Source organism: Vulpes vulpes, chromosome 6 (genome assembly GCF_048418805.1).
Source record: "Vulpes vulpes isolate BD-2025 chromosome 6, VulVul3, whole genome shotgun sequence".
Lineage (NCBI taxonomy): Eukaryota > Metazoa > Chordata > Mammalia > Carnivora > Canidae > Vulpes > Vulpes vulpes.
In genome coordinates this window covers 103,856,920-104,001,098 of record NC_132785.1, presented here as the reverse complement: position 1 = coordinate 104,001,098, position 144,179 = coordinate 103,856,920, and the positions used below count along the sequence as shown (strand labels likewise).

General features: G+C 44.5%; 1 protein-coding gene, 1 non-coding gene and 2 pseudogenes across 14 annotated transcripts; 2 read left to right on the top strand and 2 right to left on the bottom strand.

Annotated features, from left to right (window-relative positions):
- Positions 1-35,169: 35,169 nt before the first annotated feature.
- LOC112927160 (elongation factor 1-alpha 1-like) lies at positions 35,170-36,895 on the bottom strand (annotated as a pseudogene).
- Positions 36,896-43,741: 6,846 nt separating this feature from the next.
- On the bottom strand, positions 43,742-141,224 carry SUSD6 (sushi domain containing 6). Of its 13 annotated transcripts, XM_072761827.1 has the most exons (9): positions 140,972-141,181; positions 126,912-126,989; positions 116,680-116,879; positions 101,089-101,266; positions 95,784-95,988; positions 55,572-55,769; positions 54,446-54,584; positions 50,210-50,637; positions 43,742-47,911 (listed from the first exon to the last, which is right to left on the bottom strand). In XM_072761827.1, exons 5-9 carry the CDS (start codon positions 95,902-95,904, stop codon positions 47,886-47,888), a joined length of 912 nt encoding a protein of 303 aa, XP_072617928.1. In that variant the 5' UTR covers positions 95,905-95,988; positions 101,089-101,266; positions 116,680-116,879; positions 126,912-126,989; positions 140,972-141,181; the 3' UTR covers positions 43,742-47,885. The 13 variants fall into 13 exon arrangements, with proteins under 13 accessions (XP_072617928.1, XP_072617926.1, XP_072617931.1 ...); XM_072761825.1 differs by lacking the exon at positions 116,680-116,879 and having other exon boundaries at positions 140,972-141,199; XM_072761830.1 differs by lacking the exon at positions 101,089-101,266 and having other exon boundaries at positions 116,764-116,879; positions 140,972-141,186.
- Positions 107,355-107,462, top strand: LOC112927308 (U6 spliceosomal RNA). The gene has a single exon (XR_003236498.2). It is a non-coding gene; the product is annotated as a U6 spliceosomal RNA (small nuclear RNA).
- On the top strand, positions 124,885-125,222 carry LOC140599391 (metallothionein-2 pseudogene; annotated as a pseudogene).
- Positions 141,225-144,179: the final 2,955 nt, after the last annotated feature.

The window sequence follows — 144,179 nt, the reverse complement described above, 5'->3', positions numbered from 1 at the left end:
CCTAAATTTATTTTAAATTAATGCATAATAATTGAAAGACCTGTGAATTTTAGAGCCCAGATTAGTGTTTCTCAACACCAGGTGCACACTAAAATCATCTGGGAAGTGTTTATAATGTTCTGCTGCCTGGGTCCCTATTAGCAGAAATTCTGATTTAATTGGGCCAGAACCCTAGTTTGTTAGTAAGGGCTGCAGGTTGTTTTAATATTCAACCAGGAGTCTGAGAGGAATGCTGACATCAGTCTAGGAACTCACCTTTTTGTTCTCCGTAAAATCCAATTATCATCTAGCTCCATCTTCCCTCTTCCGAATACCCAAATGTCACTCAGGGTATAGCTGGAGCCCTGATGGGGACAGTGACAGGGAAGCAGATTTGGGACACAAACTATCATAATTTAAATGCAGAGCACCTAAGCATATCTCCCTTACCATACTTCTTAATATTGACAGCTCCTGTTTCCTGAGCACACTATTGTGTGCCAGGCATTGTGCTAAAGACTCTGAGCACATCAACTCAATCTATTGTCACACAACCCTTCTATGGAGGTGTATAATATTTTTTAAATGAAGAAATGGAGGCTTCCAGTATCTAACCATCTATTCTGCCCAGAACATCCCACTTTTTGACATTCCTGCCAAGGCCCTTTTCACAAAAGCTGCAGCATGACCTTCATGTGGTGCCTTTCTGTGCATTAAGGTGGTCCCAGGAATTTCAGAAATGGGAAGCACTTCTACTGACTTTGTAGAGTTCCAACCACCAAAGTTTGAAAAGGTTGGAGTGAGGTAGAAATTGGCATAGGCAGAGCTTCTCTGCACAGGGATTGAACTGAAGGAGAAATAGGGCCGTATCTTCAGAAAGAAAGGGAGAAGAAGGTTAGCATAAGAGCTCTGGAGCATACTTTCTTAGGGATACAAAGTAATTCCCACTAACTCAGAATTTGTTGAATTGTTGACAAAACTTAGAAATGCTTTTTTTTAAAGAGTTTATTTATTCATGAGAGACACAGAGAGAGGCAGAAACTTAGGCAGAGAGAGAAGCAGGCTCCCTATGGGGAGCCCAATGTGGGACTCGATCCCAGGACAAAGGCAGCCAAAGGCAGACACTCAAACGCTGAGCCACCCAGCTGCCCCAAAACTTAGAAATTCTTCATATGTCCACAGCATAGTGCTTATTGATGCCAGTTGTGCTATGAATTAACTCCCAGTTTAAATTCTAGCTCTGTCCCACTTTTTCCACTGCATGCAATTATCTTCTAACTCAATGATTCTTTTTTTTTAAAGATTTTATTCATTTATTTGGGGGAGAGAGAGAAATAGTAAGAAGGAGAGCATGAGAGGCTTGGGAGAAGCAGACTCTGCTGAGCAGGGAGCCCAATGCAGGACTCGACCCCAGGATCCCAGGACCATGACCTGAACTGAAGGGAGACACTTAACTGACTGAGACACCCAGGTGCCCCTAATTCAATGGTTCTTTTTTTTTTTAAGATTTTATTTATTTATTTATGAGAGACACACAGAGAGAGGCAGAGATATAGGCAGAGGGAGAAGTAGGCTCCCTGCGGGGAGCCCAATGTGAGACTGTATCCCAGGACCCCGGGATCATGAACTGAGCCAAAGGCAGACACTCAACCACTAAGCCACCCAGGTGTCCCTCAATGGTTTTTAAAAAGAATCATTTGGGCACTTTTCCAAAAGCATATCCCTAGTGTCATTTTCCCAGAGAAAAGCCTGATTGAGGAATCTGATGCTCAGGAATCTGAATATCTAACTGGCACCCTCATCAGGTGGTTCTGAGCTACAGTTTGCACTCCCTAATCAGACCTGTATTGTGGGTTAGCTGCTCCCTTTCTCATGATCTCAACAGCCATTCCATGCCCTCTCCTCTCTTCTCAAGCAGCCACATCTCCTTCATTATTAGCAGGTGTATTAGTTATCTATCATTGTAACAAAGTGCCCCAAAAGTTAACAACTTGAAACAACAGCATTTATTATCTCAGTTTCTGTGATTCGGGAATTCAGGAATGTGTTGACTGGGGTGGTTCAGCTTCGAGTCTCTCTTGAAACTGCCATCGAGCTGTTGGCTGGGGCTGTAGTCTTTTCTGAGCCTCAACTGGAGGAATCTACTTCCAAGTTCACTTCCACAAATCTTGACACAAATCAGGCCCTTGTTGGCTGGAGACTTTGATTCTTCTGCAGGTGGGCCTCTCCATAGGCTGCCTGAATGTCCTCATGGCATGGCAACTGACTATCCCAAGACAGAGTGATCTGAAAGACCTGTGAGTTTCCCAAGAGGAAGCTACAGTCTTTTGATAACCTAATCTTGGAAATGACATACCATAGTGTATCAGTTTGCTAGGGTAGCATCACAAAATAACGAAACTGGATGAGTTACAACAGAAATGTATTGTGTCACAGTTCTGGAGGCCAGAAGTCCCAAATCAAGGTGTCAGCAAGGCCATGCTTCCTCTAACAGCTCTAGGGGAGGATCCTTTCTCACCTCTTCCTTGTGTCTGGTGTTTGCCAGCCATCCTTGGTGTTCCTGGCCTGCAAGTGCACCACTCCAGCCACATGACCATTTCCTCCTGTGTGTCTTCATCATTGTCTCTCTGTGTATGTTTGTCTTTGTTTAAATTTGGGTCCAAATTTCCCCTTTTGATAAGGACATCGATTGTATTGGATTACGACCTGCCCTAATGACCTCATTTTAACTTAATTATGTCTATAAAGACCCTATTTCCAACCAAGGTTACAATCCTGAGGCCCTGGGGTTGGAACCTCAACACACCCCCTTTCTGCAGGAGACACAATTCAACCCATAAAGCTAGGCCACATAGCTCTAGCCATATGCAGTTGGTCATGGAGCTCAACGCTGGTACAGTGTGGAAAGGATGGGAGGGAGCTGGCCAGGCTGTGAGACCCAGGAGTAGAGGATGACAGGGGTCATTGAAGGCTAACCACCACAACACTTCCTACGTGACACAGAAAATAGGCATCATCTTCTATTATCTGGGAATAAAGAAAAAAGAATTGAAATTATCAGGCTGCCATTGCTTCCATCTCTCCCCCTCCATCTTCGAATGACCTATATCTTCACCCATTTTCTCACCATCTGTCCCGGAGAAACAAGGGATTCAATTTCTCTCCAAGCCTTTGGTTCTTTGTGCAGCAGATTCCAGAGCTTGCTCCAGCAATTATTTTTCTCTTTCTCTTTTATTCTATCTTAAGTCCCATCCTCTCCACTACCTCTTTGATCCTTAACTGTTAAACCTTCTTTGTTCCTCCCTTTATAACTTTTTAAAAAAGAAATCCTCCTCTTAACCTCCGTCATTTGTCAAGCTGCCAACATATTTTCTAATGTTTTTCCGTCTTTCCTAAGCCAACATATTTCTTAACAGAGCAGGTAGTTTTCACACACCTAAGATGCCACTTTCTCAAGCTCTCACTCACCTGTAGCCACTTCCTCCTCCCCTCCCCCACCTCTCTGTTGAAACTGCCCTGCCCGTTCATCATCCACCTGATTGCAAAATCCAGCGGCCTCCAAGCAATTCTTATCCTCCTCATTAAAAGCTGCATTCATCTTTCTTCCCTGTGAGCCAGGCACAGTGCTCAGGGCTCTGGATTTAGTAGGCAGATCAGCCCTCATGCAATTCTCTAAAATCAATTCATGTCCTCCTTTATTTTTATTTTTTATGTTTTTAAAGAGTTTACTTATTTATTTAAGAGAGCACAAGAGAGATAGCACAAGAGGGAGGAAGGGGCAGAGGGGGAGGGGCAAGCAGGCTCCCACTGAACAGAGAGTCTGATGTCGGATTCATCCCAGAATCCTGAGATCATGACCTGAGCTGAAGGCAGACTCTTAACCGACTGAGCCACCTAGGTGCCCCCATACTCTCCTTTAAAAAAAAAAAAATGTTGACACCAAAGCTCAAAGTCACACAGCTGAAAGCAGTCGAATCCAGCATATCTCTTCTACCTCAGTTGTCCCAAAGGATTTTCTTTCCAAAGTTTATCCAAAAGGGAAATCCAAAGCCTTACAGCATTTATTAAATCAGGAGAGAACATTTCATATCACAGGTAAGTAACTTTAGCTGCATTTTGGTCTCTGTGTTAGAAATGTGTGACCCAGAATATGTAAATGGTTTCAGCATAAGCTATTAGGTATAAGGACAGAAGCATCTAGTGTGTGTGTTGTACAGAATGTCCAAGGCGGAATGCACCAGGGGAAGCAGCTGAGCCCATCAGCTGAGCCTTTAAGAGCTGGAGTGGTGTGTGCTTGAATTTCAGCCCCAACACCCACTCTGGTAGCTCCAGAGGCTGAAGTAGGGCCTGGCACATCATAGGCACCAGCAATCTTTGTTGAGGAGTGACTCTATGACTTTCAATATGTTGCTGGATCTTTCTTAGCCTCACTCCTTGTGTCAGAAATCAGTCAATAGAAGTACTTACTTCATAGGGTTGCTGTAAGGATTGAGACAGTGTGTGTAATGTATTTGATACAGTACCTAGTCCACTCAACACATTTCACTAAGATATGTCTTTCCATTCAGGACAGAAATTATAGTGGAGTTTAGGCTGCTGTAACAGGGAGAACCAGTAAGACTGACTTGAAGAACATGGAAGCTTCTTTCTCATGCTCCCAAATCCTCTATAGGTAAAAAATAACAGACCACAGCATTCCAAAGACCAAACCATTCAAGCAGTTTATAAAAGAGAATAGGATAAGAGTCCACCAAATGCTTATTGACCTCTTTGTACCTACTCCATCCTCCAAGGTGTTGGGAACAGGGACCAAACAATTACTGCACTCTTTCTACCTTTAACATCAAGGGGAAACCTCAGAAGTATTAACTCCTTATACCAATTTGTAACAGCCATTGTGGTGGGACACACAAGAGATTTCCCTAAAGAGAGCACCCCCCACCACTGCCAGATCAGCCCCAATATGGCTAACTAACTTGAATTTTTTTTAAGATTTTATTTATTTATTTATTCATTCATTCATTCATTCATTCATGAGAGACACAGAGAGAGAAGCAGAGAGATACAGAGGGAGAAGTAAGGTTCCTCGCAGGGCACCTGATGTGGGACTTAATCCCCAGACCCCAGGATCATGCTCTGAGCCAAAGGCAGACATTCAACCGCTGAGTCACCCAGGCATCCCCTAACTTGAATTTAAATAAAATCTTGAAAGAAAAAAAAAAATCAGCTCCAGGGACACCTGGGTGGCTCAGCGGTGGAGCATCTGCCTTCAGCTCAGGGCATCATCTCAGAGTCTAGGTATCGAGTCCCACATCGGGCTCCCTGCATGGAGCCTGCTTCTCCCTCTCTGTCTATGTCTCTGCCTCTCTCTGTGTCTCTCATGAATAAATAAATAAAATATTTTTAAAAATCAGCTCAAATACTGGAAATTATTCCTTTTAATACGATAATTAGGGTCAAGACACAGGACCAATCCAGTGCAGAACACTTGACATCTGTCTAATAAATCAGAGTACCCACTAGTGACCAAGTTTAGCCAGAAGAAATGGATGCCTTGGCTAAAGAGCAGTAGAGAGGAATGAGAAGTTCTGCAATGTGTTTATTCCTCACCATTGTACCTCAAATAAACAGTCTCCTGTTTCCAGAGCTTGGATATTGAGTATTTAATTCAAATGGCCATGCACCTGTGGCTTGGGTTAAGAAGTGGAGTAAGATATCCTGAGGGTGCTATTAGGCTGTCCTATTGAACTCTGTAGAAATCTGGTTGAATTCACAGTAAGATACTGTGAGGAATCCAGAGGTACAGAAACTAGAAGCCTAATGGAAAACCAGAAGACCAGCATCTCCAGGGTTAGCACAAGAGAACTAGTGTAGCTTGTGGGTGTAGGTCTGGACTTCCAGGCTAGTTTGATTAGGCTGACTCTGGTTCTCCCCTATGTTTTCTACCACTCTTATTCCTAAGTAAGGCTCATGTGCTCCCAGCCAAGAACTCTCTTAAGAACAGTAGGGCATCTGGTATAAGTAGTTGAGTGTTGCTCAAAACAGAAGCATGGAAAGAAGAGGTTGGACACTGAGACAGATAGGATTATGGTAGGCCTCAACCATCATGTTAATGATCTTGGACTTTATCCAGTGAATGTTGAGTAGATGTAAGGTTTTATGCCAGGAGATAACATTATCAGATTTCTGTTTTAGAGGGGGAAGTTTGTGATGAGGCCAAAATCAGTTAGGACTCTATGTGGCAAGGAACAGAATCTCTAGTATAACCATCTTAAGAAAAGGAGCTTATTTATTGGCTAATATAACTGAGAAATTTACAGACAGGCCCAGCTGTAGGCTTGGCTTGATCTAGAACTTAAGCAGCATCTCAGCATCCATATTTGGCTCTACTTCCCCAGGGAGTCAGCTTCATTCCCAGGCTGGTTCAGCTTGTGTTAGCAAGATGTTATTAGCAGCCCTAGCCTCACAACCTCATACCACCAAAACCAGAGGAAGAGAAAGCATCCCTTCCAGGAGCTTCCATTGGAGAAGCTTAGATTCTTCTCAGAAGCTCAAGCAAACACCTCATAATGTTTTGTTAGCTTTCAACTGGGTTATCTGCTCATCCCAGAAGCTATCACTATGACCAGAGTAACTGTGTCATAGTCTATTCTGGCTGCTATAACAGAATACCATAGACTGGGGGACTTAAACAATAAGTATTTATTTCTCATAGTTCTGGAAGCTGGAATTCCAGGACCAGAGGGCCAGTATGGTCAGGTTCTTGAAAGGGCCCTCTTCCTGGTGGTGTCCTCATATGGCCTTCCTTGGAGAAAACATGAAGAGAGAGAGATCACATGTCTTCTCTTCTTTCTAGAAGGGTGTTAATCTTATCATGAGGACCCCATCCTCATGACTTAATCTAACCCTAATTACCTTCCAAAGGCACCACCTCCAAATACCATCATATTAGAAGTTAGGGTTTCAACATATGAATCTTAAAGGGACACAAACATTCAATCCATAGCAAAATATGTTGATGTGGGCCTTAGCTAATCAAGACCCATTCTGCAAATAAGGACCCATGCCAGAAATGGAGGAGGGGGAGCCCCACTTATACTATAGCTTAATAGTGGAGTAGGGATGGTTTCCCAAAGGAAAATCAAGAGATGTTTTTACCAAAGAAAAGAATAAATTGATGTTGTAGTAGCCAACTCCCAAGATGACCCCCAAGGATCCTCACATTTTGGTTTTTACACATACTCTCCTGCACATACTAGGTTTTGTCTATGCAGCCAGTAGAATACAGCAGAAGTAAAAACATTGGAAATTAAATTTAAAAAGACTATGGCTTCCATATTGAGTAATCTCTCTCTCTCTCTCTTTATCTCTCTCTCTCTCTCTCTCTGTCACACACATACACACACCACCACCACCACCACCACCACCACCTCAGAGAAAAGACAGCTGCAGTATGGTGACACTCAGGAAACCTAAGGAGAGGCTGATTGAAGCCTCCAGCCAACAGCCAGCAAGGAAGGGATGCCAGCCAACAACCATATGAGTAGGCTAGAAGCAAATTCTCCAGCCCCACTGAGTCTTGAAATAATCACAGCATTAGCCAACAGCAGGATTGCCACCCCCTAAGCAATGCTAAGCCAGAACCACCCAGCTAAGCCACTTCCAGATTCCTAACCCTCAGAAACTATGGGATATAATACATGCTTGTTTCCAACTGTTAAATGTTGAGGTAAATTGTCTCACAGCAATAGGTCACTGAGAGAGATGGTGAAGCAACAACAGTTGTGCATTAATTCAGTCAGTCATGGGATTGATGGGGTAGTGGTAAAGGCAGGGGACAAATCAGAGAAATGTTGAGAAGCCAAATTATAACAAGTTGGTGATAGATGTGACATAGTGGGTGAGGGAGAGGCAGGAATCAAATTTCACCTCCAAGCTGTAGTATGAGTGCAACAAAGAATACAGGATAAAGGGATAATGCCCATGAATTCCTTCAGGTCCTTTGAGTTGGAAATATGTGGGACAGACATGTGCTAGAATCTCTGGAAGGAGATTCCAGCAGGCAGTGGGTACATAGGGTCTGAAGCATGATAGTGTAGGCCAGAGTAGGTGGGGTTTTTTTTAAGTTTCTTTTTTTTTTTTTTTAGTAGTCTCTACACTCAATGTGGAACTCGAACTCATGACCTTTAGATCAAGAGTTGTATGCTCTTCCAACTGAGCCAGTCAGGTGCCCCAGAATTGTTTTCAAAATCAAATTGAAAGGGATCCCCCCATAGGGACCCCTAGATGGCTCAGTTGGTTAAGTAGCTGGCTTTGGCTCAGGTCATGATCCCCAGGGTCCTGAGATTGAGCCCCACATGGGGCTCCCTGCTCAGCGGGGAGCCTGCTTCTCCCTCTCCCTCTGCTGCTCCCCCCCGCTTATGCTCTCTGGCTCTCAATCTCTCTGCATTAAATAAATGCATAAAACCTTTTTTAAAAAATAAAATAAAAAAGAGATCCCCATATATGTGACAGCTGGACCACAAAAATAGATGAAGTCACCCAGGTTTTTGTTGACGCCAAGTTGGGAAGAGAATATTCTGAAAACAGATTAAGAATGTATTTGCCATGAGGTGCCTGGGTGGCTTAGTCAGTTAAACATCTGACTTCGGCTCAGGTCATGATCTCCAGGTCCTAGGAGTGAGCCCTGCCTTGAGTTCTGTACTCAGTAAGGAGTCTGCTTCTCCTTCTTCCTCTGTTCCCCCCCTCCCTCCTGCTCTTGTTCTCTCTCTCTCTCAAATAAAAAAAATAAAATCTTAAAAAAAAGAATGTATTTGCCATAAAATAAATCAGTCCTGCAGATGTCTTGTACAGCATGGTCACTACAGTTAAAAACACAGTATTGCATATTTGAAAGTTGCTAGGAGAGCAGATTTTAAAGCTTCATTACAAGGAAAAAACTTATAACTATATGTGGTCAGCAAACAAATTACGATCATTTTGCAATATATACAAATACTGAATCATTACATTACACATCTGAAGTTAATATAATGTTAAATGCCAGTTATATATCAATAAAAATAAAAAAATTTTTAAATGCATTTGCCTTGGAAGGAGGCTTCCAACGAGCAGTGGAGGAAGGGCCCTGGAGATCCCAAGCACAAACACTATGGGAATGAGATTTTGGGGGGATTGGCTGACCAGAGGCTTACAATCTGAGCAGGACCAAAGGTTCCAAGAGTATGACTAACTTCCCTTACAATTTGGACAGGACACAATCCATTGTGTATCTACTCTTCACTTGGTACATTTGTGTATAACAACTTGGCTCACACACTCTGCATTAGTCCACCAAAAATATATTCTTACTCTATTGCATCTAACATTTGATTTTAAATACATGCTCCTTCTGTTTATGATTATAAGGCATGTCAACTGCATTTTTAGTCTTATGTTCAGTAAGTCATTTGTCAACCTTGACTTTGCCTGGAATCTGGGCTATAGTCCCCACACCTGAAAGCATCTTGCCTTTCTCCAAATTCGTGTAGTGTTCACGCTTTACATCTCCTCTAGCAGTTACCACAGACTGCCTTGGAGTAGGATGATTTATGGGCAGATTATAAACTTTTTGATGTCAGAGACTGTTTTATAAATCTTATATCCCTCTTAACAAGAAGATGATTTCCTGAACCCAGTAGGCAGCCACACAATCCAGCCCATATGCAACACCTCGTAGGCTGGCTGACCAATGCCCACTCCTTGTTTTTGAGGAGCGGTATGTCCTGCCCTCCTGGTCAGACCCTCTGCTGCCTGAAACTGCCCATAGCTATTAGTAATTGACTCATCATAGTTCAATGAAATTCTCTTGACCTCAGAAATTTTTGAGTTTGGAACTGAGAGACCCAACACTGAGGCATCTTACAGGCAACATTCCAGAAGGAAGTCTGCTTCCCACTCTGTGGCAGAAGTACTCAACAGCCCTGATGCTCACTCCTCCTAAAATTGATTTGTTCAAACCTCCTGGATCTCATGAGATCCCTGGGACTTCCCACTAGTTTCTTCTTCTTCTTACTTAAGCTGGCTTCTGTAACTTCTGTAACTTCAGTGACCAGCTTAACATACAACATTATCCAGTGCAAACAATAAAAGATGTATTTATCATTAAGCAAGCGCTCAGAAGAAGTATTTCAGAATGAAATCCAGGAGCAAGAATGTGTCCAGGCCTGAGAAGGAATCAGAAACAGGAAGTGGAAACTGTCAGGAACAAAGAAATATAGTCTTCCTCTGTCCTCTCTCTTTCTCTTTAATATCCTTTGCTCCCTCACTGCAGGCTGGCTTGCCCTGCCTCTCGGTCCACATGGTGGAAGTTGGCCCCATCATATCCCCCATTTTTTGTATCTTCTCCGTCCAAAGGGATATTCCAAAAGGAGAGTGGAATCTCTTAGTCCCAATTCCAAGTTCCCTACAGAGGAAAATCTGATTAGTCCAGCTTGGGCAAAGTGTCTATTCTGGTCCCATCAGAGGAGATAAGGTCACATGGTACAAACATAGACAGCCCACCTCACAGATGAGGATGGAAGAGTAACAGGGTCATTGTAAACTATGCTGGCTGCCTAAGTGTTGAACAGATGAGCTGCTCTACTTCAAAATGGCCCAGTCTGCCTTACGTCCAACTTACAGCCACCCACCACCCTTCTACTAGGGCAGGCCAAACCGGCTTATCTGTCTTCCTACACTAGGCTCTACTTTGGTATAGATGTGTGGAAACCACCCTATTTGTCTGAGTCATGCTTATTTTTGTCACTGTCTGATGTAGGAAGATACCCTAAGAATACCTACTGTACCTTATAACTCTCAAGAATAGTCAGAAGCCTACTATGTGCCAAGTACTGTGCAAGGGTTTTGTAGACTTAACTCATTTGACCTTTCCAATACCTAACATGGGTATTGCTAACCTCATTTAATGGAAGAGGAAATACATTCCAAGAGGTCTATTTTCCAAGTTTTATAACTATTAGTGACAGTGAGGGATTCAAACTAAAGTTTGTCTAAACTCAAAGCCTGTTTGCTCTTTCCACTGGGCCAAGGTCAATTTCAGTATGGAATGGAGAGGGGGGGGGGCAGAATGGGTCATGTGTCTTGGAAAACAGAGCCTGAGAATGGAACGGAGCTCTGGCTCAGGGGCTGTCCTGTCCTCCCCACAGCCTTCACTCAGCATGCTGCCTCTTTGACCCAACATCCTCCAGGAAAATAGGGCCAACAAGGAACACAGTAATAATTATGCTAACAACAGGGCTTGAGATTCTGTGTGATAATTTATCTTTTGAGTCTCAAAGCATTTTACGAGTATCACCTATCCCAGGAAGGTTTAAAAGAGGCCAGATTTAGGGCAGTGCCAATAATAATAATAATAATAATAATAATAATAATAATAACAGATTACATTTATTGAGTGCTTACTGCTCCTGACACTGTGCTGCCCAGACCTTGAGTGTATTCAATCACTTAAACCTGAAAACAAACCAAGTTTTCATGAGAGGTGACTGAGACTGAGACCTAGAGGAAGTAACTTCCGGGGGTCACACAACAAGCGAGTGTGGGAACCCAAGCTGATTATCTCAAAGAGCTCTAACTGACACTGCCATGATGAAAAGTAAATACTGGATAACTATGCAAGGAAAACTTAAGGACCAGAGAAGTCTCAGGGGTACCTGGGTGGCTCAGTTGGTTCAGTATCAGACCCTTGATCTCAGCTCAGGTCTTTTTTTTTTTTTTTTTTTTTAGATTTAATTTATTCATCCATGAGAGACACACAGAGAGAGAGGCAGAGGCAAAGGCAGAGGGAGAAGCAGGCTCCATGTGGAGAGCCCAATGCGGGACTCAATCCCAGCATTGTGGGATCACGCCCTGAGCCAAAGGCAGATGCCCAACTGCTGAGCCACCCAGGCATCCCTCAGCTCAGGTCTTAACCTCAGGGTCATGAGTTCAAATCCCAAGTTGAGCTTCACACTGGGCATGGAGCCTACTTAAAAAAGAAAGAGAGATTGTTTTCTGGTGGGAAGGTGAGGCCAGGGGCAGGCATCCCGGAGTGTGATGAGTCAGGAATCACACCCTGAGAGGCAGGGGCTGCCACCTCCCAGCAGGTGGTCAAGGTTATCTTTACTTAGAGTTTGAAGCCACAGTAGCTGCTGCATCCAGCTTGCTGCGCAGGACCGCCCAGGGTATGCAAGCCCCTAGGGACATGCCAAGACTTTCCAAGGGATATCTAGGCATTAAATTCCATTTTAAGGGACCCACCTGTAATTTTAGATGCTTGTCTTAGCCAGTATGAGCTGCTATAACAGAATACCTAAAACTGGGTGGTTTATAAACAATAACATTTATTTCTAGCCATTCTGGAGACTAAATCTAAGATCAAGTTTCCAGAAGATTCCATATCAGATCAGAGCCCACTTCCTGGTTCATAGATGAGCCAACCATCTTCTTACTGTTTTCTCACATGGATGAAGGAATGAGGACATTCTTTGGGTTCTCCTTTATAAGGGCACTAATCCCATTACCTGATCATCTCCCAAAGGCCTCACCTCTGAACTCCATCTCACTAGGGGTTGGGATCTCTACATATCAAGATAGGGAGATACAGACATTCACTCCCTAACAACCCTCCTTTTCAATCCTTTGCTTTTAACTAAATTAGAGGAGGTTATAACCAAGTTGCCAGCCAACACCTTATTAAGTGTAATTTTCAGCACTTGGGCGGCAGAATCAGTTAAGTATCCGACTCTTGTCTTTGGCTAAGATCATGATCTCAGGGTAATGAAATCAAGCCCCCTGTTGGGCTTTCCACTCAGTGAGGATTCTCTCTCCCTCTCACTCTGCCTCTCCCCTCCGCCATGTGCATGTGCTCTCTCTCCCTCTCTCTCAAATAAATAAGTACATATTTTTAAAAAGTGTAATTTTAATCAGTCATGAAATCATTTTGACACATAACTCACAAGAATTTTACATATTGAGTGACATTACTTTAATAAAACTCCATCTATTTCCATCTACCTGTTTATATAAACAATATTTCTCAGTACTTATGTACATAAATACTTTCTTCTTGCAATGAATATTATTCATCCAAGGATATATGGGGGGTGGAATAGCCTGATTCATCTCATTGAAAGATGCTTTTCTAGTAAAATTATTTTTGAAATGAAATAACTATCAAACTTTGTAATATATTTATTGTGGGTTGTAGGAGGTAAAAGAATTCACCCAAGACAGAACAAAAGAAATAGAAGTTTATTGAATACACTACAAGGGAGCAGCAGGCAGGAGAGACTCTGCCATGAGGCAGTGGTAAGGGGCTATATTTACAGGGCTGAGTGAGGGAGTAGAGGATGGATGGAGTTTTCCCTTTTTTGGTAATTTCAAGAACTGTCCCCAGCTGTAAGTAGCCCATTGGAAAGTTAGGGCTTGATGAACCTGTGTGCATCAGCTCAGTGGTCACTGTGGGCCCTTCTGCCTTGCTCAAGTTTTTATCCCTCAAGTCTGTTGCCTGAAAGCAGCCTCTGTTTGTTTTGATTACAGGCAATTGAACATTTTGAAATTTGTATTTATATACCTAATTTTGATGCATAAAAGTAAGAAAATACTTTAAAGTATGAGAACATCATATTAGGGTAAAAATCTGTGGGAGTGATGGAATGGAAAGGAGCTCAAAAAGAAAATGAATGGTACAAATTTCTGTCTTTGAAGAACAGAGGATGCCTGGATTGTGCAGTTAGTTAAGCATCCCACTCTTAGTTTAGCCTCAGGTTATGATCTCAGGGTCATAAGATCGACCCTTGCATGGGGCTGGGCTCAGTGTGGAGTTGGCTTGAGGCTCTTTCCCTTGCCCTTCCCCCCACTGCCCCTGCACACATTCTCTCTCTCTCTTTCTAAAATAAATAAATCTTGGGGATCCTTGAATGGCTCAGTGGTTTGGTGCCTGCCTTCAGCCCAGGGCATGATCCTGGAGACCCGGGATCGAGTCCCACATAGAGCTCCTTGCTTCTCCCTCTGCCTGTGTCTCTGCGTGTCTCTCTCTCTCTCTCTCTCTCTCTCTCTCTCTCTCTCTCAATCTGTGTGTGTGTGTGTCTCATGAATAAATGAATAAAATCTTTTAAAAATAAATAAATAAATCTTTAAAAAAAGAGGGGGCACCTGGGTGGCTCAGTCAGTTGAGTATCTGCCTTCAACTCAGGTCATGCATGATCCCAGCATCCTGGGAACCAGCCCTGCATTGGGCTCCCTGTTCAGTGGGGAGCCTGCTTCTCCCTCCTGCTGCTCTTATTCTCCCCCACCCCAATAAATAAATAAATAATCTTTAAAAATTTTTTTAAAAGAAGAGCTGGTTTCCATGTTTTAAAATGACCGGGATAGGTATCAAATTGCAATGGTATGCAGATCTCAATGGATTTACTTAAGAGTGATGGAATAGTTTTGTTTTGGAATGTTGATACTGAAAATGCGCTATCAATCAATGGTGAAAAGTTTTAGCTATTAACTTAAAAACATGGGGGAAAGTTCATCATTTTTCTAAGTTGTTTTAAAGGCAAGGTGAGGGATCCCTGGGTGGCTCAGTGGTTTAGTGCCTGCCTTCAGCCCGGGGCGTGATCCTGGGGTCCTGGGATAGAGTCCCACATCGGGCTCCCTGCATGGAGCCTACTTCTCCCTCTGCCTGTGTCTCTGCCTCTCTCTCTCTGTGTCTCTCATGAATAAATAAATAAAATCTTTAAAAAAATAAAAATAAAATAAAGGCAAGGTGAACAGTGAGACCAGAAGACCACAGGCCTGAGCCATGGGACTTAACACCTGAACACAAGAAGGAAGATTTAAAAGGTTAAGTGTAATGGGAGTTACTTCATCTGGGGGCATGACTGGAGGCCTGTCCGCATACTCGGTCCTGTCCCCATCAAGTGACATTCTGTGAAGCGGGTGTCTGCTCTCAAAGGCCATCTCCTTCTCCTTCTCACAGTCTGCAGCTCTGAAACTCAGAATCAGACTCATTGAAGGGCCTATTTGACAATGTGATTTCTGGGTCCTTCTCAGACCCGTGGAACTATGTTCTTTGAGAAAGAGACTGTCTAAACCCAAGCTGGTGTGGAACGGTGTGGAACCATTTGGTCTGGTATGAATGGCTGTTCCTTCTCAGAAAATATGCATTTCTGAGAAAACACTTGAGCAATTTCAGACAGATTTTAACTGGCTTAAGAACCTTTTCTGGAAACTTCACCTAGCCTACAACAGGCTTGGGAGAAGCCTAGAGGGCTTTAACCAGTGCTACGAGTTTCCAGTAGTCTTTAACCTGACACTCTTCTTCCCTCTTTTTGTCCACAGTCCAACAATTACTGTCTAAATCGGCGCTGTCCGATAGAAATACAATGCTAGTGGCCATATCTTTTAAAAAGTAAAATAAAGAGCGTGTCTGGGTGGCTCAGTCAGTTAAGCATCTGCCTTTGGCTCAGGCCAGCATCCAGCTCCAGCCCCACATCTGACTCCCTGCTGAGCAGGGAGCCTGCTTCTCCTATCCCTCTGCCTGCCACTCCCCCTGCTTGTGCTCTGTCAAATAAATATATAAAATATTTTTTTAAAAAGTAGAATAAAAGAGGTGAAATTAATTTTTATAACATATTTTGCTTAACTCAAGAAATCTAAAATATTATCATTTCAATGTGTAATCAATATAAAAATTATTAATGTGATATTTTACATTTTTACCATGTTAAGTCTTCAAAATCTGATATGTATTTGACACTTACAGCCCACCTCTACCAGACATACCACACTGCAGGTGCTCAATAGCCATGTGTGGCTTGTGACTTCTATATTGAACAGCAGATTTAAACACTCTCATGATTTCCTTTTAAAATGTCCCTGCCAAGAAAGAAGTCTTTGAATTCGTTTTTTTCTTTTTTGGAAAGCCTTCACCCTTGCAGCAAGTTTGAAAAGAAACTGATGTGTTTGTAATGAATGTTTCTGAAAAGTTTATCTAACCAAATGGCAGTGTTTGGAAATGTGTATCTTAACCCCCACTCCAGGTGATTCTTGTACACACTTGGCTTTCGGATCACTCTTCTGACTAGTCCACATCTACTTCCAAGTTGCGAGTGGCCAACCCAAATTTTCTCATGCTTCAGGAGCATACTTGTATGAACAGCTGATACAAACTGTAGATTTCTTGTCTTGAGGTATTGACCTCAACAAAGTGATGTCAGACTCCTGAATCTAGGCTCTGCTACATGTCCCAGACACAGGGGCCTCAAGCACATGCTTTGTATGTGGAAAGGCTCAGTAATTGGTGGCTGCTATTTTTAGGTGGCCTGGCGTCAGAACCAGCTTCCACCATTTAAAAGCCATGTGATTTGGACACATTCCTTGACCTCAGGTTTTCATCTTTAAATATAGGGATGGCAATGCTCCTACTTTATAGAGCTGGACCCATTAGGTAAAGTCCACTGGACCATCCCTATATGCAAAAAGGGTGGACGCTAAGGAAGCACACATACCATGGCAAACCATTGGCATCTAACCAAAGAAGGTAGGAAGGGATTTTCATAAGAGTTGGGGCTTTTGCTGAATAATTTGGGGAATGAATAAAGGGGTAAGCAAAGACAGCTCTGGAATGAGTATCATCAGGAAGTAAGGACAGTTTGGCAGTTGGGTTTTTCAGAAATCTTTGTCAGAGAGGCAGGAGAAACAAGGGTGTTACTGGTAAGAAAGTAATAATGACTCAAAAGAAGAGGGGTTGTATGGCCTGGGCCACAGCCCCTTAAAAACATTGGTTTAGGCTCTGTTAGAAACTTTAAGTCTGGGGATCCCTGGGTGGCGCAGCAGTTTGGCGCCTGCCTTTGGCCCAGGGCGCGATCCTGGAGACCCGGGATCGAATCCCACGTCGGGGTCCCGGTGCGTGGAGCCTGCTTCTCCCTCTGCCTGTGTCTCTGCCTCTCTCCCTCTCTCTGTGTAACTATCATAAATAAATAAAAATTAAAAAAAAAAAAAAAAAGAAACTTTAAGTCTGATGGCCACCTGGGATAGGAAGTAGATTCAGGACTTTGTTTTCTCACTATAGAATTAAGCTAACTGTGGAATGTTGCATCCCCAAACCTTTTATCGGAAGTTCTATACCTCATCTGGAAACCAAAGTTGCCACGTATTTTTTTTTAAAGATTTATTTATTTATTTATTTATTTATTTATTCATTCATTCATTCATGATAGAGAGAGAGAGAGAGAGAGAGAGAGGCAGAGACACAGGAGGAGGAAGAAGCAGGCTCCATGCCTGGAGCCCAACACGGGACTCGATCCCGGAACTCCAGGATTGCGCCCTGGGCCAAAGGCAGGCGCTAAACCGCTGAGCCACCCAGGGATCCCTGATAAATTATTTTGCCATATATTATAGTGACCTGCACAGCTCAGAACCTTCAAGACCTTTTAAAGAAAAGATTTCAAGTAGCAAACTTTCTCACGGTCTATGAATCTAGAGAATAAGATTTCTCAGTCCTGTGTCATTGATGTTAAATAACATCACAATCAATTTTTATGGTTCAGGGCAGCCCGGGTGGCTCAGAGGTTTAGCGCCGCCTTCAGTCCAGGGCCTGATCTTGGAGACCTGGGATCGAGTCTCGCGTCAGGCTCCCTGCATGGAGCCTGCTGCTCCCTCTGCCTGTGTCTCTGCCTCTCTCTCTCTCTCTCTTTGTGTCTCTCATGAATAAATAAATAAAATCTTTAAAAAAAAGTCTTAAAAACATTTGTATGGTTCATAGTTGTAACAAGAGTTAAGTGAGATCATATATACAAAGTGCCTATGCATAATAAGGGCCCAATAAACGGCAACTGCTCTTATTAGCTTTAGGATTAGTGATGGTATTAGTGTCAGCATTAGTGTTATTCTTTCAGGTTTCCTATTAAACCATTCTTTTCCTTTTGCTACACGGCTGCTTCCAATTTAAAGGTAGACAGTTTTTCTTTGTTAAAGATTTTATTTATTGATTTGAAAGAGAGTGAATGAGAGAGAGAGAGAGAATCTGAAGCAGACTCTGCACTGAGCACAGAGGCCAACATGGGGCTCAATCCCACAGCTGCGAAATCCAAGAGTTGGTTAACTAACCAACTGAACACGCCCCCAGGCACCCCTAAAGGCAGACAGTTTTTCACCAAAATCTTAGTCCACATTGGATTGCTCATGAAGGAAGCCTTGCAGAGTCTCCAGATGCAGGACTCCCCGTGTTCTAACACTATCCAGAGCCAGAGGCTCTCTTTCCATCAGGAAGCACTGCTTTCCTTTTCTGAGAATTCCATCTTGGCTATCAGGGTATCACTTCTGGACTTGTTTTGTTTCTCATGTCCAAAGTGCTTAAGGGCTCCTTGGGGAAGAGAACCTTATTTTATCAGGAGCTACTCACACATTTCAACCTTGCTGCACTAGAAAAAGCCACTCACGTGTGCACAGGACATGCACACACATGCCTATGCAATGTCAAAGGTTCCCCAGGTTCTGTTGGCTGTTCAGTTTCCTCTGTGCAACACCCACCCCTGTACCCCCAGCTCCACTCTCCTTCACACCTGAGGAAACAAAGTCATTTTCAACATCTTTGTCAGACAGGTTTTACCAGCTCCATGACCTTCCTTCTCTGAGTGTAGCACCGGTCACACTTCTTGCTTTCAAATGCAGTGATGTTGGGATTAATAATAGAATATTTTCTTAATTTTGAGTGTTTTAATTCATTTTAAACAAACTGCTTATTTTTCTATATGCATCTCATCAGGAAAGAAAGAAAAAGAAACAAACTCTGCAGAGAAACCAGAAGAATCCAAATATCACCACAAGGAGACCCCCACATATGCCACCAACATGTCAGCATTCTTTCTGGCTTTCTCCCTACGCATATGGTCTTTTGTCAAATCAAAATTAGGATTACCCTTTAGCAGGGTGATAACTTTTTTTTCCCCACTTTGCAAGAATATACCACAAACATCTTATTCAAATAAGATGATTTAGGCATCACAATTTTTAAGGGAGGGCTTATCATTTTTTAACTCCATTTGGGGTGTTTCTGAAGACCTGGTGGAAGTTTTTTCTCCTTGTGGTAGTCACTTCAAAACCAGGAACACCACACTGAGCAAGTGGACAGGGGGTTGCAAAATGCCTTGAAGCATGTGACAGCTGTGTATCAACAGGGCTGGAGGCTGCCTCACCCTGTCCTTCTAAACTGGACAAGATCTTTCCTAAAATAAGCCACTAGGACAGGCCACACATACCACCAAGTCCTCAGCGATAGTCAGCTGGCCAAATTCATCTTGTGGTTAATCTGCAGTTCTAAAAGTCTAAAGATGCCTGCCTTTCTTTCTTTCTTCTTAAAAGATTTTATTTATTTACTCATGAGAGACACAGAGAGAGGCAGAGACACAGGCAGAAGAAGAAGCAGGCTCCATGCAGGGAGTCCAATGTGGGACTCGATCCCAGGACTCTAGGATCACAACCTGAGCCAAAGGCAGATGCTCAACCACTGAGCCACCCAGATGCCCCTGAAGATGCCTTTCAACAGGATCAGGAATGTGCTGCTCTGACTACTAATTGTTTAGAAAATGTCTTTTTCTGTAACCGAGGAATATTTTTTCCTGTCAGTGACTATAATTTCAACCCCTCGTTTTAAAAAGTATCCAAATTTTTATGCTGATTATATAAAATTGATAGAAGCTAACTGTTGAAGCGCAGAAATAGGTACGTGGAGGTTTGTTGAACTCATTTCTATGCTGTGCCTTTTTGAAATTCCCTGTAATAATGTTTAAAAACAGCTTCTCATGTGCTCTGACAGCCTGTCTGTCCCTGAGACCGCACTCAGGGCTGGGGAGATTAACAATACTCAAGTTCACTTGAGGCAAGTAGCCAGATTGGAAGAGAAGACCAATGAGAAGATTTAGGGTAGGTGGTCCTCACTCTAGAAAAGCTCCCGTAAGGTGACAGGCACGGAGGCAGAGAGGGTTGTGGAGGGCAAGCAGAGGGTGAGCCCACTGTTCTGTGCCAATGCCTAGTTCTTTTCCTGGGGAACCACGTGGTTGGCTTCCTCCTGCCTCTTGCTCAGGCTTTGGGTGCGCTGGCCTGTCATTAGCACCTGGGTCCTGTGTCTGCACTTACTGGAGGCAGACCCTGGGTGCCCCAGGATGCATCTTGTTCTGGGGTGGGGATGAAGTGGAGGATGTTTTCACAGGGAACTTTTTCCACTCACTCCTGCTTCAGGCCCCCTTTGTGCCCCACCCCTACCCCACTAACATGTGCTTGCACAGTAACCCAGAGAAGTGAGTAAGAGGTGCTTGGGCTGAAGAGAGGCCTGGTGGTGAGTTAAACAAACATGCAACCTCCTCTACGTGCCAGCCTTTCTGGCTGTGTGACTGAACTGAGTGGTTGTAGGAGGGTCAGCCAAGGTGAAAACAAGGAAACAAACAACAACAGTAAAAGAAACAAGAATTGATCATGTACATAGAGAGCTAAAATTTCTGGCTTTACAGAAATTGTGTGTGTGTGTGTGTTTTGTTTTTGTTTCTTTCTGTTTTACTTTGCTTGTGCAGGATTTCTAAACCAAAATAATAAATTCCTAACATTTGGTCTAAAAGCAAAATTGTTACTGCTAGCACTTATTAATTAGGGAGTTTCACCTAAAAATTTGTATTTGAGGACTTGTTTAAAAGCATCTGGAGGGATCCCTGGGTGGCGCAGTGGTTTGGCGCCTGCCTTTGGCCCAGGGCGCAATCCTGGAGACCCGGGATCGAATCCCACGTCGGGCTCCCTGCATGGAGCCTGCTTCTCCCTCTGCCTGTGTCTCTGCCTCTCTCTCTCTCTCTCTGTGACTATCATGAATAAATAAATAAAATCTTAAAAAAAAATAAAAATAAAAGCATCTGGAGTGACGGGCACACGATGGGTGAGCACCGGGTGTTATTACTATATGTTGGCAAATTGAATTTAAATATTTTTTTAAAAAGCATCTAGAGTGGTGCCTGACTGGCTTAGTGGGTAATAGTGTACAACTTTTGACTTTGGGGTTGTGAATTCAAGCCCTCTGTTGTGTATAGAGATTACTTAAAAATAAACTCTTGGGGCGCCTGGGTGGCTCAGTCGGTTAAGTGTCTGACTTTGGCTCAGGTTGTGATCTTAGGGTCCTGGGATTGAGCCCCGTGTTGGGCTGCCTGCCACGTGGGGACCCCCTGCTCAGTGGGGAGCCTGCTTCTCCCTCTTCCCCTCCCCCAACTCATGCTCTCTCTCTCTCTCTCTCTCAAATAAACAAATAAAACCTTAAAAAATAAAAAAGCCTCAAAGTTAGCTGAACTAGCCTAATCCTCTCACTTTACAGATAAAGAAATTCAGGGCCAGAGAAGGTGATTGACTGACCCAAAGTCACACAGCTAGCTAGCAAGGGCTAGGGGGAGGAACTACAGTTCCTGACCCCAGGCCACGGGCCTTGCCTAAGGGTTGGGACCACTGGGCCCAAGTGTGGTCAAACCAGACTTCGGTACATCTTCTTGACTTTCTAGAAAGGACACTCCGAGGTCCCCCCCAGCACCCTCCCTTAAGACAGTATTTGTCAAGGTAAAGGACCACTTGTTCCACAGTCAGTCCGGATGCTCATGAAAGATGCAGTTCCAGCCCCAGCTCCTCCCTAACCTCAGACAAATTACCTGCCCTTTCTAGACCCCAGCGGCCTATCTGTAGGAAGGGAAGAGTGAGAGCACCGCTTCACAGAAATACACGGAGGGCTCCCATACAATTTCTGGCGTAATGGTGGTTACTGTTCCCTCTGAATTCCCAAGGATGACAAGACAGTCATTGTGCTGAACCCTGAGGGACAGGGATGACCCGGCCAGTCCTCCTCCTTAGGGAGCTCACAATCTAACCCCTGATACACTGAGTCCTTCCTCTTCAAACCAAGGCTCCCACTCTTAATGACTCAATGAGCCCTATGCTGTTTACATTTTCCAGAACAAGAAGCTATTTGTATCATAGAAAGAAACCTCTGCTGGTTGAAGGTATTCCTCCGCCCTAAAGATCATAAACCCTCCTCAGGTTCCTCATCTCTAAAATGGGCTTTCTCCATCCTCAGAGTGATGAAGACAGGCATATTTGGGTCATGTGCAGAGGCCCAGAGAGCTCTCTGAGAAGACGTCACTGGTAGGGACGAGAAGTCCTGGGAACAGAACTCCAACCAGCCTCCACTCAGGAGAAGCCCAGTGAACCTGGACCTGGCTGAGAGCGAGGGCACCACGGCCAATGACACCCACCAGGTGTGAAGCCCCAAGGCCCCGCCTGCCTACCTGACCGACACCTGCAGAGCTCTCGCCTGCCCAGACCTGTCTGTCCAGAAGGGAGAGGCTACCCTGAGCCATCCTTCCTCTGCAGCCTCCAACTTTCTCCTTCGTTTCCGGCTTTGACTTCCAAGCCGATTGGACACAGAGAGTTAGTTCTCTTATTGTCTCCAGGCCCCAGGTGGCAGCAAAACCGGCACCTTCACTGTGACAGCTGTAGGGAGAGTGACAAAGGGAGGCCAGGAGGGGCCTCCCCCACCACCCACCCCTGGCACCAGCAACAAAGCCTTCCCTGTTTCCACCCTCCTGCAGGTGGCTTTGGCCACGGGGTGCTGTTCAGAGAAAAGTCTCTGGCTCACACTTTCAAATGGGAGATGCGTGCCTCTGCTTTGGCAGGCTTTTTTAATTTAATGCATTTAAGTTTGACTGCATATAAAGTGATTATTTCAACTAATTAATGCACATCGTTAGCTTAACCCTCAAACAGTCTTGTTCTCATTAGTCCCAATTGGCAGAGGAGAAACCCAGGTGGCTGGCAGTAGCAGACCTAGGACATTTGACCATCAGAGCAGATCAGTTTTTAACAGCAGCCTTCTCTCTACAACAAAACTATTTTCATCAAGAATCATGGAATGAAACAAAGAATAAAAATGGCCAGAAAAGAAACACAGACAATGAAGTTTTTCTTGTATTAAACTTTGTATATCAAAATATATATTTTTTGGCTTCATGTTTTTATTCCTTATCAAATTATTATAGCAACAGCGTATGGTTTGTAACAGAGAAAAACCATACACAACTCCAATCCCCTAAGAAAATCACATGTTTATTTTTCCATCATCCACTTCCAGCCTACAACCATATGTGCACATATTTCTACATAGCTCTAATGACAGACTATCTTCTATTTTTATGCCTTTCTTTTGTTGCCTGCCATATTATAAGCATTTTCAACACAGCAATAAAATCTTCATAATTATGTTTCAAAGTGGCTGCATGGAACAAATTAGAAGTATACCAAATGAACAACAAGGCGAGGGGGTGGGGGTGATAACAAACATAACAACTCAGTATTTTTTTCTTTCAACAACTAAAACAATGCGGGACATTTCTCAGCAGCAGAAATATAAAATCATCTTTGTTAAATTTAAAATAAAACATTAATATTACGTTACAGAAGGAAGTAATAGATTAAGTACATTAATGTTTGGGTAGGGTTTTTTCACAAAAAGGGAAAAAACACATGAAGAAATGTTTCTGAATTAATGAATAAAATAAGCAAACCAATGAATCAATGAACCAAACCATTTGTTTTATCCTCTGAGTTGATTATCACTGCTAAAAAAAAAAAAAAAAAAAAAAAGGCCAACTGTTATTGTAAGTTCCTGGTCCTGGTACACACACACACACACACACATACCCACACATATGCATGCACGCACGCACACACTGTTGGATATAGACCTCTCATTTTCACTGAAAAATCCCCCATTCCTTACGCATTTTCCTGGGATGTTTTTCTTGCCCAAGCTGAATGGATAGAAATGAGCTCCGAAGTAATATGTTTAGATCGCCACCCAGTGGACAAGTTGCCTTGCACATAGTCTCTCTACATTGGTCGTAGGTCACAGACTTCAGAAAGCTCCTCAAACATTCTGAAACAGGTTGTCCCTTATTACTCTATCCATTACCAGTTCCTGACCACCCATTTATGAATCCAAACCCATTTCTAATCTCAACCAGAGTTCTTATTGTAATTTGAAAGAGGACTAGATGCCTGAGTAACAAACTGTCCCAATGCAACAAATGAGAACAGAGCTTGGCATTAAAATTAAGTAAACACTGAAAAATCAACATGCCATGTGTCTGTGATAGTGCAGGGGAGCATCTCGGCCTAGGGAAAGCAACAGATGACAAAGCTTCAGGGGGAAATTAGCAGGTCAATGAATGTAGTTTGAAATATTACCATACTCCTCTATGGTCAAGCAACATAACTAAGAAGACTGAGCTATTAGCTATCTATAATCCCCTGTACCTGGAAAAAATAAATATGCATTCCTTTTGAGAAATGCAACATTTAAAACAATATAGTAAGCCATAAAGCTACAAATTCCAAAGGATCTTTACCATTCGGACTGCATTCTTTGATGACAAACCAATAAAATTGGACATTTATAACTAAAGTAGAGCTTTTTAAAATCTCAAAACAGGCAAAGGTCTATGAAATATTTGGGGAAATGGAAATAATCACTTCAATTTTTTAAAAAGATTTTATTTATTCATGAGAGACACACAGAGAGAGAGGCAGAGACACAGGCAGAGGGAGAAGCAGGCTCCATGCAGGGAGCCCAACGTGGAACTGGTCCCGGGTCTCCAGGATCACACCCTGGGCTGAAGGCAGAGCTAAATCGCTGAGCCACCCAGGCTGCCCATCACTTCAAATTTTTTAAAGAAAAATTTGATGACCTCTAAAAGAATGGAAATACAATTTCATGGCTTCCCAACCAGACAAGAAAAAAATAGAGGTTATAGAAAATTGGTAACATTTTGAATCCAGACAAAAATCAGACAGGGTAAAAGGGAAGAATATTAAAAAGATAATACAAAATGAGATGGTGTAAATAAATCCAAATGTATTAATAATTATAAAAGATAAACATAATAAACTGAGATATTAAAAGAATTTATCAGATCAGATCAAAGTCTTAACAATCCAATAAAACACTACTTATAAGAGAGACCTTCAACAAAATCAAAAAAAAGAAATTGAAAATAAAGGGATGAAAGACTGGCTAACAACATAACTTAGGTAAATAAACCATTTGGCATTAAAAAATTAATAAAAGATGAAGAGGAACAGTACATAATAAAGGAATATGCCATTAAGAAAAGAAGACATCAAAAAAATTAAAAAAGAAAATAAAGAAAATAATAAATAAATAAATAAAAGAAAAGAAGACATTGGGGGATCCCTGGGTGGCTAGTAGGTTTGGCACCTGCCTTAAGCCCTGGGTGTGATCCTGGAGGCCTGGGATCAAGTCCCACGTTGGCTCCCTGCATGGAGCCTGCTTCTCCCTCTGCCTGTGTCTCTGCCTCTCTCTCTTTATGTGTCTCTCGTGAATAAATAATAAATAAATAAATAAATAATAAAATCTTTAAAAAAAAAAAAAGAGGACATCGTAAATCTTGGTAGATTGAATAACATAGCCGAGTCACTTTTTAAAATATGCACACAGATTCTTTAACCCACTTTCCTTCAAAAGATAAAGCCTAGCTCCCCTGCCTTGAATATGAGCTGAGCTTAGAAACTTACTTCTAATGACTAGCATGTGGTGAAGTTAACAGAATGTGGCCCCCAAAGCTATATCATAAAAGACATCACAGCTCCTGCCTTGCACACTCTTGAATCACTTGGTCTGCGGAAAGCCAGCTACCATGCTTGCCGTGTGGACACTCCAGTAGCTGAGGAGGGGTCTGCAGGGAGAGAGACTGCACCAAACCGCCAACCACATGAGTAAGCTGGCAACCAGTCCTCCAGCCCTGGGCACACCTTCAGAAGATGGCGGCCCCACAGAGAGACCCCAAACCAGAACCACCAACCCCTAAGCCATGTCTGAATCTCAGACTCAGAAGCTGTGAGATTATACATGTGTTTTACTGTTTTAAGCCATTAAGTTTGGGGGGGGGGGTAATTTGTTATACAGTAATATATATACTTAGTAAAATGGCCTCCAGTTGTGGAAAGCAAGAATGGCCATAATTACAAGAAGAACTATAAATGCCTGAGCCTAGTAGGAGATTCTAACAGCCTCTATCACAAATGGATAGACCATGTAGAAAAAAAATGAGAAAATAAAAGATAGTAATACTATTAGCTCATACTTACTAAGAACTTACATGCCGGGCACCATTCATGGTATTTCTGTTTGGATATAGAAACTTGAACCAAAAAAACAGAGAGCATCCATTACTTCAAATGTGAAGGGAGCATCACAAATATTGTGTGATAAGAGTTATAGATCACAAAGAAAATTTCAATGTATTTCAAATAATTTGTTATGCTAATCACTGTCTCTATTAAATGCAATGCAATGCAATTTAAAAGCAACAATTTTTTTAAACGTATTTTTAATCCACACTTGAGAACTTAAGAATTTATTCCCAAATAACTCATGGCTAAAGGTGCAATTACGCTTATTTAGAATTGAGCAATAGAAGTATAGTTGACCCTTGAACATCGGTTTGAACTTTGTGAGTCTACTTACATATGTTTTTAAAAAATAAATACAATACTGTCAATGTATTTTTCTCTTCCTTTTGATTTTCTTTTATTTTTTAAAGATGTTATTTATTTATTCATGAGAGACACAGAGAGAGAGGCAGAGACATAGGCAGAGGGAGAAGCAGGCTCTCTGCCTGATGTGGGATCACGGACTGAGTCAAAGGCAGACGCTCAACCACTGAACCACCCAGGCGTCCCTTCTTTACAATTTTCTTAATAACATTTTCTTTTTTCTAGCTTAATTTATTGTAAGAACACATTATACAATACACATAACATACAAAATGTGTGTTTATCAGTTGTTTATGTTATCAGTAAGGCTTTTAGTCAACAGTAGGGTATTAGTAGTTAAGTTTTTTGTGGGGGAGCAAAGTTTTTATGTGCATGGGTGGGATTCAGTACCTCTAACCCCCGCATGGTACAAGGGTCCACTATACTACTAATCAAATCTTGTGAGAAGCTAAAGTGGCATTTAGAGGGAAATGTGTAGCCTTAAATAGATTTATTGAAAAACAAATGGAAACAAATAAGTGTGTTCAACCCATGAAGCCATAAAGAATACAGGTAAGCCTAAATTGAGAACAAAGACGGAAATTTAAAAATCAGATAATAAATTAATGAAATGAAAAGCAACAACAAAACCATAGAAAAGGGAAAATTGACAAACCCCAAAAGGAGTTATTTTTGTAAATTATGAACTTTATTTACTTATTTTTAAAGATTTATTTATTTATAAGAGGGAGTGGGGGGAGGGGCAGGAGGGAGAGCATGGAGCCTGACTGAGGGCTTGATCTCAGGACCCTGAGATCATGACCTGAGCAGAAATCAAGAGTTCCACACTTAACCACCGGAGCCACTCAGGGGCTCTAGCATCCAATGTTTGATATCAGCTTGGGTATTGATCTCGGGGTCATGAGTTCAAGCCCTGCTTTGGGCTCCACATTGGATATGGAGCCTACTTAAAAAAAAAAAAAAAACTAGACACGTGCACACACACATATATATATGAAGAAAACAAACAAAATAACCAATTTTTTTAAAGGGGCAAAAGATTTGAACAGACACTCCCTCAGAGAAGACAAATGGATGTCAAGGAAACACATGAAAAGATGCTCAAGTCATTAATCAACAATGGAAACAACTCAAAGATCCTTCAAGTGGTGAATGAATAAACAAACTGGTATAGCCATATGATGGGATACTATTTGGCTGCAAGAAGGACTTACTAATACACATAACAAAATGGTTAAAGTCAAATGCATTATGCTAAAATAATAGAAGTCAGTCTCAAAAACCCATGTCATGTACGGCTCTATTTATGACATTCTGTAAAACTCAAAACTATAAAGACGGAATGCAGATCAGTGGTTACCAGGAGCTGGGGTGGGGGAGGGTTTGGCTACAAAGGAAAACAGAGGAATTTAGGGCGGGGGATGGGGGGTGGGGGGGGTGGGGGGATGGAACATTTCTTGATCACAGTAGTAGTTACATGATTGTATGAGTGTCAAGTAAAAACTAAAAAAGAGTGCATTTTACTGTATGTAAGTTAATATGTTAATAAATCTAAAATAAAACCAATGAAATAGATAAACTTCTAGTGATATTGACCAAGAATAAAAGAGAAAGTCAAACAAGTAAGAATTTTTAGGAATTGAGAAATATAAAAGAGGACATGATTACAAATAATAAAATTTTAAAAATCAAAACAGTTTACACCAACAAATGTGGAAAAAATGTCAAAATGGATAACTTCATAGGGAAAAAAACACCAAAATTAATAAAATGGAAAAACCTATCTAAATCCACAATTATTCATGAAATTAAACTGGTAATCAAAAGTCTCTCCCATCAAAAGACACTAGGCACATATGGTTGTTTTTTTTTTTTAAGATTTTATGTATTTATTCATGAGAGGCAGAGACACAGGCAGAGGGAGAAGCAGGTTCCATGCGGGGAGCCTGACATGGGACTTGATCCCAGATCTGCAGGATCAGGCCCTGGGCCAAAGGCAGGTGCTAAACCACTGAGCCACCCAGGGATGCCCACATATGGTTTTATATGTCAATGTTATCCAACTGTTAGGAAATGATTAAATTCTATATCCTACAAACTTTTGCATAGAACTTTAAAAAAGGCAAGCCAGTAATTTCATTTTATGGAGTTAGGATAGCTCTGATAGCAAACAAGGACAAGAAAAATTACAAACCATTTTCACTAATGAGCATAGATGAATAACTTTTTTTAATATCTGTATTTCAGGGCAGCCTGGGTGGCTCAGTGGTTTAGTGCTGCCTTCAGCCCAGGGCGTGATCCTGGAGACCCGGGATGGAGTCCCACGTCAGGTTCCCTGCATGGAGCCTGCTTCTCCCTCTGCCTGTGTCTCTGCCTCTTTCTCTCTTTGTATGTATATCATAAATAAATAAAATATTTTTTTAAAAATCTGTATTTTAAAATACCCACACTCTCACGTGTTCTTATAACCAAGTAGGGCTTAGCAAAGATATAAGGACAGTTTTGTGTGTGGGGGTGGGGGTTCTTAGATTTTATTTATTTATTTATTTAGAGCGAGAGAGCATGAGCGGGTGAAGGGCAGCAGGAGAGGGAGAGAGGTGTAATCACAAGTGTACAAAATGCCAAGCAGGCCCCAGGCTGATGTGGGGCTCCATCCCACATCATCAGATCATGACCTGAGCTGAAATCAAGAGTCAGACACCTAACCGACTGAGCCACCAGGTGTTCCTATAAGGATAGCTTAATAGCAATACATTCTATCAATATTAATTACAATGCATTACATTAATAAATTAAAGAAAAATGTGTTACATCTTAATAAATGCAGAAGAGGCATTTGATACAATTAAACACTCATTCATTTTTAACAACACTCAGAAAATTAGGGATTAAAAGACACTTCCGTAACTACAGTGATGCCCACAGCGAGACTTGAGGGACACACCTAAAGTAACACAGATCAGATTTCTTGGTATTTGCTGCCATGCAGGAGCTTGCACACCTCGGTAAAATGTTACTAGGGGCCTGTGTGAAATATTTTGGGCAAGTTTCAAAGCAACATGGTTTTATTATTTATTTATTTGTTTATTTTGCAAAGATTTTATTTATTTATTCATGAGACACACACACACACAGAGGCAGACACAGCAGAGGGAGAAGCAGGGTCCCCGCAGGGAGCCCAACGCAGGACTCGATTTCAGGGTCCTGGGATCACGCCTGAGCCGAAGGCAGATGTTCAACCACTGAGACACCCAGGTGCCTTGGCAACATGGTTTTATTCTGGATTAAGTGCTGCCAAGAAGTGGCAGCAATTCTGTATTTCAATTTTTATCTAGGAGACCTTCTGGACCCCTTTGTCACCTCTCAGCCTGCTGCACAGTCTCCATTCCTGGTAATTATAACACCTACAGCAGAGTTTAAAAACATCAAGGTAGGGGGACACCTGGCTGGCTCTGTTGGTGGAGCAGGTGACTCTTGGCTGCAAGGTCCTGAGTTCAAGCCCCACGTTGGGTATAGAGATTATTTAAATAAATAAATACATACATACATACATACATACATACATAATAAATAAATAAAAACTTTAAAAGGGGTTGCCTGGGTGGCACAGTCGGGTAAGCATTCGACTCCTGTTTTGGCTCAGGTCTTGATCTCAGGGCTGTGAGATCAAGCCTCTCAAGGGGCTCGGGACTCCAAGGAGAGTCTGCTGAAGATTCTCTTTCCTTCTCTCCCTGTTCCTCCCCCCTTCCCCACTCTCTCTAAACATAAATAAATGAATCTTTAAAAAAAAATAAACTCGGGCAGCCCGGGTGGCTCAGCGGTTTAGCGCCACCATCAGCCCAGGGTGTGATCCTGGAGACCCAGGATGGAGTCCCACGTCCGGCTCTATGCAGGGAGCCTGCTCCTCCCTCTGCCTGTGCCTCTGCCTCTCTCTCTCTCTCTCTCTCTCTCTCTCTCTGTGTCTCTCATGAATAAATAAAATCTTAAAAAAATAAATAAATAAACTCAACTCCCCCTAAAAACCTCCAATGTGCCTCTCCACCTACAGGATAATATCTAAAGCCATGAGAATGGTCCTCAAAACCCTTCCTCATAGAACCGCAGTCTTCCAGGCTATGCCCTCATTTCCAACCACACCAGACTCCCCTGTGCTCCCCAACATCACAGGCCTTGTCACTGGTCGAATCCATGGCTCACACTTCCAGCTCGGCCTAGAGGGCCCCCTACGCTTGCTTATCTCTTTCCTGCCTGGCAAACTCTTATTGCTTCAAGACCCAGCCTCAACATCACGTGCTCAGCCAAGCTCTAGCCAGTTACTCTGCACCCCTTTCCCCTGCATCACCCCCTCCTCATCATTCCTGCAGCCCTTCTTCCCTGTCTCTTGCCCTTCTTCGTCCTCCTTTCCTACCTCAAGGAAATACTGCCACTCTCTGGGTGCCGAGGCGCAGGGGACACCTGCAGGCTGCGGAGGCTGCAGATGAGCGAGGAGGTCGTCAGAGAACCACGTTAGAAAACCTCACAGGAGGGGCAGGTCTGCTGGTCAGCTTCAGCACCCCAGCTCCCAGCACAGGTGGGCACTTGGCAGATGCTCAGGGAACAGCTGTTGGATGAGAGGAGTCCCTTCTGGGTTGACATGTGTCCCCCAAATGATCCTCTCTAGTCCTAGTACCTGTGAGTGTACCCTTATTTGGAAATAGGGTCTTTGCAGATGTCATCAGGTTAAGGATGAGGTCATGCTAGGTTGGGTAGATTTTAACCCGCATCCTGGTGTCCTCATAGGCGAGGGAGGTGTAATCACAAGTGTACAGGGGAGACCTGGAAGATGGGGGGCAGGGGTTGGAGTGCTCTAGCCCCCAGCAAACGGCAAGGATTGCTGGCAGCCACCAGAAGTAGGAGGAGGCAAGGAAAGATTCCCCTCTGGAGCCGTCAGAGGAAGAATGGCCCTGCTGACACCTTGATTTTGAACTTCTAGCCTCCCAAACCGAGGGAGAAGAAATCTCTGTTGCTGTAGGCCACCCAGCTGCGAAAACCTGTTGCGGCCGCCCTAGGAAATGGATTCATAACCCCCTGAGCCACCTGGCCCCCTGCTGCCCTAGGAGGCTGAAGCTCCCCCATCCCGCCCACCCCAGCTGCAGGCGGGGCTCCCTCTTCAGCCCTGCTCCCCGCACCCCAGGCGCGCCTGGGCCTCCTGTCTGCGACCCGCCGAGGACCCCCTCCCCGCCCACACTAGATGGCGCCAGCGGACCGAGCCATCGCGCGCGCCCGCCGGGCAGGCACCCGGGCTCTGTGCGCATCCGAGACGGGGCTGCGGCGTCCGACTCCTTCAAGATCTTTCCAGAGAAAGTGGCTTCTGTTCCGGATCCTCTCCCCTGCAAACTGCCCTGCCAACCCCGACTTCCCTTCCCGGAGTGGGAGTTTGAGGGGCCTGTCCGGGGCGGGGTCCCTCCGCCCCCTGAGCTGGGGGTGCCCAGCGCTGGGAGCCAAGCGCAGGCCCTGCCCGTGAGCACAGGACGTGCAACCGTGACTTGGGGCGCGCCGGCCTGGGTGTCCTGGGTGTCCTGGGTGTGAGGGCAGCTACCTTAGCAGATCGGGGGGCTGTGGAGGGAAGACAGGGCGGCCATGCATCCCAGCTCCCGGGAATCTGTTTTCACCTCCCAACTTGACATCTCCGAGGGCTACCGTCCATCAGACCCATCAGCTCCTTCTCCAGTCTTTCCGTCTCGGAGAACCCAGAATCTGAGAGCCATTTTTGAGACACACACCCCCCCCCCCCCCCCCGCCCCGTGTCCTATCCATTGCCAAATACTGAAGAGCCTGCCTCCAGAGGACATCTGAGATTTGTCCAATTCTCCTGCCACCCTCTGGTCCAGGCCACCACGCTGCTCACCTGGATAAGCCACTTGCTGCTCAGTGTGGTCTGTGGACCAGCAGCCTGGGTACCACCTGGGAACTTGTCAGAAATACAGGGTCTCAGGCCCCACCGGGTGCTATCTACTGGATCCGAATCTACACTTCAGTAAGCTCCTCCCACGAGCCGAGGGAGTTCTCGGGCCTCAGTGCTCACTCACCTGCTCCCACTGGCCTCCATGCATTTGCAACAGAGTAAGAAGAACCTTCTGGAGACACAGATTTTTTTTTTTTTTTTTTTTTTTTTGGAGACACAGATTATGTCAGTTCCCTGCTACGCTCCTTCGGTGGCTTCAGGGCTCTTAGGCGATGTACAAGGTCTTTATCATGGCCTACAAGAGTTGCCCACCTGTGCAGCATGGTCTCACCCCACTCTCCTCTGCCTACTTCAGAGCCCCTGGCATGTGGGACCTTTCACATGGAACTCTCCTTGCCCAGCTATAGGTTACCCTGTGCCTTTTTGCATGTCAACCATCACTTCCTCAAGGAAGCTTGTCCTGACCCAGCTGATCAGAACAGTCCTCACAGTCAGGGACCATGGGGCTCTTGTGCCCCTCTGTATTCCTGGTGCCCAGCGTGGAATTTGGCACATAGTAGGCGCTCAAGGCACACTTGTTGATTACTGATGTGTCAGAGCAGGCCCATGAGCATGTGAGTGTTTGTGTTTCTGAAAATACTGTGACTCCCCATCCCAGGAATATAAGAACCAGGCCAGCAAATCAGAGCCAGTAGAGCCCCCCAAGAAACCCAATCCTCACTCTGCACACTGTCCTGCCACTCTCCATTTGCCTTCTGCAGCCTCAGTGTTTAAGTTGCTCTGGGGAGGAGGAGGAGGAGATGCCGGGTCACTGCTTGCCTGGCTCTGCCCTCACAGGCAGGCTGTCCTTTGCTCCTTCTACAACTTCCTTTGGGGACCAGCCACTTCTATTTTCACCCCAGAAGCAATTCCCTGGCTTTGTCCCCCCTCTCCCCACCCAAACAAGGGTAAGCCCCTTCCCTGGGTCCTGGGCCCTCAGTCCCACACTCTTTGACCTTCTGCACTAGCCCCTGGCATGCTTTTTCCAGTCAAAGCTTTCCTTCATTTCTGTTTCCCTCTTTTCTTCTCCTCACCATAGAGATGTACAGTCTTTTTTACCCTTTTGTCTGTTTCTCTTCTTCCTCTTCATACAGCCAGCCACAGAGCTCAGACCTCTTGACCTGAATGATCTCCCCAAACATGTGAGCAGTTTTCCCATTTCTTCCAAAATGACTCAAGGCTGCCTGTGCTTTGAATCATCCAAGGCCTGCTCCTTCCCCTCTCTCATCAGGATGCCTACAGTGGTCTCCTGCTTGGCTCTCACTCCAACCCACTGGCCACCAAGTTCTCTTCTAAAGTATTATGTTCAAAGCACATCATTCGGTCTTCAAATCCTTCCAAAGCTCTGTGGAATAAGGTCCACATCCCCAGTACAGCATTCAAAGTCCTGGTCCAGCTGGACGCTGGCATTCCTCCCTAGCTGCTTGCTCCCTGGCTCCCTGCACACTGGACTCCTGTCCCTTGCCCAGGAAGGTCACTGTTGTTGGGGAGAGCCCTGGTCAGACACCCATTTGAGACTGGATGAACTAGGTTTCTAGAGCTGCTGTAACAACCACAGACCAGGCAGCTTAACCCACAAAAATGTATTTTTCACAGTTCTGGGGGCCCAAAGTCCCAGATCAGGATGCCAGCAGGGACTCTTCCATCTGAGGGCCGCAAGGGAAGGATGTGTTCCAAGCCTGTCTCCTAAGCTTGTGGGTGGCCATCTTGTCCCTGTGTCTTCACGTCATCTTTCCTCTGAATGTGTCTGTGCCCAATTCCCTTTTCTTACAAGGACATCAGTCATTTTGGATTAGGGCCCACCCTAATGACCTCACTTTAACTTAATTACCTCTCTTAAAACACTACCTCCAAATAGGGTTTCAACATACGCATTTTAGGGGGAAGACAATCCAATTTGTAACACCAAAGATCTCAAGAAATGATTTTTCTCACGGAAGGAAGGTGGAAATAACAGGCAATGTGTACCGTTTATTGTTCTTAAACGTGGCACTGAAGGAGCTAGCTATGGGTTCCTTTCCAGAAGGCAGATTACTAATTTGGAACAAGAGAAAAGATCGGATAAATTTGCAGATTTTCTTGTGAATGTCCCTTCTGATGCTAGGTAACACACATTTTGCTTTTTTAGAAATAATTTATCAAACAGGTAATACATTCGCTTGCTTCAAAATTCAAAATTACAAAAGGTGTAAAAGATGACCCTTCCTCCAGAGCGACTCTCCCTTCACAGAGGCACCGAATGCTGCCTGTATCAGGAGCGATCCTCTGTAGGATAGAAAAACATGCACTTGGACACATTTCTATCTCTTTCTCTTTTTTTCTGTCATTAAACTTTTGTTCAATAGGTCTCAAAATTCTGTGACAGATTTTTGGTCAAGTTGTTTCCATTAAAAAGTATTGATTTTAAAAACTAATAACTTAAAGCTGCCACACACACACACACACAAAACCAAATGGTCCACAAAACATTCTCCTTTCCTTCTGAAGGCTTTACAATGCCTTGTTATCATTAACCAATCTTTTACTGTTAAACTTAAATGGCCAATTGACACAAACAGTTCTAAGACCATTCTTCCATCACTGATTAAGACTGGGGCAGCAGGTATTGGAGACAATATTCATTTAGCCTTCTGAGCTTTCCAGGCAGACTTGGTGACCTTGTCAGCTCCAGCTGCCTTCTCGTCCACTGCTTTGATGACACCCACAGCAACCATCTGTCTCATGTCACGAACAGCAAAACGGCTCAGAGGAGGATAGTCAGAGAAGCTCTCCACACACAGAGGCTTGCCAGGAACCATATCAACAGTGGCAGCATCACCAGATTTCAAGAACTCAGAGCCATCTTCCAGCTTTTTTCCAGAACGACAATCTATCTTCTCTTTCAGCTCAGCAAACTTGCAAGCAATGTGAGCTGTGTGACAATCCAGCACAGGTGCATATCCAGCACTGGTTCAGCCTGGATGGTTCAGGATAATCACCTGAGCTGTGAAGCCAGCTGCTTCCATTGGTGGGTCATTTTTGCTGTCATCAGCCACATTGCCACAACGAACATCTTTGACAAATACATTCTTGATATCGAAGTCCACATTGTCCCCAGAAAGAACCTCACTCAAAGCTTCATGGTGGATTTCAACAGACTTCACTTCAATTATAACATTGACTGGAGCAAAGGTGACTATCATGCCAGGTTTAAGAACACCAGTCTCGGGATCCCTGGGTAGCGCAGTGGTTTGGCGCCTGCCTTTGGCCCAGGGAGCGATACTGGAGACCCGGGATCGAATCCCACGTCGGGCTCCCGGTGCGTGGAGCCTGCTTCTCCCTCTGCCTGTGTCTCTGCCTCTCTCTCTCTCTCTGTGACTATCATAAATAAATAAAAATTTAAAAAAAATTTAAAGAACACCAGTCTCCACTTGGCCCACAGGGACAGTATCAATACCACCAATTTTGTAGACATCCTGGAGAGGCCGTCGCAAGGGCTTATCAGGTGGACGAGTTAGTGGCAGAATGGAATCCAGAGCTTCAAACAGTGTGGTTCCACTGGCATTCCCATCTTTTTTTTTTTAATAATAAATTTATTTTTTATTGGTGTTCAATTTGCCAACATATAGAATAACACCCAGTGCTCATCCCGTCAAGTGCCCCCCTCAGTGCCCGTCACCCATTCACCCCCACCCCCCTGGCATTCCCATCTTTACGGGTGACCTTCCATCCCTTGAACCAAGACATGTTGGCACTTAGCTCCAGCATGTTGTCACCATTCCAACCAGAAATTGGCACAAATGCTACTGTGTGGGGTCATAGCCAATTTTTGTAAAGTAGGTGTTGACTTCCTTAACGATTTCCTTGTATCTCTTCTGGCTGGAGGGTGGCTCAGTAGAATCCATTTTGTTAACACCAACAATTAGTTGTTTTACACCAGGTGTGTAAGCCAGAAGGGCATGCTCATGGATCTGCCCCTTCTTGCTTCAAATTCACCAACACCAGCAGTGACAATCAGGCCATCATAGTCTGAGATGTGCCTGTAATCATGTGTTTGATAAAGTCTCTGTGTTCTGGGGCATCAGTGATGGTCATATAATACTTGCTGTTCTTGAATTTCCACAGGGAGATATCAATAGTGATACATTCACACTCAGCTTTCGGCTTATCCAAAACCCAGGCAGACTTGAAAGAGCCCTTTCCCATCCCAGCAGCCTCTTTGTCATACTTTTTAATAGTTCTTTTGTTGATCCCACCACATTTGTAGATCAGATGACCAATAGTGGTAGATTTGCCCAAATCTACGTGCCCAATGATGATGCTGTTGATGTGAGTCATTTCCTTTCCCATTTTGGTTTAGGTTTAGCAGTGGTTTTCATGACACCTGTGTTCTGGTGGCAAGCCCGTTGTGAAAAAAACTGTATCTCTTTTTTGTAAACAAATGATAGCATTCATGCACTTGTTCTGCACTTAGCTTTTTACATACAACAATGTATTGTGTAGATTGGTCCAGAGCTATTTTATTCTCTTTTCTGTATCTATTTTGTGTTTGGATGTATCATATGTGTTTAATCCCATATTGGTGATTATTTAGGTTCTTTTCAAATTCTGGCTTTACTGACACTTGGAATGAATAGCCTGTACGTGTAAGATATTTGATAAATGAGCAAGGATGTCTGTAGAAAAAATTCCTGAAAATAGAATTTCTAGGTCAAAGGATGTATTATAACACTTTTATTTTAAAAAAATTTTTTTAAGATTTTATTTATTTGAGAGAGGGAGAGTGAGCGAGAGAGCACACAAGCCGGGGGAAGAGACAGATGGGGAGGGAGAAGCAGACTCTGCTGAGCAGGAAACCCAACAACTCGGTGCTCCATCCCAGGACCCTGGGATCATGACCCGAGCTGAAGGCAGATGCTTAACTGACTGAGCCACCCAGGTGCCCCTGTAATCTTTTTTAAAAGTAAATAATTTTATTTAGGAACAGTCACAGGGACACCTGGGTAGTTCAGCAGTTGAGTGTCACCTTTGGCCCAGGGCGCGATCCTGGAGTCTGGGGATGGAGTTCCACATGGGGCTTCCTGCATGGAGCCTGCTTCTCCCTCTGCCTATGTCTCTGCCTCTCTGTGTGTGTGTGTCTCTCATGAATAAATAAATAAAATCTTAAAAAAAAAAAAAAAGAAAGTCACAAATTTAGTTTCCTGAACCATCTGGAGTATGTTATCCAATCTCCAAAGACTTTAACAGGTATTTCCTGCAAACAAGGACATCTCTTACATAACCACAATCCAAGCAACAAATTAAGAAATAAACGGGGGTGCCTTAGTACCAGCCAATCTTCACAACCCATTGAAATTTTGCCAATAGTTCCAATAATATATTTTACCCAGTTTAGAGTCCTGCTTTGCATTTCTTTTAATTCAAGTCTCTTTGGTGTCCTTCTGGGACAATTCCTCAGTCTTTCCTTGACTTTCATGACCTTGACATTTTAAAGATTACAGGCTATTTCTTTAGTATCATTCAGTTTGGGTTGTCTCATTTTATTCATCTTTGGATTTACATTGCATTTCAGCGGGAACATCATGGAAATAATGCTGGCTTCTCTCATTGCATCCCATCAACACAGTGCATGATTTTGATTTGTCCCATTTGATTAAAGGAATGTCTACCAGGCTTCCGTTTATCTATATGGACTCCTGGTCTCTTGTTTTATTAAAATTTATTATTTTTGCTATTTACTTGGATGCTAAAGTTGCTCCCGAAACTTCAAGGTGCAGAGGTGGGGGTGGGTGTTTGGGGCATACACTCATTATTCTCTGAGCGCTTTCTTGCTCTCTGCTACAATAAAATGCTGCATTGCGTGGTCTTCCTGCCTCAGCTCTGGAACCAGCCATTTCTCCAAGGACTCCTGCCTGGTTCCTTTTAGTGGAAGATAGTATTGAAAAACCAAGATCTGAACTCTAGGTGTGCTCACTGCTCTTGGGGGGCCACTGTTCCCAAGCTGTCTGGGTAGAGCTAGGGAATATCTGTGGGTGTGTGTACATGTGAACATGTCTGTATTATTTCTGCATCTGTTTAAGTAGTTTAAAAATCAGGAGTGCACACCAATACCTGCAATTCCAATCTGACCCTGAGGTTTGGTTATTTTTTTTTCCCTTTCTGATATTGTAACTCTGTGGCACTGAATGGCTTTAGAACAGACTTGTTCAGCAAAAGGAGGGATCAGGAACTGCACTGTAACTTCATGGTTGTTGCCAAATTGCCTTGCAAGGAGAGATGTACAATTTACACTCCCACTTGATATTTTTAAACTTTTTCTTTTGCCAGTATCATAGGTGGAAATGTTGTTTCTGATGTTTTAACATGTATTACTTTTATTATGATAGTTTGATCACTTTTGAATGTCTCTAATGACAAATAGAAAATACTTGACATGAGTGTGGTAGTTGGATGCAACTACTGTCCTTCAATCTCTGCCTTAAAGAAAAAAATTTTTAAAGGGGGAAAAAACCCCAAACCCAAAAAACCCAAAACACCTCTTAACTTTGGAATTGCTACCTGGATGTTGCTGGTAGAAACTTGTTTACAAGCAGCAGGTCTCCCTCCAGTTGTTCATCCCAAAGAGCAAGTCAAGTGGCCCTGTGCTGGAGACTTGAATGGGTCCTGTGATTTCTGAAGATGCCCTCTGCTGGCAGGGGCCAGGAGCTGGTGGACTGCGACCAGAAAGTCCTCTATGCTTCGAGTTCTGTTTTTATGGGACAGGCACTTGAGTATGGGTCTGCTGAAATTTCTTTCTTGTAATTAAAATTAGGTTTAGTCAAAGTGGAAGAATGGTATTTCCTATTTTGGTAGCTCTTAAAACAACTATGTGTTAGGTTGAAATTGCCCGTATCTGACCTTTTTTTTTTTTTTTTTATTAACCTGTAAAACTGGCAATTTTGGATGATTCAAATTTGTATATACTGGCACTTTTCTACTATAGGTCTCTATGACCTAAAAAGTCTTCACAATTCCCACCCCACAGCTCCTTTTTCACTTACTTTCCTATCTATGGTATTGAAACACAATTCATTCTTTATGATGTAAAATAAATGGCACTTTGTCTGGGGAATCTTCACTCATCCCCTAAGAAATGAACTCTTGCTCCCTCTTCACTACCCAGACACTGTGCTGGTGCTGTTAGATATTTTTCTTTAAGTTTGGCCTTAAGGGGCATCTGGGTAGCTCAGTGGTTGAGCGTCTGCCTCTGGCTCAGGTAGTGATCCCAGGGTCCTGGGATTGAGTCCCGCATCGGGCTCCCTGCATGGAGCCTGTTTCTCCCTCTGCCAATGTCTCTGCCTCTGTGTCTTTCACGAATAAATGAATAAAATCTTTAAAAAAAAAAAAAAAGTTCTGACTTAACTTTTAGGTAGCTGTTTAATCTGTTTCTCCCTATTAGACTGCACACTATTTGAGGACAAAGATTGAGTCTTATTCACTGTTGCACCCCTCAAATGCAGTATCAAGCTTTGTAGAAAGTAGGTCTAGATCTTTAAAAAAAAAAAGTATATTGAATGAATGAACAAATAAATGATTGGAGCAGGAATGGGGATGGCCTTCCATCCCATAGGCTAAGCATCAAAAGTCCCTATAAGTCTTTGGAACCCAGATGCTCAAGGGCTTCAGGAGCACTCCAGAAATCACAGCAGTCCTCATGCTTGTGTTGAGTCATAGCTCTTCCTTCACACTCCCTAAATTACCCCCAGATGTTCAGTCCTGGCCCACAGGCTTAACCTGCAAACAGGCTGCCTTTGCTGGAGGCTGGGTTACTTGCTCCTCCAGGAAAGATGTGTATGGGGAAGTCCATACTTGCCAAACACTCTGCAGTGCCCTGCCAAGTTGAGAATCATCTACTACCCCAGGCTCAGGAATAGTTCAAGCTGCCCCAGATGGACTGCTCAGGACATTCCTATGTTGTGAAATTTTCTTTTCTGGGGGCATCATAGGAAATCTGAAATGCCAAATAGCTGTTCACCTCTTGGCATGGGATGGGACAGTCCCTAAGCCCTAAGATGTTCCTCTAAGACCAGGGAGCTAGTGAAATATCTATGTATCTATCATGCATTATTTAATGTAAAGGGGAAATCACAGTTTTGACTTTTCATCTCAAATATGGACATCTTGTACATCAAACTTGCACAATTTTCAATATGTCTTTTGTTATAAAGAGTAGACAATGCGTACTTGCAAAATTCAACTTTAGGAATAATGACACAAGTGTGAATCAAAACAATACAATTTCCTTTCAACTGGCATATTTTTTTTTCTAATGGTAATTTTGAGAGAGCTACTGGGTGGCTTAGTTTGCGTAAACATCTGCCTCAGGCTCAGGTCATGCTCCCAGGCTCCTGGGATTGAGCCTTCTCATCAGGCTCCCTGCTCAACGGGCAGGGTGCCTGCTTCTCCCTCTCCCTCTGCCTGCCACTCCCCCTGCTTATGCTGTCAAATAAATAAATAAAATCTTAAAAAAAGATAATTCCCCATGCTGGTGGGGCTGTGGGAAAACACTCTGGCAATGAGAGTATGATTTGGAATAACTTTCTTGGTGGGTGATTTGAGATATAGTAAAAGTCACTAAAATATGCGTTTCTTTTGATCTAGCATTCCATTTCCAATAATTCATCCCAAGGAAATAATTTAAAATGCTATCAAACCCTTGGTTATAAGAATTACAAGAAAGCTGGCAATCTAAAGGTTCGAATTAACAACTATGCAACCATGAGGTAGGTCCATGTTTTATGAGATTGTAATAGATTGTAAAGTTTAAAAAGCCAAAATACTATTTATAAGTGATCTTTCTAAAGAGGAGACTATATTTAGGCATAGAAAAAAGAACATTCCAGTAGGAGGTGGCATTATGGAAGATTTTAGTTTCCTAAGTTTTCTGAAATGAGTATGTGTTAAGAGTATTTAAAAATATTTTTAAGTGGTCTGAGAAAGACCAACCTGAGAGATTACTACTTCTGCTGTTGTCTAGGGGTCTCCACTTTCCAATCTGGGAGGTAGGGGTTCAGCCACAGGGCAGGGAATTCCTTTCCTCTCCTCCCATCCACCCTTCGCCACCGCCACCAGAGGCAAGCATTTCAAAGCCAGCCTTTGCCCTAGCAGCCCTGCACGTTTGGTAGGCAAGGTTCCTTTGTCTTCCCCTCGTCTGTCTTCAAGAGAAAGGTAACAACCTCAGGGTTGACCCCATGCTGACAAGGCTCCCTTCCCCAGCATTCCTTACCTGATGGGACATGCTTCTGCTGGTTTCCAGTGACAAAGAAGACTTACCTGTCACAGAAATAAGCAGTCTTTCCTTTAGATATATACAAAGGATATATAATATATATAAGTAGTGTGTGTGTGTGTGTATGTGTGTGTGTGTGTGTGTAGAAGCAACTACTGCTGCTTTGTGAACTTGTTTTTTATCGTGGTCTGCATAGCTGAAATGCCTCCTCCCCCACACTATGCAGGGTACTTCCCATTCTTAGAGATGCAAGTTGTCTCTTACCCTAGTGAAACAGTGTGAACGGTGTGTTGGTGTGTTGTGTGTCATTTCCCTGCCATGAAATTTGTTTTTCCACTGTTTGGGACAGGCTGAAAGGCAGAAGGATGGCGATAAGGGCCTTGGGAAGCAGGCAGCGTCTGATGGGGTGGGACCAGCACAGGGAGGGGATCACTTCAACAGAACCACCTGGGTTCCAATTCAATCTTGGTCCCCACCTCTGGCAAGGTGGGACAATCCACTTCTTTGTGGCTCAATTTCATTGTATGTGGCATTGGAGTTCTGAGCGATCATGGCACCTGCCTTCTAGAGCTATGTGGCTCCCTGGGTTTACACACGTGGAATGCGTAGAAGGCTGCCTGGTAATGGAATGAGTGCTTGTATCAGCTATTACCACCACTATCTTAAAAAGTTAGTGGGGTATGCCTGGGTGGCTCAAAGGTTGAGCTCAGGGCGTGATCCCGGAGTCCTGCAACAGGCTTTCCTTCGAGGAATCTGCTTCTCCCTCTGTCTGTGTCTCTGCCTCTCTGTTTGTGTCTCATGAATAAATAAAATCTTAAAAAAAAAAAAAAGTTAGTGAAATGCTCTTCCCTCCTCCACCTCCTTGCAACTAATGGCAGTGATGTTTGGACCCTACTGAGAACTGAGGCTACTAAGGTGGAGACTTGGCACAGATATTCCTAAAACGTTTTCCCTCCTGACCCTAAGTATTAGAGAAACACACCCTGACCATTACCGCCAGAGCAACTTCAAGAGGGGCCTGATATTTTTATCCCAAACTTGCCCATCTGCCATCTTCTCGCACCTTTACCACCTGCTGTAGCTCCTCTCCTACCCGGCCATGACCTCTCCACCTCTGTGTGCTCTGTTCCCTGGTCCTGAGATCTTCATCACTCTCCCTCCCCAGACTGGGCCTTCTGTCTTCCCATCTCAGAGAAGGGATTGCTAGCTGCTCACACTGCCATCCTCCCAAGGCAGACAACTTCTCACAATGTCTCCAGGCACAGTATGTTTTATCCCCCTGAAAGTTCTTAAGAGATGAGGAGAGCTTCCCCCCAGAAAAGTGGAGCTCACTAAATGATTGTCACTTAATGCGGTCCAAGCACTTTCGGCAGCCTGTAAGATGAATTCAAACGTCCCTCCTCCTCACCTAGAGGGCCTGGGTGGGCCAGCCCTGTTACCCCCTCCTCCTTTCTCCTTCCACTGCACCACTTTCTGCAGCTGCGTAATCCACACACGTGTAGTGGCCCACCCCTTAGCCTGGCTGTATGGGCCCTCTCCATCTCAGCTTACTTGACATTCCATCTAAAATGTTTCCCAACTGTCCCCCAGGGTAGCTTCCCTGATCATCACCACACGCTGTTGGAACTATCTGCCTTCCCAGCACAGAAATTCCACGCAGGCCGCAAACCCACAGTCTTGCTCACTGCTGAGTCCCAGCGCAGCCTGGTGGCTGGCACACTGAGAATGCCTAGAAAGGCACAGAATATATATCCACCAAGGTCCATGGTCTCTCTTCCCTGAACTGTATACCTCCTGTCCCATCTCCTTTTGCTAGGTACCCTCTCCCCAGAATTGGTGCTTATCCCATCATAAGCTCCTACCACATGTGCTCTTTTGGATCCATGGTTTCTGCAAAAACTTTCTGGAATGATCACATTTCTCACAACTGCCTTCATAAGAACCTTTTTTTAATTATTATTTAGAAATGCAGTTATATACATAGAACAATTAAAATTAAATTAAACTTTGTACAAATATTAAAATACTATCTTCACACCCACTGCAATGTACAGGATACCAAAAAATATATATATAAAATAAAATAAAGCAAACCCAAACTGATTGAGTGACATCCTGCACAGAGTCAATGATGCATGTGTCGTTTGAAACCATTATATACGAGTACCATTCTGCAAAGGATTCCATAGTGGTGTGATAAGAAGCCAGGGCAGGGTGTGGTGGGCTGCCTTGCAACCCTCATCCGTTTCTCCTCCTGCTTGGCAATCTGAGTGCTTGGCCCCCTACTTGCCCTCCAGTCAGCTCTGCTGCCAGACAGAGGGCTCAACCTTGGGGTTTTCATTCAAAATTCTACTAGGTTTTCAATTGGAGATTAAGAAGAGCTGCTTCCCAGCAAAGCTGAGCCTGCTGCCTTTCTCTGTCCAGGGAATCAGCTACTAACTCTACCACTCAGCCCATGCTTCTGCCAAGCAAAATCTCTTTCAGACCCTTCCTGGGCACCAGTAATGGCTGGCCCTCGGCTGAGAGCCAGAGGCTCCAGCAGGGCCCCCCTGAAAGAAGCCCCCAGCGTCACCATCCCCAGCAAGCACATCTGGAATTAAGCTATAAAGCCTGTGTACCTCTTCCCTTCTGGGTCCTTTATTCTTTTTAAGAGGAAAGAAAGGCAAGGATGTAGAAGTGTTTGCAGCATATCCCATCCTCTATGTGACGATGTTCCCTGCAAATGGAAAAGACATTGTTGTGTGGCAAGCAGGTGGTTGGAGACCTCAGGCAGGACTGGGAAGGGAGAAGACGAGTGCCTGTGGATCCCTGTGCCAGCTCTAAAGAAGCAGGAAAAATCTACCTTTGTCTGTCTTGTCATCAGGCTTCTCCACAGAACTTGACAGCTGGGGGAAGAGGGGAGAGGCGGGGGAGGGGGAGAAGGAAGGAAAGCAGGAAGGCAGGAAGGACTGAATAAGACATTAGCTTAAGTTCTGTTTGCAAATGGAGTGTTAGTAGAATGCACATTGAAATGCCTTGTAAAGCCAAAAGAATTTGCAAAGTGGCTAGGACTCAGTCCATTTCACAGTTCACACCAGTGAAACGGGAACAAAGCACACAAAATTCAGAAATGGCAAAAGAGAAAGCCTATTTACTAAACTAAGGCATTGAAAGGGACGGAAATCTTAAGTGATTTTCACCACATACTGGCCCTTGAAAGTTGCTGGCACGTGACTGCAAGTCACCAGATATAAAACCTGCGCTGGGTCAGCTCATGTGTGCAAAAAGACACTTGTAGTCCTTTGGTGTGGGCCATTCTCCTACACAAGCCCTCTGCTGGACTCCCCTAGAGGTGAGCCCTGAAAGGCCAGGCCCTGGGCAGTTTTTTCCACCTGCTCCAGGTTCCTTCAGCAGCCTCCTGCCAGACATTCTGCCACGGCCCCTCTCAGCCAGGTTCCACCTCGAGGCAGCTGTGGAGTCCCTAATCCCCTGAAAGGGACAAATCCCAGAAACCCTAGAAATAGCAGCACCTGGCTAAGAAACTGCTCTAGAGAAGTGCAAGGTAAATGGGAGGCCTGGACTCCTCCCACCACAGGCCCAGCGGCTTCCAGGACATGGGAGGGGGGCCTCAGCAAAGCCAGTGATGCAGGGAAGAGGAGAGGGTGTGAGGGGGTGTGTATGCACTAGGTTCCCATTTATCCAGACTCCCTTTCCTACCAGGTAGGCAAGTCTGGGCTTGTGATCCCCGGGATGGTGTTAATGGTGGGTGAGATGGAAGAAAGCTTCAGAAGAAAGGCTTTTCATTTTTTTTCAAGGGCTAAGCTGGTCACCTCTGTGGCTGAATAAACCCAAAACAAATAGCGCCATCTCTTAGGGGGGCTAACCCAGAGTAATGATATTAAAAAGGGTAAGATCTTCCATTTTAAAATATATCCTAGATCATTATTCAGGTTGCAGGCCCAACAGTGAGACTCTGGATCCCTCTACCATTTGTCCCTGCTCTTTTCTGGAGGAAGACAAGGGCATCCCTGTGGGTAAAGGAGAGCCTGTGCGTGATGAGGCAACTAGGGTCCACGGGGACCCCACCCTCCAGGTGGGCCCAGTACCAGCAACTGCTGGCAGATATGTCTCTGAAAACGGCCTCTTCAGAGGCCCAGGACGGGCCCCCTGGTTTTTTGCAGGTCCTTCAGAGGCTTGTGTGTTCTAGCACCTTCACCAACCTGTTCCATATAGGACCACAATGGCTAGGGCTTTACACACAGCATGCAAGGGCTCCTGGGTGGGGAAGGAAAGAGATGTGGGGGTGCTCGTAGGCCCAGCAGGCACTGCCCTTACCCTGAGCGAAGGAAGACTATAGTGGTGCCGAGAGACTGGGAACGAGCGGGTAGTAAAGTGCGTGTGAGAGTGACGCAGGAGGCTGAGAGGAGGCCATTTCCCTAATCTTTACGGCCATCCATGCCTGGAGCTACCCTGTTAGGTCAGGTACTGAAAATATACTGGGTTCTTTATTGTATCCACCACCCCAAGCAGAGTGGCTCAGGCAGGAGCAGAAGTGCTGGCAGGGTCAGCTCCAAGTCTCCCAGCCCCAGGGCTTCAAAAACAAAACAGAAATAAGCATTCCTTAATGCCACATCTTTTGAGGATGGCAGGAGCCTGGCTGAGCTCTGCACCCCCGTGCTGGTCAGCATTCACAGGTGGCACAGCGAAAGCCTGTTAGCAAAAGCATCTGGGAGCACGGACCCCACCCCCTTCAACACCAGGGCCTCAGAGCCAGGCTGCTAGGCAAGCCTTCGCCCGCTGCAGACCAGCAAGGTGGGGTGTAGAGGACTGTCAGCCCCTCCCCCAGGCGCCGGGGAAGACCAGGGAGTCATCTGTCAGTTGTGACGTGTGGAAGGGTGGCAGGGGAAAACACAAGGAGGAAAAGCAGCGGTGCAGCAAGCAGCACGCTTCCTGGGCACAGTTACTAAGGCACATGACTGTGGTGACGAGGACCCTCAGGACCGGGGCTGGAGCCGCCTGCAGCTGCCTGGGGATTCGGTCTGTGCCTCTCAGGCTCCCTTTCGTCACCACGAACCCAGAACGGGGCAACCTGCCCCAAATGCCAGTGGCCACATGGGCATTCTGTGGCACCTCAGCAACTCTCCCGTCCCAGCGATGATTCACCTCAGGCCCCTGTGGGCAGCAAGGAAGCGGAGGCTGCCAAGGATCAAGCCTAGGAGGCGGCAGGCTGCTTCCCCTTACACTCCAGTGAAACAGAAGAAACCAAGGCCAGGAAGGCCAATGCTGGAAGTAGGAAGGGAGAACTTGCATCTTAGGAAGACAATCCTTATCAGCCACCTTCCCTCCCTCCCTCAGGAACTTCTCAGAGCTTCTTGGAAACTCAAAGGGGCAGGAGCCAGCCCCTCCGAGATGGACAGCTGGGTGCTGGGATAGCTTTGGCATGATGTTTCCACACCCTCCAACCTCAGCCAAAGAAATGCGCCACTGGTGTCAACCAAGGGAAGGCCCAGGGACCCACATTCTTGCCCTAACGAGAGCCACCTTTGGATCTGCTCCTGCTAAGGGCAGCAACACCAGCCCTCAAAGGTAACAAGCCAGCCCCTGCCCCAGGCCCAGCCCCCTGTGTAGCAGAGGGCAGCAGTGCAGCCACGAAGGCTTGTAGGACAGCAACAAGCCTGCATGACAGGGAAATTGGATGGGTTGGAGGGGAAGGCACAAGTAAACACAGCGGCTCTTGGGCCTGCGCGGGCTGGTGGGGTCTGCCGCCAAAGATCTGGCTGCAGGGGACCCCGAGGGCTCAAGGAAAGGAAGGGTTCAGTCCAGCACATTCAAATATGTCCCCGACACAGATGGGAAGGCCAGGCTAGGCAAAATGCCAACTCCTCCAGCTGTCCAGCAGGCAGATGATGAGACTTCCTTGAGTTTCCAGCAAGGTGGACCTGGAGGTCCTCAGAGATCCAGAGATACACAGATACACAGGTGGTAGCTCAGGTATCCGGGTAGGGTAGCTGGAGTACAGGGTGCTCAAACCCACAGGGAGAGGGAAGAAGGGCAGAGAGGACCGTCGCAGAAAGGAGAGGCCCATGGCAGCGCTCATGCTTCTTTCAACAGTGGGATATCTGCAGGAAGAGAAGAAAAGAAAGCAGCACAGGGGTTACCTAACTGGGGTTCTTGGCAGCACATGTGATCCCACTTCATGGTCCCCATGCAGGCCCTGGTCTGAAGAAACAAAATGCTTCACTCCCGCCTGGTGGGCTCTGTCTGTTAAGCATCTGACTCTTGATTTCAGCTCGGGTCATGATCTCAGGGTCCTGAGACTGAGCCCCGAGTGGCACTCTGTGCTCAACGGAGTCTGCTTCTTTCCCTCTTTTTTGCTCTCCCTCCACCCCCACTCGCGTTTGCTCGTTAATAAATAAATAAATAAATAAATAAATGTTTGTTTGTTTATTTATTTATTTAAAAAGCCTCACTCATACCTTCTAAGGAGTCTAATAAACCCCCTTCCCCTTCTTCAGGCCTTCCTTGCTCATCTCTCCCTCTACCTGTGTGATATATCTGAATGTTCAGTCCATTGTTGAACTGAACATAGTTCAACATATGTTGAACATAGTTGAACCCCCTCCGGTCCCACTACCTTGAACCTCCTCTCTGCCTTGAGTCTGCTGGTCTAGTTGCTTCTCTTTCTATTCTTAATCTCACCCTAAGAGGCTGCTTGCTGAGCCCCACTTAGGTCCCACCTCCTCAAGGCCACCCACCTGCTATGTGATACTGAATAACTCATTCCCCCTCTCTGGGTCTCAGTCTCCTTTTACTCCACTGGCTTATACCAACGCCTCAAGGTCCTGATTTCCTACAGTGCTGTCATGCCCAGACAGCTTAGCCTGCAATGAGCCTGATAAACTGCGTATCATCTCTGTGCCCTTCATTCTGGCATGGACCTTACAACTCTGGGTTCCATTATTCCTCAAATGCAGGCCTGATCTTCCCAAATGACTGACAATCCATGCAGGCAGACAGCAGGTTTCAAATTAACTTTCCATCACCACAGAAACCTAACTAGCACCAGGAACGATGATGGGTTCTCAAAAATGCTTGTTCAATAAATGGAACAAAGCAAGGTAGCAAGGAGAAGAAGGGAGAAGAGCAGGCACCATCAAGGCTCCTTAGGAGAGGTAAGGGCCAAGAAGTGCATCTGGGACATGTGTCAGTTTGTGCAGACACATAATATGTATAGCTGGCTATCCCTGGGGTCACTAGCTTCTACCTTTAAACCTGGGTCAACTGTGTAATGACCCCTTCCTAGCTCTATATCCCACCAAGAGAAAAGAAGGCATGCTGTTGACTTCAGGAAAACTCCTAAATGTGATGTGCATTCAAGAATTTCCAACTTCTAAAAAAAAAAAAAAAAAAAAAGAATTTCCAACTTCTTTGCTTTCATTTACTCTAAGCCTCAGACATTAACTTTGCCCAGGGCTCCCAGGGTACATACTGTTTCCTCGTTGGCTTTTGGAGGAGCCTGGTAAGGGCAGAAGTCTCATTGTCCAAAGGGAAACACATAGGTCTAACCTGCATCTTGGACCATGCTGGGGTTTCATGTAAAGATATTGTTTAAAGTGACCGAGTCAATCCCAATATTTAATTCTCCAGAGTCCAGAAAAGGCAGACAGGTCAGGAAATGGCAATTTCCTTCTACAGCTGGCTTGCCACAGAGAACTGGAAGTCACCCGAGAGGCAGCATGGCACTGTGGGGTTATCAACACAGGCTCAGAGCCAGATCCATCCAACTTCAAATCCCAGCTCAGCCACTTACCAATGGGCAAGTAACATACATTCTGGCCTCAGTTTCCTCATCTGTAAAGTATGGATGGTAATAATACCAACTTTTCACAATCACTGTGAGGTTTAACTGAGTGCAAGAAAACTGACTAGCATAGGAGTGGCATACTCCTGTTTAAAATGAAAGTGCTGAATACCTGGAAGAGAGACCAGCTCTAGTTTTCTCTGTAATATGACCCCATACCTCCTTGTCACTCCAATCCTTTCAGGAACATAAGAATTATAAGAACAGGCCCCACTCCTGCCTCCAACCAGCTGTCCTCCTTTTGATTTAACACAGCCCTGTGGCCACACATAGTTCTGGAAACTCCAAACTATCAAAATTCAGACAACAGTCAAAAGTCTCCTATTCAAAAAATAATAATAAATTAAAAATAATAATAAATAAAAAAGTCTCCTATTCAGGAGAGCCCAAGGCCCCACCGGGAGTAGAGGGTAAGACCTTATTTTGTAAGCTAATCCACCAGGTATTATTTTCCTTTGCCCCTCAGGACCCAATTATTAGGAAGGCTCACAGTCCTCCTCACTCCCAGCAAGGTCCCCGAGCAGCTCATAATTCATGATCGGTGCAGACCACCTACCATCTGTGTAGTCCTCCGATGTGAGGGATAAAAGGCTTTGTATGTCACTGTTCTCTGAATCTGGGGCTTCTTTGTATGCCACTCGGCTATTCCCTGAGCCGGCCACCCAGGAAGAGGTGGTTGCCTGATGCACCATCACAGTCTCTGAGCCCTGAGAGCCCCAGGCTTCACACAGTCCAGACTGGCCTGGGGCCTCCTCCTCTCCACCTGCAGAGGAACAGGCCCCCTGGTCCTGCAATTGCTGCTCCCTTGGCCCGTTCCTTCCACTGGGCCCAGATCCTTCTGACAGCACGATCTGTACCCTGGGGTCAGCAGGTGGCACACAGTGACCGGAACTGCCATACACAGCTTCCTCATATGATGGTAGCGCAACCTGGACTCCATCCACCATGATGGACACCTGGTCGCCAGATACCCCCTGGTCGCGCCTGCATTCAGAGGAGGAAAAGACAGAGGAAGAATTAAAATACATACAAATAAATACCATAACACCAACAATACCAACCATTTTTGAGTGCTTACAATGTGCCAGGCATTAAGTGCTTTTTCCCACTGAACCATCACCTGAGCCCTGTCAGGTACAGATTCACCAAGAATACAAATGAGGCTCAGAAAAATCAACCTGCCCAGTCACATCACTGGTAAGGGAGGAAGCAGGGATATGAATCCAGTTCCACCTACTTTTTGAGACTCTGTTCTTACCCTCTGGGTACATGGGCACCTTGCCTTCTTGTCCTGCACAAAAACTAGGAATGTACAGACCTAAAAATGAAGCCATCATTCAGCACAGGTAAGAAGAAAGTAAGGGCATAACGCTTGCATTATCTGTGAATATAATGTCTAAAAACTTTATGTGAGTATACTCTGTGGTATGTGAATTAAAACTCCATAAAATAGTTTTTTTTTTTTTTTTTTTTTTTTTTAAAGGACAGGGAGAAGAAGCACTGTGGTCTTGAAATGAGACACTGGAGTTGAAACCTGAAGAATTTTGTTTTTTTGACTCAGTTACTTTTCTTTTTAACTTAAAAAATTATTTGTAAATTATAACACAAGCACACACAAAAATAGAAACATGTACAATTTATTGTTTTATCTCAAAAGTAACTGGTGTATTAACCCTTACTGAGGTCAAGACAGAGAATGCTGCTGGCGCCTGCATATACCCTTGTTTCTGTCCTTATGACCTTCTCCTCCCACACACCAAAGTAACCACTAGCCTAACTTACATGCAAATCATTCCTTTGCTTTCTGTTTCAATGGCTTTATTGCCTACACATGAACACCTCAACACTACAACTGATTTCTTTTTTATCTTGATATGAATGGGATATATAATGAATGTATGTGCATATATGTGTATGTGTATCTGCTTTCCTTACCTCAACTTCACATGTGAGATTTACTCATGTGAGTACCTTTCTGGGGATCCCCCCCCCCTTTTTTTTTTAAAGATTTTATTTATTTATTCATAGACACAAAGAGAGAAAGAGGCAGAGAGGGAGAAGCAGGCTCTATGCAGGGAGCCCGACGTGGGACTCGATCCCGGGTCTCCAGGATCACACCCCAGGCTGCAGGCCGCGCCAAACCGCTGCGCCACCGGGGCTGCCCTGGGGATCACTTTTTGATACACATGCACACTTTTTTTCCTGAAACACTTTGAAAGTAAGTTATTTTGCTAAATAAAACATTACTTAGCACTCTCCTCCCAAGAACCTCCTCTTCTATGTAACTGCAACATTATTACGTCCCTGAAATGGAACAATGGTGGAAGACTATAATATGAATTTTCCTAACTACTCCCAAATAGATTTGTTTCAGCTGCTGTCTTCTCCATTTTTCTCAAGGATCCACTTATGGATCGTGCATTGCAGTTAGTCCTATCTTCATCTGCTTTCACCTCCAACAGTCTACTAGAGTTTCCTCATGACATTGACATTTTTTGTAGAGTCCAGGCTGGTTGTCTCCTAGCATGCCCCACAATCTGGACTGAACTGTTTCCTCAGGATGAAGACCTCAAGTCAGTGTTTGCTTGCAACACAGCGTCATCTGTGGTGTGTGTCTTCCTCAGTGTGTCACGTCAGAGACACAGAAGGTCAGGACTGGGCTGTTGTTAATTAGTTCTCAGTTTCCTCAGCTGTCCTTGCAGATAAAATCTGTGCTGCCCAATTCAAAGGGCACAGACACTATGAGGATGACAGTGGTACTCAGAAATGCGTGGACGTTTCTGGGAGGAAGGGAACAGATGGCAAGGTGGCATAGAAACCAGTGTGCAAAAAGAAAAAAAAAAAAAAAAAAGGAAACCAGTGTGCATTCTGGTAGGCACTTCTGTTGTTCAAAATACTTTGGTTTGTTTAAAACATAGTATATGTGCACAGTATAAAATTTAAACAGAGGGCAGCCCCGGTGGCTCAGTGGTTTAGCGCTGCCTTCAGCCCAGGCCTGATCCTGAAGTCCCGGGATCGAGTCCCGCATCGGGCTCCCTGCATGGAGCCTGCTTCTCCCTCTGCCTGTGTCTCTGCCTACCTCTCTCTCTCTCTCTCTCTCTCTCTCTCTCTCTCTCTGTCTCTTGTAAATAGATAAGTAAAATCTTAAAAACAATAAAATAAATTTAAAAAGTAAAATTTAAACAATTAAAAAAATTTAAACAATTTAAACAATTTGGTATTAAAAACCAAATTGTTCTTCCACTCAAATCAGGAAAAATCAGCCCATTACTTTTAGCACACCGGATAACACAGAGGGAAAACACTCCCTAATGTGGATGAAATGACAGAGATCAGCCTGACTTTACATGGAAATAGCTCATTCTTTCAAGTAAACACTCCCCTCCAGATCTTTTTTATTTACTAATTGTCTAACAACCCTTAAGAAACATAGCTGTGATTTTTCTACCCCAAACGAAAAATAAAAGGAGACAGAAAAATCACACACAGTACATAAAGATTAAACTTAGCCTGGGCCTTGTTTGTCAATTCCAGACCAGGAAGCATTCTATTTAACGATTTTGTTTGTTTCTCCATGCCTGTGGATGGTGACAGTGACTGATGAAGGGCTGTGAGCGCACACAAACCATGCTCGGGAAAACAGGAGCTGCTAGGGCAAGCCAAGCAACCACATAGACTGGGACAGCCCTGGAGGGGAATCCCTTCTAAGGGGTACACTCAGGGCCAGCCCCCTACCATCTGCCACCCGCCCCTATACCTCATCTACCCAGTCTGGGATGATTCGTGGTTAATGCACTCAACTGGAAGAAGGAAAGGGACAAAGGCAGACAAGACCACCCCCCCATCCCACCCCCACCCCGCCCCTGCCCTCTGTCTCTAATGTGGTATAATGCAGTTGCAGTCAATCCTAGCTGTGCATGAGAACCACTGGGGAAGTTTTTTAAAACCAAAACCCTAACGCCAGGCTCCCATTCCAAACCAAATTAATCAGAATGTATGGGAAGAGAGGCCCAGGTGTTGGTATCTGCATTTAACTTCCGGGAGGTGCCTCTACGTGCAACAAGGACTGGAATTAGGGGGACAGGACAGTGGCTTGTAAACATGAGCCTGCATGAGAATCACCTGGAGGGCTTATGAAACTGAGTCGCTGGGGCTCAGCCCCAGTTGCTCATTCAGTTGGTCTGGGGTGGGGCCTGACAATTCTCTTTCCTAACAAGTCCCCGGGTAATGCTGATGCTGCTGGAACCACACTTTGAGAACCACTGATGTAGGGCACATGACATGACTAGGAGGTTGGACAGATTTACTTTTAAACCTCCAGGTGGGGATCCCTGGGTGGCGCAGTGGTTTGGCGCCTGCCTTTGGCCCAGGGCGTGATCCTGGAGACCCAGGATCGAGTTCCACGTCGGGCTCCCGGTGCATGGAGCCTGCTTCTCCTCTGCCTGTGTCTCTGCCTCTCTCTCTCTGTGTGTGACTATCATGAAAAAAATAAAAAATAAATAAAAAAATAAACCTCCAGGTGGTCATCATCTAGAGGGATGGCCCTGACTTAACTTCTCTGAGCCTCGGTCTCCTTATCTGCAGTGTTCCTGTGAGGATTAAGCTAATGCATGCAAAGTCATCAGCACAGTGGCAGGCAAAGCCAGGAGTTGAACACATGGGAGGCCCCTCCCCTTCCCCTGGGCACACATAGCAGGAGCAGCTGCCAGGCTCACTATCACCCATCTGCAGTCAGGGGCCAGTGCCACCCCCCCCCGCCCCCACACCTGCTGTGTCCAGCCTCAGGACTCACCTGCTGTGATGGAAGGACTTCAACTTCGGCTGCAGCAGCACAAACAGCACCACAAGGAGGAGAATGAGTGCCACGGAGCTGGCGGTGGAAGCCACTATGGACAGCGTGGGGACCCCGAGGGATGTGTGGGCATCTTTGTCTACAGAAATAAACAATCAGCAGCAGTGTGTTATCCCTAGGCCCATGACAAGTGAGCCCTGCAGCCGATCTTGTTAGAGGTTCCCTGCATAGTGCCATGACCACAACCATTTTAGGGATCTGAGTGGGAAGCAGCTTTTATGCACAAGGAAAAGGGCCATTTCCCTATCCTGTTCCCAAATCTAAAATTCACTTCAGACCTCTGAGGACCATCTTACACCTAACCTCACACACCCCTAGACATCTGACCTTTACAAGCCACTTCTGATCCTGTCCTCAGTAGCAGGTTGGTGGACATCAACCATCTCCATGGACACAGTGTTCCACCATCCCAGGTCCTGCCCATGTTTTCACCCATGTGGCAGGAAAACTGGTAAGAACTCAGCTGTGATAAACCCCTGTTCTAAGATCCTGTAACTTTAGTTGTAAATCTCAGGCTGGTCCTCACCCCTCCCTGTGGTGTCATGGTCTTAGGGCCCAAGTGTGAAGCACAAAGATGGCTGTATGACACACACTTTCCTGCAGGCAGTTGGATTTTCCTGTCATGCATGACAGGAGGAGGCAGGAGGGGGAAGGTCTTCTGTCCAGCTGGACTGTAGCTCTATAACAAAAGTCCATTTCCATTCAAAGAAAAATAATATAAAAGAGACACTCCAGAAGGTGTTAGCAGAACACAGTCAAAGGTCACCAGTACTTGGCTGGGCAAACAGGAGATGCTGAGCATCAAAGGGACTTTACACAGCAGAACAGATGCCTCAGTAAAGCTACTGAGCCCCTTGGTGGCTCAGTTGAAATGCAATGGGACACGCACCAGCAACCCCAGATGTCTTTCACAAAGACATGAAATCCCAAAGGGAGGGAGGCCGCAGGGCATAAAAGGACCTATAATGCCCCATGGCACAGGTGCTCTGGAGGAAGCGGACCACTGCCCATCAGTGTAAAGGAAGCAGAACCCCGGCAACCCCCCTTTCTCATCTGCCAGACTGACCCTCGTTGAGACGGCAGCTGACCTCCATGGCTGGCTTCCATTCCCCATTCTTACAGGTCAGGTACTTGTAATCGCCCTTCAGCACGTAGCCCTCGGCACACAGATACTCGATGACGCTGCCCGCGTTCAGGGGGTCTCTGCAAGGCCGGGGGTGGCAGATGTAGCCACCATTTTCTGGCTCCGGGGGCAGGGAGCACACTGCAAAGACAGAGAGGGTGCACGGTGCTGCAGCAGTGGGGTTTTCCAGTGGGAATCCTGTCGAGGACGCTGAGTAGGAGAGTTCTGCAGGCCTCAACAGGAAACACGAGAGGAACCAAGTGCTCCCTTGGAAAGGCTGTTGAACAAACTGGAAATTCAGGTGGCCAATGACAAAGGGAAGCATGCGGGCAACTGGAAAAGTCTGGCTGTTCACAAAGTTGCCCCATCCCTCCGCACATGCCTTGAGAGGACTACATCCATAAGGGAGGGACAGACTCTGACAAGGCTGTGAACTCACAGAGATCTAGCACATAATACATTTTTGATAAAACCTACTGAGACACACAACAAATCTGAGTGAAAGGTGGTAAAATACTGCCAACCTAGGCAGGGGACACATTAGCTCTGTTTCCAATATCAATATCAGCAAGGACTCCATTGTGTGACTAAAACCTGCCTTCATGGCCTGAGAGGGGATTTCTGATGGATTCCTCGGTCCCCTCTCAAGCCTTCACCTCCTGGAGTAGTCATTGCCAGCATTTGTCTTAGTTTCATAGGAAAGCCCACATTTTTTGTTCAGGTAGGACTATTTGGCTTTAAAAGCTAACAGCTCCAAGAAATAGTTATCATCATTCCCCTTTGTCGACGAGGACACTGGCCCACAGAAGTTAAATGACTTGTAGCCTAGCATAAGGCAGTGCGAAGGGCAGACATCCTGGCGGAGTCTTGTGATTCTAAAATCTGTGCTCTCTCCCACCAACAGATACTGCTTTCACCCCATGAGCTGAGTGAGCCTGTAAGAAGTGTGTGGGTTAAGGTTACCTCCCTTTCAAAGAGGTCAGTGAGGGAGACAGCAATGGAGCCCAAGTATGGTGGGAACCCTGGTATAGGTAAGTTGTAGTAATAAATCAGAGGAGTGGGACAGTCTACACAGTCTGAGGAGAAGGGTGATCTCTGACGCCATGGCCTGCCCCTCCAATCCTGGACAGGTGTTGCAGAATTAAAGTCAGGCAATGGATTGTGGGGTGTGCCTAGCCATAATCGGGGGACACAGTGGGAGCACTAAAGGAAGTGCTATATGGAAGGCTGGGCTGGGGGAGAAGACACACTGGTAGGATCGCCAGGTACCATGAACTTCAATTTTCCAAAAGCCATACTAATACAAGAAAATAAAAGTTTCCAAGGGACATTTGACTTTGCTGACAAATGCCCTGCCCCTATCCTGACTGTCACAAGAACATCAGTATGAAAATAAGTACTGCTGGGTTTTTTTTTTTTTTCACTTCCTCTAACAGACCTCAAGTCTGGCTGTGCCCTCTTCCATTCACAGGACCGTCCACCACCACTCCTTTGCACACAGATGCCCTTACAGTCTCTCACCAAATACTACTTTCCTTCAACCTACAGACTGCTAGTAAGCAAGATGCCTGCCAGCTAGGCAGGGGGGGGAAGGAGTGGGGGTCACGTTGAAAAAGAGATGACAGCTCCTTGCCTAAAAGCTGCTTATCACTGAGGTGAGGAGAAAAGACTGATCTGCAGATTTACTAGAAGACAACGCTGGGTGGGTGCCACAGGGACCTACAGGAGATGTCTGGGCAGCTTCTCTGAAACTAACAGATGAGCCCAAATAAGCCCTCCAGTCCCCTTCTAGAGACACGCCTTCTCCAGATTCTTCCCACACCACCCACCTCACCCAAAGTCTTGAATGGGTGACCCACCCACCACACTCCTTCTGGTGTCGCCTGCAACTTTGGCCAACTAGTTCAAAGAGCTGGCCAGCTGGATTTCAAAAGAAACCTTTTTTGCAAACAGCTTTACTCTTTACACTTTCTTTTGTTTAGGGCAACAAGCCTGCCACAGATCCCCCAGCTCCTCTAAGACTGTGTCTAATCGGGTCATTTCCGAGGCGTAATTAACACTGAGCACTCCAGGGCAGCTCCTGAAAGCAGGCAGGACCCACTCACGTGTCCAGTGTGCTTGGAAAGATGGGCTTGGTGGAAGAGCTGCTGATTTTAAAGCCACTCCTGCTTTGCTGGTATTCCAGCCCAACTGTACAGAATCTCTGAGAGGAACCCTGGAGATCACCTAGCATTCATTTGATCAGTGAAGAAGAATGAGGTCTACAAGAAGTGACTTGCAATTCAATTTCATTTCAATTCCACTCATATTTATTGATTACTGTGTAGAGGTCATTGTACTACTATGCTCTGCAAAAGGATAAAAAATGTAAGCATTTCAGGTACTTAGAGCCAAATATCGACATGACAAATAAGTACACACCTATATTTTAAAAGTTGTTTTCTTTATGGCTTCTGGGTTTTGTGTCTTAAGGACATTTTCCTTTCTCTGAGATTATAAACATACTCCCCACTGTTTTCTAGAGTGGGCCTTTGTTATGTAAATAATACTTTTACTGATAAAAAAAAATCATAGGAAATACATACACATGACATAAAATTCAAAAAGAAGGGGGTATGGTGGAAAGTAAGCCCTCCTCTGTCCCCAAGTCACTCAGTTCCTCTCTTCAAAGGCACTGCACCCATTTCTTCCATATTCTTCCAAAGATATTCCACACAGACATTATAATACACCTCAAAGTAAGTAATTAGTACCACAAAACAGCACACAGCAGAAGAGACCACATCTTGTGTAGGACTCAGCAAGGTTCATTTATGGAGGAGGCAGCATTTCAAGTGGGGCTTTACCTAACAGAAGAAGGTTTAAGCAAATGCATAGAGGTAGGGAAGGGTAAGCAAATGCATAGAGGTAGGAAAGGGTAGGTAAAGTCTAGAAAACATCAAGCAGCCCCAGGTAGCTGGGTTGCATAACACAATAAGGAAAATTCAGAAGGGGAAAAAAAATGACAAGCAATGAAACCATCTTGCAGAGGGCCTTGACTGCAACAGGAGGTGTTAGTACTACGTTCAAAGGACAAGGGGAGCTTCTGAGGGGTCTTGAGTAGGGCAGAATTACAAGAGGAGCTGAATCTGATCAAAGATGGACAGAGTTGGAGGGAGCCTTCGAGTATGTCAATAGGACAGCAACCCTAATATAGTAAGATAAGTGCACACAGGTTATTTTATGTTCCCTATGAAGGTCAAAGGAAATGAGCTAAAATGCATCGGGCTCATTGCAAAAAGATTGCCCCAGGTTCAAGGCAGTAAGGAGGCTGTAGAAGTAAAAACAAAAAGGGGGGTGGGGTAGAGGCAAGGTCATTTTAAGACACCAAGAACACAAGAAAAAATATGGCTCTCTTGCCTAGTCAAACAGCAGTGGGAGAATCATGGCAAAGAGCAGGTGTTCGAGAGGACCCTCTCAGTGATACCTGGGTTAACAAGAAAGGGAAGAACATCAGGAAGAGCAAATAATCACCAGGGGGGGCTTCTGGAAGTCATCCTTCTGGGCAAGAGGCTGACTTCCTGTGCATCAGACTCATTCTCTCTGACAACCCTAGGTCCACAGAGGAAGTTTGAAGCTCTGTTCTCAACCTCAAGAAGGCAATGAACTCATCTGATTTGGCAAAGCTGCAGAATTTTAAAAAGAGAAGGAGAAAGCCAGAAGAAGATAGAAATTTTACAGGAAAAAAATCAATTAATTCTCCTTAGCTTCCTTCTCTGCTTTCCATTATCTTCTGCAGCCACTTAGGCCTCCAGTGAGCACAGGAAGCAGCGACGTAATTCTATAGGGGCCGCAGAGTGCCGGGCACACAGCAGCCATTCAGAGAAAGGCCATCCAATCGGCTGGAGGGGGGCAGACAGAGTAGACGCTATATAAGCTGGCTGATCCTTCCACCTCCAACTCATTGCAGCCTAAAACCCTCAGCAGAAAACAAGAACCCTGGATCAGCCCCTCTAAATGGGTTTTGCTTTTGTTGTTTTGGGGACCAGCCTTTTAGGAGGAAGAGGCAATAAACAACTTTGTAAGATTCTGTAACAAGCAAATTAAAGCGAGCTCCAGGAGGGAGCCCAGGATTAAATTGTTTGGGTTTAATAAACTGAACAAGCACTTGAGCCCCTACAAAAATGAGGTGTGGGGAGTCAGGAGTACAAATGTCACCTTGAGGAGGGGTAAGAGACATTTAAACACCTGGTGCATTTTTTTTTTTTAAAGATGTTATTTATTTATTCATGAGAGACACAGGAGAGAGGCAGAGACATAGGCAGAGGGAGAAACACGCTCCCTACAGGGAGCCCCATGTGAGACTCAATCCCAGGTCCCCCGGGTCAGGACCTGAGCCAAAGTCAGACATTCAACCATTGAGCCACCCAGGCGCCCCTACCTGGTGCATTTAAAAAGAAAACTCAACAGAAGAGGTTTCTGGCTGACGTCAGTTATCAAGAAAACACCATACACTCTCAAGCACTGGGACTGAGGTTTTAAGAAACTGTCCGTGTTCACTCTCAGGTCTGAAACAATGCTTTAGGCTAAAATCAGAGGAGTACCATTTAGAACACAACTGGGCACAGAGAAGTAGGTGCCTAATCATCCAAAGAAAGGATGGCCAGAGAAAAGCTATCCTGGGAATTCAGGGGAGGAGAAAAAGCACCCCCCCCCCCAACCCAGTATATAAACAAGGCAGCTGTCATCATCAGGGACACTACTGGAAGCAGTACTGTAAATGTCCCTACTTGGTTGTAATTCCATCAGGGATTAGAGCTGGCCTCTTCCCCCCACAAGCCACCCTAAGAGGGGGCCATAAATGTAAATGTGACGGGACCATGCCCTCAAAAAACTTACAGTTTAGAGAGGACACATACATATACACACAGCCAACTCTAATGTAAAAAAAAAAAAGTAAATCAAAAGAGGAAGTGTTAAAAGGTTAGCTTTTCCATTAGCCTGGGAGATCCTTGTCAGAGACCTCTTAGTCATCTGAGCACTGGTGGAAACTGGAGAAAAGGGAGACCTCAGGACAAAGAAGAGAACCAGGATCAACAAAGTAAGGGAAGGAAGGAAGGAAGGGATGGACATCACTTATCTAGCCCAGCATTCTCCAACAGTAATACACTGTAGCCGCATAGGTAGTCCTAAATTTTCTAGGAGCCACATCAAAAAAGTAAAAGGAAACACATAAAATTAATTTTAATAATAATCTGTTTTATTTAACGTAGTCTGTATGCAAAATACATTATTGATTGCATCTCAAACATGTAATCAATACACAAATCTATCGAGATATTGAATACTTTTTTCATTAGTAAGTCTACACTTACAGCCTATCTCAAGTCAGACCAACAACAGTTGAAATTCTCAGTAGCCACCTAGGGCTTGGAGCCAGCAATACTGGACAGCACAGATCGTAGAAAAGAGTCTGTGTCTCAGGGTCAGAGGAGTCTGGGGATCTGAAAGCAGTGGAGAGGGTTCAGAGCCACACCACGGGGCAAGAGATAAGAGGTGAAGCAGCACATGTGGAATAAGGTAACACTGGGCCTGAGGGGCCCTAAGGTTGTTTTAAAAGGCATCGTTTATGTGCTTTTTCTCAAAATCCCTTCTTGCTATGTGAAGGTCCAATTTCTTCTAGTGCTCAATGGTTAGCAGCAGATTGAGAAAAACCAAGGTAAAAACAGACAAAAAGGGTGTTTAAATGCACATTTGGTGTTTGGGTTTGGTTTTTGTTTGTTCTGACATAAAAACAAGGGAAGTAATAATTACAGCAAATAGATAGCATATTACATGTACCACATACTCTTGTGAGCTCTCTTACCAGCAGCAGGTACTATATTTTCTCCTAAGAACAATGAAGCTCAGCTGAGTTATTTGCCACAAATCACAATTGTAAGTGACGATGTTGGATTCAATAGGCACTCTGACTCCTAGTCTGCAGACCTGACCACTAGTTGACCTGGGCCTGCTGAGGAAGACAGTAGGCTCCATTTTGTGGCTCATCCCCCAGTACAGTAGGCCTGGAGCTTTTGGAACATCTAGCTACTCTGTATGGGAAAGGAAAAGTCATACTATAGTGTGAAAAGGCTAGCTACCTACTGAGTAGCTACCGAGAACCTACCGAGAAAGTTCAGAGAGGACACGCCGGATAAATTTAAAGAGGCAAAGCTAGGGGGTAATGATCACATAGGACTATAGTCAAAAAGGTTTCTTTTGAGGCTGCCTTTAAAAAAATCTCAGTACTAAAAAAAAAAAAAAAAATCTCAGTACTAACATTTATTGACCATCTACTAAATGCCAAGCACTAGTCCAAGTACTTTACATGTGTAACTCATTTAAGTTTCACAAAGACCCTGTAAGAAACATATTATTACAACATTATACAGATGGGCAAATTGAGTAAGAGAAGTGAAGAAACTTGCTCAAGGACACAGAGCGGGAAAGGGGCAGAATTGGGATCTGAAACCAGGAAGGGTGATGTGCCCCTCCATGGCCCTGGGCAGTAACAGAGGGTCTTTGAGGCCCTTCTCCTCCCATACCCACATCCTAGAAAAGAAGCCCAGTGACAAAGACAGTCTGGGTGCTGCCTGTGAGCCTCAGTTTCAGTACACGATGGGACTGAACCAGAGGTCTCTTCTGACATCGGCAAATTTGTCTGAAGTTGGTTGAATGGCTGGCTTCACCATCAAGGTTCCTTCATTAAAGTCCTATAGCCAGGGTGGTTTTAAATTGAGCACAAGGTACGAGAGGCTTGAGAAGCATCCTGTCTGTGCAGAAACTCCCACATCCTTCTGGGTGGATTCCTGCCTCGGGTGTGTAGTGGGAACAGGGAGACAGGCTGGAGTTGTTCACTTACTCAAGTGATACCCAAGGGTTGCTTCTGTCCACGGCTCTCCCTGGCTTTCTGCCTTCCTGACACCCCACTCAAATCGTTAAAAGTCTAAAACAGGGGGCACTGAGAGGGAAGAGACAATTTCTCATGCCATTTACAACCTTCCTCTCCTCTAAGACAAACCTTCCCAGCAGTCAGACAGGAAGCCATTGTCCAGCCAGGATCCCTTTTCTCATGAGAACTTCCCATGCGCTGGGGGAGGGCCAGACTGCCACAGCTCAGGCCTTTCCCAGGGTGTGGCCCCTGGCGCTGGGGCAGGGGAGAGGATGGGGAACCCACCCATGGCTTAGGCTGCTCCTACTCCTCCTCCCAGATCCCCACCCCCATTTTCCCTGAGAGAGGCTTAGGGGAAGCCCTGCACCAAGACTGGCTTCAGAGCCTGTCAGTCTTGTCTTGGGTCTGGGTAACTCCCTCCCTCCCTCCCTCCTTCTCTCTCACAGGAAAGGGGAAATGCCAGCCATGGCTTCAGAGCCAATGAGGAGGGGCATCTTTACTGCACCCTGCTGCAGACAAGACACTCCTGGAACCTGGAAGCAGCCAGCAAAGCCCTCAGTCGTTCTGAAAGAAGAAGTGCTATTTCTCTCCTCTGCCAGAAACTCTGACCTGAAAGCACAAGGGTCAGCTGGAACCCCACCCATCCTTCGAGATTCAGTTTCAAGGTCACCCACTCCAGGAAACCAGTCCAAAAAGCACTGTCAGGGAGAACAATGCAGCACAGGGTAGCACTTACCAGCAAGGGCCTAGAATGAGAGCAATGGAATCATACTGCTGACAGTTACCCACTGTGTGGGCTTGGGCGTATCTTTCTGATTCCTCAGTCCCCTTGCTTGTAAAATAGGGATACTAAAGTACAGGTATCTACCTACAGAGAGGCTGAGCAGGTTAATCACAGGTACACAGGTAAAGCACCTGCTGCTGGCTCTGTCACACACTAAAGTGTTCGATAAACAGCAGTTTTATTTTTCCTCCTTGGTGTTCCCATAACATCTTCATTCTTCTCTATAATAAACTATCACCATAGTGTTGGCTCTACAACAATTACTTTCTCACAGGTCAGTCCTTTCCCCACCTCTCCACTAACCCCACCCACCCACCCAAGCCACAGGGTACGTATTCTGCTCATTTCTGTTTCCCCTGATCTTGGCATAGAATCTGGCAGACAGTAGATGCTTAGTAGAAAACTGCATTGACTTGCAAAATTCTGCCCACATTTCAAGGCACTGTCATGTTTTTAACTGCAAAGGGCCATGTGGTTTCTGATTTGACATGAGCAAGAACAGATAACAGCAAAGAGAATCCTTATGCATGATACATCTCATGTTCTCTAAATTTGGTATATACCATAAATATATACTCCTGACCTAATAAGATTAGGGCCAGGGTGGGTCAGAACATAGTCTTGGATGTCAGCCAGATGAATCTAGGTTTGATCCAGGGGCCCAATCTATAACCTTGTCAACTGCTTGAATCATTTTGAGTCTTACTTCTTGACAGTGATTCCCACCCACAAGTAGTGTTTTAGAGGAAGGTTAAAACTGCTTACCTAAAAGATACTTGAATGAGGCCTGTGAACTTTACATTCATTTTCACATAGCAAACTAGACCCTTACCTCTTGTTTTTGGAATGCGGTAGGGCAAAGGCTTTGGCAAAGATAAGAGAAAAGGTTGTTGTAGGACTGTCTGGAGACAGGACACACAGCAAATAGAGCAGGATGGGCACTTTGGCAGGGGTCTTTCTTTGCTTTCCCCTTGCTCCAGCTCAGTAACACCAGCCCCTTTTCCCATTTTCTTTCTCAGCAGTACAGCCTGGGCTGCTCTCTTGACTGACAAATGTCCTCCATATGGCCTGTTACCCTTTCACCTCCTGTTCTTGCAGCTCAGGGACCCAGGGCAACAGCTGGCCAGCTCTGGCTGCGCCCCCACCACTCCCTCTCCTACTATAATAACTGCTAAAAGAAGGGCAGCCAGGAGGACCACTGGCTTTCAACCTACTCCCTCCAGGCCAGGCATCACCCAGTGCAGTGACCTACAGAGCACATCCCATATGACAGAGGGATGACAGTGGGACGACACATGACCACTCTATGTGCGTGAACAAATGTTACCATGTACTCCCTTGATAATGGTAGTGAAAGGGTTAAGGGAAAGCACAGGATGTTTGTTTTTCTTTTTTTCAGCAACTGCTACTTCCTGGTCTCATCTCCTTCACCCTATCATCTAACTAAGCTGCACACGTGTTTGCTTTCCCCTCTCAGAATTCCCTCCTCCAAGAGGATGCAGGCTAGTCCCCTGGAGAGAGGCCTCAGTCTGCTGCCTAAGGCACTGTCCAACTCCAGAAGGATAACTGATAAACAGGAGATAATTAGCAGTCTGGCTTGGAGTTTGAAGCAGGGTTGGACTCAGGCACAAAGATCAGAGCTGTGGTTCCATTTCCAACTCTACTGGGAACTCCTAGTGCCAAGGCCAGTGCCAAGTACACACAGGAGGCCTTCAAGAAACACAAATTTAAATTTAAGACAAATCTAATTATTTCTGTTGTCCAACAGAGTAGGAGTAGAAAAGAGAAAGAGAATTAACATGTATTACCAGGCACTATCCTGGGCACTTTAAAGCTACCATCTATTGAATTCTCCTGCCCTACCAGGAAGGTGGTCGAATGCTTGGTTTGCTCAGATGAAGAAACTGAAGCTTTAAAAAATTTAGTAATGGTCTGATGTTACCTGGCTACTAAGCATTAAGAGTATGGATTCAAACTCTGGTTTGCCCTTCTCCCTCTTATACAGAAGCTCCTTGATTACAGGTGCAAGCAGAAAAATTTACTCCACGATCTACAAAGTTATAACATGGGGGTGGGGTATGTCTGACAAAAGTTGCAGTAATTTCTGTCTGGAGAATGTGGACAGGCGAGTTTACCTGTGCCCAGAGGACTCAGCTCATATCTCAAGTGGGCCTACATTTTTTCAGGAGGTGTGGGGGGAGGAGGGGGAGGCAAGATAGACCTTTTCCTTTACTAGTCTGAGTGCAACAAACAAGCTATTAGGGACTACAGATACCAAAGCTGCAAGAGAAGAAGGCATGGGGGCATTTTTGGCTAAGAATGCAAATCTTCCTAGAGGGATGTGTGAAAGGAAGGCTGTCACTAAATGCAGAACGGGGAGAAGAATTAGACAGTAGGCTGACTTTCCGCCAGCTCCTAGAACACACGTGGTCACTGGGGCATCTCTGCTAAGTGCCCTCAAACAGTGAGTCAGGCAGCTGTTCTTCTCCCAGGTGCTCAACAGGACACTGCTACTCACGGGGTCCCTACTCAACTGCAAAGAATGAAAAATAATTGGTATAAACTCTAGTTATAGATGGTGGCAGAGAGCAGGTGAGGTGATGGCCTGAATCCACCAATAAAACACCATAGTTCCTTGAAAAACACTCACCCATAATTGAGGGGTAAAGATCTGAATGGTCTTTCTGAATAAAGACGTGATTGGTATCCTTGTGACACAGAAGGTATAACCAACAGACTGAATCTAAGGACTGAAAATTAATTAAGGGAAATCTCACTAAAGCAGACTCGGGAGGCTAGAAGGGGAGGATGGAAGAAAGGATAGCCATACCCTTCAATGTCCACTACCAGAAAAATTATCAATCACAGACCTCTAACAGGACATCTCAATAAAAGAATCATCAATTACAGGCCCCAACAGGGAAATATGTATATTGCATCTCTTACAAGAAACTGATTCCCTGCAACTCAGCCAATGAGAAATTGTCATCACCCTGAACTCTTGCTTTTTCCGATGGACTTTATTCAAAACAACCCCTCCCAACTTCCTCCTTCTCCATAAAATAAAGTTCCTCTCTTTTGTTTGTTGGACTTGTCTATAGTTTTGCCATAGTTTGCAAGTTCCGAATTGCAATTCTCTGTTCTTTTTTTTTTTTTTTTAAGATTTATTTATTTATTTATTCATGGGGGGTGGGGGTGGGCAGAGACACAGGCAGAGGGAGAAGCAGGCTCCATGCCAGGAGCCCGACGTGGGACTCGATCCCGGGACTCCAGGATCGCACCCTGGGCCAAAGGCAGGCGCCAAACCGCTGAGCCACCCAGGGATCCCAATTCTCTGTTATTCTTGAATAAACCCATTTTTTGCTGGTAAAATAAGAGACTTTTACTTTTAAGGTTAACAAAGGCATGCCATGAAGTGAGTGCTGTACATTCTGTGGGGGCTCAAGTTGGGCCTGACTCTATCATGAGGCAGGAACAGAAAATATAAAAGAAAAAAGTTTTGTTTTTCTTTTTTAGGGGGAGCAGGGGGAATGAAGTTCTTACAACCTCAGAACCAACAGATATAAGGAACACGGTGACCTGGGCATAGGTAATCTGCAGTTACAAAGTCTACTGATCTGGATATTTTTCTTCCTCTGTCTTGTGCGGATGGGATTCTCTTCTTGAAACACTTGATGTTAAGCCACTTTGTCTCACATGGCCACCATAGAAAAAGCAGCTTGTCAAGCCTTCTTGATTTCCTTTGTACCTTCTAGAAAGGGAACTTACCACCCTGTGCTACCATCAGCCGATCAAGGATAATGAGAAGTCGAACTCTCCCAAGGTTCCCGCCCCCTACTTTTCAACATTTGGGTCTTTATAAAGTTCTAGACCAAATGGGGCCACTGAGGTCCATGGAGAGGCTGCCTGCCACAGGGTACTCCTTTCCTCCCAGGCACAGGAGGTGAATCTTCCCCAGTTGCTTTTCTCTGAGGCTGTAATCATGCCCTTTTTAAAGAAGCTTTAAAAACAACAGGAATCCACTAAAACCCAGTAGGAGAGGGAGAAGACTTCCCAATGAGCAGGGAGCCTGACACAGGGCTCCTCCCAGGACCCTGGGATCATGACCTGAGCTGAAGGCAGACACTCAACTGACTGAGTCACTCAGGCGCCCCTGGGTGAAAGTTATTAATCCTGTTTTTTGGAAGACAAAAAGTTAAAGGGTATTTTCTGTTCACCTGTGTGACATCTGGACAGTCATCCACTGACACACAGAATGGGTGAGGATGCAACAAGCAGTATCTTCTGACTAGGAATCTTGTATTGGTCAGTCAAAAATGGTTTGGCAGAGCCAAGGGTCCAAAGACCAAGAGAGGCCAGGGAGGTGACAGGAGTGCAGGCCTCAGTATGATTAATAAAAGCACAGTTGAGATTCCACCCCTGACTCTGACCTGGTCTGGGCCCAGACTTCACTAATCTCCCACGGTCCCTCCTTTCTGCTTATGCTCTCTGTCTCTATCTCTCTCTCTCAAATAAATGAATAAAATCTGGAAGAAAAAAGGAAGAAGGAGAAGGGAGAAGGAGAAGAAGAAAGAAGAAGAAGAAAGAAGAAGAAAGAAGAAAGAAGAAAGAAGAAGAAGAAGAAGAAGAAGAAGAAGAAGAAGAAAAAGTAGCTTTCACCCAGAAAAATCAACAAGTGTTGATTCTTAATCTCCCTGGGTTTCACTTTCCTAGTAGGAATAACTTCATTAATTTAACAAATATCTATTAAACACCTACCTACCTATGTGCCAGGTTGGTGCTAGAAATTCAAGAGTAAATAATATATGGTTCTGCCCCTAAAGACTTTAGACTCTTTGAAAACAGAGATAAGGAGCTCCAACTAGGTTATAGTAATACTTACTCCTCTTATCTCCTAGAGTTCATATAAAGATCACATTTATCCAATCATTTTTTCTACAAGTTTTTACTAAGTCCCAAAGCACTGTGGCAGGCAAAGGGAGAAGGAAGGTGGGAAGATTAAAAAGATATCTGCCCTACTCTCTGGGAGCTTACTGTCTAGTAAGTAACCATAATGGACACACGTTAGAATTCAACACGGCCTACAACAAAAGTTCTGAGGAAGAACTAATCCAATGAGGAAGAGATCAAAAAGGATGGAAAAATGGTATCAGAACCCTGACCTTTGGGGGAAGCAGGACTGTGACCATGGGATAAAGGAGAGTGCGAAGAACATCTGAGGGGGAGATGAGAGCACTAGCAAAGGTAGAGAAACAAGAAGTGGTATGTGATGGAAAGCAGCAAAGGATTCCATGTTTAACAGGACACAGGTACACAGGTGGACATTTAGAAAATCAGGCTGGCACCAGAACAGGGAAGACCCTGAATACAAGGCCGAGGAACGAAAAATATTGGGTTCCTTTTCCATCAGATGAGATTTGGACCCTTCCACTTCTAAAATGTAAAAGTCATGTTGCTAATAATAAAATGAAAGTATGCTCTTTAGAACTAATCCAGTGGAAGAAGCCAGCCATATAAATGTGCCTGCCTGCTCTGGAAACTATTTTTCTTTCTTTCTTTCTTTCTTTCTTTTTTTTTTTTTTTTTTGGTAACTATTTTTCAATGGAGCAGGGTATATTGGTGTGGTGGAGTGGGGACAGGGGAAGGAGAGAGGAAAACCACGTGAGTTTTCCAGTGCATATTCATCATGCTTCCTGAGTTTGCCTAGGTGAAGGGGGGCGGGCAGGAAAGAAATGGAGGGATTGGAGCAGAGAAAAGGAACACAAAGATGTCCTGTGGCCAACTTCTTTCCCAGGGTTCACTCACATGGCAGCAGATGGCCTATCCACAGAGGACTGGATCTCAGAAAGCAGCTGCTCCCGGGTCCTGGTTCTAACAGCTGGGGTTACAGGACCTCTTTGCACAGACTGCATGCTAGAAATCAATGGGTTCCATTGTGCCTGCATGCATGCACTCCCATGTCCAGGCTAATGCCCTATGCCTGCCTGGAACAGAGGACTGGGAAAAATAACACTACGCACTTTGGAAGACAAAGCTTGCAAATTAACAAAGATACAGTATTATAAAGTTCAATTTTATTTAAATTACCTTGACTTTGCTAGCAAACTATTGAGATGCTAATTATTTGAGAGATAAAGGATTTACGCCTAAAAGGGTCAATGGGTCAATGAGGGTGCAGGGGGTAGATCATAATCAGAGGAAAATCATCGCCCTCTGATCCTCCTCTTCTTTCTGCCCTAAATGCATGGAGGAATCTGGCTCCACCCTATCAACCAAAAAGCAGACAGGGTTTCATGTACAAGAAAAGGGGATAAAAAAAATCCATAAAACCATGTGTGTGTACACAGAGGAGTGTAAGTGTACGATTACATAATTAGGCACATTAAAGTATTTATACTGCTGAGACTAAAAGCCTCTACTCAAAGGCATTCCACCAAAGTTGAAAGGGGAAAAAGAAAATAGAAAATAAAGCATCTAATTGCAATCTTCCACAAAGCCAGACATCCCCAGCTGGTGCCACAGCTGAATTCTCTTAATTAACATGTTGAAATGGCAAGTATGAAAGACACTGTATGCTTATCAACTCCATGCCGTGGCCAGCCAGCCATGGGAGAAGCCGGCAACACTGCTATAATTAAAGAGATTTTTCTCTATTATAGTACCCTGGGGTGGGATGTTGGTTATTTTTTCTTAAAAACTTAGTCTCTTCAAGCACACAACACATAGACAACTCCACACAGGAAGACAGAGGCTGAGACTGGAGAATATGAAAGAGCTCACAGCCTAGGAGCTAGCTGGTTTACTTCTGGTGGTGATTTTCTTCTTACCTCCCCGAACTTGGTTGCTTCACCAGTTAGAGAAGGCTAGCAACGTTTGAGCACCAGTCTTTTAAAATAGAAGCCTGCCTAACAGCTTAAAATCATAATGTATCTGATTGGAAAAAAGATGGCAGAAATTTGCATATAAATAAGTACAATGCAGGGCATAAAGGCATTAATACATCAGAGGGTAGGTCAACACAGAATGGATTCCAAAGGACAGACTCACAGTTCTGGAAGGGCGCTGTGCACTTACCAAGAGGGTTTTATTTTTGCCTCTTATTTCCACCAGAAGCTGGTTATAGGTAGTCCCCTCATTTCCCTGAAAAGGTCCTCCAAAGTCAAATAATAGGTTTATGTGTATTAAAAAGAAGTCCTGTTCTCAGAGCCAAATAGGACTGGAAAATGCCTAATTATACTCTTTTAGATATGATCTTGGACAATGTAATTTGGCAATTTTATACATTATTCTTGAATTCTGTTTATTCATCTTCACAACTGAGCGGGGCTACTGACTTACAGTCAGCAAGTGTTCACCAACACGAATGATTCCCCACTTCAGGCATGCTCACTGAATTTCAAAATCTTTTCTTCAATTAGAGCAAACTTTACAAGAACTACTCTTTTCTTTTCTTTTCTTTTTTTTAAAGATTTATTTATTTATTCATGAGAGACACAGAGACACAGGCAGAGACACAGGCAGAGGGAGAAGGAGGCTCCACGCAGGAAGCCTGATGTGGGACTCGATCCCCGGACTCCAGGATCACGCCCTGAGTCAAAGGCAGATGCTCAACCACTGAGCCACCCAGGTGTCCCAAGAACTACTCTTCTTATAACTACCATTGGCAATGTCTTTTTTCCATTTTCAACTCATCCTTACAAAATAAAGGTCCCCAAACTTCAAGGTCCTGCTCCAGCATACATGGCCGCACAGACGGAGCCGGCGCCGGTGCTTAGAGTGTGCTGCGGCCTGGCAGGCAGTCACCCTTCATGCCACTCAAGACTCTCTTCTCTAACTCCTGCACAAAAGTCCAAATTCATCACACAAAGGCAACTGGGGTGTCGGTTTACAACATACCAGAGTACAGGTCGTTCTGAAGACAAATGTTTAAAAGCTGGCAGCTCAGCATTCATTGCTTCAGAACCACCTCACGAGGTATCCAATTTGGATTCCTCACTTCCTCATTCCCCTGGCCCCAGAGGCCCACAGTCATCGTGGTGAACTCAGAGAAAATACATTCTTAGGTGGGCCCAGATACAAATTAGGAACGTGTCTAGGATCAAGGATCTTTGGTGCCCAGCCACACACACACACACACACACACACACACACACACACACACACACCTGCATTCTACAAAGCAGCCAGGGCTGTGTCCAGGGCTGGGGTTCGCTCTACACCAAGGGAAGTCACGCTAGTCAGCACCTGCCACATGCCTGTTCCTCAGGATGACGGTTCATCCTGGGTTTCCCCAGCCTCTCTGCCTTGTTGATAGAAAAGGCCTGTCGCATGTGCCATCAGGGAGCCTCAGAATCTTGGTAGATACCTCGGGCCAGACAGACCCTGTAGTAGAATAAGTTAGTAGAATAATGGTTCCTTCCCTAAGAGAGGGTGACCTGACCTATGGGAACTGGAATCGGTGTGCCTCACAATCTCTGTGCCAGGGGGTAATATCCTCTGGGGCTATCGCACATATATTTGTAGCCCTTCAGCAAAATCAAATGAAACCATACACTCCAAAACTGCACAGAAGCTGCAGAGCAACTGATTCTGAACTCTAGGCCTGCTGCCTTCCTTCCCCCTATCTGGCTCCCTCAGTCTTCCCATTTAGCCTCATCTCTCAGAAGACAGAGAAAAACATACATAAAGACCACTAGACCCTTGACAAATGTGGGGCAGGGCCATTGAAAGTCAAGCCCTGTTTTAGTTAGGCAGCACCCTCTCCCTCAACTGTAATGAAGTGGTTACTCAGAATAGTTTTAGCAATTTATCTACCAGCAATCCAAAGCAGAGTATCTGGGAAAAATAGGAAGAAAGCACTGGTCTTTATTTTTTTTTTTAAGATTTTTATTTATTTATTCATAGAGACACAGAGAAGAGAGGCAGAGACACAAGCAGAGGGAGAAGCAGGCACCACGCAGGGAGCCTGACGTGGGACTCGATCCCAGGTCTCCAGGATCACGCTCTGGGCCGCAGGCGGCACTAAACCGCTGTGCCACTGGGGCTGCCCAGCACTGGTCTTTAAAGGCAGTAATGTGAGATGGCGGCTGAAGGCTCAAACCTCCAGCCAAGTGTTCCCCCTAATACCTCTCCTGTGCCAGGGGCCCAAACCCCCAGGCAGAGAGAACCAAGGCTGGCAGAGGAACCTCTGTCTGGCCTACCCCCCAGCCTGGCAATTCGCTGGGGTGATCCTACTTGCTGCCCAGGGCTGCAAACACAATGTCTACACTGGCCATGCTGTGGGTCTGTGCCAGGGAACTCGGGGTGGGGTCTGTGCTGGGAGTGGCACACCGGCCAGGGGCCCAGGAGCTGGTTTTGAAACTGTCATTCATTTCCTGACTTGAGAGAACTGGGCAGTACCTCCCTTAGCAACCATTTACTTTTCCTTCTCACTGGAAATTAATAGATCTTGTGATAAGCATAACCTGTTTATGCTTGTTTGTCCTCACTGCTACAATCTCTCAACGAAAATTTTTCCAAGTTCCATTTTTCACTAAGAGCAACTACTCGATAGATCAAGAAGAGCACTTTTTGACTGGTCCTCTTTGATTTTACTCATAATCCAAAGTTACCCAAATTCCTTACTTAAAATTGTTAAGGGGGTACAGGGCACAGGGAAAGGTAACAGCACTCAATACGGGCAAGGGTTTTGGAAACAGGACTTTCACTGCTCATCCAGCATGAGGTACTTTTGTCAACTGGATCTGAGCAGTAGTCCCTGGCCAATCACACTCTACAATGATGTGGAGGCCTGGGATGGGCTGCATGTTACACCTGGTTCTCCAGGGCCCATCAGGGGACATTGCTTCTACACTGAGCAGGACCTGGCTGGTCAAAGTTTTACTCAGGGTAGCACGCAATAGTTGGTCCTACTTACTCAGCCAGTGACACCCTAATGGCTTGAGCTGCTGTGCCCTGCTGGGGGAGGCAGAGAGGAACATAGGCAGAGGCTTATGGGACCATGCTCATGAGAGACAGAAGAAGCCTTCTACCAGGCCATTCCTCCCTTCCAGAATCTAACAGTATGACTTCTTTCCAAGAACTATGGATAGAGTTGGGAATCCCTCCTACTGCCCACCTGGAGGCATACTCCCAATTTACCTTCATAAGCTAATCTTCCCCAAACCCCCACATTTTTCCAATGATGCTCTCTTCTTAGAATCTTCGAAAGCCTGCCAATTTCTTTCTATAAGTATAAATGTTTCTGCTAGACATGCAAAGCTCTCTGCAATTTGACTTGTCCCATTTCTCCAGTACCATGTTCCACTGGGGTACCTGCACTGGCCTTACTCATCCATGACCATGGCCTCAGATCAGCCCTCTGGCTCTTCTCAACTTCTTCCTTTCTACGCACTATCTTCTCCATTTCCCTCCATCAATTCAAACCCACCTGCCATGAAAGGCTGATCTTCGTACACCCTTTTACAGGAGTTTCATTCCTCCAGGCTAACACATCCATGGCCACACAATCCAGCACACGGTTATATACCATTGTTGCTACATGTGAGTTGGTGCCACCCTTCCAGGGTACCGTGAACATCCCAAAGGGGCAGAAACTCTGCCTTTACCTGCCTGGGCACACTTCAGGCACTAGACAGACACTTGATAAGAACCTGTATCTGGAAGGGCTGAGACCTCTTACAACGTGGACTGAGTAAATGCTTTAAAAGACCCTAGCTCTTGCTTCCCCAAGAGTCTCTCCTGCCCACACCCCACTCCTGGACCCAGCCGTGGCAAACTCTGAGACTTCAGCCTGCAAAAAGCCAGTATTCTGGCTTATATCAAAGCTTCAAACAAAGGATTTCACAACACCCCCATTCCCTTCAGGCTCCAAAGCTCTTCAAGGGCACCTTGTTTAAACAAGAGGTGCGGTATATTTTTGGGAAATGATGAAGCAACTTCCCATAAGAGAAAAGAAAAAATTCCCCAAGTGCAAAAAGGCTTCTTGGAAAACAAACAGAACAGCATTCCTGCCAGGACAGAGAGAAAGGATCTGACATCCAGGCTCTTCATGCTTGGCAAAGGAGCCTGTTGCACAGCAAACAGGAGAGATGAGAACTGCAGGGAAAAAAAAGGAGGCAGATGGAGGACTCAGCACAGTGTTCAGAGCTGGAGGCCCAACCTAATGCTTCACTTGATACTGCCCGAGGTGGCCAATGGGAGGTCCCCTAACTCCTCTTTCCCTGACATGCCTTCAGCACCGATGGTGATTCTATAAAGTTGGGTGTGAATACAATCATATTTTACATACACCAGAAATACCTGCTATTTGAAAACAACAGCACAGCGACACCTTTGGTGGCTGGCAAAATCTTTTGGCGGTGGTGGGGCAGTGATTCTGTATTTCATACATTTGGTTTGATTATAAGGATTGTCTTCTTACATACTCCAGAGTGCCTGGGTTTCAGGCAAGGGGACATGGGCAAACTAGGGTAGAAGGAGATGATAACTATCATTTGGCTTGATCTGCAAGGCTTATCTAAGTATTCCTCTTATTTCACTTTTATAACTACTACCACTCAAACGTGACAACAACATTAGCAGCACTCCTCAAGTGAGAAGAAAGAAAAGCATTACCCACAAAGGAAATTTCTCAGGTCCGTGTCCAGATAAAGACGTAATGTCTCCATGGCTAGCAACACAGCATTTGCAAGTGTTCAGATCTCACGCCTGTGACATAAGCCCTTTCTCCTGAACTTGAGAATTCATACCCACCTACCCTGTCTGCATAAATTAGAAGGCAGTATACAACAGAGCAAAACCTAGCTTTGCCCTTATCAGCAACAGAACCCAAGGAATAACTCTTCCTCTTGTGCTTACTTTCCCCATTTACCTAGTGACCACTCTCAAGAACTAATGAAAGGGCTATAAATTATAAACAAACTGCCAAAGAAAGTCAACTTCTATCAGATGCAGTAACGCCCTGAAGAAGGCTCCTGAGACCTTCTAGCCTCTCCCTTGAGCTCCCCCTACAGGGTCTTCCCTATCTCAGCCTCCCTTCCCTGCACCCCACCCCTACCCCTCTTCCAGCAAAGCCACTCAGGCTGGCAGTCTTTCAAAGCAGAAGGAGCCCCTTTCCTTGGTAGCCCTGTGGACTCCTGCCATAAAGCTCGTTCAGAAAATAAAAAGTTAATCTCCCTAATTTGCATCTCTAACAGATTTCCAGGATTCATGAAATTTTATTTTTTAGGCTATCAAAGGGAGATGGGAGGCTGGGTGTGGCTAAATGGGAAAAACAGCACCACCCAGCATCATCTTTGAGCACGGCCCTTCTGATAGCAGCATTAGCACATACATGTAACTCACGTACCACTTTTTAAATATGCCAATCAATTTAAAATAACTGTCAATTAATTGTATTTCAAAGTGAGCAACAGCTGAATTGGTGGGAGGGAAATAGAAGGACTAGATGTTGCCATTCGCTATTCAGTGCATCCTCTTCATGTAGGCAGGATGTGCTGGACAATTTATTTTCTTTAAGATTTTATTTATTTATTCTTGAGAGAAACAAAGAGAGAGAGAGAAACACAGGCAGAGGGAGAAGCAGGCTTCATGCAGGGAACCCGATGTGGGACTCGATCCCAGGTCTCCAGGATCACACCCTGGGCCGAAGGTGGCGCTAAACCACTGAGCCACCCAGGCTGTCCTGGACAATTTTTTAGGATGTCTATGTTGGCTCCGTAACCACAAAAAGAAATCCCCCTCTCTTGCAGCTACTAAACAACTGGGCTGCAAAACGGCAGGGGCTAATCTTGTAAAGACAATTTATGGGGAAGGAACTGGTGGGGAAGGGATGGCAACGTAGCAGCTGTGCCTTAACAAAGCCACAAATGAAAACAGACTTAACAGAAATTAACCTCGAGTCTTCATTTTAACTGGAAAACCTGAGTCAGTGAGGAGAGAAAGATGAAACTGAAAGCATCCTCTCAGAATCCATACTTGTTAAGTTTTGTGTGGTCTGAGAGTCAAACAAGCTCTCCTCAAACAACAAATGGGGAGCAACACTTGAGATGGACGGAAGAGTGCAAAGCACCAGGGCACATTCAGTGTTGTATTATGGGAATGAGAAAATGCAGAATAAGGCACAGGACAAAGAAGTGGCTAGAAAGAAAGCTGAAAGCACAGATGAGGGTTATGGTGCTAAGGAGTATGAACCTTAATATATGTCTTCAAGTGAGCCCTGAGCTTGACTTATTTTGTTTTAAGGAGAGAAGACTGATTCTAAGTCTGAAATGTCGAGAGTTACTGTGGCAGCAGGATAGAACACAGACTTGAGAGGAGGGAGGTGGGGAAGACTTGGGAAACAGAGAAACCAGGAGCAGTCTGGAGAGAGATGACGAGGCCTTGGATGTTAGCAGTGTTTTCTCCTGTAAGGGGCCATCATTTATAAACCAGACCACAGTTAACACACCAGCTGCCTCCCCACCCAACCCAGCATAGACACAACTAGGACCAAGAGCTCTGGTGCTTCTACGCTAACACAAACTCAAGTGTCCAGTGGAAAGTGGGGGTTTTTGAAAGGAGGTATGCTTCCAGAATCCTGGTCACTGGTAAGTTCTGGTCTTCCAGGCAGCTAGCTGCAACGAACTAATGAACGCAAGGACGCCAAATGAGAGTTTACACTACCTCAATGAGAGACTGTTGTACTCTGCAGAATGCTACACGACTCTCTTGGATGAAAGGGATCTGAAAAAGGTTCCCAAATCCCTGCCTGTCCTCTACCCTCCTTCTCCATCCCCCTCTCCCGACCAAAAAAAAATCTCAAATACAAAATTCCATTGTAAGGATCTCTGTAGATAATCTCCTATTCAACCTACGTAAATGTTTAATAGGGTGTGAAATTTAGAAATTATTCCCAGTGGCTGCAAAGCCTGAGAAATGACAGATGTCACTCACAAAAATACATCCCAAAACTTCTAGAAGAAAATATAAGAGGGGTGCCTGCGTGGCTCAGCTGGTTAAACATCTGCCTTCAGCTCAGGTCAGGATCCCAGGGTCCAGGGGTTAAGCTCCACATTGGCCTCCCTGCTCAACGGGCGCCTGCTTCTCCCTCTGCCTGCCGCTTCCCCGGCTTGTGTTTGTGTGCTACCTCTGTCAAATAAATAAAAATCCTAAAAATAAGAATGTAAGAAAATATAAGAGCCCATCTCTATGAAATTTGGAAAGAATTCCTTAAATAAAGTTAAAAAATATTAATAAAGTTGACACTGCAAAGCAGCAGTGGTTCTCAAACTCTTCACTTATAGGCTCCTTGAGTCTACACTTAAAAATTGAGGACTCTCAAAGATTTGTCTATGTGCTACATCTACAAATAATTATCATAGATGAAAATGAAACTAAACTTGTATTGTGTATTCATAAATCCATTTTAAAAATAACAACAAAAAAACATCACAGCAATCATGTGAACACATCATGTAGCCTCCGGAAACCCTAACCACACATCTGTGAACGAAAGAATGCATACAAAAAAGACAAATAGCATCTTAGTATTAATATAAAAATAGTTTTAATCTTGTCAAGCTCCTGAAAGGACCCTCAAGAACCACTGCTATAAAAGAAAGAAAGAAAGAAAGAAAGAAAGAAAGAAAGAAAGAAAGAAAGAAAGAAAGAAAGAAAGAAAGAAAAAAGAAAGAAAAAGAAAAAAGAAAAAAGAAAAGAAAAGAAAAGAAAAGAAAAGAAAAGAAAAGAAAAGAAAAGAAAAGAAAGAAAAAAGAACCAATGCCATAGAGAAAGTTAAAATAATCTACATGAGGCCTAGCTGGTTCACTCGGTAGAACATTTGACTCTTGATCTCTGGGTTGTAAGTTCAAGCTTCAGGTTAATAAATTCTTTAAAAAAAAATCTACAAATTAGGAGAAGGTAACCAAGGAAATACAAAATTAAAGCCACATAGGGATTTCACTTTATGTCCATCAACTGGCAAAAATTAGTATCTAATAATACCAGGTGTTACAAAGCATGTGGAGAACTAAGAATGTTCTTATATATCACTAGTGGTGTAAATGGATACAACTACTTTGGAGCACCATGTGGCAATATGTAGAAAGTTGCTGTGCACTGCTAATAATCCAGCAGCCCTGTTGCTACATGTTGTACAAATGTACAAGAATGCTCCTTGCAGTACTGTTTTTAATAGTGAAAAATGGAAGTCACCTAATATAACCATCAGAGGATGGTTATAAAATATTTTAGTATATTATTAACACAATCAAAGGCAAACTGCAGATAAAAATATATTGGCATGGCTAAATCTCAAAAACAATGCTAAGCGAAAAGGGGGTAGGTTAAGGGAAATTACAGACATTTAAAAACATATAAAACAATATTCTATATTGCTTAGGAATCCAAGTATAAATATATAAAACCTGTGTATGTAATATACAAAATACATGTAAACATATGTGTAAGTACATAAAAAAAATACAAGCATGGTTGGAAGGATACACATGAATTTAGGATACTTCTAAAGCAAATATGGCAAAATAATAAATCTGGGCAGCAAGCACCCAGGAACGATACTGGTCTCTGTACTTTTTACATGTCTTTAACATTTGAAAATTTTCACTGAAAAACTGGAAATGGGATATTAGATTTAAAGTGGCTAGTGCCTGCAACCTACTGCACAAAAGTGTCAATACTTTTCAGGACACTGTAGATATTTCACAACACCCACAAACTAAGGCATATATATCATTTCTTAACAGGGTATTTGGTAACTTGGTAACTTTTCTAATCTTCCTAAAATCACCTTAGGTCCCATTTGGTCCCAAAATACACACAGAAATCCTAAGATTCACCAAGACTCCTAAATCCTATGGAAGACCTGGTATTACCTTATCCTGGCCTCTCAACCTATAGGACCCCGAATCTCAGACCTGTTTTCACCCACTGACTGACTCCTGACCACCACCCCCAACACACTCATCTGAAAGCTAAGCTACCAAATAGTACCTGTAAAAATGCTTTTCTCGACAGTCAGAGGAACATGCAGTAACTCTGAGCATGGACTTCACTTTCAAGCTGCTCAGCCTCAATGGTCCACCTTCAAGCTAAGGGAGAAGCCAGATTGCCCCAGCTGCTGTCAGAGTGAATTTACATCATTTAACAATCCCTTCTCCCATTCTTCCTTACTTTATCCTAAAGGCTTACTAGTCCACAGGAGTGAGCTCTATGGTGTCCAAACCCAGGTCCCCTTCCTTTAAATGGAAGGCACAAGCAAGCCCTTAAGAGTACAGTGTTTCTCAAAGTGTGGGCCATTCTCCCCACCTGCAATAGAACTATTAAGGCAACTGGTTAAAAAGCTTCTGCCTCAGGAAGGGAAATAATAAAACAAATGCACCACTGGATTCCTCTCCTCAGGGAGGAGAACTGAAGGGCTACAAGACTATCTGTCTTGTGGAAAAACCCTTAAAGAATGCAGACTGCAGGGCTGTACCCCAGACTGACCACATGATTCTTTGTGGGCATGGGGTGTGCAAATTGGATCTTAAAAGTATAATAACATCGGAAAAGCACCACCCCAGCAGATGGTTTCTTAGGTCTGATAAAGGAACCAAATCCTCACCATGTTCTCTGTATCCCAAAGTCTCGGGTGGCCAAATACCAAACAAACTTCCTTTCGCAGCTCTCCCTTACTACAGGGACCAGTGGAAGTCCCAGCTCTTCTAGGAACCTTCCTGGATTATGTCAGCATTAATTCTCTTCTTTCTAATAGCACTCAGTACCTGAACCACTCAAGGGGGATGAAGATGTATTGTTTTACCTTTTCCCCCAATTAAATAGATGTGAGGGCCTCAGTTCCTGGCAGAGAGCCCACTGTATATATAATAGCTTAACACTTAAGTGGCTGATGTAATGCTAAAGGACAATGGCATAGGGGAAGTCTGTATTAAATAAAACACACACAGGCATGCACGCAAGCACAAAAGCAGTACAAAAAGTATCTGATTTACACTGGGAAGACCTGGGTTCAGATCCCAGCTTTATCCTTGACTGGCTGTGATCAGTTTGTTATTGCGAGGACACCATTATGACATGATATACAAGAAAGTGCTTTACATGTTGTCAACTGCCAATGGTGGTAAGCTGTTACAGCCACTGCTACCTGTTATTTCTCTGCTCTTAAGAGGTGATTTATATTATTTATTCCTCTTTATGGCTAACAAAGGAAAAGCATAGAAAAAAAGCATATGGATTGCAAACATACAAATACAGAGAAATAAAGCTTCAGAAACCCCAGTTTACAAGGTCTGTGGGCAGCCACTAGCCTGCTGGAACCTCACTACTTAGGCCCCTGCATCTCTACCAGGGTAGGGAGTAGATGCCAGGGAAACTCTCAGTAACCAGAATGGTGTCTGGCACACACCACAGAAAGTCTACAAATGCTGAGTGATGATGAGTTTGCACAGACTGCTTGGGACAAGAGGCCATGGGGACCCCTTCCCAACTATACACCAAGAACTAAGAAAATTTTAGAGGAGCAGGTGAGCAAGACTGAGGTCCCCAAGTGGGGGTGAACTTAAGTGCAGCCACAGTCTCGGCTTCTGGAAGTACTGTTGAAGTTGTCATTAAAATTGTCTTCAAACCACTCTTCTAGCAAATGAAAAAGCAGAATGCGGCATCCAGCTGCCTCACATTAAAGCAGGGTAGTGGGGGGAAATGAGAAACAGAGTCAAGATTTCCAATTACCACTAAGAGGAGGGTTTTCAGAAGGGAGGAAATTAATGGAATCATCAAAAGACTGATGATTTTACTTAAAATGAATTAAATCAATCTCAATCTTTCCTTGTTTCAATGAAAACCTTGAGCTGTTCAGTTCTTAAGCTTCCTGAAAGCCGCCCAGGCAGGATCAGAGGGGCTAAGTGACAATTAACCAAGGCTGGGAAATCTTCTGTTTTCCCCTTCAGACAGACTGGAGAGACAGGGCCCGACAATAGTTCTGAGGCAGACGAGCTAATTCTTTCCAAGCCAGGAGTTCTTTAGCCTGCCAATACAAACAGCAGGAAATAAAGGCGGAAAATGGGGTCAAATTCAATCTGAAGAACAGCAAATTCCCCCTAGGATGGGGAAAACATTCTGTAACTTACAGCTACCTAGAAAAATGGTCAAAGAGAGAAGGAAAAAGGAACAGACGGGGGAGCTTGGGGGTGCCCCTCACACAGACTTGAGTGGGGCTTTTTGTGATCTTCTCTGGCATACTCTAACCCCTACCACATTCAATACACAAACATGCAGGCTAGCTCTGCCAGAGTGCAGGTGAGGTAAAACGAGCACAGAGCAAGGAAAGAGGGGAGGGCAAAGGAGGATAATGATGCCAAGTTGTAAGGAGGAAGGGAGAAACTGCAGGAAAGGAAAAGAGGTACAGGTATATAACCCTCAATGCCATCCACCCAGCAAATATTTACCCAGGCCTACCATGAGCACCAGGCCTGGCAGTGGAGGATGAGGAATAACAACCCTGAGCACCTTGGAAATGAGAACAGAACAGAAAGCCCGTGAAACCTTGCAGTAGAGTGTGATGATATGGGGTAAAGGGACTGGGACCCGACTAGAATGCTAAGTCATTCCTCTCTGGACACAGGTTTTATGGAAGTGGCATAAAGGCAGAGGCTAGTGACTCTCTAGAAAGAAAAGTTACTCCAATTCCTAAACTTTTCTCTGGTTTCACTTTCGGCAAGGCAGACTCTGGATGGGATTCTCATCAGCACTCCTTACCACAGAAGTTTTCACATACATAAAACATAAAAGACACATCACAAGCAAGCAGAAGTTCCTGACCATGAGGGTGGAAACTGTCAAAGAGGCATTAGAGAATCGCAGGTATCAGAGCTCAAAGGGTTCTGGAAAGCTAAACCAACCTTCACATCACTGCTGAACAAAACAAGGGGCTTTCAGTTACTGGTCTTTAGAAGCAGTGCTGGTGCTGATGCCTGGGATCTCCAGCTCTAGACTCTGCTCTTCATACCCCAGACCTCAAGCTGTGCAAAGATTTCTTAAAATGCAGACTTTCAGAACTAACTACTCACTAAGAGGGCAGAGTAAGAAGTGGAGGGAGGATGCCCAGGTGACAGGGTTTCATTAGGTCTACCCTGCTTCCCTTCTCGCACTCTCTGCACGATAGTGGGCAACAACCAGAGCTAGCCCACAGAAGGTTAGAAACCTGTGAACTTCCTCTTAACTCACTTGACTCTTTCCCAGTTTCCAAATTATGGTGGTCTGCCTGCAACATCCTATTTCTGAACCACTTCTCCCCACAGTGTATTCAAGACCTCTCTATCCCTCTGTCCCCACCTTACCAAAAATTGCTCTGAAAAGGATCAGATGGGTTTGTTCACCCCAAGTGTAAGCTAGTGATTTCCAAAATGTGGTCCCCAGATCACCAGCAGCAGCAAGTAAGAACTTAATAGAAATGCAAATTCTTGGCCTGCTGAATCAGAAACTCTGGAGGCAAGCCCAGTATTCTGGCCACACACACACCCCAGGGGATTCTAATATATGCTCAAATTTGAGACCCAATGGAGCATATAACCTGTAAGGTTCAACCTGTTGGTTCTCTCACAAGTATGTGATTCTTAACTGACACACCTGAATGACCTCTAGAATCTCAAGCCTAGAAATGTACATAGCTGCCCCTGGAAGGAGGAAAATCTTCCCAACTCAGCATATTCTTCTCTTGCTTCCAGGGTTCAAGTCCTTATGCAAGAAACAAGAAAGTACACAGACTGTCCTTTAAGCCTTGACCAGAGGCAGAAAAGCACAGGCATGGGGAGAAAGGTGACCCTGAAATGTGAACAAAACAAGAACTCTCTTCACTAGCTCCTGACTAGTGAGAAAGGTGGCTCGGTGAGTCCATAACTGCAGCACTGACCTGAGGTTTAGCTTTCCAGATGCCATCCTGCCAAATGCAAGCTGCAGGTACTTGTTCTGCAGTAAACCCAACCTGGGCCAGACACTCGGGGAGGTTCTGAAGCTACCTTCATGGGATTTCACCCTGAGATCTACAGAATACAACAACCACCTGCTCTGGGTCCCTTGACACTTCCTGGGAACAATGGGAGTAGCAAGTGAGTATTCCAGTGGTGTGTGTCAGGAAGTTGGGACTGCGGCACAGAATCTGGCACTTTAATAAAGAACGCTGCCAGCTCCCTCTCTGCTTTCCTTGTCCCAAACCTACATTGGTTAGCCTTCTGCTTCTCTAGCTTATCCCAGGGCCCTATTCTTACCAGGGACTCTGTGGCTTCTTAGAGAAAAATGGATGTCAGACTTCCACGTCTCTCAAAATCCTGACTGGCAAACTTGTCTGACCTGACTAGTTGTCTGTGAAGTTTTCTTTCTTTAAAAAGAATTTTTTTTTAAAAGATTTTATTTATTTATTCATGAGAGACACAGAGAGAGAGGAAGAGACACAGGCAGAGGGAGCTGCTCTGTGCCTGTGTCTCTTCCTCTCTCTCTGTGTCCCGGGTATCCAGGATCACATCCTGGGCCTAAGGCAGCGCTAAACCACTGAGCCACCCAAGAAATTCTTTTTAAATGATGTCTCCCTTTCTCCTTCCATCTTCTTTTATTCCCAGAAATGAGGCATTCAGAGATCCAAGCTTTAGAGTCAAGCTCCATAGATTTGGGCTTCAAATTCAAGATTTGAGGCTCTGTTTGGAAATTTTAGTTTGATCTTGTATACAAAGGGGGCTATTAAATGCCAGCCTCCCACCCAGGGATAAATGAAGGAATAACCAGTTAGTGTTAACCAAATGCTCTGAGCAATTCGGAAAAGAGATGCCAACTAAAAAAAAAGCACCATTATAATACTCTCTTCCATTAGAATAGACTTTTATGGTTTACCCAACACTTTTACATATATCACCTCATCTAATCCAATTATTCACAATCTTAAATTATTCCCACAAAGCAAGTGTCTGCCATTACTGCTAACAGAATTTCTGAATGCCAGGGAGATGGACCTTGAAACCTCTAAACTGACTAACCCCAATGTACAGAGAACAACAATGTGATGAATGAGTTCCTCTGTTAAGAACCACTCTAAAGAAACCTGAGACACATCTCTGCTGGAACTCACACAGTTCTCAAGAGTCCCAAACACACCAAATCAAATAGTCCTCAACCCAACATCTCTACCCCAACTCCAATCCAAGCTGAAGACTCCTGGAATACATCTGCATGCCCCAAGATGCCAGCTGCAACTCTACTCCTCTCCCTTCCAAATCAATTAGGAGCCTCTCAAACCCTTCAGCCCCCTGTGGGATTCCAGACTTGAGCTAGACCCCCATGGGACCTTGCTGTGAGTCAGACTGGCTGAAATAAGGAGTCCTTGTCAAAAATGCCTCCACAGGCTGGCTGGGCTCAGGCAGAACATGAGGGGCCTACCCTGAATGATCCCCTCCACTCCAGCAGGCTGGAAGGGGCCTCACTTAGCTGGTCACTTCTGGTTCCCATAGGCAAATAGGAGCACAGATACCATTCTTCTCATCCTCAACTTCTTCCACAACATGTACCAACACTGTCCTCCAGCCTTCTTTATTTCCCTGTTTAGATTCATTCAAGCCTGAATCCATTAGCTGGTTTTTGTTTTCTCTTTAACCCTTTGATCTTTAAGACACTCCAGCTTAGATCTTGTTTCCCTTCTTCCTACTCTCTCCTCCTCCTCCTCAACTGAAACAACTCAGCAGGAAAGGCACCTGCTCTACCAGCAGCATCTTGTCTCCAGATGCTTCCCCCAAATTGTGCTGCTGTTGATGTTCAGCCCAATCTCTCAACTCTTAGACTAAGGCTAGACTTTTTCTTTTGAAACCTCAGCTTCCAAACCTACTCCACCAAGACAGAGGAGACCACTCCTTTACCCAGCAGAGCAAGAGGCACACCAGTTTAGGGGACAGAGTATATTGGACATCCAAGGTTTCAAAAGAAGTGGCACAGCAAGTTCCAAAGGAAGGGTCAAGGAAGCAGAGCAGACACTACACTTGACTCTCTCCCTGTCCTCCCTAGACTTGCTCCCAACCTGCTGCCTGTCCCTGCCACAGGTGAGATGCCATATAACAACAATGACGATGATAACACAAAAGCCCTATGTGGTCAATGTGTTACCATCCCAATCTCACACATAGCAAAATTAAAGAACATCAACTTTGAGAAACTCACTCAAAGTGGTATTACATGTTAATAGCAGAGCTAGGATTCAAACCAGCCTATCTGGCCCCAAAGGGTGCATTCTTAACCCTACTGTGCCATCTCGTCTCCCCTATTGGCTGGCTCCTACTTGCTCCAGCTCTGGATAGACTTCTCTCCCTCCAAAAAAGCTACCAGGGCCCTCCCAATCCTAGTCAGGAGCGCCTGATAAGTGCATTCCTGTGTAGGGCAGTGACTTCGCGGACCATAGCACACATCACGCAGAACTGTAGCTGGGACAATCCTGGCACTCAGCAGGAGAATCAACAAGTAATTGAGTACTCCAGAGTGCCAAACCATCAGCTCTGCGCTCCTCCTGGTATACAGCGCTGCTCCTGGCTGTGGCCACCCTCCTCTCGCAGGCTTACCACGAAGACCAAACTACAAATGAGAACTTCCACTGCAATCCAGCCCAGTGCCTGGCCCCAGAAAGCCCTCCACGGCATTATATACTTCCTGCTGTTCTCCCTGCCTACGTTATGTGAACACATGCTTGCTAAATGAGGTAATGCTGCTTAGGAAAACACCAAACCCAGTATGTGCCACAGCAACCCTGGCAACCCCGAGTCATTAGGTCCTACAGCAAGCCTATAGGGTGTGTGTATCATGACCTGCAGAACAAAGGGTTCAGGCTTCCCAAAATTGGGATTCCCAGAAGTCTCAGCAAGCTGTCCAATTCCTTCCCAATCAAAGACTTGAGGTCAAGGTTGCAGGATGTGGAATCCTGTTCGTTGGAAAACCTCTGACACCTCAAGAGAAAGGACTAGGAGCTCCTGCTGATTCCATGCAGGAAGCATACACAACGCCCACTCTCCGTCCCCCAGACCCTATCAGTTCTAGTGGTAAGGGAGGAGTGGTATCTTGTAGAGGGGGACTTTGAATTGGATTTTGAGGTATGAAGAGAGGTTTGAGGGGAAGAGGAGAGGCAGAATTCCGACCACAGGAGTCTAGCCACTGGAAGAATAGTGAGAGTAGGCTCTGAAGGTGCTACTGTGCAGGGAAAGGGCAAAAAGGAGTCCCCTTAGCCTTGATTTGGGGTAGGAGTACAGAAAGTTATGGGTGAGGAAAAGGCAGCCAAACCCATTCAAGCTCTCTCTTCCCAGCCCCTCCCAGGATAGGTTTCAGAGACAGGATGCATTCCTCCCCACGGACCTTTCCTCCCTCCCATCATCTAAGGGGATCCATACCCACGCTGGGTTCAAAGTTCCTCACCCAGGCTGAAAATTAGCATACCGCAACAAACCCCTCTAGGCAGCCCTCCCAGACTCACTCATTTCTTCTCAGAGAAGCCTCCCCACCTGGCTTCCCACCCGTGAGGCATGAAGACACTTTCACATGGTTCTTCAGTTCTTAACTCCCCGGAAAGCTGGGAATGGAATCTTATGGGGAACCATAAATCAGGGCAGAGGCCCACAAGGTGCTGCATCTCACAGGGCTGTGCACTTGACTACCTCGTCCTCACGTGCAGGACAGGCCATGATTCTGCACAATCCTGTTGGGAGAAACCCCTCACCACGCAGAATACCTTTCCTAGGATGTACTTGTTGGGTCCACCTGGAATGATCACTGGCCTGGTTATAGCAAAGGAGCAATACATAAAGGACTTCGTCCTTGTCTTCAAGGAGTTTATGTGTAAACACTTACCAAGTGTTCATGCCAAGAACTGAGATGGAGAGACATGTATAGGAGAGGACATCAGAGATCAGAAACTGAAGGGGTCTACTTCAGGGGAGGAGGGATATAAAGCAGAGAGCCACATGGCCTACTGAAGTCACCAGCTAACTTCACAGCCCACTAATCAGCAATTCGAAGCAACCATGCATGGTCATCAGGAGGTTTAGTGGGGCTGCACTGGCTCAAGACACCACTGCACCCTTTGCAATCTGGCCTCCAAAGTAGTAAGATCAACTGGGAAGCAGAAATAACCAAGGCCTCTCTCCTGCCTGCTGCCACACCTCACTGTTCCATGATCAGTGCTCAGTAAACATTGCTGGACTGCTCCTCATGCTCACTCAGTCTCATCTGGTGGGTGATGTTCCCAACAACATTCTCCTGTACCTCTCATCTTTGCCAGAGTTAACAAGGCCCAGCTGTCAGAACTTGAACCTGTGACAATAGACACACAGGTCCTGCCCTCTCCCAAGGAGACAAGTGTCTACTACATGTGAAGAACTGATTGTCAGACCCTTTCATATTTCATAAAGTGTTGCTTGTTACTCAGAATAACAAAGGCGACAGCAGAATTATTTTATAACCCTGTTTGTACTTGGCCATAACTTCCTGGAACACATTTCCCCTCTTGGGTTGAAATGCCTAAAATACTTTTGTGAACTTAAAAAAGAAAAAGAAAAGAAAAACTCTGCAAAGAAGAAATCTTGAAGTGAACCTGTTTATTTTCCCCACACTACTTCCCAGAATTCTGAATGATTAGAGAACTGTACTGCAAGAGATTGGACTACTGGTAGAGTTAACAAGTCAAAGAAGCTAAACATGGGAAAAATAGCCATCTCAGGGGAAGCAAATGAATCTAGGCAGAAAAAGGCTCTTAAAAAAAAGAAATGCTATCAAATAGCTAAGAAAAGTAAGAAAAGGCAAAAGGACTACCAAATGGAGAGAAGAAAAGAGTTTTTATTTTTTACTTCTGACGCTATATTCTCCCAGATGTGTTTAGGAATCTTTTAAAATAAAATCTTTCAATCACATCATGGTGCTGATGAAATGAAAAATGTTGTTAAAAGAGGAAAAAAAAAAAAAAAAGAGGAGCCCTTGGCGTTTACAAAATGACTCCAAAAGTTCCCAACAATAGCAGCTTTAAGGAACCCTGGCTTTGAAATACCGACAAGACAGCCTGTGAAGGGAATGGCTTATTGTGAGATTACCTAGCGGACCGTCCTCCCCCACCCCAATAACAACACTGAGAAGAGACAACTGCTGCCCTTTGCTCCCTCTATCTTCATATGTAGGATGCCAACATGCAGTATTTGCAAGTTAGGAACTTATGAAATATGAATAACTCATGCAGTATATATCCAACTCCACTCAGCATGCACTGGATTGAATCAAACAGAATCCAAGACACGTGGAAGTAACAGGAGCACCTTCCAACCCTAAAGTCTGTCTGAACTAATCAGCTATGGCATCAGTAGTGTTGGCTACAACAAATGATGCTAGAATCTGATCTTTCAACTTGGGAATTATTTCTTTGTATGTTAGGCCATGTCCTAAGTGCTGGCAAAATACAGACAGTGAGGTCAGGAAAATTATCCAAGGCAACACAGATAGGAGTAGGGGCCATATTCAAACTGAGACAACTGGACTCCAAGGTCCACGTTTTTAACCAGACTACATTGCCTCTGAGTCTTACCACCTGCAACAACATGGATGGATATAGAGGATATGATATGAGGTGAATAAGTGATATAAGTAAAATAAGGGAGGGATCAGAGAAAGACAAATTCAATGTGTTTTCACTCATAGGTGGAATTTAAGAAACAAAATGAAAAAAGGAAAAAAAAGACTCTTAGCTATAGAGAACACATTGATAGCAGTGGGGAGGTGGGTGGAGGGATGGGTAAAATATATAAAGGGAATTAAGAGTACACTTTGTGTAATGATCACTGACTAATGTATAGAATTGTCCAATCACTATATTGTACACCTGAAACTAATATAACCTGTAGGTTAATCATACTGGAATTAAAACCAACCAACCAACACGGGGCATGCCTGAAGGATAATGACAGCCGGATGTTACACTGAACTAGTACCAGTGACCTCAGTGGCCCCATGAGAGCTGCAGGTGGTATTTACTATTTTAAGGTGTTATGAGTTGAATCCTCTTCCACCTGAAAGAGACAGCCCTGTGAAGAACTGCTAGGGGACAATCCTTTTTTAAGTTATAATCTAGGGGCACCTGGCTGGCTCTGTTGGAAAAGCATATGACTCTTGACCTCGCAGTTGTTGAGTCTGAGCCCCATACTGGGTGTAGAAATTAAACAAACTTTTCAAAGAAATAGTTACAATCTCACTCTATCTTCCAGTACATTCAGATTTCACGCTTTAGGTTGGCTTCAGGTGAGGTGGCAGAACAGGCCTAGGAGAGAACAGTAGCCAGCACCCCTCTCTCACACACAAAAGCATAGAAAAGTTGTCTCTAGATGCTGCTGTCCCTCTGGGCCTCAAAGTTAAACACAAGGCAGGCCAAGGTCACTCCGGATCTGGCACACTCCAGGCAGCCAGCCACACTCGCGCCAGCCACCTGGAATGGGAATGAGGGCTGCTCATACTCTCTGTGGGCTCACACTCCTGAGTGATGCAGAGAAAAGGAATCCCCAGATGGTAAGAGGTGATGAAAAGAATTAATGTGTAAACCTAGTATAATAATCAAGAACTCTGAAAGCTGACCCTAGGTGTTTTGTTTAAAGATTATTTTTATTTATTTGACAGAAAGAGAGAACGTGCGCACAAGCAGGGGAGTGGGACGGAGTGGGGGAGAGAGAGGGAGAAGCAGGCTCCCCACCAAGCAGAGAGCCCAACCAATGTGAGGCGTGATTCCAGGACCTTGGGATCATGACCTGAGCCGAAGGCAGATGCTTAACCAACCAGAGCCACCCAGGTGCCCCTATTTTCTTTTAAGCATCCTGTGACCCCGTTAGCAGAAGGAGTTGCACGTGTAAGAATAACATCCTCACTCATATATTAGGCCAGGGTAGTGGGGCACCTTTGCTTAGGTGGAATCTGTGTTGATGGAGGGCTTTAACCCAACTGAGACCCAGTCAGGTCTTCAGTTTGGTGGATTCCTGGTTTCTGTTCTTCAAAAGTAGCGATACAAGGCTGATACCATGTGTTTGCAATGTTCTAAACATGGCACAACAATTAGCCTGAGGAGGGTAATTTCTCAATGTCTTCTTGTGACGCCACAGTTCGGCAAGCCCTATAATGACCCATCCAGCCTCCTCTCACAAACTCCAAGTCTTTTTATAGTCACAGGTAATTACACCAGGGAGAGATTACATCACTTCATTGGCAGTGTTTACAACAGACAGGAAGATGCTCTGCGGATGTTTTGGGAACTACATCCTCATTTAGCAAATAATTTGCTGCGGTCCCTATTGTTCCTTTCTAAAAATAGAACCGCCTTGGCAAATCTTGTGCCTAAACTGGGAACCAAACAACCAAGGGTCATTGTAGACGAGAAAAGAAACCACCACAGTAGCAAACATGGTAACCCAGCGATGACTCCTGTATCCTTTATCCAGAGGAAAAAACACAGATGGAGTCTTTCTTCCTCTATCAAAAGAATCCCCTGAAGGTTGTTACCCTGGGTGCTCCAATAGGGTGACATAAATGGGTCTCAGAGAAGAAGCCTGCCACTCAGCACAGGCAGTGTGGTTCTCAGCAGACCACGGGCAGCAGAGTTAAGACAGACTGGGCACAAATCTCAGCTAGCTTCCCCACCGACAACTGCCTATCTCTGAGCAGGTTTTGTAACTAACCTCTCTCTGCCTCAGTTTCTCATCTGTAAAATGGTTACATGAAGACCTACCTTACAGGTTTTCTGAGGGCTTTAAATGGGATGATACACAAAGAGCCTGACACTGAGATGATGCTCTGTATGCATCAACTTCCTGCCTGTCCTCTTAGCTCAGAGTACATTATCTCTGATTCCAGGTCCCTTCAGAGATGGCAAGGTGAGCCAGGGCCACTTGCCAAAATCTTCAGCCACAGCAAAGTTAAGGGCCAAAGCCACATCATACCCGAGAGCCTCATTCTCAACATTTCCCATTTTCAATGAACACTAGCTGCCAGGCTTTCTCACTATGCTGCATAGAAATATAGATGGCTGCTTTCCCCACTATTTTAAAATTGCTTTAGGTGCTTGTGTGATGTTTAACATGGCCTAAAGCATGACAGAAACACATTCAAGGGGGCAGGGTGGGGATCAGAAACAAGTAAAATATGGAGTTTTTTTTCAGTAAATATCCTCAGGAAAGGGAGAGAATGAAAATCAAAACCATTTTACATGAGTCAGCAAGCCAGCTGGGTTGAGACCATCATACTATGCAAACATGAGCTTTCTGGAAGGCAAAGGGATTTCCAGAAGTAACCAATCCTTCCTCCACTGGTCAAGTATGACACCTCGTCCCACTTCCTTATCCTAGGCACAAAAAATGACTTTGCATCTTTAGCTTTGTTTTTTAAAGACAGCAAAGGATATCATCTGCATAAAATATCCAGCCCAGCATGACTCAACAGCAGGTCACATACCAATTCTGTTGCTGTCATTATCTAGGAATTACATCACACATTTTATATGCCAAGTGCCCTCCAATCATTTTTATTAGTCTACACAACACCAACCTCACATCCTTAAGGATTTTGTTTCTGTTTTGAAGGACACACAAAGAGGTCAAATGATTTGCCTAAAGTCATAATGCAAGTTTCTTAACATAAAGGGAAGGAGTTGTGAGATCTGGGAGAGGCTACTACATAGCTGAGACTCTAATTCCTCTCTAGTCCAAGAAGAGAGGCAAGCTGGATACTCTGCCCATAGATTTTATTTTTAATTCTGGTCTTCCGCCTGCATGGTGTGACCAGTATGAGGATAATGTATGCTTCCTTCTGCCACTCCCTGAAAGGAAACTTTCAATAATTTTCCCCATCTCCACTTAAGGAATGACCAAGGGGGAAGCTGGAACTACTGCCTCTTGAAAACCAACATGGAAAACTGAACCTCGATCATGGCATAACTCTGCCCCAGTACTCTCTACTGCCTGTTCCTATATGATTCTTTTCTTCTACACCTGAGCAATTATGACCAAGACTAAGGATGACTGTGGTATTTATAGCCAGAGGCTATACAGATGAATTGCCCCCCAGAGGATGCCCACTTACCTATGTCCAGTGGGATTCTCCTAGTCATAAGTGTGCATGTACACACAAGCATATTCAAGGTCTAGTAGAGCCCACAGGGTTAACAAAGGCTGTGTATTTTACAAGCACCTCCTTTTAAAATGCCTCTGGAATGGGTGTTCAGGTGTAGCTATAGGTGCGGGTAAGATATATACAAAGAGGAAGAGGGGACCTCTCCTGAATGGAATTGCCTTTCTTCAACTTCAAAGTATCTGAAAGTCTTGGTTTTTTGGCAAGCCTGCCTGGGGAACTGCTTATGGCAGGCACAGCCATACAGGTGTGCTCACTTTTCAGCTGAAGGAGTAGGTACCTCCTTCTCCAAGGAGCAACTTCATGGAGGGAAACACACTGGCAGCAATGTGGTGCACTGGATCTAAGTAATGGTGCCACCTCCTCCCCTGCCTGCATCCTGCTGTGCCAGTATACATGTTTTGTGGGAGGAGAAAAGACTTAGGGGACGGGGCAGCAGGGGAGGGAGGATTCTTTGCAGATGGGGGAGGGGAAAAACTACAGAGCCAACTTTTCCATCCTGCTCTGAGCACACACTACAGACATACATTTTTCCACACTGGAGAATAATAATCCCTTTATCCAGCCAGTCTGAAACCATCAGTCCCTGATAATTGAATTCAGACCTTGGATGGAAAGTTGGGAAGGTGTGGGCAGTTGGAAAATGGGGTGGGAAATGGGAGGAGGCAGGGGTGGAGCCCATATTTTTATGGTGGCAGTAGGTGGAATGGCTTAATGAAGTTAAAGAGGGTAAAGACTTCAAAAACTGAAGGCAGATGTTCTGCCCTAATATTGCCAGGTCACACAATGGGACAGCTTCCCTAGTGGAGCCTGGGAAGAAGGTGGTCTTGGTGGCATTCCAGGTACTAAGCCAGGTTCTAGTCCTGGCCCTAGGACCCTGGGCAAGTGCATGACCTCTACAATCCTAGCTCTGTCATTCCATTCATGCATATACTTCTTGAATACTATTTGTTCTGGGCTAGGGGTATGATGGCAATCCTCTTCTATAAAGGGCTAAATATTTTAAAGGCTAAATATTTCAGGCTTCGGGGGGGGGGGGGGGCACAGTCTATGTCACAACTACCCAATGCTGCCACTGTAACACAAACACAGCAACAGACAAAATATATATGGTTGAACATTGCTATGTTCCAATAAAACTTTATTTATGGATACTGAAATATGAGCTTACAATTTTTATGTATCATGAAATATTATTTTAATTTTTCACCAATTATTTAAAAATATAAAACCATTCTGGGCTCACAGGCCATACAAAAGCAGCAGGGAGGATTTGGTCCATGGACCAAAGCCCACCAACTTCTGCTCTAGAAATACAGTGGTAAACAAGACAGGGTCTTTAACATCCTGTTGCTCTGTAAGTACCACTTCTAGAAATCTCCTCTGGCTTTGGCTGTAAGCCCTATGAATGTAAGCCCTGCTTCATCTGGTTGCACGTTGGTGGAGCCTGGCCTTCTTTTCCCTTTGGAACCTCATATAGCCCTAATGCCCACATTCTGGGTTCCTAATCATCAGTGGCCTCCTTGGCTGTACCAGGGGCTCCTCATAGCAAAAGAGGTCTTAGGCTTCATGGAAAAGGTTTAAGTGTCAGAACAGGGTGAAGAGGAGACGACAGAAGATGGAATCTGTATGTGGCTGGTGGAGAAAGCTACAATGGAACAACAAATATGTAACTGTTTCTCCCAATAATTCTGAAGAAAAAGCTTATATGCGCCATTATCTCTATGTGTTGAGTAAGCAGGTGGTGGGAGCTAATAGAGAATGAGGAAGAGCACTGAGCTATGGGGACTCTATACATTACACTCCAGAATCTAGCTAAGATCCCTCTCCAGGGAACTCTGTCCAAAGGAAACTGCCATATACATGTACCTAATGAGGTCTGGTAGGGGCCCCCATACTGTTGAGTTCAATCATTATTAGTTGAGGGGTACTTGGGTGGTTCAGTTGTTTGGGCTTCCAACTCTTGACTTCAGCTCAGGTTGTGATCTCAGGATTGTAGGATCCGGCCCCACACTGGGCTCCCCACTCAGCTCAGAGTCTGCCTGTCCCTCTTCCTCTGCTCCTCCCCCACTTGTGTGCATGTGTGTGCCTGCTTTCTCTCTAATAAATACATAAAATCTTTTTTTTTTTTTTTAAGATTTTACTTATTTATTCATGAAAGACACAGAGAGAGAGAAGCAGGCTCCCTGCAGGAAGAGTGATGTGGGACTCGATCCCCAGGACCGGGATCACGCCCTGAGCCAAAGGCAGATGCTCAACCACTAAGCCACCAAGGTGTCCCCATAAAATCTTTTTTTAAAAAGTATAATTAGTTGAGACCTCTACTGGTGCTTGCAGATACAAAGGCTCTATCTATGGAGGTTCTCTAGCATTATCCAGAGGCCTATAGTACACACCCAAATACACCCTTGCTAAAAAGAATGCCAGGTGTAGAGGACCACATGTTGAGAACCTAGAACGGTCTTCAGAGCACTGCAAAAGGCAACAAGGATCATACAAACTCAAAAAGGCTCAGGGCTGCATTTCTAGCGCCTTCTAGGGCTCTTGAAGCTCACCAGCTTGAACCAGAAAGTCCTTAGAACCATGAAAATATAGATGGAGGAAACTGGATATGACCTTCAAGGTATCCAGGTCAACCCCTTCATTTAATAAATGGAGAAACTGAGCCACATAATGGCTACATGGCTTGTCCAAGATCACGAAATTTATAGTGTCAGACAAGGTTACAATACCCCAACTCTACTTATTCTGAGAGAAAACAAAAAGACAAAAAAACAAATAAACAATAAAGAGCTAACAATCATGAAGTGCCTATTGTTATTTCAAACGATCTTCACAACCACCCTCCAAGGTAGCTACTAACTAGTATTATCCCATTCTGTGGCTGAAGAAACTGAAGCTTACAGAAGTGAGACCTACTCAGGTCCCAGAGCCAGCAACAGTAGCACTGGACTCAGAATACAGCAGTCTGATTCTAAAACCTGCACCCTGATGCCCATCATGCTCTAAACCCTACAGATAAGCTCCATCCTACCTGATGACACCAGCTGCGGGGAGAGGGCTGATAATGTCGTCCTCATAGGTTCCTACACACCTCTCCTCCAGTTGGCTGAGGAGGCCCCTTCCTGCCAGACCCCCAGGACTGGCCCCCTGCTATACCACAGCATAAAATCCCACCACCACCCTCTGCTCTCTCTGCAATTGGCCTCTAGATGGAGAGTCCCCTATCTGGGCTTCAGAGAAACAATGGTACTGAGTTTTTTCCCTCCCACACACACAGAGGCAGGCCAGAACCCACCTGAGGCAAGTCCGTCTCCAAAGAGGGTGCTAAGGATCACCAGCGGAAGGAACACTCCATGTCCCACGGAGGCCACGGCCAACGCTGAGGTGCTCTTTGGTGCTATCCTGCCATGGCACATCTTTTATCCGTCCAGGTTATTTTAAAAAGAAAAAATTTAAAAGCCAGAAGTAAGAATTCTGAAGTCAGCAGCAGGCAGATTTACCTATAAAAAAACAAACAAAAAACAAGGACATATGTAAAAACTTCAGCCATAAGTAAGGTGCAGGTAGGCACTTCGGTAAGGAAGCTATAATCACATACAAAGTTGAAAGAATTCTAGTAACTGAATTCCTGCTGCCAAGAAGGAACAGGTACATAAGTGGCTTTTTAATGCATTATCTGGGGGAAATGCTGAGGCCTGCAGCAAGCTGCCATCAGCGTCTGCATCAAGGAGCCAGATCCTGGTAATAGGCCAAGGAGACAAGCACAGGCTTACCTGGAGATCTGCTGTCAGGCACAGCAGAGCTTTCAGAAACTGCCCTGGCTCTGCCCCACCGCCTCCAACAGAGAGGAGGAGAGAGGCAGCTATTGACACAGAGTGCTACACCCCTGAGTCAGGCTTTGCCTCTGCCACTTGGACTGAGTGAGTTCAACCAAACGAAAGGAAAAAAAAATAGAGAACACGTGTCTTAAAGAGAGAAATACACCGCCTAAAGAAGGAATGCAGCAGCAGGAGCCAAGGGCCCATGGCTAGGCTTGCTCAACTGCCAGAGACTGGATGAGCCCCTGAGGATCTGATGCTGACTGCACAGCCATGAATCTCAAAAATGGACCAATTAATCTAGGCTCACCCGACACACCTGTGACTCCAGAGGCCACACTTCTTGGCTGTACCTGACAAGGACTAGAGGGGAGAACCACAACTGACTTCAGAAGACTAGGAACCAGAGTTTTTGGGGGAAAAAAAAAAATAGAGGTCAAGACTTTTAGGGATTATTGTCTACGTGCCTTCAGAGAAGCAGCTGAATTGAAAATACATTATGATACAGGCCTATTATATTTTAGTTAACTCATTTGATTTCATTTATCCTTGTTTGTAACAGGTATTCCAATAAGATTACGCTCTCTTTTTAAATTCCATATACATACCTTCTCCATTAATAAGGCTTTATGTAATAAATAAGGGAGCCTGCCATCTACAATCCTAATAAAGGATGCCCCTCAGATTCTGCCAGGAATATTAAACAGCTCTGCCTTCCTAATACGTCTGAAGCTTTGACTCAGGCCTACATCCCCCGCTAAAGAGAGTTACTTCAAACAGCAACATGAATTATCTTCATACGAAGGGAAAGCAGCCACGCTGGTCTTCAATGAGCATGAGCCAGGGGTTCAAGAACAGAGCTAACCACTGGGTCCTTACTCACTATTCCCAAGTAGCTGTGACTATAGCAGTCTTCTGTCCACAGCTTTTACCCAGGCTCCAACTTTAAAGCTATAGAAAAGGCATGGTTCATAAAGAGGTCTAGAGGGGAGTGTAAGTGCCCCAAAACAGTATACAAAACTGTGTGTAAATAGGCAGAAAGTGTATACATTTATGTGGCTAAGAACATTAAAGTTGGAATGCCAAAATTCAAATCTGTTTCCTCTGTCATGACCATATGACCAAATCATTTTCTTAGCCTCAGCTTCCTCATCTGTAAAATGGGAACAGTAACCATAATTCTTCATAGTTTTGACATAAGGATTAGGATCAGAGAAAACACTTGGCAGTGCCTGGCACTTTTGCAAGTCCTCAATAAACACTGCCTGTTATTGCTATTGTAATTATTAATAATCCCTGAGCTAGAGGGACCTTAGAGATCATCAGGTTTCACCTCCTCATTTGATAGATGCCAAAACCAAGGTCAGAAGAGGTTAAAGAATATGCCCAGTTAGCAATAGGCCCTTTGGTGCTACCATTTTGGATTCATTCACAGCAGGTATCTCTACCAGGCAGTCATCATCCTCTCAAGGCAACAAGAATAATAATAAGAATAATACCTGGTTGTGCCACAGTACAGTACATGCACAACAAATATTTCTCTAGTGAATGAATGAGGCTGGAACAGAGTAGTGCTTAGATGCTCTTTGCACAAGTGACGGTAATCAGTAAAGACTACCCAGAGGAGATGATGCTGACTACTAGTGCCTATGTTGAGTGAAAAAGAAGGAAAAAAAGAAGGTACTAAATACAAGTGGACGAGAACAATGGGAGCACAGCATTCTTGGCAGAAGCTAGAGTCAAAGGCTGGGCTAAGGAATTTAAACTTTACCTCGAAAACCATGTAGAGCTTACAGGATTACAGAGAAGTTACAAGACCAAATCCATTTAGGAAGATCACTCTGGCGAGGATTTTGGGGTCAGCGTAGGGGGCACCAACTGGTAAAGGACTTTAAATTTAGTATTTTATAATTAATGTGGAGTTCTTTTGAGAGCAATCTGACATCTGTCTCTAAAATGCACACATTCTCTAACCCATCAGTTCTGCTTTTAGAACCTATCCTCAAAAGTCACATGAGCAATGATGTAGATGCAAGATGTTCACTGTATTCTTTGTACTGGCAAAAGATTGAAGTGAGATGAGTTAAACAAGTTGTCATACACACACGTCATGGAATATTATGCATTGGTTTGCAAAGAACTAGGCAGGTCAGTCTGTACTCATATATGCAATGACTTCCAAAATTAGCATATGGAGAAAATCATTTGTGTGTATGCATGTATTTTTTAAAAGGATACACATACACACACCTATATGCCCTGAAAATCTCTGGAATGATGCACAAGAAATCAGCTAACAACTGCCTTCAGCAAGGAGAGTAAGTGGTTAATAGGAAAAGAATTCATTTTTCACTGTTTGTATTCCCTCTTAATCTCCCGAGTCTTGTACATTGTATATGTATTACCTATTAAAATAGATAAAATGTAAAATAAAATTAATATAGCAAGGTTTTCCTCTAAACCTCCTGCCTCTTCTTTCAACAAACTGATATTTAAATAAACCTGATTCCTTCTCCTGCCAGGAATACAGGCACTTTCAGGGCTCAGCACAAGAGTCATCTCCTGGAGGAATTATTTTCTGACACCTCACACTACACCCAAATCCAGTAGGACTAACTCCCTCCTGAGTCCCAAAGTGTCTTGAGCACCCTGCTAGGAGTATACCTCTAATAGGTTAATATACCTACATGTTTATTTGTCTCATCTCACCAGACTCAACATTCCTTGAAGGCAGGGACTGTGACTTACTTAACAGAAAAGACAGCCTGGCACCTGACAGGCAGGGAACAAACGTTTACCAAACTCATGAACACTGTGGGGAGAAGCCAGTATAGAATTAGGAAGAAAATGCACACATCTTTTCTCTCTTCTTTGCAAAGCCTCCATTGTCATTATTCCCATCAAGAGAAAAGATACATAGAGGGCAGTGTAGTGTTTGTATGCAACCAAGAGTTAGCACTTCAGAAGTACTACAGAGAAAAGGGAAGCCTCACAACCTTAGGGTATTGCTCATAATTGGAGAATCCACCTACTGTGGAGAATGGGTCACCTATATACATCTTATCATTTTAAGAAGGTATCTGCTTTGAACACAGAATTAAAAAATAAAATAAAACCTGAATTGTGACTTTAGACCAAGTAAAAAGAAAAACACTTCAGAATAAATTAACTAGATATTAATTACCCCTAGAGAAATGCACAAAAACACAAAGAAAGAAGAAGAAAGAAGAAGAATCCATTTCACTTGAGTATTTCTTTGGTACCTTTCTTCTCCAGTTCTCCAGAGAGAAAGTAAGTGCTGATTGTCAGGGGCTGGGGGAGGAAGGAATAGGGAGTTAGTGTTCATTACTAAGTACAGACTGAGTTTTGCCAGATGAAGAATTCTGGAGATGGATAAATAAATGGTGGTGATGGTTGTACAACAATGTGAATGCACTCATGCCACTGAACTGCACACTTAAAAATTGGTTAAGATGATCAATTTCATTTTATATGTATTTACCACAAAAAATTTTGGAAAAATTATGATTAAAGAGGAGCCTGGAGCTAAGCTTCATGTTCAAAGCTGGCACTCATCCACCCTCACAAGGCATATAACATTTAAACTTAAGAGGTAGGGATCCCTGGGTGGCTCAGTGGTTTGGTGCCTGCCTTTGGCCCAGGGCGCAATCCTGGAGTCCCGGGATTGAGTCCCACATCGGGCTCCTGGCATGGAGCCTGCTTCTCCCTCCTCCTGTGTCTCTGCCTCCTTTCTATGTCTATCATGAATAAATAAATTAATCTTTAAAATAAAAAAATAAACTTAAGACATAAAGAGGAGAGGAAAGGGTCTGGGGACTGCAAGTCAGTCCCCTCTCTGCCACCAAACAGCTGGCTGGTCATGAAGGTTCCCTGGCATCTGTTTCCCATCTAAAAAAGGCTCAAGGCCTCTCCCAGCCACAAAATTCTCCACAACATCCAAGCTTCTCTGTCTGTGTAAAATAGATCTCTTCCTCTATCAGCCTGCTTTCCTTTCTAAAATATAGGGTGAGGAGGAGTCATGGAAAATGTACACTCATCCTTGCCATATTCTTTCTCGGGACTAGTGCTGCTGCCCCAATAGCATGTGGTAAAGAGAGACCCCATGAGGCAGAAATGTCAGGCTCTCAAGGTCAGTGTTTGGTCTCTCCCACCTCTGTGAATTCTGAACATTAAAAGCTGCGTGAATGCTCTGCTGAACTTCATGGACACTCATTTCCTTTCAGAATAATCCTCTGTGATGATCTATGACTCTCATCATGGGGAAGCCGCTTACCTCACCTTGGCTTCTGTTACCTCATCTATAAAATGGGGCTGTTGTTTGCTTTAAATATCTCCGTCCTCTCCATTGAGGCTCAAAAAAGGACAAAATACAAAGGACAGCTTTGTAAACTGGCAAGACTTGGGTCCTTCTATCTACAGTCTTGGCCTCAGAGCTAAGACAGCAGAGGGCTATCTGAGAAACTGCTCATCAAAAATGATGATGAAAACATGACAGACTTCTGGAGTAAAGGGCAACCTGTAACACAAGCCTAAAGTCCACAAGATTTGCTTGCTTTTTGTTGCCACAGATGCTTCCAGATTAACTAAAGAGCCTGAAAAAATTAAAAGTATTCTGGGAGTCACCTTCAAAAATGGTTCACAGACTAGGGAAGCAACAGTAGCAGGTGGGGAAGGAGCCATGAAACAACCAAGGCACTCTGCCTGAGACAGCTCAGGGCCCAGACCACCTCAGCCCATGTGCCTGGTTGCCCTGGGGCCTACCTCTGTGGAGAAATGTCACAGTCCTGGGACGCCTGGATGGCTCAGTGGTTGAGCTCCTGCCTTTGGACCAGGGCGTGATCCTGGAGACCTGGAATCAAGTCCCACATCGGGCTCCCTGCATGGAGCCTGCTTCTCTCTCTGGCTGTGTCTCTGCCTCTCATGAATAAATAAATAAAATCTTTTAAAAAAAAAAAAAAAAGAAAAAGAAAAAGAAATGTCACAGTCCTGCGGAAGTAGCAGGGTCATGTCACACTCTACTGAACTCTCCTCTGTGGAGACAGGAGTCTTGACTGTCAAACGTGGCTCCCAGGTGCTAAGTGGGTTTCTCTACAGTTCTAAGAGATCAGCCTCAATCTACATGTAATTTTCAGGACAGATTATTTCCTAAACCACGACCCATCTCTCTGTTAGTTAAGACAGTGAACTGGATGGGTTATACTAACATAAATCCTTTTCTTGGCTCAGACCTAGTCCAGAAAGGGGATGGTGGCAGTGGAAAGTCTACAACAAGAATGTTTGTTTCTTTGATTATCCATCATCACCAACCCCAATGCTGCTATGTGATGGGGGATGACAGAAAACAGTTTATGAAATGTGATCAGAATTTAACCAGTTAATTACCTTTAACTGGAAAGTGTAAGAAGTCCTAACTCTGTAAAGTCCAAAGTCCCCCAAAGGGTGTGATAAGAGAAGTGGCTAACATACTAAGAAGGCCTCCCTTATTGCTCCCTTTCTTCCCTTCTATGTCTCCTCTACTTCCCTCCCACTCATCCTGAAATAGCTGGGCCACAGCAGCAAAAGATATCTAAACGTTTATCAGATCTTAATGCCTCCCACTGTTCCCTCCAAAATGAAAAAAAAAAAGGAAGTTACTTCTAGATGTCTTCAGTTTCCTTTATTCCCCCCCATGACTCCTTCCAATCTTGCTAATCTCTACATCTTCCCCTTTCTTTTGTGCCACTAACATAAGGGGTTCAGTAGGCACAAAGTCTGCTACTGGGCTTGGAGATCCTTGCCAGCCAGAATATTACTTCATCCATTTTCTTTTTATGTCCAGCTCCAAAGTTCGAAAGACACAAAGTCAAACTCTCGTTAAAATTCACCTCCTAGAAATCCCAAAATAATCCTCAGCTTTCCTCATAAACCACCTAAGCCAGAGTAAGGTAGGTGTTAGAGGTTTTTTTAAAAATTGCTTTGAGGGATCCCTGGGTGGCTCAGGGGTTTAGCGCCTGCCTTCAGCCCAGGGCATGATCCTAGAGTCCTGGGATCGAGTCCCACATTGGACTCCCTGCATGGAGCCTGCCTCTCCCTCTGCCTGTGTCTCTGCCTCTCTCTCTCTCCCTGTCTCTCATGAATAAATAAATAAAATCTTTAAAAATAAAAAAATAAAATAAAATAAAATTGCTTTGATATTCTTTGTATCTTTGTCTAGTTCCCCAGAACTGCTCCCCACACCCTCCTGTTGTCATGCTTTACCCCTACTGTATTCCTCAGGCTTCAGACAGCAGGGACACTAACAGACACATTACCCCCACCCCATCCCTAAGCTTCTCTTTAGCAGTCTCCAACATCTATTCCAGAACCTAAGAGCAGGATGATTGCAGCATGGATCTAAATGCACAGGACAGCTCTAAGTCCCAGCTCCACCAACCAACAGTGGACTGACCTCAGGCAAGTCAATTATTCTTCCTGGTCCTCAGGGTGGGCCTGGATGATCCCCAAATGCCCTTTCAGTTCTAAGGAATCTGGAATGTCTTCTAGGGAATAGGAGGGGCCCAGAAATATTTCCTCTGAAAACATAAGTCAACAAAAGTTCTAACTAGAAGGAAGAAATGTTAAATCCATCCTCTTTGTTCTGCATGAGCAGTCCTCTCTCCCTTCGTCTCCGAAGACCCACTTAGCACCATCTCCTTCTGTACTGCAGCAAACTCAGGAAACTCCACTTTTCCATTTAGAGCTTAATCAATCCATCAGCACATTTGTATAGGCCATCCGTACACAGCGTTCCTAAAGGGCTTTCCAAAAATAACAAATGTCTAACAAAAAACCCCAGCCTGTGTGTGAGTGTGTGCGCATGCACACACAGATCACTGCAGAGCAATAGAGGCCCAGAGAGAAAGAGAAAAGACACAGAGAGAATTATAGAAGAGAACAAAACACAGACTTGACACAGGACAGAAAAAAAGGAGAGGGAAGGCAGAGTGGCTGTGAGCAGGAACTTGGCTCAGGCTGTAAATTTCCAGCCCTGAAGCAGGAAACCACTTCTCTAGTCCCAGCTTCACCAATAACTAATGGGCTGAACTAGGACAAATCACACCACCTCCCTATGCCTCTTTCCTCATCAGTAAAATCAAACAGTTCAACTAAATATTTCTCAAAGAGGCTGGTATCGTGGGAAGATTGTAACAGACTGGGCCAGAATCTCTGCTCTGCTCGGATATTATTAGTTGAGTAGTCTAGGACAAAAATTATTTTCAGTTCCTATCTATAAACTGGATACACAATACCCACTTCATTGGGTAGTTGTGAGGGGGAAATGAGATAAACGTGAAGGACGCAGAATGGGGTAAGGGAGAGTGGGCACTCAAATTAGTCGTTGGCTAAGGCCCCTTCCTGCTCTAACAGGCCATGATTGAGCGTCCACTGAATTCCCAAAGGGCACTGTTTCAGGTGGGCTGGAAACGTATGCCCTAAAACTAGGCTCAAAACACAGTTTTGTGTTTTTTTTTTTTTAAGATTTTATTTATTTATTCATAGAGACAGAGAGAGAGAGGCAGAGACACAGGCAGAGGGAGAAGCAGGCGTCATACAGAGAGCCTGACGTGGGACTCGATCCAGGGTCTCCAGGATCACGCCCTGGGCTGCAGGCGGCGCTAAACCACTGCGCCACCGGGGCTGCCCAAAACACAGTTTTGGCACACAGGGAAGAACAAAAAAAAGAAAGAAAAGAAAGAAAAGAAAGAAAAGAAAGAAAAGAAAGAAAGAAAGAAAAGAACAGCCAACAGGTTAAACAAGTGAACCGCCAAGGTTCTCCTCCATGAAGGTCTAAAAATATATTTTTTAAGGAACATTTCCTTCCCTCAAATTAAATAATCATGTATGTGACTATAGTAAGGCAATATTTGTGAAAAGGGGACCTGGGAGGCTTTCTACTCTGAACATGTATGGAAGGATGAGGCACAGAGCTTACATATTTGTTACACACACACACACACACACACGCACGCACACACTCACTCAACCTCATTAAATAGGGGCCATTAGGGATCCCTGGGTGGCGCAGCGGTTTGGCGCCTGCCTTTGGCCCAGGGCGCGATCCTGGAGACCCGGGATCGAATCCCACGTCGGGCTCCCGGGGCATGGAGCCTGCTTCTCCCTCTGCCTGTCTCTCTCTCTCTGTCTCTCTCTCTCTGTGAGTATCATAAATTAAAAAAAAAAAAAAAAAAAATTTAAAAAAAAAAAAAATAGGGGCCATTACCCCCCTTTTTACAGATAAATGAAATCCAAGGGGCCAAATTCTATTCTCCTCCTGCTTTCCTACTTCAAAAGGCTCCCTGCACTTCTGTTTTCCAAATACAAGGTCAAGTTTAGTTGCATCTCTTCTGAGTAAACTCATCAATTCAGCCCATAAGCATGGAAGGCCCTTCTGAACTCAAAGTGTCACTGCTGGGACCACGAATGGGACAACCAATCATATCCCTCCCTAGGGCCTACTCACAGTTGCTTAACTGTTGTTGTAGGCTGCATTTACTGCAGGTAGTAAATTCCTGTAGAGACCACCAACTCTGCCTCTTTCTACACCCCAAAGTGCTCAACATTTACTTATTCACCGAAGGGGGAAAAGAGATAACCCCAAAAGACATAATGTGCATAGGAAATACAAGATATCAAAGTCATAGCAGACATAAAACAGGAGGGGAAAGGGGCATAAATCCTGAAGTTTTGGCCAGGTAGCAAATCACGTGCTTGGTAGAAGGGGCTATAATTGGTTTCTAGACTCCGGAGATATATCTATGTGTCATCACACACCTCTGGCTTGGTTCCCATCAGAGCTGAGTGGAGCAGGCTTCAATACCCACTGGGCAAATAAAGTCTGGGAAGCTGATTTGCTAAATCTGACTTCTTAGGGCTCTGTGTTTGCAGTGACTATACTGCAATACAGCAAATATATACTGGCTGTCTTCAGTGCAAGGCTTGGGTGATCACAGAGATGAAGTGTAGCACAGACATGAATTCCTTACTCTCAGGGAATTCACAATCTACGTGAGAGGAATTATAGGCTTATCTATATATAACATTGTGAAAGTTACAAGGGTCCAATAAAAGGGTTGTTTCTTTTAAAAGTGCTATGAGAATGCAGAGATAGGAATAAAGACTTCTGAGTGGGATTGGGGGGAAGTGAAAAGTTGAACTGGACCTTGAAGATCATGCATTTACCTAGGGAGCTCTCAGGACAGATTTGCATGTATAGTGCTAATTATAAAGAAAGAAAAGGAAATGGAAAGCAATTCACCAAAAGGATGGCAGAGAGAGAGAGAGAGAGAAGGAAAAAAAAGTGGTAATTTTGTCTGCCAGGCCCACCGAAAGCTCTGTCTGGTAATGAGAAATAAATACTATATACCTTCAATCAAGATGTTTAGGTGCTAGATTTTGGTTTCCAAAGTACCCAAAACTGTGTAAGAAACACCTCCTCCAGGTCAAAAATAGCAAACCCAAGAGAACTGGCCGATGCAGTAATGTTTACTTTTTACCATTTCTGTGGATCACTTCCCAAAGGCCCCCAATGGGATGATATAAACAGGTCTGTGTCACTTCCTGGTTCTCAGGCCTTCTGCTACATTCCCAGTCAGTCTGGGAAGGCTGCCTATTTAGAAATAAACTTTAAAAAACTCACCAAAACCCCAACTCTAAACCACCCTTTCCTCTACTTCATTCAATTTCACTAAAATTAAAAGGGACTGAGTGAGAAATGAGACACAAATGACCACAAAGAATGAATTCTCAGCTCAAAACTAAAATATATGCTGCAATCAGGGTCAGGAGATCTGGATTCTACTCATGTTCTGCTTCTAACTGGAAAACTTGACCTTGAGCAAGCAAGATGCTGCATCTTTCTGCACAATAGCTGCTTCAGCATACTTAACTCCAATGAAGTTATCCAACCGTTTTGGACCTCAGTTTCCTCATCTATAAAATAGTGCCAATAATAGCTACCTCATGGCTAAAAGTATTATACAAAGAAATGCATGCAAAGTACTTAACATAACACCTGGCATTTAGTGAGCTGTCAAACATAAGTAGATATTGAAATTATTACCACCTATCATTATTATTATTATCATTATTTTCTGAATATATAAGGGTTGAGCTAGATGACCACTACCTGAAGAGCTTCTCTGGCTCCAAAATTCTATAATTTTAAGTCACTGTCTCCTTTTCTTAAGGGTCTGGATGGAAAGGAAGAAAATAAACTTGGCAAAACATGACAGTTACACATCTTCAGCATTTATGTCACAAACACTAGAATACAATTAATAAATCCATCAGTGAGTAAAAGGGGCCATATTACCCTCCCCACTGGAAACGTCTTACCTATTTCTGCATTAAACCAATAGCATGTGGTAATGAGTACACCCATGACACACTGGCTCTACTCCCATGAACACCAAGGATAATGCCCTCTTAGGCCAACACAATCTGATTTCACCCACCTCATCTTTAACTGTCAGAAGCTCCTTAGAGCAGCCCTGAAAAACAGCTCAGTAGCCAACCCAATCCACTCATTTCTAATAATGACTAATCCCTCCACAAAGTGTTCCTGTTTAAAATTTAAAAGTGTCTTCTCCTTAACATAATTTGAATACGGCCAAAAGTCAAATGTCCTTCCCAAAAGTTAGTGTAACCTGTGTTACTTAGCTTTATCAAGGCCAAAGTGCTAGCTAAACTATAATTAAATTCAAATGAAATTAATACACTTTTCCTCTTATGTATTTACTTGGTGTCCATGACGTGCCAAATGCCATAGAAGATGCCAAGAAGTAACAGGATGGAGTGAGAACAGTAGAGGGTGGTGCTGAGGCTTTTGGCTTAAGTTACAGGGTGATTGGTGAAAGCTACCAAAGGAGAGAAAGAACACAGGTGGACAAGCAGATTTTAGTGAAGAATGTAATCAACTAAGTTCAGATTATTCTTGGACATGTTGAATTGTAGTTACTTCAAGGACATTCAGGTAGAAAGGTCTAGCAGGCAAATTAGAAATGAGTACGGTGCTCACTTCAGCAGCACATATACTAACTTTGGAACGATCCAGAGAAAATTAGCACAGCGCCTGCATAAGAAATGAGTATGAAATTCCACAGAGCACTTTAAGCTTGGAGTTAGCAGCTTATGAGTGATAGTTGAAATAGATGGACTCACCCAAGAGAGCTGAGTGGGAAGAGAAGGAAGTCAGGACAGAATCCTGGGAAGAGCAATAACTTTTAAAAGGAGCATTGTTAAGGAAAGCCCATGGAAAATACTGCTAAAAGTACGAAGAAACTAGGGACTGTGCATCAGAGATGTCAAGGAAGGGACAGAGATAGTCAAGGAGGATATAGAGGGAGTTGGCAGTGAAGGTCCAGTAAGATGAAGGCTGATCTGGTCATGAAATCCTTAGTGACCTCATCAAGAACAGTTTCATTTGAGTGGTAAGGGCAGACCATATGGATCTTAACATGAATCCAAAGTGAGGAAGTGGACACAATGAAGGCAAAACTATCGGGGGCAAGGAGTTGAAAAAAGGGGAGAAGAAAGACTGGAGGATGGCTAGAAGGAATTTGTATCTTATACGCCATGCCTTCTCAGTTAACCCAAGGATTTTATTAAGATTCCTGAACTGCCCAGATAGTTTGGAGAGTCTCTCTGAACTGACACTCCCATAATGCTGTGGTTGGCCAAAGCTAGGGAGAAGCTGGAGATGAATATCAAAGAGCTGCCTGTTTTCTTAGTGTTCAACACCAGCAAAACAGCCTCTCCAGGGGCACCTGGATGGCTCAGTCAGTTAAGCGTCTACCTTCGGCTGGGGTCATGATCCCAGGGTCCTGGAGCTGAGCCCTGCCTCGGGCTCCTAGCTCAGCGAGCAGCCTGCTTTTCCCTCTCCCTCTGTCTGCTGCCCTCCCAGCTTGTGCGCGCGCTCTCTCTCTCTCTCCCTTCTCTATGTCAAATAAATAAATAAAATCTTAAAAAAAAAAAAAAAAAAAAAGCCTCTCCATCCCATTACCCCTACCCCAAAACTGCTACATCTCTAAGATTCCTGAGTGGGAAGAAACAGTCAACCTAGTAGCAGGGCCAGAAGTGACCTTTCCTTGTGTCTCTCAGGCCTTAAGATTCTCCATAAACATGGTCCCACTACCTGCCATTTTCCTCCTTTCTACTCAAAGGTCTACCTGAGTATTTTCCCTTGAGGTTTGGTTCAGGCTCAGGATTCCAGGAGCATGTTCCTCACCTCCATCTCCTGAAGCTTAACAGCCCCAATGAGGTATGCACTTAAGCCAAACAAGACATTGTCTTCTGGTTCCAAATGTTCTCCTCCATCTTGTGTAAATTCCAAGAAGCCTCTGAATCTATAACCAAACCATGACTCTTCCTGTCCTCTCCCTCACAAATTACTCAAACTTCCTGTAAGTTGTCAAGGTTGGACTGTAAGGCCCCAAGCAAAAACAAGAAACAGGAACTTGCTTATTGTTCCTTCCCCTTTGATTAGTCCTATGCCCCTGCCTCTACCACTACTCTCCACCAAGGCCTGCAAGCTCCAGTTCTAGCTCCAATCATACCTCTCGTTCTCCAGATGCAGGGCTCTAAATCAGGACCTGAAAAGAAAGGAATCTAATTCACAACAGATATTCTCTTAAATCTCCAAACACAGACTCTAAAAGGAACCTCAAATTAATCAAAGTTCAGGTAGAAGTACCAACCAAAGAACTTCAGAAGGTCCAAGTTACATCCCAGAAGATGTTAAGGGGAATTATGATAAACACAGCAGATGAGAAAGAGACATCATAAATTAATAAGGGAATCTGGTATTTCCTTCCAGACAAGGCACATGGACTCATTCCTAACAAATATCTTCCTTATAGAACTTACTGACCTCAGTCAGCACCTAAATTGGGCCCCTACATATTCTAGATGCCATGAAAGGTACAAAGATGGAGAAAAGCATATGCCATAAAAGAGATTATAGTCTACTGGGGGAGATAAGACACATATACAAATAACTACAATATGAGGTAGAAAGTGAAAATACATGGGTGATATATAGCCAAAATGTCAAAGACAAAACACGGAAGTAGGCTGGAACCCAGAAGAGGGAAATGAAACTGTTAATTACAAGATCATTCAATGTAGGTTTTAGAGTTACACAAAAGGGACTTCAAATCCTGATTCTGCCTCTTGCTTCTTACAGGTCCTAGGTATACTGTTTTAACTGCTATAAGCCTCTGTTTTGTCATGTATAAGACAGGGATAACAATACCTGTTTCACAGAATTTCAGAGTCCATGATTCACACATTTTTGGAGAGTTTAATATAGTATCTGGCACAGAGTAAGACTAGGTAAGGTGGAAGGGGCACTGCACATAGAGAGTTAATGCTCTTCCCTTCCCCACACAAGGCTACCTGGACCTAACTCATGCACAGGCAGCTAGGCCCCTGCTACTTGCTCATCAACTGTGCCTATTATTTCAGTTAGCTGCCCAGGTTAAATGGGAACATGGTCAGGAGGTGCAAGGAGGAGACTCAGTGTGTGTGTATATATATATATATGTGCATGTTCATGTCAGGATAACACCTGGAAGCACACCCCCAGCTTTCTGCCAGAAAGTGCAGCACTAAAATACAGGTAAAATGACAGATTATACCATGTATATAGCATGTTACTGAACCATACTATTCTTTTGGATGTAGGTGTTCAATTACTGTGTGGCAAAATGACATGACTCGAATCTGGCTGAATTCTCAAAATTCCTCTCAATGGATCAATTTTTCGACAAGCAAACACAGGAGGAAAAAGACATCCAAGGTTAAAAGTTGGTCTGAGGTGACAAGCCAAAGGACTTCCACCTCCAGTCATGATGGAATAATGGACTAGATTTATTCTCTCTCCCTAAACAGCAAAAAGCTATATATAATATATGAAATAATAGTTTTCAGATATTCAACAATAGGCAGCACAGGGCAGTGATCCTTGAATAAAGGGAAATGCAGTGAACCCTACTGGTGCCCTACTAACTCTGAGGAGTCTCCAGGACACAGCAGAGAGGAGAAACCTGAAAGAGTTCAATGATCTCACTGAGTCAAAGAGACAGAGCTGGGAATTGGGGAAGACCAATGTGGCTAGAATTGATAGGACAAAATAACTGAAAAGAAGCAGCCACAAAGAGAAAAAGCCTCAGAGATCTGTAGAGAGATCTCCTTAAATCTTTGGCTGAGTACTCATCTGTGCAAAGTGCAAGGAAAATTCACAATGCTGGGGGAAAGAATGAATGGAAAGAAGTGGCATAATCCTCAGAGTTCACAGCCAGAAATATTCATGTTCCTATTAGCCAAAGTGGAAAAATCTCCTAATACACAGGGTATCAGATGGAATCTTCAGAAGGATTTGGCCTTAGTAGTGGGACCATTCCAGTCCTAGACTACAGACTGTTCCGGACCCACCCTAACAAAGCTAGAAAGCAAGCCTCGAAATGAAAAGGATCAAATTCCGAGTAGCTGAACTGCTTCCGAAAACAAAGCCCAAAAGTATTGAAAGGAACACAGTTTCAGCACCCAGAAAAATAAAACTATGTCTCGCTTCAAATAATAATAATAATAATAATAATAATAATAAAAAAAAAAAAACAGGACTGCAAAGAGGCAGAAAAATATGACCATAACTAGAAGAATAATCAAACAATAGAAACAGGCACAAAATTGATCCAATGATAGAATTAGTAGACAAGGATGTTAAAACTTCTATTTAAATATACTCCATGGGGATCCCTGGGTGGCGCAGCAGTTTGGCGCCTGCCTTTGGCCCAGGGCGCGATCCTGGAGACCCAGGATCAAATCCCACGTCGGGCTCCCAGTGCATGGAGCCTGCTTCTCCCTCTGCCTATGTCTCTGCCTCTCTCTCTCTCTCTCTCTCTCTCTCTGTGTGACTATCATAAATAAATAAAAAAATAAAAATAAATAAATAAATATACTCCATGTATTCAAGAGAGAAGAGGAAGGCATGACCCAACAAGGAAAGAAATGGAAGAGATAAAAAGATCCAAATAAACTTCTAGAAGGAAAAATACAAATATCTTAAGGAAAAATATATAGGATGGGATTAACAGATTAGACACTGTAGAAGAAGAAATTCATGAACTTGAAAACACAGCAAAAACTATCCAAAATGATATACAGAAAACATCAGTCAGTAGTGAGACACTATCATGCAGCCTAATATACATATATGTACATATATATTATACATACAAATAATATGTGTGCATGTGTGTATTTTGGGGGTGGGGTATGTAGACACAAAAAATTTTTCAAGAAATAATGGCAGAAAACTTTTCAAATTTGATGAAAACTATAAACCCACAAATCCAAGAGCTCATCATACTCCAAGAAGAAAGACAAAAAGAAAACACAAGGCACATCATAATCAAGATGCTGGAAATCAGTGATAGAGAAAATGTTAAAAGCAGCCATAGCAGGTAGAGGGGAAGGAGAGACATACTGCATACTGAAGAGCAAAGGATTACAGCAGGTTTATTATTAGAAATAATGCAACCCAGGAGGCAATGCAGCATCATGTTGAAAATACTGGGGGAAAAAATAGTCTGGCCCTCGTTAAGGAAAAATTGACAAGAACTATGAAGTTCTCATCACTAATGCTTTTTGTGCTCTGGAGTAACATTTTTCATGGAGGCCTCTGGTGAGCATAAGATGGGGAGAGGAGGTGCTCAGTGGCCTTAAAAACACTTATAAGTACAGTAGCCTATGAAGAATGAAAAGAGGTAAAGACTCTTAGGTTCACACAGAGGGGCACTTAACCATGTTTTATACCAATGTATTCAGAGCATTACAGACTGTAGTTCTTATGCAATCTTATGTCAATATTGCTTAACACAGTGGTAAAGAGACAAAGCAAGGTCTATCAGAGGATTCATCCCATCGGAAAAGAAAATCAAGTTAGAAATTAAAAGTAAATCTCATTAAGGAATAAGTTAGCCCTACCAGCATCAGGCCTGAGTAGGAGTACTGCCTTCAAGTTATACATACCTGCTGGTTAATGTGCCTGAATGGCCTCTACAGATTCAGATGAAATGTTTTTTCAGAATGGAAGAGCACTGCTTGTGCAGAAGTAGTAACAATAACTAAAGATATGAATGAGAGTTACTCAATTCTTAACTATGCAATCCAGCCCAGGGCAGCAAAATCTCCTCATTAAGTATCCTGGGCTGGTACCACATTCTTCAGAGTCTAGCCTGCAGCTCTGCATCCTGGCAGGACCATTAAGATGGCAACTTATCTGTCCCATGCATTGGCTGGTCTGGCTTCCCCACTAAACTGTAAGTGCCTAGAAAGGCCAGGGCACCATCTGCTTTATGCTTTCTTTGTAACCCTGAGACCAACATACACTTAAAAAACACCACATAAAAAAACCCAGCATAGAGGATCTTGGATGGTTCAGTGGTTGAGCATCTGCCTTTGGCTCAGGTCGTGATCCCAGGGTCCTGGGATGAAGTCCCACATTGGACTCCCCAGCAGGGAGCCCGCTTCTCCCTCTGCATCTCTGTGTTCTTCATGAATAAATAAATAAAATCTTTAAAAAATAAAACAAAACCCAGCATAGGTACCCAAGAGGGACCTTCCTCCCCAAAATACTTGTTGCCTGAACTAGAGGTTCTAAACTGGGGGGGGAATTTTAGCCCCCTCCCAGGGTATCTGATAATATCTAGAGGCATTTTTTATTGTTATAACTTGGGGGGAGGGGTGCTACTGACATCTAGTGGGTAGACACCAGGGATGCCACTAAACATCCTATGAGGTTTCACAAAAAATTTTTTAAAAACCAAAGAATTCGTAACAAAGAATTATTTAGCCCAAAATGTCAACAATGCTGCAGTTGAGAACCCTGGCATAAGTGAATGAATGCTGAGCTGTAGCAGATGCCAATAGATCTACCTTACCTGTGCATGTAGTGTAAAAGTCTCACACCACTAGAAAGTCTCTTGTCCTAACACTGTCTGCAGAACAACACTTTGATCCTCCCATAGTCCCTAACTTGGGCTCAGAGTCCCTCAGAGAGAGGAGCTTAGTAGTTCAGACATCTGGCTTTTAACTCGAGCTCTGCCACTAGCTAATTCTGAACATGTCACAAAACTCTTCTGGGCCTGTTTCCTCCTCAGTAAAATAGAGGAAGAGTTCCTCCAGTTCTAAAGTTCTATTTGAAACACTAGGTTTGGCCTTATCTATTTACAGTAAGCCAAAGAGAAAGGGGAAAGATCCAGTCTTACTGTGAGTATGCACAGCCACGCTCTGAAGGACAGAGGTTCTTATATTGTGGAAACCAATCTCATTAAGGAATGAGCCCAAACTGGGCCAAGGGGAGCTCCAGAGAAGCCAGGACTCAGGCACAAGAAGAGACATGGGAAAAGGCTCTGCAAATACTGACTGAAAGGCCAGCCCAGGCCCTCAAGTTTAAAATATTTAAGTCCTTCACTAGCCTCCCTCCTGCCCTCCCCAGGTCAATCTTTTTAATCAGTGTTAAGAGGAGGAGGTGGAGGAGGAGGAGGGCTTACTATTCAAACTATGGGTCACTGAACAGCAGCACTGGCAATCAGCTGGGAGCTTATTACAAACTCGAGAGGAATCTCAGCCTCCATCCCTGATCTCCTCAATCAAATCTGCATCGTAATAAAAGTCCGCAGGTGATTCCTATGCTTGTTAAAGTTTGAGAAGTCCTAGTTTAAGGTATGCTGCCCTCCTGTTCTCTGCATTGGCACCTCTTCAGTTGGTAAAGATAACCTTAAGACTCTGTCTACATTCCTCCCTAACCCCACATCCTGGCACAGCTTGTACACATGCGTACACACATACAGACCCCAGTTCAAAAACCTCCAAACCCAGAGTCATCAACAGTGACAGGGATAGGTTTACTTCCTCCCTGCCTCTTTCCTATGTCCACACAAGGCCAGAAACACAAGCAAAATCAGAGCTTTCATAAGTGACTCAGCCCACCCCTGCTGTTCAAAGATTCCCAGGGAGAAGGGATAGAAAACCGGGTGGTGAACCCAAAGGTATAAACTCTAATGGAAAGAATCTCATCATTTACATCTGAACAGAGACCAACAGGGGTCCAATGTTTCATTTCTAAAGTTTGTTTTTTGCTTTTTTTGCTTTTTTCTTTTGCTGCTGCTGTCTTACATTACATAAAGATTCTTGGGGGCTCATGCTAAAGGGCAAGACACACACACAGAGTAAACAAAAACACAGCAAGGGTTCTCCTAGCAGAGTGGTGGGGTGCAGCAATTGGAACAAAAACAAGACCTCAATGAAGAGCAGCACAACAGAGCACTGGAAGAGAAGACAAAATGTGGGGTGAAGGGGGGCTGGACTCTGCTGACTGGTCTGTGCAGTGAAAGAGATTAGGTTGCTGCTCACCCCTTGCCCTACCCACTGTCACTAGCAGCAGATGGCCCAGACCCAGGCAGCTGGCAGCCACAGCAATCTGCACGCGCCTGCCTACCCCTCCCTCAGGGCTGCAGATGAGGAAGAGCAGGGCAAAGTCCAGACCCATTCCAGGTCAAAGCAACACCTAGAAAGAGCACCCCCAGGGTCAGGTGGCAACATCACTCAATGCTTTGCCACACTGAGATGAACCTTGAAAACAACTCTCAGCATTATCCAAGGTTCTCCTGTACCCACACACAAATCAGAAAGAGGGCTTGGTAAGGTGGGAAACATCTCCCTGGGTACGCTGGGCATGTTGGCCTAGGAGGGGTCATTTAATCATTCAACATTTGTGTGTACACATCACACTGCAGGCCCACAAGAGCCAACAGGGCATTCGGTGGTGAGAACAGACAGTCTCTGCCCTCATGAAACACAAAGAAACAGACATTAACACGGTGGGATAAGTGCTGAGCACAGAGTGATATGGCAATACGAGGAGGGGCACCCCTGCCAGTATGGGGGCAAGCAGCAGTCTAAACTGACACTGACTGTAGGAAGGGGCATTCCAGGGAGAGGAACAGCATGTGCCAAAGCCTGGAGGCAAAAGAGAAATGGGAAGCACAAGTTTTTCTGCCTTTTTGGCCTCTGGTCACCCTGACCAGAAGCACATTCATGGGGATCCTAACACATTATTATCTGAAGGAACTTGGGGCCTCAGGGTCATCTTGTAAAGTCCAATCTATCCATTTTAGGAGGAGAGCTGAGGTCCAGAAAGGGGCCATGACTTGCTCAGGGACACTGCTTATTGGTGGCTGAACCAGAACTCAGTTCTATCTCTTCACTTAAGCAGAGTTCCCTCAAATATTCTTCAATCAGAATCCAAACACTGTGCTCCCTAGTGACAGCCCCAGCACTGTTCCCCACTGTGCTCTGTGCATTCAGGGGGACCCAAGGCTCAGCTCACATCCATGAGGAAGTTCAGCAGCATCAGCCTCCAGGAACTCCAACATGGCAGGAACAATTCATGAAAAAGCAAGAGTGGCTACCTGCCTCTACCGGGAAAGAGGCTGAGGGCATGCACATCAACAATCAAGGTAGGGTGTTGTTTTTTGTGGAGTATTTTGAGGGGACATTTAACAAAAAATTGGCCTCCTTTGAAAATGAAGGAGGGTCGTTCAGAAAACTGGAGGAGACTATCAGTCAACACAGAAACGGGAGATAAGTCTGAATGACTGCCAAACCAGGCAAGCTTAATTAAGACTCTCCTACCCTTGCGAAGCCTGAGTGGCTCAGGGGTTTAGCGCCTTCCTTCGGCCCAGGGAATGATCCTAGAGTCCAAGGATCGAGTCCCACATCGGGCTCCCTGCATGGAGCCTGCTTCTCTCTCTGCCTATGTCTCTGCCTCTCTCTCTCTTTCATGAATAAACAAAATCTTAAACAAAAAAACTCTCCTACCCTTTCCCCAAGAAGCCCACCCCTCCTCTGGCTGATTCACACTAAACTGAGCTGTGAGAAGCAGTCATTTCAGGGAAGCTGAAGGCCTCCCTGTTGGCCTAGCCTTGGGGGATGGGCCAGCATCCAGGGAGCCAAGCCACTAAAACTTCAAGGCACAGCTGCCCTTAGTGTCATCTCAGTATCTGCCTTCAATAGCACGTGCTCTAGGAAGGTCCCCCAGCCTTCAGCCTGCCACCCACCCACTCTGGATCAGTGTATGCAGTGTGGAAGTACTCATTAGCTTTTCAAGTGTAACCCTCTATAGAATCTGAATAGAAGGCAGTTACTCAGCTGCAAAGCAGAATTCCTCCTCCTCTGATAACAAAACAAAACTGCATGCCATAGACCAGCTAGCTGGTGAAAACTGTGGAAAGCAGCTAAGGGGCACTAGAGTTAAGCCCATTTACTAACCTCATGTAAATGCCTGGCAAACTTCAGCTCCAAGGCCATGAAGCATCAATATGATGAAAACATCCTCGAGATCAGAATTCTTACCTGTCCCAAAGCCCTTGGGACACCACCTGTGACCTCATATTCAAGTACAATCCTGGCCTTGGGTGCCAGTGCCAGCTCAGGACCCTAGACATGGATATTCTGGGCAAGGAAGGGACCTGCAAGAAAAACGGACTTACTCAGGGGCTGAAGAGCAATGTTTGCTCTATTACAACAAAAGGACCATAATGGGGACCTTGCAACCTAAACTCCTTCATATCTGCCACAAGGAACCTCTGGGTGGAGGAGTGCCTGTGTGGTGTGTGTTGTGGGGTAACACTGTAGCCAGACTTCCTTTTCTTTCATCCAAACAGAAACCCTTAAGAACTTGCCTTCCTGAAAGACAAATGCAGTTCATTTTCAAACATCACTGAGAGAACTTCTTGTTTTCTCTCTGCTTTTTAAAACAGATGAATGCTCCCCTAGGGAAAAAGCAGCTGTAAATACAGGAGAGGGCAGAAAAAGAATCCTGCTATGAGTTCCAGAGGAACCATTATACCATTGTAAAAAGTGTTCTCAAAAAATAAAAAAACAACATACCCAATCCAAATGGAAAACACACAACTTTGTTCAAAGTACTTCTCTAAAGTATAACCTTTGGGCAGATGATTTCTCTATACTCCAAGGCTGTTTCTTCCTCTACTCAACACCATGACCTTCACATATAAAGTGAGTTAGTAATTTTCTTCCCAGGAGACTTGGAAAGAACTAGCTCACAACTCAATCAGTGTATCTGCTACTGAGTGCCTATCACCATCACCATCATCATCAAAGTGCTAAACTTCATTACCAAACTGCTACAGAAATTTAAGTAAATGTAAGCCATTGTTTTTAGGCAGATGGAGACCACAGTATTTACTAGCTGAAAACAGGATAGGAAAAAGGAATAAATCGGAGAGAGGCAGCCTGGCTTCTGCACTTATTACTTTCCAAAAGGAATAGCATTTTTCAAAAGCTCAGGATTCTGGGAAATCACCCACTGGCTTATTATAACCCTCCATCCAACAGTAATGAGGCTGCCACCTCGAAACCCATTTGCCAAAAATAAAAGATCTAAAGAGGTGTTTCAGAGAAAGTTTGTGAGAAGAAAATTCAAGCTGGTTTTATTTTCACATAAGCTACAATTAAATGGCTTTGCCTTTGCAACCACACTTCCTACCTACAATTCCAGTAAGTTTAGATGTGCCCCATAGACTTAAACCGGATTACAGGGAATTCAGCTGGCTAAAACTGGTCCCAGCCCACGGCCATTATTAGTTATTAACCTGTTTCATTGTCCTAGGTGGGTCTGAGAAATAAAAGGCAAACTGAGGAGAGAGTCAGCATGATGCTTAAAATTCTGCTGAAGTTAGAAAAGGAAGACACTGCTTTTAATTTCATGTAAGATTCTACTGTTGGAAGAAAAAAAATGCAACAAAAGCTATCAGCCCCATCAGCAACAAAGAAAGAAAACGCTTGTATTTGCAGAATACATTCACACCCCCCTAATGTCCCAGAGGAATCAATACAGATGCCATTAACAAATAAATCAAATTCTGAGCCCAACAGGTCTGTTACCTTAAGCTATAAGCTTCCCTATGGCCAAGCACCTTTCACCCTCCTTTTAGAAAGATTCACTACATAGGCATCTGGCCTCACAATTCCCCAAGAACCCTAGTGACCTTCTAGTATGAGCATATTTTCCACGTGAACCAGGATTTCAAGAGAATCTCAGAATGAGGTAAACTCTTCAGGGACAGGCCTGACCCTTCTGCCCTTTCCATTCTCTCTTAGATCCTGGTTTCCAGAGCACTTGAACAACTCCTGGATGGTCTTCGGGCCTCCAGACCATGCAGAATTCTGCTAGGAATTACACTCTCAAAGCACACTGTCAGATCACCTTTCACCTCTAATGGGTCACCTATGTCTACCCTATGTAGCATTATTTTCTGTCAGTCCTCTATACACAGCTTGCAAAATGCACAGAAGGCACAGGCCCCAGCCCACCTGGAACCTTCAAAGGAGGCTGCAAACCCAGACAGCAATCAATGCAAACAATAAGGCAGGAATATTTCAGTATTCCATGTGGGTGTAATAAAATGCTAAATCGTGAGGTATGAATTAGAAAATAAGGAAGAACAAGGAGCAATTTGTAACCTAAGGACAAAATAATGAAAACAAACAAAAAAACAGAAAGGGTCTGAACCAAGACAAAGAGGACCTTAAGAGGAAGGAAGGAAAGAAGGGGCGCCTGGGTGGCTCAGTTGGTTGTGTCCAACTCTTGACTTCGGCTCACAGTTCAAAATCACAGGATCATGAGATGGAGCCCAGAGCTCCACATGGGGGCTCCGCAGTCCATGGGGAGTCTGTTTCTCTCCTTCTACCTCTCCCACACAGGAACACACTCTCTAAAAATCAATCAATTAAAAAGGGGGGGTGGGGGAAGGAGGAATGAAAAAGGAAGAGATCTGACCTGAAAGCCTGGAGAGCTGAATAAACATGGAAAAAGAAGGAATTTCTTGGGCTGGGAGGCTGAAGTAAGAGGAGTCGGGAAAGGAGAGGGAGAAAGGCCATGAATCAGGGAAAAACAGAAAGAAAAAAATCCCATTCGAGATCCTCTAGGGCACAGGACAATTCTTAGGGCTTCCCTAGTATCTATCACCTTGTAGGCTCCAGTTATTCTACAGAGTATTAAGTATCCAACTGAATACTTAGAGTAAAGCCAGTCTGTACATCCATGAAAAACAGGCAGAGAAATTCCACTTTGGATGAGTAGGTAGTGAGAGCCATGAATGTTCTTGAGCAAGAGACACAACCTAAGCCAAGTGAAAAAGTATTTACTAAAAGCCTACAATGTGAGGGGCACCAGAATACTTAGTCCTTGCCCTCAAAGGGCACTGCCACCATGGAAAGGAATGGTTAATTCCACCTCCCATATATATATAGGTCTTCATTCTCTTACCTAATCTCATGAGATAAGAACAATGTTCATGGGAGATGAATGTGGCAAGAGAGACTAAAGCAGCCTAATTGGTGAGAGAGGATGATGAGGTCTGGTCAGGATGGTAGTGGCAGAAACCCACAGAAGAAAGAATTGGCAGGGGCTGGTTACTGACTAGAAAAGAGGGGATCAGAGAAAGGGGGTCATGATAACAAAGAAGTTAGAGAGCAGGAAGATGTGGGTTTCAATTCCCAGATGGTGACACTATTTCAAGCCATGCTTTCACTCCCTTGACCACCAAATGCTAAGGTCAACCAGCTCAGCCATTCTCCTATTTCTGGGAATGGGGATTACATATTCCATCCTTCCCATCAGCCAATGGTCTTTTAAGCTAGTTGTGATTTCCTGTAATTCCCATTTGCAAGGAGGTGAAAAGGATCGATAAGGAGAAGAGTTGACAATTCCTTTGTCCATCACAAAAGTAATAAATATATCTCAACAGTCCTGCACTAAAATTTTGCTGGCAGCTCTTATTCTGGGAAAAGGAGAAGGAAGTATTATGTTTAAAAAGCCCTGAGGTGAGGTGCCTGGAAGGCTCATGAGGCTAAGCATCTGCCTTCGGCTGGGGTCAGGATCCCAGAGTCCTGGTATCAAGCCCCACATTGGACTCCCTTCTCAGCGGGGAGCCTGCTTCTCCCCTCTCCCTCTGCTGCCACTTCCCCTGCTTGTGCTCAATCTGTCAAAATAATAATAATTTTTAAAAAACAAAAACAAAAAACAACAACCCTGAGGCAGTGTTCTCACCCAATGAGTTCTCCTTCTAGGCAGAACCTCCCTAGCTGCATTTAATGAGAGAAGAGGGATGAGACAGGGAAGCATCCATCCACCCTGAGAGCCAGTACCAGTTCCTATAGAGAAAAGAGGCCCAAGAACCCTCAGCACCAACCCTCAGCTGTGTGAAAAATGAGCACAAATCAGGAAAGTAGAATCAACAGAAAACCAGGCCACAAATGCCTGAACTCACAGCACATTGGAAACCAGCGGCTGGCCTTCCACATAACTGCTCTGAAGGCGGAGAAGACCCCTGGAGACAAGGGGGTGGCCAAGTGCTTGTCCCAAAGTGGGGCTGCCCTCTGTAAGGCTGAGCCACAGAAGGGCCACTGAGGCTCCCAGAAATGTGGCCCTTCTCTCCAAGACCCTTCTGGCCATTCTACCATCCCTGACTACCCTAGACAGAAACAGCATGGTAACAGGTGAGCCGTGGTGAGAGCTGGAAGGGAAACCATAGGTGATTTTCTCCCTCTGTGACTGCGAGCAGGCTTCACTTCCTGAACTTTCTTCAAGAAACAAATATAACTTGAGATTTCTCAATGTTTCAAAAACAAGTAAGTTAACAGGGGAAATGAGTTTGAGATGTATACTTTACAAAGGAAAGGTGCAATTTAGCCCTCTCTCTTATTAAACAAGAATAAAGGGGGGGAAGTGCAGATTGAATGAAAAACACTTATTGGTTAAAGCAACTTGGTGGATTCTCTGACATTTTCTAAAGAAGCACCTCCCTCCCACCTGTGACATATTTTGACAGCTTGAGCAGTCACGCTTCACACAACAACCTCAAACAACTAAAATAAAACTAGGGTGTGACCTGAGAATATCTGTTATGGCAAAGCATTTTCTCAGTGCTTCTGTTTGGGCTTCTTATGGACCACAAAAGGCCTTTTTATAAGCCTGTGGCCTGGCTGTATCACCAAGGAGTGGGATGTCTTGTCAATCTGAAAGGAATAGTTTCTATAACTGGGGTGGTCATACTCCCAGTGATGTGGACCCTGAGAACAGTAACAGCAGCATCATTATTATAAACAGACACTTGACTGCTTAATTACTGTACATGGATCTAAACATTTTCTGTGTAATATTTGATTTAATCCTCACAACAACCTTAAAAGGTAGATATTAGGACTATCTCCATTTTTAGACAAGGCACAAAGAAGTTAAGTAACTTGCCCCAGGTTATTACAATTAGCAATTCATGACACCAAGATTACAAACTAAGCAGTCTCACCCCAAAGCACACAATCTCGGTAGAGGGTCAAATTTATTCTGTATTAATGTAATTGATTTTAAATATTAAAATTATCCTGGATGGGGATCCCTGGGTGGCGCAGCGGTTTGGCGCCTGCCTTTGGCCCAGGGCGAGATCCTGGAGACCCGGGATCGAATCCCACGTCGGGCTCCCAGTGCATGGAGCCTGCTTCTCCCTCTGCCTATGTATCTGCCTCTCTCTCTGTGTATGACTATCATAAATAAATAAAAATTGAAAAAAAATTATCCTGGATGTATTATAGAACAGGAGGCAAAATTCTCATTCATTATAAAAGAAAACAGGAAGCCTTGAAGACTGTTCACACTCTATGCGTGAAGAGAGCTCTATACCCTCCTGAGGTGGGCTTGGACCTGGCTTTGTAGCTCTACTTCAGAACCTGAGCAAAGGGAAGTGTTTTATATGTGAATGCCAGGACCTCACCCACAAGGGAACTGATTCCCAAGGTGTAAGATGGATCAGGTAATTCTAATTAACCACACTTTGTGAAACACTGCTTTGGGGCATTCTAGAAACTTCTGAAGCTGCTGCAAATTTGGGAACTAGGTCATTAGATGTTGAAGGCTAATTCCCCTGAACTGCTAATGAGACAGGCACCGCATGTTTAAAAAAAGCTGTTGAAAGTGGAGTGGACTACAACAGAAATTCAAAGACATTAACTCCCAGAGCTCTCTTTACAGATTTGGATCTAATGGAGAGATTGCCCTCTCCACGATGTGTATATATGCTTGTTTCCAATAGTCCACAGCTGAGATAAACTAGCTAGAATGTGCCTCAAAAATGAGCTTAATTGCTCTGGAAAAGAACGGCCAAAGATGGATATGCTGCATATTAGTGATCAAATTCAGATATCCTTAATAGTAACTTCAACAGGAAAAGGCTGGAAAGGGAAGAATTCCTTCTTTTTTTTTTTTTTTTTTTTAAATATTTGTTCTTTAAAGTCCCAACATAGAGCACCTTGCCTGGGTCTTTGTACTCATGTGTAAATTGAATAAAGATGTACTTACTTTAGGGTTTGCCGCTCTATGTTTTAGTATGTCAGAAAGTGCCCATCCACATAGGTGAGCTCACCAATTTTATCCTTCTTCCTTGACTTAAATTATCTATTTCAATTGCATAACTATACAAGAAACATGCCTCCAGGTTCAGAACGGGTTTCAGTAATTTAATTAAGTTATGTAGAAATGCTAATACTCATCCCAGTGGCCGGAGCTGCCCATTAAAGACAATGTCAGAAAAAAAAAAAAAAAAAAAAAGAAATGCTAATACTTTCCTGGGAACCAGGCTGACCCTTCCCAGCTCCTTTCTAGTCTCCGAGGGTAAGCCCTGCCTGCTGCCCTCCCCTTAAGGTGGAATGCTCTTTCTTCCTGGATTTCCACAGTCCTAACAGAGGCTGGCTCTGCTACGTACCAGCATGCCATTCTAGAAAGGTTCTTTTAAATCCAATTTAGCATTAATTCTCACAACTATAAAATGGGTGTAAGCAACCTACTTCAAAGCTGCTGTGAAGATTACACAAGTTAATACAAATAAAGCACTTAGAACAGTGCCTGACAGGTAGAAAGCACTCCACGACATGTTATCTTTTATTATAAGTCTACCTCATAATATTAAAAAAGTTTTACATGAATCTAGAGCTTCATAATTTTCAAAGCAGTCTCAATTCATTATTGCTACAATTAGTCCTCACAATAAGGATTTAAGTCAGACAAGACTGAAAGTGTATGGACATTTCCTGCTATAATGAAGAACTGGTCTGACCATGGGAGCTCAGTTACTCAATATCTCCTTGGAGTTAAGAGTTGGAAAACCATCTCAGTCATCTCTGTATTCCACCTCCATACATACTAGCAAGAATCAATAAACCAATGTTGAATTGGACTGAATGTAGGGTTTGACCATACCATCAACAGAGCAACTCTAGCCTTGTGGCAAGGAGTTAGGGGACACATCAGAATCATTATTCTAGGGAATGCCTGGCTACCCCGAACACAGACAGACAAGAGGGCTACCTTTCCCAGTCCTGATCCCAATTCATCTTTGTTTTTTTTTTTTTTATATTTTCTTTTTTTTTTTTTTTTAAGATTTTATTTATTTATTCATGAGAGACAGACAGAGGCAGGCAGAGACACAGGCAGAGGGAGAAGCAGGCTCCATGCAGGGAGCCCGATGTGGGACTCGATCCTGGGTCTCCAGGATCACGCCCTGGGCCGAAGGCAGAAGCTCAACTGCTGAGCCACCCAGGCGTCCCCTAATTAATCTTTGAGAAGAAAAGAAGCATCTACAGGAGAGAGAGCAGTCAGAGGTCACTCAGAGGTAAATGGCAGAAGTGTCCTTGCACAACCTCTGAGGCAGCAGGGAACCAAGATAATATAACGGGGCATAACCCAGCCCCTCCTGCTGGGCCAAATGGGGATCCATAAATGCAGCATCTCAAAGGCAGATAATGCTGCCTTCCCTATCTGAAATGGGAGTTGCCTTTCAGTAGAGTCCTGGCCAGTCTATAAATACCAGGGATTAAAAGGCTTCCTGTGGGGCCAACTGCCACCTGCCTAAATACAGAGACTATTTGGTCTTCCAGACCCCAAATAAACCCCACAGTTTCCCTGAGGGAAAAGCTGCCATCATCCAACAGTATATACCCCTTCCTTCCAAGTAATACCTCAATCTTTTTATTTCCCCCACTTTGGTTGTTTTCTTTTTTCTTTTTAAGATTTTATTTATTTGGGATCCCTGGGTGGCGCAGCGGTTTGGCGCCTGCCTTTGGCCCAGGGCGCGATCCTGGAGACCCGGGATCGAATCCCACATCGGGCTCCCGGTGCATGGAGCCTGCTTCTCCCTCTGCCTGTGTCTCTGCCTCTCTCTCTCTCTCTGTGACTATCATAAATAAATAAAGATTTTAAAAAAAAAATGTTTAAGATTTTATTTATTTATTCATGAGAGAGACATAGAGAGAGATGGGGACAGAGACACAGGCAGAGGGAGAACCAGGCTCCATGCAGGGAGCCCAAAGTGGGATTCGATCCCGGGTCTCCAGGATCATGCATGGCCTGGACTGAAGGAGGCGCTAAACCGCTGAGCCACCGGGCTGCCCCCACTCCAGCAGCCTCTTCTCACCATGGATCCCAACTGCTCCCGCGCCACGGGGGGGCTCCTGCACATGCGCCAGCTCCTGCAAATGCAAAGAGTGCAGATGCACCTCCTGCAAGAAAAGCTGCTGCTCCTGCTGCCCCATGGGCTGTGCCAAGTGTGCCCAGGGCTGCATCTGCAAGGGCGCATCGGACAAGTGCAGCTGCTGTGCCTGATGTGGGGGAGAGCCTATTCCTGATGTAAATAGAGCGACGTGTACAAACCTACAGTTTGTGGGGGGGGTTTTGGTGCTTTTTGTTTTGGGTCCAACTCTGACCCGTTTGCTATTACGTTCCTAGTTATTTTCCCTATGAAATAATACGTGAATTATAATAAAAGCTGTCGACTTTAAAAACAAAAAAAAAGAGCTTTTCTGAGCTTTAGAGCTTTTCTGATCTAGAAACTGAAGACAAGCCACAAAAGTATAGTACCTGGCACACACCATGCACTCAGTACTTCCTACCTTGTCCTACTCTCCACTTTCTTCTTTCTTTCCTAGGCGCCATGACTCTGACTATCACTGTTTCTAGGTATCATATGTGCTACATCCAAATGTCTCAACTGAAAGGAGTAACTCAAATGATGAACATTTTAGTCACCAGTGTTATCCATGTAGCAGGTACATTCTGGGACAAGGTCTCATCAGCAACCTTCAAATTACACTATAGAGAAGACTGGTTACCTTAAAACCTCCCCACCACAAATGGGCCATTTGGTGATGAAAGTAACCAGAGGGAACAGGAAGACACAGAGCTGAGAGTCACTTGTGGCCAGAAGCAAGGGGGAAATAAAGGCCTCTGTAAGGTAAGGGCAGCACTTTCACATGCGACTAAAACCCCAAAAGAAAGCTTCCCATAATTCCACATTTACATGTAAAAATGTTTAATTAATTCTGTCAGCAAGAACAGCTGCCAGTTTCACTAGAAACACCATCTGGTTCATTTCTGATAAGGCCCAGGCACGACTTCACATAGGCCAAAGACTGCCTACAATATGGTTCCCAAAAGGTGGCATCCTAGATGACAGCTCCAAAGGCAGTGTGCCATTCCTCTCTCCCCAGTGCGCGGAAGCTGCTCCTGCAAGTTCAATGATTAGGCCTGAAATAAACCCAGAGCTTGGTTCTTTTATAAGCATCTCCTCCAAATCTTCCAGGCATCGCCCTGGCTAACTCAACATATGGCCGTAAGACAAGTCACCAAATTAATCTGTGCCTTGCTTCCTGTAACTCTGAAGTGGGCATACATTCCAACTCACTTCCAGACATCAACCAGAATCAACTTAAGCAGGTCTGTCTTCAAAAACCAGATAAATACTCTAGAAACATGATAAACAGCCTGAACAACTTGTTGTTTTTTTTTTTTTTAAGATTTTATTTATTTATTCATGAGAGACACAGAGAGAGAGAGGCAGAGAAACAGAGGGAGAAGCAGCCTCCCTGCTAGGAGCCGTACGTGGAACTTGATCCCAGGACCCCAGGATCAGGCCCTGAGCTGAAGGCAGACACTCAACCACTAAGCCACCCAGGTGTCCCAACAACTGTATTTTAGAGGGGCTTTCGTAAAGTGGGTGCAAGGGTAGCTTCTCCACTGTAGAGTCTCATTCTGCAATTAGCCAAAATTAAGAGGGTCCCTTCCACAAGGCCTTTAAGCTCCTCCAAGGATCTTCCTTTTGCCAAGCCAACAGGAAGCACTGGAGGCCTTTATGTAGCCACAAATAATGAAAGAAAGCAAGCTGGGAATGAGAGCAGACTTGTCTAGAGGTGCACAGACTTGACTGGTAGTAAGTACTGAAAAGTGACTGCCTCAACAGCAGGGCCCTTCAGATCCTGATGTGGAGTTATACAATGTGAATGCAATACTACAACAAGTATATGTTCCAAAATAGACTACAAGGTTTGCCAGCCACCACTAAATGCAAATTTGGAAAAGGGTGTATTTGAAACACATGAAAACAACATAAAAACTATGAAGTGCAAAAGTCTGTATAAATACCCATACTCACTGGGCAAATTTAGATGGGTAAAACTTTTGACATTGAGTTGCTTGTATTATTCATCAAATGGTAAGTACTTCATGAATCCTATGAAGAAGAGAACAAGGCAAATGTTGTAAAGTCTGATTAAGAGAAAACCAAAGACACAGGGTGAAAAGTGTAATACAAACCCAACGTGAGGAACTGGTGGCATTAGCTCTGACCCCCTAAGTTTGGTGATGAGGAACTCCCACTTTCTGGAAACAATTCCGGGCAGGAATCACCCAGGGTACCCCCCCCCCCAACTGCCCTCCCTCCCCAGGCAAATGTGAATATACAGAACATAAGCCCACAGCAGCAAAGCTCAAAATCTATTTCCCATCAAGTCTAACTTCAACTCAAGCATTCAGTCCCACAAACAGGCAGACAGTTCTTTCTGGAGCAGGAGGGAAATCACAGGCAGTACCAAAGTGGTACAGAGAGAGGTCTTCCCCTAGGGAGGCTAAGCCCATCCTTGTGCAGGCCTTCCAGGGTGAAGGAAGAAGAGGTAAGCAGACTAAGGACTGTTGGTGTGGACTCCAGCAGGAGGGCAGTTAACAGAGAAGGCCATTTCCGCTAACTCAACATGGCCTCAAGACAAGTCACCAAATGACTCTGTGCCTCACTTTCTGTAACTCTGAAGTGGGCATAACTCCACCTTGCTTCCAGTATAGCTGTGAGAATAACAACTGATAACAGTTAATTTACTGAGCACTAACCACATGCCAGATACCAGGCTAACTGCTTGATATGTCTCCTCCAAGCCCCCATGCATAGTAAACATTACTATAAACCCCCATTTTCAGTTGAAGAAACCGGTGGCTTAACAAAGAGACTACCCAAAGCCACACAGGACAGACTGAAAATTTAACGCTACAAAAGCAAGGGTTGACCATGAATTAATATTAGTATCACTTCTTCCCCAAACAGACTGCCATTTGAGTATTTTTTTAGTTGCCAGGTACTGTACCTGGTTTTAAATATCCCATTTTAGGGCAACCCTGGTGGCTCAGCGATTTAGCTCTGCCTTCATCCCAGGGGGTGAGCCTGGAGACCCGAGATCGAGTCCCATGTCGGGCTCCCTGCATGGAGCCTGCTTCTCTCTCTGCCTGTGTCTCTGCCTCTCTCTCTCTCTCTCTCTCTGTGTGTGTCTCTCATGAATAAATAAATAAAATCTTTAATAAATAAATAAATATCCCACTTTATTTGATTTTCATAATAATCCCATGAGGGAGTACTTTTAAGTTATATGTGCCAACAGTCAAAAATCCGAATGACAGAAAAAGAAAGCTTAAAAAGTTACCATTTTCCTGTTCCCCTTCATCAGCCCCATAGCAAATAATCATTAATATTTTGGTAGCTACCTTTCTGGAGACAGGCAGTGTTAACAATATCATCCCCATTCTACAAATGACAAAAATAAGGACGAGAGAGGTTAAACTTGATCAAGCATACAGCTGGAAAATGGCTGAGCTGACAGTGAAAGCGTGGTTAGTCTGAGTACCAGGGCTGCTATCTTTCATTTGCCTCCCACTTCTTAAAACAATCGCCCATTTTCATTCACCACAGGAAAGGGGGAAACTGCCTGGCCCACAGCCAGTCTTACTCCTCCACTTTCCTAACTACATGGAAAAAAACAGACAGGGCTGTCCAAGCACACCCTGCCCCAATAACATCAGCACTGCTTTATGTTTCTCTAAATCTAAGCTGTCATGGGTGAAATGGGACCTTCACTTCCAACCTCCTCCCTGCCCACACAGACTCATCTTTGCCTCTGAAAACAAGGGCAGGACAATGGGGAAGAGGAGGTCAAGCCTTGCCTACAGGAGACCCAACATCCCTTTATCGGCAGAAAAAGGAAGGATGTTCCTATAGGAGCTTTCACAAGTTCTCAGGTGAAGACTGTCCCCCTTTGGAAACAGCGTTTACAGAGTTGCTCAAAATCCCCATCAGAATCCTTAAGACTCAAAGAACTCAGAACAACTTCTCTGGCTTACCCTCAAATGGACTTTTTAATAACCCCAAACTGCACGGTTTTCTAGATACCAGGGTTTTGACCCTATGGCCTCTCCCCTCCTCCAAAAATAAAAATAAAAGCCCCTTGGACAATATAGGAATGCTTTTCCCTATTTAGGAGATGAAAGCCACCTTTCAAGATTTGTATACTTCTACATTTTTGTCCCAACCGTACACAAAAACATGCTGACCTTCAGAGTACCTATGCTGAGATGGGGTAGCAGAACAGGAAAGGGTTGCTGTATTGTTTTTCATGAGAAAGTCGAGATTTATCAAGTCTGCAATTCCAGGAGGTTTCCTATTTCCCAGCATGAGGTACCAATGTTTGATACAGCCTGAGCCCCCAGCTGACTCAGGGTCACTATTTACTAGAAGCACAGTAGCTGCTAAACATCTACTGGTTTCCGAAGGCCTTGGCTTTCCCATTTGTAAAATGGGACTATAATCTTCCTCACAGTGGGACCCCTGGGTGGCTCAGTAGTTGAGTGTCTGCCTTTGGCTCAGGTTGTGATCCTGGGGTCCTGGGATCAAGTCCCGCATTGGGCTCCTGCAGGGAGCCTGCTTCTCCCTCTGCCTTATGTCTCTGCCTCTCTGTCTCTCTCATGAATAAATAAATAAATAAATCTTTAAAAAAAAAATCTTCCTCACAGTATTATAGGACTTCTTACTTGAAAGCCCTTTGTAAAATGAAGAAATCTGTATTGCTATTAATATGGATGCCCAGCCTGCATAGTAAACACAGCGGAGACTTAAACCAGACCCTCCATCCTCAAGGGGCTTAAAATCTGAGTGGAAAAGACAAGCCAAAATAAATACCGTAGAACATTTGTTAGTCTGTGTGCTACAAAGAATCCCTATGGAGAGATGATTAAATGGGAAAGAGCATTCAATAAATACTTGTTCAATTAATAAATGAATTCAGATACACTGCTTGAAAAATACCTACCTTGTTGCTAGTCACAGAAAGTTTTACTAAGACAAAGGCTATGAAATCTGTTCATTCTGCTGTTGCTCACATATATCCAAGAAAAGCAGTGAGCATTTGTAGAGAGCTGGCCTTCTTTGAGATGTGATTTTCCAAAAGCATGCAGAGACCTTCAAAGGAGATGACCCACACAATTACATTTTATAATTTGAGAAATAATAGAACCACTCCCAAAAGAACACAGTTCTGGAGAACAAACAGAAACAAGCCATCCTACTAACTACTTCCTTGACTGCAACCAGATTCACAGTGGATGCTAAAAATATATTAAGTAAATAAGGCCAAACGTAGATACACACTTGTAGGTTGGATTTAGGCCATGATCAATGATGCCTCCTGAGGTTTTTAAAAGATAGAGTTCTAGAAACAAAAATCTGGGCCTGATAATTAGCAGGGGTAACTCTGGTCTTGGAACCAAATTTTTTTTTTTTTTTAAGATTTTATTTATTTATTTGAGATAGAGACAGAGACAGCAGAGCAAGAAAGAAAGCATGAGCTGGGGTAGTGGCAGAAGGAAAGGAAGAAGCAGGCTTCCCACTGAGCAGGGAGCCCAACATGGGGCTGGATCCCAGCCACCTGGGATCATGACCTGAGCCAAAGGCAGATGCTTAACTGACCGAGTCATCTGGGCGCCCTGGAACCAAATTCTTAAGGGGTCCTGTAGTTTGGTTTTCACTGGTCTTGCTAAAACATTTGGAAGAACCTCCAGCACCCTCTCTTTCCTTCACCTCCTCCCACCTCTGCAGACTCTGAGCAGTCTTCTTTTCCTGCTACCAGTCAGAGTGAAGTTGGTGAATGTTAACCGCTTTTTATCATCTTGTTTATATTTGTTTTTCACTCAAACTAGGCCTCCCTCCAAATGTCTCTTTCCAGAATTTCATATAATTTTCATAGAATTTTCTACATATCAATACCACTCTTTAATTCCTTGTCATCACAGTTCACGGGCTCAAAGTCACTTTGCCCTCTCATTCTATTGACTGATTTTAATCCTCTATCCCTGGTCAACCACTTATCAACCAACCAAATAATCCAGGAGCTGAGTACAAAGAAGTGGACAAGACAGTCACTGACCTCAGGTAACTCCCAACCTCAGCCTAGAACCTGGACCAACACAGAGATAGCTACCCATAGAGGTAAAATATATGGGGTTAGGTGCTTATTGGGAGGCTTATGTATGCCAGTATTGTATTAGATCCTTTGCTGTACCAGCAGGTTATAAAGCCACAGACAGATCAAGAGATAGCACAAGTCAATATTTACATCTGAAATTGACACTTGGGGGCAGCCTGGGTGGCTCAACAGTTTAGTGCCGCCTTCAGCCCAGGGCCTGATCCTGGGTGCCCGGGATCGAGTCCCACATCGGGCTCCCTGCATGGAGTCTGCTTCTCCCTCTGCCTGTGTCTCTGTCTCTCTCTCTCTCTCATGAATAAATAAATAAAATCTTTAAAAAAAATTTTTGTTTTGACACTTGGAGGAGATGGAAGAAAAAAACATATTCCCTAAAGAATTCACACTACTGATTCTATTTCCCTCCTCCCAATTTCTCACCGTGGAACCCACACTTGCTTTTCTTAATTTAAAAAAAAAAAAAAAGGTATTTCAGGGTCTGAAAACATTTCCACACTAAAAATTGATTGGTTAAATAAAGCCCATAAACAGGAAACTAAACTCCTAGATGGAGCTTACTCTGCAGGGAAAAGCAATTATTTGCTTTCTCACCTGGAAGGCCAAGAGGATTCTCCAAAAATACTTTTCCAGCCTACCTCTCTTCCAACTTGATTGCTGGATGGAGCACATATGTCACTGAAAAAGTCAGAGCAATTCCTTCAGAGTATCAAATTGAAAGTCTACTTTGCACAACAGATTCCTCCAATACTACCCTCAAGTAAATAACCATGGGTATGCCCCTGGACTGTGAAGGCCATGAAGGCAAAAACTGTGTCCATTTTGTTCTTTATTTACAACCATATACCTAATCCAACCACAGGCATTCACTAAATACTTGCCAAAGAAATGACCAGATTTACTTCCTTTTGGTCTCTGCACTAACCATCTATCTGACTCCCACCAGCCTGGTTGGTCAGAGACCAACGAGATCATCAGCTTACAAACTATTATGACTAGAAGGTGCATGTAAAGGGGAAACAAAGATGGCCCAATGAACTATTATGAAATCCAGAGCCTGTTTTTCTTGCCATCCCGCTATGTAACAAACAAAATCCCCACAGGACTGAAACAAGGAGGTAGATGGCCTTCCCACGGCAGTTTCCACCTGGCTGTTGGATGAGAATCAAGGATTGATAAAGGTGTGGACTAGCTAATATACTACTTGTTAATTCGCTAAAAATGTCTCAAGTGGGCCAACTGCAAAAGCACTACCCACTGAGCACGAAACTGCTCACTGGCTTTCCAAGGTAGAGAAAGCTAGCATATATGACCTCAGCCCAAGAAGACTGGTTCCTTCTGGACTGATAAGTGACACAGTTAGAGATGTGTAGTCACACTGCAGTTGTCAAAGGGTTTTAGACTGCTAGTGGGGTGGGGGAAGGGAGCATCAACCCTCCCAGACAGCATGTTTCCAATCATTAGCAAGTCCTACTACATCTAGGATGCCACCAGCACCTGTCACTGTCCCACCCGGGCAATGGGTACCCAAAGGGGAAAATGACTCAGAGAACACATCCTATTGGCCTAGAGCATGTGGTGTTTATGAACCGCAAGGAAACACAATACAGAGATAAAATAGTTAAGCAGGCCCAGCCTAAGCACAATAGCACCCATTTTAACAACTGTTCTTCCTCAGAAGAACTGAATTTAAAGACTCATTCCTCTTTGTAATTTCACTATTAGGTTCAAAACCACAATCACAGAAAAGACACGAATTTGTTCCTAACAACACGAACCACACACTACCCTGGACTCCAATGAGAGAAGCTCAAAGGAGAGAGACGTTGATCATACAGCAGTTAGAAAGAGCAACTAGACTAGGGATCCGGAGCCCTGGCTTCTAAAATAAATAAAATAGTTAAGCAGGCCCAGCCTAAGCACAATAGCACCAGCAGTTAGAAAGAGCAACTAGACTAGGGATCTGGAGCCCTGGCTTCTAAAATAAATAAAACAGTTAAGCAGGCCCAGCCTAAGCACAATAGCACCCATTTTAACAACTGTTCTTCCTCAGAAGAACTGAATTTAAAGACTCATTCCTCTTTGTAATTTCACTATTAGGTTCAAAACCACAATCACAGAAAAGACACGAATTTGTTCCTAACAACACGAACCACACACTACCCTGGACTCCAATGAGACAAGCCCAAAGGAGAGAGACGTTGATCATACAGCAGTTAGAAAGAGCAACTAGACTAGGGTTCCGGAGCCCTAAAAAATCTGAATCTTCAGATAAAAACTTTATCTTCCCATTCAGCCTTTTGAGACTCCTAACACTTGGGAACAGAATTTGCATTACCAAGTAAAGCACACTCCGAAACTCTAAAACTTTGTCAGGGAAGTTATATCAGCATTCATACACATTTACACACACACACAGGCAAGAACTTTCTGGAAGGAAATCCCTGGGCTTGGCTCCAGGTACAGCTGAAGGTAATACAGATACAGGAGAAGATAACTCAAGTTCTTAGTTTTTATCTGGCTTCTTGGACAAAAGGCATGTGCCTTGTGCCCCACATTTCTCTGGTGTGGAACCATCTTGATCCTCTAATAAAAAAATGAGGTGGCCTGTACAGGCATACTTTCAAGAGCTTCTGGTAGTGACCTAGGAGACACTAACAAAGGAGGAGTAGAAGGAGTAAGAAAGGAGGAGAAGAAGAAGGAGTAAGAAAAGCAAGAGCAGCTACTGACCACGAATGTTAGTAGATCCACTTAGGACAAGGGCAAGAGGAGGCTCCGCATTATTTCAGTAATATGGCTGGTATGGTGTGAAACCAGCCAGGAGCAGATCGTGTAGAGGAAATGACACTCCCAGCAGTACCATCTGGTCCTCTTTGTGTCTGGCATGATCTAGATTTTTAACCCCAGGTACAACTAAGGTCCATGAGTAAAAGCCCTATAAAAGCTGTTCTGAAGAGCAGGCTTTCTCAGACCTACATTTAAACCACACTCAGGGTCCCTCTCCCTTCCCTCTACCTTGAAGGTTGGCTCTCCATCCCAGCCTAGCAGAAGCCTCTAAGCAGGTGCACAGAATGCTGGCATGGAATGTTTCATAAGAAAAGGAAAAGCTTCTGAGAACTATAAATTACATGTGATAAGGAAGGCTCTGTGGGGTTCATGGTAAAGTTCACTCCATAAAACACAATGACGCGATTTAGAACTGAGGCTTCATGCTGAAAAAAAATTTTTTTAAAGCAGCAGTACATGTGCACTGAATGTAGGCACTATTGCAATCTGTAAATTCCCACCACTTTTTAAAGTTCAGCACCAAAGATTTAGAAACAATGCTATTGTATTTTTACACACATAATTCTTCATTTTTTTCTTTTTCCTAATTAGCAAAGAGTAGCATCTTTTCCTAATTCAGGGCAATAACCTCAATGACATAGAATCAAAAGTTTTTGCTATAACACTGTTTTTCCTCAAACTGCATAACCAAAATGCTAACTGCAAAGGAGAAATATAGATGCAGCTTTGAAAATATCTCCCTTAAAAAAAGAATATATCTCCCTAAGAAATAAAAACATATGTCTACACAAAACTTTCTACATGGGTATTCACAGCAACATTATTTATAATAATCAAAAAGAGAAATAATCCAAATGTCCATTAGCTGATGAATGGATAAACAAAATGTGATCTAACTATACAACACATTATTTAGAAATAAAGTGGGATAAAGTACTAATACATGCTACATTATGGATAAACCTCAACAACATTATGCTAAGTGAAAGAAACCAACCTTATATTTTTATTTTTTTACATTTTTTAATTTAAATTCAATTTACCAACATACAGTAATAACACCCAATGCTGGGATCCCTGGGTGGCGCAGCGGTTTGGCGCCTGCCTTTGGCCCAGGGCGCGATCCTGGAGACCCGGGATCGAATCCCACATCGGGCTCCCGGTGCATGGAGCCTGCTTCTCCCTCTGGCTGTGTCTCTGCCTGTTTCTCTCTCTGTGTATGACTATCATAAATAAATAAAAATTAAAAAAAAAAAAAAAAAAAAAGAAAGTGCTAAATAACACCCAATGCTCATCCCATCAAGCGTGCTCCTTGGTGCTCATCATTCAGCAACTTCTAAAGACCACATGTTGTGTGATTCTATTTATGTGAAATGTCCATATAGGTAAACTATAGAGAGTAGATTAGTGGTGCCTGTGGGCTACAGAGATTGTGAGGAACAGGGACTGACTACTAATGGAGTTTCTTTTGGGGGTGATGAAAATGTTCTAAAATTAGAATATGGCGATGGCTGTCAGCCACCACTGATCTAGTTGATGGAATATTACAAAGCCATTAATAAATAATTATAAGCTATATGTCATTACAGAAAAATATGGTATGCTAAATGAAAAAAAATACAAAATTTAATGCAGGGATTTCCAAATGAAAGAAAGCAGAGAATAGATGGAAATGATGTTTGTGGCAGGACGGTAGAATCATGGTGATTTTTTTCTTCCCCCTATTTTCCAAGCTTTCTGTAATCTTGTCCCCAGTGTGTTAATTTAAAAAAAAAAAAAAAAAAAGTGGCCCCCAGTCTTCCCTCAGACAGCCTAGGCTACCACTTAAAATGCAAAATAAGCAAAATCACCTTGTTCTCTTTTTCAAGTTCCCTTTTTTAAACTTCCACCCACTTAGTTTACTGAGATCAACTGAGAAGAGCCCAAAGAAGGAAGAATGGGATAAACAGTCCTATCCTATTCCCAGAAGCCAATTTCATTTTACTGGCTTTGTGAGAAACTGAAGCCTAGTCTAGCCAAAAATCTAGCAGAGTGTCTACACAGAGGCCAACTCCATGCTCTGATCTTAAACTTCTGTGGGTGAAGGCAAGTCACTGCTGGCAGGAGGTTGGATTTGGAAAGATGAGACTTTCCCCCTCTGTAAGAAAGGATGGTAAGAAAGGAGAGGCTGGGAAAGTGCCCCTATTTATACCTCTTCTCCAAGGTTTTATGTCCAATCTCCAACTACAGCAGAAAAGAATCCTGAGTCATTGAATTTTTCAACACAAAAGATCCTCTTCTGAGTAATAAAGAATTGTCAGTCACCACCTCCGCTGTCTGCAAACCCCTGAGAACCTATTACTGTCATCGGGAACCCAGGCTAACTTTCCCTAAATAAAGCAATGGGGTGCTACCAAAAAAAAAAAAAGAAAAGTATAACACTTGCACATGGGGGGGGGGGGGGGCAGAAGTAGAGGGAGGACACACCACTATCAGGTAATTATAACAATCCACTAACACTGGCCACAGTAACGGGGAACTACATCTGTTTCTGCTTGAGAAAACGTTTCAATAATATCCTGTTTCTGGAATACTGCATAAATTCTTGGCATGCAGCCTTCAGATGTTTCAAGGGTGCTATTTTTCTTTTCTGAGATACAAGGGCCCAGGAAGGAGAATATATCACAGGCAACACAGGAGCCTATGAAACCTGTCCAGTTCTCACTACAATTGGGGCGTTTTCTGCTATTGCTATACCAGTACCTTCACAGACTCAAGCGTCCCCACACCCTGACAGAAGCACAGGTGGCCTTTCACAGCTGAACTGACCCAGCTCAGCACCACTGGAGGTCTACCAGCAGAGTGGAGACTTCCACACTCAGGTTAAGAATCAGAGTGCAAACAAGAGGAACCCTGCTGGTTTCTAGGCCAAAGGACTAAAAGAGAAAGAAAAAGGATACCATCACAGACACAGGAGCACAAAGGAAACATCTACAGATGCCTGACAGGTTTTGCTGCTAAAACCTAAGCCTTATAAGAGGTATCTCTTTCCCCAGTGCCTCCACTTTGTCAAATAAAGGTTTTACACAAAGACACAAACTTACAAGCATCCAAGGGAACAATGGCTGTTGCCTTGAATCCCAGCCAGAGTGGGAGTGAACAGATCTTGATGCTCAAGGACAGTCACCCCAACGCTGTCCTGGAATTGCTTCATTGGTCTCAGATTCACAGCTGTTGCAGCTTTAAACACACAAACCCCCAGCCCCAAACCTCAAGCTGCAGCCTTCATTTCCACTGATGTGAAATAGCCCTCCCACATTACAGGCATCATTTCTCACTGCTCTAGTTTTTAAGTCTCCTGAAATGTGGCAACATAACTTAAGAATATTAATTTTTTAAAATCATTCCACTAAATGAAATCTCACTATGGTAGGATGTGTGGGTGGCCCCTAGATTGAAGCCATCTTGAGGAGAAACCAGGAGCAAGAGTTTCTATTATCATATATACACTTGTCCCAGTGTCTACCCTTAACCCACCTGTCCTAATACTCAACACTCAAGTCTGCATCCAAGCAATATCTGCTTCTAAATATTTAAAAAAAAAAAAAAAAAAAAAAAAGGCACCAGGCTTCTTTCTCTATTTGTTCTTTCCCCTATTGCTTAAGGGAATGTCCCTAAAGCAGACTTCCTTACTGTCCAGGAAGAGAAAAAAGGGACAATGAATCCTGCTTTTTAACTTCAACTAGAAGATCACGTTAATTCAGGAGCTCAGTAAAATGCTTCAAGGATGGCAATTATACAACCAGTACCAGTGGATCTGCTGACATTCAAGCCTTCAAGTGGGCAGTGCAGGCCTATAAGTGGGCACTACAGTCCTGCTGCCTCTTGGTACATGTGGAAGTAGAGGACAAACAGCACATGAGCTCTCTGGTCGTCTTCTCTGTCCACAGGCAGCTCTGCTAAAGGCTTCTCCACAGTACACTTGTTTTAGTACAGAAATGAGGAAGCTTACATGACTCACTAATTTTTTAAAAGATATTGTAATTCTCTGAGCCCACAGCCAGACACCAGTACAGTTGACCCTTGAACCACACAGGTTTAAGCTGCATGAGTCCACTTTCACGCAGATTTTTTACAGTACCGTATTATAAATTTATTTTCTCTTTCTAGTGATTTTCTTAATAACATTTTCTTTTCTCTATCATACTTTATAAGAATGCAGTATATAATGCACATAAATATAAAATAAGTGTTAATAAACAATTTATGTTATCAGTGAGGCTTCCTGTCAACAGTAGGCTATTAGCAAAATTTAGGGGGAAATCAAAAGTTATACATGGATTTTTGACTGCATAGAGGTCAGTGCCTCTAAACCTGTGTTCTTTTAAGAGTCAACTGTAGTTACTTGGTGGTCAAAACAGCTAAGGATATGGGAAAAGTACACAAGGAAAGATGTAAAACATCAGGCAAGTTTTTATCTGGGCTATAGAAAAGCATGGAGGCATAGAGAGAGTGAAATAATGCTTAGTATTCGGTATTAATAGCAATAAACTTGAAATAAGTTTTACTTTTAAGGAGCAAGTGAATTATTACCTTTGGAGGGTGCATATAGGTATATGGAGTGGGAGGGCAGCTGTAGAAACTACAGCCCCAGCAACAGCGAAGGAGGAAATCCCCTGCCAGAAGATGCACCATTATATAAGAGCGCAAGTTCAGTCACCACATGATGGAGACCTGCCAGGAAACCAAAGTGCTGAGGTCTCCTCTCTGCCAGCCCCTATCTGTAACACCTAATTCCTCTCCTTCTTTCTGATGCCTAAATTGTGGGCTTTGAGAAAGCAGGCCGCAGCAAATAGGCTGAACTGTGCCATTTGACACTGGGTTTGGTCTCAGGGTTTAAATACTTGACAGGGGAGGGGGCAGTTTACAGCCCTACTCTGAGCACCCAGCTCTGTCCCCATCTAACTATAGGTGAGGATTTGTTTAATATGCCACTTCTACTACAGTATCCAAGTCATTCTGTGGACAGGAAGTCCTATCAGGCCTCATTATCAGTAGTGTCCTCCAATTTAACTCACTAGACAGAAAGAAGGTCCCTAAGCAGCACATGGTTACCACTTAAAATTAAAATAAATCAAAATACACCAACTTAAAGGCTGTGAACTCCACGAGGACATGGTTATGCTATGCGTTACAGTATCCTCAATACCTCAATACCTTACTGTGTATGCCATCTAAGCCTGGCATACATTCTGTATCACATAAATACTTGAGAATACTGAATGAAAAAATGAATAAACATATGAATATTGTGCACATACCATAAATGTACCTTGGAGAGTTATGGATGCTCCAGATCTGAGAAAGAGCTTGAAGAAGTAATGCTTTGAAAAGCTTCTAGAAAGACACCAGTTTCAATTTCACTAAATGGTAAGCAAATTAGAAGCTAACTGTATAATCTAGCAGTTAAAATGTGGGCTCTACCATGAGCTATTTTTGTGACCTTGGGCAAGTTATTTGTTTGATTTTGGTTTCAACTGCAAAAAAAGGGGGGGGGGGGGATAACAATATCTACCACAAAAGTCTGTTATTAAATGAGACCAAGAAAGTAAAGTTCTTGGCACAAAACATGGTACACAGTCCTCCAGAACTGTTCCTATCATTTGCTATTACTGTTGCTTTAGTAAACACCTCCTTTACTGAGGGGGAGGCAGACCTACTCCTGCCCCTACACCCAACCGAACTGTGAAAATTTTCATTTCTGGTTGAATATGCATCTAGCTAAAAAAATGCAAAGCCAGGCAGCCCCAGTGGCACAGCGGTTTAGCGCCGCCTGCAGCCTGGGGTGTGATCCTGGAGACCTGGAATCGAGTCCCGCGACGGGCTCCCTGCATGGAGCCTGCTTCTCCCTCTGCCTGTGTCTCTGCCTGTGTCTCTACCTCTCCCTGTGTGTCTCTATGAATAAATAAACAAAATCTTAAAAAAAAAAAAAATGCGAAGCCCAGAATATTGAGAACTCAATGCCAAGAACATGTCTATACTAGCCTCCACTAGATGGTGACAATTTGGGTGTGGAATTCCCAAAACAGAAAAGGTGTGTGCATCCTTCATACATACATTTTAAACCAGAGGAACGAAAAGATCAAGAAAATGTGTTAACCCCCCCCCCCCCCCGCAAAGGATGCAAAGACACCCCTCCTATCTCTGCAGATCTAGGAAGGGCGCAAACGCCCGCAGCTCAGTGAACCAGGTAGTTTCACTGCACCTCGGTACAGAGCACACACAAACCCTGTTAGCAAGGGCAACAAAGCCCAGCGGGCCGCCTGCCCCGAGACCACATACATGCAGCGGGAGCTGCAGGATTAGGCCTCTTGGCTAAGGCATGGACCTCCACCTAACAGCCAAAGCCTTGATTTTGACGCCTTTTCCCTCTTGGGTCCCACCGTCCCCCACCCCCACCCCCACCCCCACCCCATGCTAATCTCGTTACAGGTAACTTTCCACTTCAGCAGCCCGCAGCCACACTATGCGGGAGGGTCACACCTACACTATTATTTGGAGTCCCTAAAAACCAGGAGTAGAAAAAAAAAAAAAAGAGCTAAACAGGAAGTGGTTTCGGGGAGTCTCAGCCCGGATAATAAAGTTTTTTTTTTGTTTTTTTTTTTTTTAGGGTTAAAGAGCAGACGAGGCGCGCGGGGAGGGCTCCAGCAAGCTCCGATGCTCCCACACACGGACTCCCAGATTTCCTCGGAAAATCCACCGCCGCCCCGCAGGGCCCGCCGCCGGGGTCGGCCGGGGGGGAAGTAAGAGGTAGAGAGGGGGCCTCCGTCCAGCTTCTCTCCGGCGAGCCGCCGGCCGGGGAGCGCGACCCTGCACGCGGCGGGCGAGGCCAGGCGGCCCCCCGCCCCCCGCCGCCCCCAGCTCCCGGCCGCAGCCCGGCCGCAGCCCGGCCGCCCGCCGCTCCTCCCGCGGCCTCCGCACCGCCGCGCCGGCCGCCCTCCCGGCCCCGCGCGCGACCGGCGCGGTGACAGCGGGGAGCCTCCGGGCGGTCGGCCGGCCGCGGCTCCCCGGCGTGCGTGCGCGCCGGCCCCGCGCCCCTGACAGGCGGCCGGGCGCTCGGGTGACACAATGCCGGCCCGGCGCGCTGACAACTCACCCGGGGACGGCGCGGCGACCTCCGCGAGGGGGGCTCCAAGCGTCCGCGGCGCCGGGATCCGCTCCGCCGCCTGCGCGCGCCCGCAGCCCTCTCGGGTCTCGGCGAGGCCCTGCGTGCCCTTGTCTGGCTGGCGCGGGCCGGAGCTGCGGGAGGAGGCGGCTCAGGAGAATGGAACGCGGCGGCGGCGGCGGCGGCGGCTCCCGCGTCACTGGCCCAGCTGTACCGCGCGGGCGGGGGAGGACCGCGGGGGGGGAGGGGAAGGGGCGGGCGGGGGCGGGGCCAGGCGCGCACGCAACAAGCGCCGGCGTCGCGCCGCGGGGACCGCCCCCTGGGAGGCCCCGCCGGCCGACGGCTGCCAGCACGCACGCGCCGCCGACAGGGCCGCACGCCCCGCGGGAGGCGAGCCCGGAGCGCGGCCGGGAGGGGGGGGGACTCCTTAAAGGGACAGTCACGCCGACCGCGCTTGACCCGCTCGCGGGCCGTGGGTGGCACCGCCTCGGCCTGCCCCGCGTTTGCAGTGCGCTCTCCAGCTCTTTCACTAGTATTATTTTGTGTATTTTTTCTTCCTTTGGATGTTATTTAGGTTATAGGATTACTATTATTTGCAGATAATTGGATTGCTCTCCGTTTCTCGGGGCGCTTCCATGCACGTTGCCTTACTAGCTCTTGAATCGCTTGCCAGACCTAGGCCGATGCGGGTCATCATCCCCCTCTTCAGGAGTCCTTCTCAAAAGGTGTAGCGTTGATTACCAAGCTCGAAATTGCCCCAAGGGAGTGGGTGCGTGTAAAAATGCAGACTCGGGATCCCGCCTCCAGCCCTTCTGATTCAGGAAACCCGGGATGGGACTCAGGGATCTATTTTAAGAAGCATTCCGAAGTGATTTCTCAGCACACCGAGATCTGTGTTGCGATCTCAGCACACCAAGGATCTGAAGGTTGCGAAAACTAGTTAAGAGCAAGGACTGGCAGAGTCGGGGCTGGGACCACGCCATACTCCTAACTTGATTTCCCATCCTGAGCCTTAGCTCTTTGGGCTGTTTTCCAGCATACACTATGCGAACACTTTGTGCACTGTATTGCTACATCGTTTGTTGGTGATCTCACTGCAGCCCCGGGAGGGAAGTCCTCCGTTTGTGTGTTTACAGGGCTTGTGGCCCGTTTATGGCAGTGATGGTGACTTTTTACCTTTGTGCCCCTGGACCTTGTACAGTGCCTGTTCAGAGGTGCTCAATAAATGTTGCCAGAGGGCAGCCCGGGTGGCTCAGCGGTTTAGCACCGCCTTCAGCCCGGGGTGTGATCCTGGAGACCCAGGACTGAGTCCCACATCGGGCTCCCTACATGGAGTCTGCTTCTCCCTCTGCCTCTCTCTCTCTCTGTCTGTCTCTCATGAATAAATAAAATCTTTTTAAAAATTAAAAAAATAAATGTTGCCAGAGCTCCTACTTGGGAAACAGTGCAGGAGTTTGCGGTTGGACCCACAGACTTCAGCCTCCTGAAGCTTAGGTCAGGCAGGCCCCTCCTCCCAGATACACTTTGGACAGGATACTCCCCCCTCAGGGCCTCTCACCTAACCTAGTTCTAGTAGGTTCTCTGGGAAAGTGCTGTGAATTAACAGGGCGTGTCCTTGAGGTAGCTCAAGCCAGACCAGCAGAATGTCCCTCCCCACCCCATGCACAGGCACCCATCCCCAAGAGACTCCTACCCCTCTGGGGCCCACAAAACCTGTGGCTGTAGCTACATTTTCCTTTTGTCTGTCCTTGCTCTGCCTTCTTTCTTCCTTGCCTTCCTGCTGGGCATCCCTTCCTTCCTGCTCATTTCAGCTCCCTACTGGGGCTGCAGCGGCCCAGACCACCAGGGGGTTGAAAAGCAAGTATTGGGTCTGCCTGTATCTGCTACAGAGCTCAGAAACCCTGTGTGGGCTGCAGGAACACCCCAAGCATGCCCAAGGCCCAGGAAGGAGACAAGGAAAGGGTAGGGGAAGAATCAGAGAAGACAAGTGGAGAGAAGAAAAGGTGGGCAGATTACCTACAAAGGGAACTTGGCTGTAATGAAATAAGGCTGAGCATCAGAGCTCCTGGCTTTGTACTGCAGTCAGTCTGACCACTAACCACCTCACCTCAGTGACCTCATGCAAGACCCACAGCCTCTCACACAGTAAAATGGCTTCTGAGACTCTTTGCAGATCTGTAACTCACTTCCTAAAATTCCTCCCCTGCCCCACCCCCCCACCCCCTGCCCAGTGTCCACAGAATCAAATCAAACTCCCAAGCAAGGGCTGTGTCCAGTGCTCCATGGCCTGTCCCAAGTCCTCTCCATCCTTCCACACACCTCACATACTACCTGCGTACCTGTAACATGCCACATACTTTCGCATCTCAGAGTTTGTGCCCATATTTCCCTGTGCTGGAACGGCCCCCCCACTTACCCTTTGCAGACTTTCCAGAGCTCTCCTTCCTTTCTGTGGCATTTCGGATAAACCTCAGTTTAGCCTGTATTTCCACCTGCTTTATATTGCAGGATCAGGGGTGAGTCTTTTCTCCCTTTGTAAATGCTGGCTCCCCAGCCTCTCCTCTCCCATTTCCCTGCTGCCTGAGATTCCACTGGCCTCCTATAGAACTGAGCAAAAGGCTGTTTACATTCATTCTGCTATGGTTCTTGTCTGCAACAACTAGGTTGTTATTTCCTGGCCTAGGTTAAACATTTTTATATCATTGAAAATATAATTCTTAAAATGAGGGTTACGAATAATTTGGACTTTGAGATTTTAATGTGGGAAGAACCATTTTTTAAATAAAAAAATTGTTTTAAATTTTTTTTAAATTTGACAGCTTTATTGAGACCTAGTGCACATACCATACAATTCACAATTTAAACATATAATTATATATTTAAAGTATATAGTTCAATGGGTTTTAGTGTATTTACAGAGTTGTGCAACCATTACCACAATCAACATTTTCATGATCCCAAAAAGAAACTCTATACCCATTAGCAGCCACTCCTCCACCCCTGCCCACAACCAATAAGCTACTTTCTTTCTCCATAGATTTGCCCATTCCAGACATTTGGTATAAATAGAATCATATGATAACATGGTCTTCAGAATTAATTTTTTGTACCTTACACCTATCATAATGGCTTTTAAGGCCAGGGCTAATTTTTTATTTTCATTTATTTATCTAGACCCTACCTGTTCTAAAAGGACTTA

Excerpts from the sequence above, each read along its gene's own strand:
- SUSD6 (XM_072761823.1), bottom strand. The coding sequence starts at position 95,904 with ATGTGCCATGGCAGGATAGCACCAAAGAGCACCTCAGCGTTGGCCGTG. Across the intron at positions 54,585-55,571 it reads CAGCTGCCGTCTCAACGAGG|ACAAAGATGCCCACACATCC; the intron begins GTCAGTCTGGCA and ends TTATTTCTGTAG. Across the intron at positions 47,912-50,209 it reads ATCGGAGGACTACACAGATG|ATATCCCACTGTTGAAAGAA; the intron begins GTAGGTGGTCTG and ends CTCTTCCTGCAG.